Source organism: Carica papaya, chromosome 4, assembly GCF_054855325.1.
Source record: "Carica papaya isolate Zhongbai chromosome 4, ASM5485532v1, whole genome shotgun sequence".
In the NCBI taxonomy this organism is placed as follows: Eukaryota; Viridiplantae; Streptophyta; class Magnoliopsida; order Brassicales; family Caricaceae; genus Carica; species Carica papaya.
The window spans coordinates 15,141,191-15,285,369 of NC_142312.1; the positions used below are offsets into that span (position 1 = coordinate 15,141,191).

Sequence of the window (144,179 nt, forward strand, 5' to 3'; positions counted from 1 at the left end):
ATATATACCTCGTCTATAACAACATAAGGGACATAAGAAAATAAAGCAAATATTTTTTCTAAAATTCTACAGTTTGACATTCAATTAATAAGATATATAGATGTTAAAATGACATCTCTCCAAAATATTTTTGGCATATTTATAGTGATCATTAGGACATGAGAAACTTCCAGTACGTGCCAATTTTTTCATTATACAACTCCATTTTGTTGTGAGGTAGTAATACATGAACTTTGATGAATAAGTTTATTTTCTTGAAGATAGTCACCTAAAGCAAAGTTGCAATATTCTATATTATTATTAGTATATAGGATTTATATCTATGTTTAGAACTGGACGTCAATCATTAAATTGAAATTAATGAATAATGAACGAATATCTGTTTTTTCTTTTATCAACTACACTCAATATTCTTGAGTGTGGTCATCTATAAACGTAATAAACTATTTTACATGTGTTTGATTTGAAGTGCAAGAAGAGTCCCAGAGTTCATTGTGAATCATAGATAGAATAGGGTTTGGAGGGTTTATATTCAGGTTTTGGATATGGCGCTCAGTGTTGTTTTGCAAGTTGGTAAACTTCACATTAAAATTCAAAATTCTCTTTATTGGATAAAATAGATGGAAAGATATTTAAAATATTGAAAATTCGGATGACTAATTCTATAATGCCATAACAGAATTATATTCTTCCTAGAAGTAAAAGCAGAACTACAAGTTGAAATTTGATTTTGGGTACTGACTTTGGCTTCAAGTAGTAAAGTCCTTCATATTCCCTAGTACTGTCAATCATCTTCCCTGATGATAGGTATTGAAAAGTACAATGAGATGGAAGGAATACAGTAGAACAATTATGCCAAGTAATTGATAGATAATAAATTGCACGACAGTTTTGGGACATGAAAAATGGATTCTAAGGTGAAAAATTGTAAGATTCGAATACTCTCTTTTCTAGCGACCAAAGAAAGTAAACCATATGCAATTTTTATTTCCAAATTTTCAGGACAAGGTGAATAAGTGATAAATAGATGGTAAACATCAATCATATGGTTAGAGGCACTAGGATCAATTATCCAAGAATTTTCGATATATAGGTTATGCTCAATGCCTTTAAAAAATTCTCTCTTTGAATGAATGATCTCAAGAAAATATATATGGAGGACTCTCCCGATGTTTGAAAAGTAAAAAAGAATTCAATTGATTGTGCTTGTTCTTAGAAGCTCTCGTTCTACTTCTCCACTCTGAATTGGAACGAGGAGTCTTCTAACCCTTTAGAACTCATGATGGAGTATACCTCTTATTCTTCAGAGGCAATTGATTCTCTATTGACGGTCTCTGACATGAGCACTGTGTTAAATGAATCCTAGCTCTAATACCATGAAAACAAAATTGAAATATGTAATTTCTCCATTATTGTAGAATTATATAACTCTTTCCCATGTTATTGAACAAGAATCCACCAAAAAAAAAAGGAAACAAATCAAGTAGATGACTATACCTAATTAATTACAAAACATACATCTAATCAATTAGTGAAATCAATCAGTGTTTTTTTGCTATTAAATGTTAATCACAATACCATAGAATTCGAGATTCCCATAATGATTTTCTGCCATTAAATGTCAATCATGATCCTCTAAAAGATGGGATTTCCACATAAACTTTGGCTACAGGCAAATATGAGATTTTATTTATTGTCAAAAATAGTGTTTATTTGTCAGAAGATAATTTGACTTATCATTTTTCCTCTCTTTTGTTCCATAAGAGGTTAAGTGAATTACACAATCTGAGCCACGCTAAACATTTGCAGTCATTATATTTTCGATGCATATGGAATTTGATTGGCTTAAATATTAAATTAGTCATTGTACTATTTTTAAATATTTAAATTAGTCCGTGTGGAACTTTTTTATTCTTTTAGTCCCTCTACTTTCTAAAAATATGCGTATTAGTCCCTATCCGTTAAATACCATTAACTGCGTTAATGGATTTGCCACGTGACAGCAAGTTGGGCGCATGACTGTTTCTAGTTTGAAATTTTTTACATTATATACCACATGGCATGTTGTGTCACGAGTACGCCCGATGGCATGCTGTCTCTATTGTGCAAACAGAGGTTTGGAATGATGAATATATTTCACTGATTGTATTAATGAACTTTCAAAATGTTGATGATGTGAATTTAATACTGCTTTCTTTACTAAGTTTTATATAACTCACCCAAATTCATCTCCCCCAGATGATGCAGAAGAAGATGATCTACCCCTTGACTTGCCCGTTCATGCTTGTTTGGATCCGTTTGTTGATCCTTAGAAGATGAGTGCAATGATAGCGCTGTACTCTAAGAGAGAATTAATTTTGTATTTTGTAGGAGTTAACGTAGATAGTATTTGTAATTATTTAATAGTTAATTTCAATGCCTCAGAAATTCACATTGTATTTTGTGAGCAATAAATGTAACTTTCGCATTTAAATTTAAATTAATTGCATTCATGTCTACTATGTATTGAACATTGCTGCCCATTGGGTAGCAGGATGTCACCTGCTTGGTACGCTCATGAAACATCGAGTTAGTTGCTATGTGATTTCATACGTAGTGTTGGTAATAGCACGATATTCTGCCTCAGGGGAGGAGCGAGAAACTACTATTTGCTTCTTATAGCGCCATGATATTGGTGAAGATCTAAGAATTGTCGACTTTCTTGTGGTTAGACATCCTGCCCAATTCGCATCACAATATGCTTGTAGTGTTAATGGTTCAAGTTGAGATTTTCGAGCAGTGTTGTGCTTGCTGTAGAATGTTTTCAAATAAATCCACATTTCAGCTGTAGTCTTGAAAGGTTGTAGGTTTAAGATGATATTAGAACCAACAAATCCGAGAATCTATGACATGATTTAAGCATAATTCCCCTCCCACTTGGCATGCTCATCTTTCTCTGTCTTTGTCTGGGGCAGGTTTGTTGCCATCAACATGACTCCATAAATCTTTCCATTTGACAAAAAGTTTGAAGTGAAATTCCCAGACTGAGTAGTTTTTGTCATTAAAACAAATTAATATGAACTCATACTTGTTTGCGGACATAGTGCCGAGAGAACCTGATCAAGAATAAATAAGAATAAGGGATTGTATTAAGAGTAAAAACAGAATTAAAACTTGAAACAAGAAAAAAATGTAAGAATTTAGAAACTATGCTATGATATCATGACAATTTAAGAGATTTAGAGAAGAAAAATCTGTACCTCCCATATAGAAGAATTCTCATTATATATACAAACATACAAGCTATTTTTAGCCTCTAAATTAACTAACTATTATATACAAATTTGTCCTACAACTAGCATATTCTCATGTAAGGAAACAATAAAAAATATAAACATAAAAGATAGCTATTAAAGCTGTACAAGAGATAAAATTTACTGGCTAATTAACTCCATAAAATTAGCTGGTCAATTGCATAAAATCTACTGCTTAATTACATAAAATCTACTATCTAATTAATAGTCAGTTAATTCTTTTGATAGATGCTCAATAGAAAAGCAGTGTGAGAGTATAAAAGTTTGAATAAGAAAGAAATTGTGAAAGAGGATACATCATGGAGTTTGCTGATAGACGAAGCAAGAGTGATGTGGAATTTGTGGGAGCCAGAGAAGGGGGCAAAGCGTACTCATAGCTAGATAAACAATGGGGGTTTTGTCTTTGTCGTTTGTCTTCTCTTGGAGCAGCTTTTGAATTAACATTATGAATCTCATGATGTGATTGGTTTTGTGGAAATAATAATCTTGCTTCAACTCTTTCAGTCTCAATGATGTCTTAAAGTTGTGATTCAGACAAGATAGAAGTAATTAGTTCTAATTCTTGAGAAGTATCGGTTGATGTTCAAGTAAATGCAACTAAACAATCATCATAAGATAGACTCAAACCTGATTTTGAGAGTAAAAAATTCTCTATTGCAGATCTGGTAGCATTTAATTTACCATAAGAAACATTAAATTGATTTAATCCTACAAATGAAAATATTTTTTACAAGAATTGTATGTCTCAAGAAACATAAATTCTTTTACTTTTAAGATCATAAATTTTATATCAATTTTATCCATTTGGATACCCAACAAATACACCTAGCTTAGCTCGTGATGCAAACTTGTCTCATGACTTGTCATTCACATGTCCATGACAAAGGCCTCCAAAGCTCCTTAGATGATCATAGATATGCTTCATCTTCAACAATATTTAATAACGAGTTTTATCTTTTAAAATATAAAGTGGCAAACGATTGATTAAATATGCTACAGTAATGCCGGATATTCTCCCATCACCCCAACCTTGCCAGCACTAGTCTCAAAAATGCTCTTGCTAGGTCTCTATTTTACCATCTCTTTTTCTCTTTCTCCCATTATACACCAGAATTACTTTCTCTTCTTCAAGTGCTACTTTACTGATAATAGACCTGGGATGAGTCCAACTGCTTTTGCATCTGAAGGAGAAATAAAGTCGTCTGAAGTTTGAACCAACTTCAAAAAAAAAAAAGAAAGAGAATAAGGCTCTCGAGAGCCACAAAAGAAGCAATTGGATACAAGGGGTCTGATATTAAAAACGAACAGCTATTATGGGCTTATAGTTCTAATATCATATTGAAACTGATTGTGATGCCAAGGAAAGGAAAAGATTTTCTTGATAGTCATACTGTTATTTTGCACACACACACACACACATATATATATATGTTACTTACACACTAGTTACCTATATATGAAAGTAACTATATATGGTAACAAAAATAGAAGCAATGATCGAGAGGTTTACATCTTAATAAAGAAAATGTACAAAAAGGAAGGTAAATACTTTTTTGAATTTGTAACCTTGCTCCACTTGAGCCCGTAGCTCAGTGATGACATCCTCATCTACAAAGCAATGATTAGTACCGGAAGTAATACGGATAGGTAAACAAATGCCAGTAACTGAGGATTTGAGCTTCCTTGTGCCAGTTATAGGTGCTTAGTTTGTTTGATTCACATTCTTCACAACTAAAACATTGTTATCCACAGTCAGCTTCATTCACATTCACAATATTCAGTCTTCTGTCTCATCCATCATGAAAAGCCAAAAAACACCCAGATACTGCCATTCTTTTCTCAATCGTGTCATCTTTCTCTCTTTCAATCTTTATGCATTTGTGGATGTGAAAGTGTGAGGCAGAGGAATAAGTAGGTTTAAATGGCTTTAACTTCAGAAAACTACTGTGGTAATACTACTGTCACTTGATTTTGACAAACCTCTGATAACCCCTTGCATTACCAAAACCTATCAGCTGGTTGATGATCCCTCATTGACCAAATTGTCTCCTGGGGAGAAAATGGCACCAACCTCATTGTTTGATGCTCTCCTGTGTTTGTCCGCGTCCTCTTCTCCAACTACTTCAAGCACAATGACTTCTCTAGCTTTGTTTGTCAGCTCAACGCCTACATATCCTACCTATGTTTCTGCCCTTTCATTCTTCCCTTTTCTTATGTAAGTACTGGCCATTTATCATTTGTCTATGTATATATTTTACACATTTTTTAAGGGAGTTAACTGATTTGAGTTTTGTGTCCTGGGTATAAGGTTAATTTCTATAAGATCTACATTTGTTTGTTCACCAAAAAAGAAAGAAATAAACAAAAGGAATGAGGTCTAGTTTTATGGATCTCTAGTGGCAACGGAGGGAACAATGAGGGTGATCTTCAGCATTTTGATGATTTCTTGTGTTTTCTGCCTAATGATGATGGATTTCCAGCAGTAGCCCAATGACTGCATGTAACTCAAAAGATTTAGTTAGTTTTATGCATTTCCAGAGAAAGGAGATATGCCATGGGGCAGAAGGAGAAAGGAGAAGATAGAAAATATAAAGGGAAAAAAGGATATTTTGGTAAAAAAATGAATCACACACTCAGGTATTACTTATTTAACGTTGATAAATATGCATGTCCAGGTTGGGTGGTGTTTTATCTTATCTGTGAAAATTTTATCTCCCGTGCATGAAATAGGATAGAGTAAGAAGCTTGATCTACCCGCTACCTTATCTTACCCATCATACCAAAGGTAATCCTATATGTTTTAGAAGAAATGACTAATCGTATTTCCATCTTCAAAAAGTCAAGAAGCATAGAATGTAGCATTGTTTGATTGAGCTATTCTTCAAGTTTTGGTTTGTGGAAACAACTTCACAGACTCAAGTTTTTCAATCAATCAGCAAAATTTGATGTGATTTGAAAAGGACTTATCAAAATTGCATTATCTGCAGTAAGTACTAAAATTAATTCTAGAAACAAAACTATGCACTCATAAATTAATTCCACATTTTCTCATGGAGTTTTTTAAAAATAAACATATGGAAGTCTTCTAGTAACCAATGCATAAAATAACTTAGACTGACCTGCTTTTCACATTCAAGAAAGTGGATTGCAGCTTGCGACACTCTTAGTTGTATCTTAATACATGAATGCAACACTATATCCTCTTTATGGCTATCTGAAAATTCACAAATGCGCAAAACTCTTGTAGGACCCTCAGCATATACTTCAAATCCAATTTTTACCATCACCGGGTTCCTAAATTCCTTAAAATTAGCCTTATGTTCTCTGGAATTCTTTCCCAAGAGTGAGTGTGTTGCCAAGCTTCTACATTGTACCACTTTGGAAAAGGGTTTCCACGGCCGCAACTTATCCAACTTAATCTCACGCAAGGGATGCATATCTATACAAGAAAAGTAAGGGTATTAATTTCATATGCACTTCGGAAATTGTGTATTTACTGAAAAGTTATCTAATTGAAAGTACTCAGTGGATTTATAATGGATGCTTGTGGAAAATTCAGCATTAAAATCACAGGTCATGGAACTGGGAAGTGTCGTAAAAACCTTTCTGATAGCTGTTCAATATAGAATTAAGAGTTGAAGTACTGTTAGCCAGAAAACAGAAATGAGTGACTACCATTAATAAAGACGACTAATTTATGTGGGAGAGTCAGATCATCGCATGCATAAGCTGCACTGTATTCAGGTCCAAGAACTTCTGGAAATAATGAATCCTATAGAACCATTAAACTGACAGTTAGGCACAATTGATTGATAGATAAACAATAATTTCAAGCAGCCACTGAAGTGATGGTTAATAAGTAAGGAGAGTGGAGAAACCCAAAACCTTTTGATAGTGAGGGATGCACCATGCAAATAATTCTCAATCCTGTATGGTAGATTCGTACTAGGTGGTTTCTGAAAGTGCACAGCAAGAGTAGAACCTTCTTCTGCCACAATGACAGATGCCAATTCTGTTCGGTTGTTGGCCATCACCTCATTTGATTGTTCTCTAAATGTAAGGAAAAAGCATCCAAGTGAAGTAATGCACAATGGGCCAGACCATGTCAATTTAGGATCATTCAGCCGAAACTGAATGAATATTAAAGAATTTTCCCCGTTGTTCCCGTGCTTTTTAATGAAGTTCTCAAATAAACTTAATTCTCTCCTCTTGCTCACTCCATCCTGCAGCTGCAGCGTTGCTCCCTCTCTACTGTTGATGGAAATGGCACCTGCACTTTCTTCCTTCTCCAAGGGAAAGAACCAAAAGAATGATAAAACCTGGAAAAATATTTCCAAAATTTATGGGTGAAACAGTCTCTGAGATGGATAGAGACCATACCTCCAAATGACATTGACGAACAATTATAGTTTCATCAGCCTCGTTAAGTACAATATATCTTGGAACCATAGTTATGGTTTGTGAAGGAACAGTGACTAGACCTAGAGATGGTCCCACAGACAGCCCAAACTTAGCAATAAATTTGACTCCAGATCCTTTTTCCAATTCCAAACTAATCTCTGTAAGACCTGATAAGGTGTCCAGGTCCAGTAGTGCCTCAGATGCAAAATCTTCAAACAACTTGACATACACCTTATGCGATCTGGCAGAGGGTATAGATATCCATAATAAGACAGTGAGATCTAAAATTCACAGAGAAAGGAGAAACTATAGCAATCACCATACCTTAAAAACCAAGATCTTGTTGATTTTGGGGGCAAAATTAATCCTAAATCAGGAGGAATGCTTGGACCAAATTTGTTTATTTTATCCCTGCAAGTGTTTAATGCAATCAACTAGTTCAACTACATAATGAATGAAGCTGATCAGTGCTTAAACAACTTATTGACCTAGGTCAGCTAGTGCAACTACCTAGAAAGAAGCTTTGAATTACGAGTGAAGAAGAATAAGGGAAAATTGGAATCATTCTTCAGAGCGTATGATGTAAAGACTGCAGCCTGAAAGAGATAAAATATCAAACAAAATGCATATGAACATTATCAAACATAGATCCGATAATAAATACATATCATGAAAAAGAAAATATATTAGACAGAGAGGAGGTACAAGGTGCAAGAAAATATAACCATCAATGCAATTTTGCAAGCCAATGTCTTCTTGGTCTTAAAATATAGTATATCGTTTCTATATAGTTATTTTCTAGTATAGGTACTTTTACATTGTTAATTTTCCTACTCGTAATTCTCTTTTGTTGGGACCCCATAAATATGTCTATTTTCTTTGGCACATGATAAAAATTATGATATTGTACAAAACATGTATCAGAAGCAATGTTAGTTTAAAAGACAAAGAAGAAGAAACATTTGCTGCCAAAACCTAGAGAGGGAGAAAAGCAAGTTTGCATATGTACAAAGCTCTTTTAAGCAAGTCCACCCCAGAAACAACATTACTATCCTCTGGAATGGTATGATCTGACGTTTTAGACAATGCCCGTCACTGGGTCCTGAATCTCCCATGTCATGTCCTCTCTTTTCTTAAGATCGATTTAGGTCTCACTTTGGTCGGCTGGAGGTGTTCTATAAGCTTCCGTGGGATGTGCCTTCACAGTGTTCGCAGTTGATGCTATTTTGTGGTATTTTTTGTTGTAAATTGTACTGCTTACATGAGCTTTGGAGTTTGAAATTTGGTCCCATGTCATAGCAGTGTTTAAGGATAATTTTTACGTGCTTAAAAAATAATAGATGTCGTCGAATAGCAACATGGAGACTAAGATGCTTTGTATATGCCAAGTACTGTGACATTCATAGTTGAGATGTTTGCTGCAAATCCAAAAGTTCAGGAGGTTTGCGAAATGAGAATTTAGATCTAATAACTATATTTATTGGCTAAAGTTTTGGCAATTTGCTTGTGTAAATTTTTAAAGAGAAAAAATCTCTATTTTATTTTCTCATGTTTTTGTAATATTACAACTAGGTTATATATACAGATTCCTATTTACAAATAAAATAATTTACATTATTATAAGGATTCTAATTGATTCTACTAATTAATTACATCATTATAGGAAAGATCACGGGAAAGATTATAAATGAAAAATATCTCAATTAATGGAGCAACAGAATATTCTAGTCAACACTCTCCTTTAAGTTGGTGTAAATATATCACACATGTCTAACTTGCAAACTAAATTATGAAAAGATTTGTTGTAAAATCCATTAGTGAAGACATTTGCCACCTGTTCACTAAAAAGTACATGATATAAACATAAAGAGTCATCAACCACTTTCTCTTTTATGAAATATCAATCAATGTCAATGTGTTTTGTCTGATTATGTTAAATTGATTATACGTTTATAGCTGCTCTACTGTCGCAAAACAAGGATAATGTCTTTTTTTTGAATAGTTTTAATTCTTTCATTAACTTTTGCAACCATAATAATTCACATGCTTTTTGGATCATTGCTCTATGTTCTACTTCAACACTGGAACAAGTAATTACATTTTACTTCTTACTTTTCTAAGTAACCAGATTGCCTTCTACGAGTGTGTAATAAATAGTTGATCTCCTATCATATGAAGGTCCAAACCAATCAGTATCTGTAAATACTTCTATCTTCCAGCGACTATTTTTGGAGAAGAGCAGACCATTTCCTGTTGCAAATTTTAAATATCACATTATGCGAAAAATGACATGTAAATGAGACTCGTGATGATCATGCATGTAATGACTCACCAGACTAACTGCATTGTTATATCAGATCCGAGACAAACGAATCTTTTAACCGATTTCTGATATCTCCCCAAATTTACTGATGTACCAATTCCCGCTTGTAGTTAGTGATTGCTTTCAATAGGAAATTTTGCCGACTTGCAATCCATCATACCAATCTTTTCGAATAAGTTTTGCATATATTTTCTTTGAGAAATGAATATTGCTTTATTAGATCTGACAACTTCAATTCTCAAAAAGTACTGTAGTTTTTCTAAATTTTTTATTTCAAACTCTTGAGTAAGAAGTTTGTTAACATGAATATTTTGTTTTCTAAATAATTATGATATTTTTTCTATATGGTTCTTACTATTAATTTCTTTTACAATATTGTAATTATTTAGTATTCCTATTATAAGGGTAATTTCTCTATTAGTACTTGAAAATTTTGTATATATATAGGAGTTGTCTGTTATACAAAACACATCAAGGAAATAAAGTAAAATATTTTCCCCCCAAAATTCTACCTGATATCATACCAAAATAAGGGTATTTTAGGAATTTTCAAATTTTAGGGTTTTTTCAAATCTGCTCTAATCGCACCAGGTTGTTCGTGTTGTGTCCTCGCGCACAGCCTTTGGCTTCCGCTGCTCCCCGCTCTGGTTCACGCAACCCGACTCGACCCTCTGGTCCGATTGCACACACCCGGCTCCTCTGGTTCGCGCTGCCCCTCTGGTCTCTTTGTGCATGGTGTCTGGTTCCGTTGCACACACCCGGCGCGTTTTTTTGTTCCGTCGCACACATCCAACATCTTTGGTTCTGTCGCGCACACCCGACACGATTTCTTGGCTTAGTCGCACAAACCCGGCACCTCTGGTTCACGTTGCTCCTCCAAATCCTTCGCGCACGGTGTCCGGTTCCATCACGCACATCCTGAACTTTTTGGTTCACGCATGACTACTGCTTTGCCCTGAGTTTCCAGCAATGACACCTTTGTTCTTCCAGCTTCAAGCTTCTAATTCAGCCTCTGTTTCTCTCTGGATTTCTTGTTGCCATCTGCTACTCCGTCCCAGCAGCCACTTCAGTACTTGTTTCCAGTAATCTTCTCTAGTCTTGCAGCAATTTTAGGCTTTGGTGGTGTTTAGGAGGTTTGTTCTCTCTCTGTGATATTCGATATTCAGTATTATTCTCGTGTTTCTAGTACTTAAACATGACAGAAGCAAAGAAACTAATTGTCCCTAATTTTGACAACCCATAATTGCAAATAAGTCCTATAAAGCTTGATGAAACTAATTACCTTACTTGTTCAAGATCTTATTTACTATTTATCAAAGCCAGAAAATTGCAAAGTTATATTACCAGTGATGAGAAGAAATCAGATGTCAGTAGTTTGGAATATCATAGATGGGACTTCGAGAACTCCTTGGTAATATCTTGATTCATCAATTCCATGCAACCTCACATTACCCAAACATACATGTTACTCGATATTGCAGCAAAAATATGGAATGCAACATCTCTTACACATTCACAAATGGGTAATAATGCTCAAATTTATGAATTCCGAAATAAGATCCACAGCACAAAATAAGGAGAGTTGACTATCTCTCAGTATTTTTCTGAACTTAGTGGACTATGGTAGGAATTCGATTACCATCAAGATTTTCAGGCAGATTGTCCCAGGGATGCTGTCAAATTTCAGAAAATAATAGAAAATGAGCAGATTTATGATTTCTTGGCTGGTCTAAATGTCGAATATGATCAGATACCGGTTCAGGTACTTGGTAAGGATCTCATTTGCTCATTAGAATAAACTTATTCTTATATTCAACAAGAAAAGAGTAGGAGAATTGTCATACTCCATATGACACCAGTTGAAAAAACCAGGTTAATTGCTCAGTCTGATCACTCCAAAAACCAACAGAATTGTGATTATTATGGCAAACTGAGACATACTAAGGAGACTTGTTGGAAATTGCATGGACGACCCACCAACAGTCGTAGGGGAAGGAAAGATAGACCTATGAGAGCTCAAACAAACTTGGTTAAGGCAAGTGAAACAGCTGACACACCAACAGTTGGAACTTTTTCAACTGAAGATATTCAAAGCTTGAAGCATATTCTGTTTCAACTCAACTCTTCAACGACTATAGGTGCATCAAATATGGTAAAATCATATATTCTTTCTCTCTCTCTTATTTCCACTCCTGATGTTTAGATAATAGATTTTAGAGGTAACAGACACATGACAAGCTCTTCCACTGAATTTCTAACTTATTTTTCTTATGCTAAAGGAGAGAATGTTCGTATAGCAGATGGGTCATACACTCCTGTGTTTGGAACAAATTCCATTAATTGTAGCTTAACTATTACACTATCTTCAGTTTTACATGTGGCTAATTTTTCTAATAGTCTTTTATCTATTAGTGCCATACTTGAGATGTAAACTGTAAAATTAAATTTTTTCTTGATTATTGTATCTTTCAGGATCTTCGAACGGGGAAGATGATTGACACTGGTAGATTGTAGGATAACTTATATGTCTTGAAAAGAAGTCAGAATCTAATTGCGAATCAAGCTACTATTGAGAATAAGGAAGACAATCTTGAAATACTACAATGGCACCTGCGATTGGCCCACCCTTTCTTTTTGGCTTTAGAAAAACTTTATCCTACTTTATTTAGGAAAATTTCTTTGGATGCTTTATGTTGTGATGCATGTGAATTTGCTAAACATAAAAGAAGTTCTTATCATTTGAGTAATAGCAGAAGTTCTATTCTTTTTATGACTATTCACTCTGATGTGTGGAGACCGACTCAGAATACCTCTCTATTTGGTCATCAATGCTTTATTTTTTTTATTGACTGTTGTACTCGATTAACATAGATTTACCTGTTGGAAGCAAAAAATAATGTGTTTTCATGTTTTCAATTATTTCATAAAATGATATGTACACAATTTAATGCCAAAGTTAAGGTCATGAGAACTGATAATAGTACAAAATATATGGATAGTGGGTTCCGTACTTATTTGGAGTCTAATGGGATAATTCACCAGACAAATTGTGTCTACACCAGTGAACAGAATGAGGTTGCTGAAAAGAAAAATAAACACATACTGTAGGTAGTTAGGTCACTGATCTTCGCCATGAATCTACCTAAGAGTTATTGAGCAGATGCATTTCTCTCAGCAGTTACCTTATTAATAGAATGCCTTTGCGGGTACTTGATTTCAGAAGTTCTCTGGAAGTTTTACAAGATACAAATTCGTATATTGTTCTCCCAAAGGTATTTGGAAGTGTTTGTTTTGTCCATACTAGAAATGTGAGTAAGTTGGAACCTAAAGCTTTCTGGTGTGTATTTGTTGGATATTCTCTTGTTCAAAAGGGTTACAAGTGTTATCATCCACCATCTAAAAAATACTTTGTGACTATGCATGTTACGTTTCAAGAATCAAAACCATACTTCAGCACTTCCCCGACACCTCTTCAGGGGCAGAGTGCAATGGAAGAGGTGATACCTAATTCAGTGACTCTCGACAGTCAAATTCAGGGGGAAAATTTTATGTCAGAAGACCTTATTCAAGATGAAAATGCTGGACAACTGGATAAACTAGACTTGAAGAGATATTCAAGGAGAGATAAGACAGGAAAAGCCATCTTGCAGCCTATTTCAGATCAAGAATCTTTCGGAGAGATAAGACAGGAAAAGCCATCTTGCAGCCTATTTCAGATCAAGAATCTTTCTCAGTTTCTGAACATACTGGTGAGTCATATTTTCCTTATGAATAATCTGATAAATCCATTGCTTTTAGAAATGGAATAAGAACTTACATTAAAGATCTTATGACTAATTTTGTTTCTTATGACTCTCTATCTCCCTCTTATAGAGCTTTTGTCTTATTTGTTTCCTCCGTGTCTATTCCACAAGATTAGAGAGAAGCGTTATGAGATCTTAAATGGAAGAGAGCAATGATTGAAGGAATGACAACATTAGTAAAAAATGAAACATGAGAGTCTATTTCATTCCCACAAGAAAAGAAGATAATTAGTTGCAAATGGGTGTTCTCTGTAAAACATAAAACAGATGGATCAATTGAAAGATACAAAACTAGATTAGTAGCTAAGGGGTTTACTCAAATCTATGGAATTGACTATCAATAAACCTTTGCACCTGTCGCAAAAATGAATACAATCATAATATTATTATCCTGTCTACTAATCTTGATTGAGACTTGCACCAGTTTGAAGTGAAAAATGCATTCCTTCATGGGAATTTAGAGGAAGAGGTGTACATGCACATTCCACCTGGATTTGAAGATGAATGAACACATGGAAAGATTTGCAAATTAAAGAAGGTATTACATGGATTAAAGTAGTCTCCAAGAGCATGATTTGAAAGGTTTAGAGTAGTTATGATTTCCTTCGGATATCAGCAAAGCAATGCTGATCATACCCTATTCACCAAGCATTGTGAGGGTAAGATCACTCTTCTCATTATTTATGTACATGATATCGTGGTGACTGGAGATGACACAGATGATATGACTAGACTAAAGGAACTTCTTACTCGAGAATTTGAAATCAAGAATTTAAAAAAATTGCAGTACGTTCTAGGAATTGAGGTTGACAAGTCTAATAAAGGAATTTTCATTTCTAAAAAAAATATATCCTAAATTTGCTAGAAAAAACTGAAACGATGGGTTGCAAGCCAGCAGAATCTCCTACTGAAAGTAATCACAAACTACAAGTTGATAGTGGTACATCAGTTGACATAGAAAGATATCACAGATTAGTTGAAAGATTTATTTATCTCTCACATACTAGATCAGATATAACATATTCAGTTAGCCTGGTGAGTCAATATATGCATGACCCTTGTGAGACTCATTTACATGCCGTCTTTCGAATATTACGATATTTGAAATCTGCACCAAGAAAATGTTTACTCTTCTCCAGAAATGACCACCTTAACATAGAAGCATTTACAGATACTGATTGGGTTGGATTTTCAAAAGATAAAAAGTCAACTAACGATTATTTCACACTCGTTGGAGACGACTTGATTACATGGAAAAGTAAGAAGCAGAGTGTAGTTGCCCGTTCTAGTGCGAAGCATAATATATAGCAATGACTCAAGGGGTATATGAATTATTATGGTTGAAAAAACTAATGAATGAATTAAAACTGTTTAAAGAAGGAAACTTATTATTGTTTTGTGACAATAAAGCAACCATTAGTATTGCTCAAAATCCGGTTCAACATGATCGGACGAAATATATCGAGATTGATCGTCATTTCATAAAAGAGAAAGTGGTTGATGGCTCCTTATGCTTATATCATGTGTCCTCTAAGCAATCAGGTGGCAGATATCTTCACTAAAGGGCTTTATAATAAATTCTTCAGAACTTAATATGCAAATTGGACATGTGTGATATCTTTCCACTAACTTGAGGGAGAGTGTTGATATGAATATTTTCTTTCCTAAATAATTGTGATATTTTTCCTATATACTTCTTCCCATTAGTTTCTCCTATAATGTTGTAATTATTTAGTATCCCTACTATAAGGGTAATTTCTCTATTAGTACTTGGGAATTTTGTATATATATATATGAGTTGTCTGTTATACTAAATACATCAAGGAAATAAAGTAAATATTTTCCCCCCAAAGTTCTACAAAATTTTTTTAGTCGAGACTTCTCCCTTATATCATCTCCAGTCACAACAATATCATATACGTAAATAATGAGAAAAGTGATCTTATTTTCATAATGTTTGATGAACAGCGTATGATCAACATTACTTTGTTGATATTCAAAAGATATTATATCTCTTCTAAACCTTTCAAACTATGCTTTCGGAGACTACTTCAACCTATATAAGACATTTTTTAATTTGCAAATCTTTTCTTGTGTTTTTTCATCTTCAAATCTAAGAGAAAATCTCTATGTATACCTCTTCTTCTAAGTCTCCATGGAGAAAGACATTTTTTACATCCAATTGTTGTAAGTCCCAATTAGAGTTGACTGCACAAGATAGCAATATCTTGATTATATTCATCTTCATGATAGCTGCAAATGTTTCTTGATAGTCAACTCTATATGTCTGAGTAAACCCTTTAGCCACCAATATAACTTTATACCTTTCAATCAACTCGTTTACTTTGTGTTTTACAGTAAACACCCATTTGTAGACAATCGTATTTTTTCCTAGTAGAGGTGAAACAAATTCCTAGGTATTATTTTTTACTAAACCTTTCATCTCTTCAATCATAACTTCCTTCCATTTGAGATCTCGTAGAGTCTCTCTAATCTACTAAATAATTAAATAATAAATAAAAATAATTAAATAATAAACTATCATAGTCAATACCCCCCTCAAGTTGGTGCAGCGATATTACATATTCCCAACTTGCAGATCATGTTGCAAGCTGGAACTAGATCTGTTAGGCAACAGTTCGACTTGGGCTCAACTAAAAAACGGCTCGAGATTGGCTCAGAAACAGGTCGACATTGTCTCAAAACAGCTCAGCTCAACTCAAAACAGCTCAACTCGGCTCAAAAAGGCTTGACTCGGCTCGGCTTGACAACGGCTCGACTCAGATATGTCTGGCAGAAGCTCGGCTCGGCAGCAACTCGACTCAGCTCAAATCTATCTGGGGTGGTGATAAGAGTAGATCTGGATAAATGGGTGCTAATCGAGCATATTGTGCTATTTTAGGATTTGAAAAAAGTCTTGAAATTAGAATCATAAAATAGCTTTATTTGGCGCTGATACTATGTAAATTTTTGAAAAAAAAAATAATTTTATTTCTCATCTTTTAGCTTGTTACACTTAAACTATTTATAAAATTCATAATTTACTAATAAGAAAATACTTATTTTACTAAAATTTTAATAATATGAGACAATTATTCTCATAAAATCCTAATTTTATAATACTAAATAATTAAATAATAAACTAGAATAATTAAATAATGAACTATCACAGTCAACAGTTGCATTAAGAATTTCACTAGGAATTTGTTTTTCTAATTCAAGTAAAATTTGATAGGTGAAAGTAAATACCTTACCGTTTGGTTGTTATTCACAACTTTCAAATCAATAGAATTCAAGTATTATTTGTTTTTAACTTTGCTAATTGTGAGTGCTTTTGAAGAGGTTCTTTGACCACCTTATTGAGTTAGGAATTGAATCTACTTGTCGAGGTAATCTCATGGTGTCTTTTAAATTTTATTTTCTTAATTCTCTATTACCTTAATTCACCTTCATAAGTTGATAATAGGTTAAGTAAGAAAAGTTTATTTATGAAATTAAGTTTCTGCATGCAAAACTTAAATGAGGAGCTTTTGATTGCATGTGTTGATCCCATGTTCTGCCTCCAGACACTTCCATGAATGGATTTCGAACATATCAAGTTGTTGCTAGTGGCAACTAAGGAAGCATTAGGTAACCAAGACATTTTCTTAACCTAGGTCATGCAAGATAGACTCAATCTAAAACAATTCTGAAGTGTTTCAATACTTGAATAGGTCTCGCTTGCAACATCCCAAAGCTCTCTCCTATTCATTGTTCATTGCGTTAATAAGCCAAGACATTACTATATGGTTTTTAGTCTATCATTGCTTGAATTTGGGATTGTTCTTTTCAGGAATAGTGATTTCTTTCGTAAGTAATACCAAATTTGGTAATGGGATCAAATTAGGTTTCGAGAGATAGTTGCTTTGATACCATGAAGAAAACTGAGAAGAAAAGTTGAAGAAATCGAGAGAAAATTCTAGGTTTTCTTCTTATTGTTATTGAATTAAGAATGTGCAAAGTACATATTTAAAATCTAGCTACAAATCAGGCCTCAAGTTGATCAACTTTGAGAAAAATCCTCCACTTAAAATAAAAGAAAATATCCAAAAACATTTGGGATAATAACACTCGATATATCATACATTACCATAATCTCTAAATTACTACCTTAAATAAGGATTCTACACTTATTTGAACATTTTTCTGCCTCTATACATGGTAGAATATATTAGACTAAATAGTAATTCATCTACCAAACTTTCCTAATTAATTCTTCGAAGTAAATCTCCTAATTTTAGCGATTTTAAAATCAAGTTAGTTGGAGAATATTTTCTCCGTGAAATAAAGAAACACAATAATTCTAAAATAGAAAACCAAATATTCACAAGGCTGGAGAATATATTCACCGTAGAATAAGGAAACTAAATAATCCTAACATAAACTTAAATATTTACATTCTGACAATGAACTATTCAAATACTTCAACATTCCCTCTCGAATCGAATCCTTGGTAATACCTTGGTTAGCATGTCGGTTGTTTGATGATTTATGGGAGTATAGACGAGACTGATAATGCCTTCTCTCTTCATTGAAAATATCTAACAATTTTCACGTGCTTTGTTCAATCATGATGTACTAAGTTTTTCGCAGTACTTAGCGCAATCTTGTTATTGCAAAGTAGAAACACTGACTTTCCCTTAGAGATCTTTAACTCTTCCAATATTCTTTATGGCCACAGACATCCACAAATTCCGTGGGACATTACTTTCAATTTAGCCTCAGCACTACTTCTTGATACAACTGTATATTCCTCGCTTTACTATATAGTCAACAAGCCCCAGACATTGGTATAATAACCAGTTGTTGATCGACGATCTATTACAGACCTACCCAGCCTGCATTAGTGAAAACTTCTGTACTTCAAGTGGTGCTTTTCTGAAAGAATAACCGCTTGCCAAGACTTCCTTTCAATTACCGAAGTATCCCATAGAATGGAGCTAAGTGGCTCTCAAATGGACTCTTCATGAACCTGCTTACCATACTAACTACAAATCCTATGCAAGTTTTTGTATAAGAGAGATAAATGAGTCGCCCTACAAGTTTCTAATATCTTTCCATGTTGACCTTCGGATTATAATTGATTAAGAATTCTTTATTAGGATTTTATTCCTTGTTATCTCAGTCAGCATCTATTCTTCTAATTTTTGTGTTGTCTAACCTATCTCGTCCAATTTCTTGCTCCTTATATTTCACATCTTGATCCCTAATTTCCCACAACCATCTTTATTCTTTTGTTTCTTACATAAATTTTATCTATTTCTAAGTTATATGAGGACAAGTTAGTTTAGTTGCTACTCGTTCTACATCATCTATGTTGAAAGGATGTAAGGCATGCAGACAAAATCACAACTTCCCCAAGAGAACCAAGAGCTATTCCATTACTGCTATACAACACCGCATTACATAAGCATATGAATTTTACACTCAAAACTTCAACAACTACACAGTGACAGATATAGCTTGTTTGGTTATGAGTTTGTAAATGACAATTTGTGCTAATCTGATCAAGTACCATGTCAAAACAAAGACTTTTAACTTTGAAGGGGCATTTCATCTTCAAAAATCAATTAGTTGAGGTATAATTTGTAGTTGTGAGGTGGGAAATTTAGATCAGAAAAATGAATCACATAAAAGATATAGTATATATTTAAACAACATTGCATATTTACAATAAACTGATAAACATATTTCAGGCATGTAATCTATGTGATCATAGAATAAGAACCTCTAATGTGCCTTTAAGCCCACGAGACAATCTTAAGGAAGCATGGTACTTTCCACCACCAAAGTCCAGATCGACATCCAAACATTTAATATTGCTCTTCTGTTTAAGTAACTTCTTTACCCATTCAACACTGTTCACTGGTTTGCAGCTCGAACTAAATAAAGTTAAATTGACAGTAAAGTATATCAGGGTAAGATTAATATAAAAGTTAGCGGTTGATCCACATGGTATTGTAGCCTGCTTGCCAATGTTGTCACAGCCCAGAGAGGTGAATTGATCTGCAAAAAGCTAAAGTTAATCGAAGGTAGAGAGATATTATTATTTCACTACACTTTTTGCTCTCACCTGTCTCAGTTAGAAGTACATGTATCTCTGAGTGCAAAAAGTTGGATACCCGCACAGTTGGCAGAAGAAAAATTTCCTTTTGCTCCTGTAAAGCTATTGGTGAATTTCGATTATCATACCCAACAATGCACTTGTCAGGTTGAATAATAGACACATCTCTTCTTATGGTTTAGACAAGAAAATGCATGTTGCCCACGCATGCATCTCCAGCTTTGAGGGCACAATATGCAGTGCTAAAGGAACATTTTGTAGACTCCATAGATAAAACCTTTTGCACTCCATAGCTTAATTTATCAAAGATTCCAGATAGACGAACTGCCTTTCCACCTTTAAGTTCATTTGACCATTCCACTGAAAGGGGACTCTCAGAGTTTATCCATTCTTCTGGAATTAAAGGTCTGAAAGAGAATAGGAAGTTACCTGCAAGGGAAGGATCCATAAGTTTCAGACTTTCAAGAAAAACAATGAAACATGAAGAATTTCATCTATGTATATATAGAGAATACTTCGAAGAGTTGAAAAGCCAGTAGAAAATAATATTGAAATCTTCATTGTGAAATCACACTTGTTAAGAAAATAATGATGTGGATGAGAAATCTTTGCTGTGAAATCCTCCAAGCTTGGGATTGGATTATGGGTTGACAAGGCTGAAATACTGAAGCAAGCAGAGCTGCTTGTTTCACAGGTTTCCTCCATTTGTGATTTATGTTGAGTTAGGGTTTATGGCACAATGGAGATAACCTTAGAATCTCTAATAAGGTACTCTAAAAAGACTTTTTTCTTCAGAAATCCTTAGCTGCCCTTTATCAATAAAATAGCTTACATATATAGAGTAGACCATGGCAACTAGTTCTCTAATTTGGAGGATGACGATACTATTAAAGCCTAAATAACTTCCTATTTGGTCTTTTTCCAATTTGTAGCCAAGATTCCTAAATAACTTTTAAAGCAGAAACCTAAGCCAGAAATAACACAGGATTAGCCATTAACCATGATGTTCTGCTTACTGCTCCTCTCTTGTGCATTTTTTTACATAATTGACTCTAACATTAGATCCCTAATTTTTAAGATGCTTGTCCTCAACCATTAAAAGATGGTAGCAAACAATCATACCATATCTACAGGCTTCCTGAGCCAATGTTGTAGCATTCCACAATATCCAACAGGTTGACCACCAAGATATTAGAAACTGTGTTCTACCATCGATATTCCTACTTTAGGTGTAATCCTAGATTAAATCTGTACTTTACAGCATAGTTTACAGACTGTATCCTAGTATCGGTAGTTCCTATTTTAAACTCTTTTATGTTAGAAACAATTAAGGAGAAAAATGTTGAATAAAAAATGAAAGAACAATTATAGCAAAAAATGTTGAATAAAACATTAGATAAAACTTGATTACATAGAACTTCTGTGAGTAGTGATAACTTCTCAAGAGTACACCTCAAAGTGAAACATAAAGCTGGTCAAATAAACAAACTAATTGAGATGGTGTAACATGTTTCCATATCTTATTCAGATGCATAAAATAAAATTCCATTACTATAGCAACTACTTGATACTGGAAACATCTCTACTACTTAAAATGAGGACCATATCCCAAAATTAAGACTCACATTATCTTCCAACAATCTCTCACCCCAATAAAGATTCTGACCTCGAAATTTCTCCTTTGCTAATGTTTTTGTAACCAGGTCCTGCCTGTTTAGAGCTGAGATATTTGAGAATAAATTTCCAGCAGATTTGGGAATTAATAACAGAAGATTTATTGGCAAATTTGTTGAGAGATTTTTTGGAAGTAATGTATAGATTCTGTTACAGGCTATAAAATAGGCTGTAATTAGTTATTATGTGAAGAGTAGTTGAAAGTGTACTTTATTAAATATTTTTTCTTTGAAATAAAGTGTACTTTATTAAATATTATTACCCAATATATATATGCTTTCTAAAATAGAAAAAAAAAACCATTAATTAAATTAATTATATAGGATGTATTTTAGTTTAATACCCTTTAACCTAATTACATACTCTCTTTAATATTCCCTCTCAAACTAGAGAGTAGATATTTTCCATCCACAACTTGTCAGTGATAGTCTGAAATGTTGAATTACTCAAGACTTTCAATTCTTACATGTAAGTATATTTCTTTAGGGTTGTGCAAGAAATGAATTATAACATTTATTATATAGGCAATGGCAGGTCTTGTGTGAGAAAAGTATTTTGGTCTCTCAATTAATTTTTGATATATTTTCTTATCTATGAGTGTATCCTCTTCTGCCAATTCCAATTTATAATTGGAATCAGTAGGAGTTCTAGTTGTTTTACATATTAATTTGCTCATATTTTTAACAGGTCATTAATGTATTTCTGCTCGGAGATGAATATCTCTATTTTTGAATGACAATTTCAATTCCCAAAAAGTATTTTAACTTACCTAACTACTATGCTTGTCAGGAGTTTCAAACATTTATCTCTGGTGTGTTTTGGCTACTTGCAAAAGTTACACCAAAGATTATCCCTGTTGTTGGCACTAGATCTGAAATTTCCTATTTGGCTTAGTTCTTTTGTCTACAGGTATTGCTTGAGATTTTTGGAGATTAGCACTGAGCTATCAATGGACTAGGATTTTAACATGATTGCTCTCCTAATCTCTTCTGCTGATAAAATAACAAGTACCTCATTTAGTCATCACATTTCATCTTTAAATAAGATTTGGAACCTTACTTAATCAAATTCCTGGTTGATTCTTGCCAAAAAATGATAGGTCTGATCTTTATCAAATTTTTGAGGTAGGCTGCATCCTTACTACAGTCCATCATAAGGCTCCACTACTGATTCAATTCTTGTCACCAACCTAACTTATTGCAATATTCAGTGACTAACATATTTTCTTATTTTGTGGATCATGTCTTGACATCAAGTCATAAATCTCGGTTGCATCTTTAACTTTAGAATATGTTTCCCTTATTGTGTCTCATACTTCTTCCACTGTAGACATGAACATAATTGTTTTACTTACCTCTAAAGACATAGAGTTCTGAAGTCAGACCATGATCATTGAATCTTCCTCATTTCACGCGTCAAAAACAAGATCCTCTGATTTTGGTTCAGTGTCTAAAAGATGATTGAGCTTTCCTATTCCCTTGAGAGTGATATAAATTAATTACAACCAACTATAGTAGTTCTTCCCAATAAAGTGATAATCAGTCTGGATTGCTTGAAATTCGCTATTGTTTTGGATGGTATTTTCCATGTAAGACTTTGTTCTTGTATTTTAGGATGTAATCTCTGATATATTTTAAGAGTTGAAGGCAATTAAGGCCAAATGAAAGATTATCATAATGATATTACTGGTAGATAAAGCGACTATGTGCCCTGGACAAAATTACGTGGTGAGATTGAGCAGGACAAAATTTTGGAAAAAATGTGCTTAATAGAATGAGTTACGGCTCAGTCTGCGTGTGACTGGCGGAATGTAGCCAAGAAGGCTGGGGGCACGACTGTGGCGGAGCTGGGCGGACCAGACCTGTGCAAGTGCAGGCATGCAGTTCTGGCAACTAGCGGCTGAGTGATTCCTTCTTGCTAGTTCTAGCTGTGAGATTCTTGTGGTGGAGATAGCCAATCTAAGGTGGCTGGCGGTTAGAGAAGTAGTGGCTATGTGACCTGGACCGGGCTGGAGGCGAATGCACAGTAGGCGACATGTGCAGCTAGACTGAACAACTACAGGACTGGCAGAGGCGGGTCACACAGCTGATGGCAGAAGAGGCTGCAGTTGGTTGTGAAGAAAATTGAGAGAAAATATTCTTCTTATTTTGTTGAATGATTTCTACATATATATATACAAGTTTATTACCTTAACAACCTAACAAATTCTGGAGAGAAACCTAACAAAATTCTGTTTTTAAGGACAAATTTGTTGGTGATTTCCTCCATTTACAGCACATAACAGCTGTAAATAACCATTTTTAATCCTAATTTATTCTTCTAATTATTATATTTTCTACACTTCCCCTCAATCTAGTTTACGTATATGTTGAGTAAACCTACATTGGATATTATGTCATCAAAAGTTCTCTTAGGAAAAGTTTTAGTTAGAATATCTGCGATCTGTTGATTGGTTGAAATATGCATCAGAGTTATAGTCCCATCTTCCAATTTTTCTCTAATGAAATAACGATCAATCTCTACATGTTTAGTTTTATTGTGATGTACTAGATTTTTGGCCATACTAATTGTTGATTAGTTGTCGCACCATACTTTCATAGGCATATTGTTGAGAACTTTTAATCCTTCAAGTATTCTCTTCAACCATACACCTTCACAAATACCATGAGCAAGCGCTCTAAATTCAAATTCTGCACTGCTGCGAGACACAACAGACTGTTTCTTGTTTCTTCAGGTAATCAAGTTACCCCAAACATAGGTACAATATCCTGATGTAGATCTCCTGTCGTTTGTAGAACCTGCCCAATCCGCATCCGTGTAAATTTCAACACCCCTTCTGTCTGTTTTTTGAAAGAATAAACTTTATCCTAGAGTTTTCTTGAGATACCTCAGAATCCGATACACAGCACTCATGTGATATTCTGTTGGCTGATGCATGAATTAACTTACTGTACTTACTGCAAAACTGATGTCTGGTCTTGTGTGAGCCAAGTAAATAAGTTTCCCAACAAGTCTTTGGCATCTCCCTTTGTCAACCATTTTATTATTGATTATGGATCCAAATTTGATGATTGAGTCCATAAGGGTATCAACAGACTTGCTTCCTAGCATCCCAGTCTCTTTTAGAAGATTCAGAATGTACTCTCGTTGAGAAACTGAGATCCCCTTTTTTGATCTAGCTACTTCCATACTGAATAAGTACTTTAGTGCTCCAAGATCTTCTATTTCAAATTCTTTGGACAGAAATTCTTTAAGTTTCTGAATCTCCTCAAGGTGATCTCTTGTAAGAATGATATCAACATATACAATCAAAATAGCCTTTTTACCTGATATGCAATATTTGACGAACAATGTATGGTCGGATTGACATTGTTCATATTCTTTATGTTTTATAGCTCTTGTGAATCTGTCAAACCATGCTCTTGGAGATTGTTTTAGGCCATAAAGTGATTTCTTCAATTTATACACTTTTTAAGAGTTGTCAGTTAATTCGAACCCTAATGGTATATTAGAAGTAAGAACAGAGTTTTCACATATTGCATTGTTAGCTTGTCTTTTAGAAGTGTTGACTTAAAGCAAATATAATCCCGAACTCATCCTAGCATTGCCAATCGTCCTCCCCGAGTCCAAATCCTGAAAATTACACATATTAGAAACAAATTTTGCAGCACATTTCAAATTTTCACATAGCTTGCTGACAGACAATAAATTACAATCCAAATTCGGAACATAGAGAACTGAACAGAGAGTCAAATTTGGAGAAAAATTTACAGAGTCCATTCCTGCCACTTTTGAGAGAGAACTATCTGCAATTCTGATTGAAATATTTTCTTCACATCTTCTGTAATTTTGGAACATTGAGAAATCGCCACTCATATGATCAGATGCTCCAGAATCTACCACCCACACCTGTCCTTTTTCTGAAAGAGCAGATAAACCATGAATATTACCTTTATGTGCCACAGAGGCACTGACCGGGTGAGATTTCTTGGACAAAATTTGTTGGAGGGCTTCCAACTGTTCAGGAGTAAATGGGTCTTTTTCCATCTCATCAAAAATTACTTCCTCAGCCGTCACGTGATTTCTTCGAAGCTTTGCTGGAGGTCTTTGCTTTCGACATTTTTCACTCACCTGAAGGTGGTTTCCAGTCACTTGGCTTGCCGTGAAGCTTCCAGCAACATTCCCGAGTGTGCCCTAGCTTCCGACAATGGTCGCACCAGGACCTTGTCTTCTTCGTTCGACTGTCAATCGCTCGGGTTATGAGAGCTGAAGAATTTTCAATCTGGTGAGGTTGGTCATTCTCTCCCATCATGATCTTCCGACGACTTTCCTCGCGTCGAACCTCAGAAAAAACTTCTCGAAGACTCGGTAAGGGTTTGGTGCTTAGATCACATATCCGAATCGCGTCAAGATTTTTGTTTAGCCCTAGCAGGAATTTGAAGACTCGCTTTTTTTCCACAAACACTTTGAAGTTTTTCGCGTCCTCGGGGCAGTTCCAGTGACGCTCTTTGAATGCGTCCATCTGCTGCCAATTTCGACTAAGGATACTGTAATACTGGGTGACACTGAGTTCTCCTTGTCGAAGGTTATGAAGAGTTGACTCGATTTCGAATATTGCAGAGGTATTTTGCTTGCTGGAGTAGAGTTCCTGTGCTGCCTTCCAGATTTCATGAGCAGTTTTGTAGAGAAGAAAATTCTCTCCGATTTCAAGAGTCATTGAGGTAATGAGCCAGGACATGACCATACTGTCTTCGATCTCCCAGGTTTGTGAATTTGCATCGGAGGCTGGAGGAGGCATGAGCTCGCCAGTGAGGTGCCCATAACGCCCCCTTCTGCGGATGAAGAGACGGACAGACGACGACCATTGAAGGAAATTGCTGCCATCGAGTTAATGTTCTGTGATACAGGATGATGGTAGTTCACTCACAGCTCTGGTTGTTGCTGTGTGATGATAAGAACCAGAGGAAACTTCTGGTGGAGAGGATGGAAACTCACCCGAGGCCATTTTTGATTACAGCTCAGTAGGGTTTGATATCAATTTCTTTTTAGATCAGATATGGCTCTGATACCATGAAGAAAATTGAGAGAAAATATTCTTCTTATTTTGATGAATGATTTTCACATATATATATACAAGTCTACTACCCCAACAACCTAACAAATTCTGGAGAGAAATCTAACAAAATTTTGTTTTTAAGGACAAATTTGTTGTATTGGTGATTCCCTCCATTTACAGCACATAACAGCTGTAAATGGTTTCTCCATTTACAGCACATAACAGTTGTAAATAATCATTTTTAATCCTAATTTATTATTCTAATTATTATATTTCCTACAGGTTGTATAAACCAATTGATCAAAATTACTGCAAAACTTATGTCATGCGAGACAAATAAATAAGTCTTCCTACAAAGCCTTGATACATTTTTTTCTCTGCCTCTGCATCTTCTTCTGCCTTTCCCAACTTGAGGTTTTGGCCACTTGGGGTATTTACTGGTTTACATGTTGTCTCGCATGTTATTTTAAGTAGATTAGTCACATACTTCTGTTAAGAGACTAAGATGTCTTGTGCAGAGTGAGTTACCTTGATACCAAGAAAGTATTTCACCCTTCTAATGTTTTAATCTCAAATTCTTTGGGTGCTTCTCTGCTATCATCATCTCCTATTACTATTATGTTTTCCACATAAAACAAAAGGACCATGACGTTCCTTGAAGATGAGTGTTTGATGAACAATGTATGATCTACTTGGCACTGCTGGTATCCCATGGGTATCATAACTCTTGCAAATCTTTCATACCATACCCATGATGATTGCTTAAATACATACAAGGACTTCTTTAAGTTTACACATAGAATGATCATCCAAGTTCCCTTTGTAATTTGGTGGGATATCCGTATATATCTTTTCATCTGGTTTTCCATGTAGAAATGAAATTTTCATATTAAATTACTGCAATTGCCAAAGTTAGCAAGTAATGATAATAGGATTCTTATCGTATTCATCTTTGCAATAAGAGTAAATGTCCCCATGTAGTCAATTCCATAAGTATGAGTATATCATTTTGCTGCCATCTTTGCATTGTATCTTTCTATCGATCTATCTACTTAATACTTTACTGTATTTACTCATTTACAGCCGACTGCTTTTTTCCTACCAGTAATTTCACTAGCTCCCAAGTCTTGTTCTTCTCCAATGCTTCTATTTCCACATTTATAACTTGCTTCAATTTTTCATTGGATAATACCTTGGATATGGTAGTGGAAATTGTGATAATGTTTAGGCTAACAAGACAGGCCTATAGAATGGTGATAACTTTTCAAACAACACAAATAAATATCATAACTGATTGTGACCGTTAAATGAAATTGTGGCCATTCAGTTTATGATCATTCACAGGCAGAAGATTACTTTCCACAAACTAGTTCAGTGTTTTTGAGGGAGCCAGAACCATGACCATTGGTCACACCAAAGGAGGAAGAGTTGTCATGTTCAAACATGAATTAGGCAACCACATGATCAGAGATCACTGTTCCAGAATGGCTGCTCTGATACCATTAAAAAAAACAGAGTATCGAAAAAGTAGAAGATAAAAGAGGAGTTTTTGTTTTCTTATTAGCACATTTTTCTGCAACTATACAAGACAAAATACATTAGGTTAAATAGTAATTCACCTACCCAATTTTTCCTAATTAATTCTTATAATCAAATCTCCTAATTTTAGCTAATTTTTAATCAGCTTAGCTGGAGAATATTTTCTCACTAGAATAAGGAAACAGAATAATCTTAAAATAGGAAATTAAATATTTACATTCTGACAAAGAACTATTCAAATATCTCACCATCCTATTATTTGCATTCCCTCCATTACATTAACAGTAGTCCTTCATGTACCCAATTTTCTTAATAACCTTCTATCCATTTGTCCTCACAAATGAAATTCATCCTACTTATTGTGTCTTTCAGGAGTTGAAAACAGTGAAACAGATTGATCATGTGTTACAAATGTTAATACTAAAGAAGCAAAAAATCCATATACTGGCAAGGTTTATTGGAGGTTCACTCAAGGGGAAAAAAAGGAAACATGACTAGATTAATAGTTAAATTTTTATTTCATGTCAATTATTTAAGTTAATATGGCAATTATATGGGTGCTTTAGTAGTAAGGATATTGACACACAAAGTTTATGTTGAATTTGTTAGTTTATGTTTAAATCATCAGTTTTATGTTTGACATTTTATTTGCGATCTGCTACTCTCATGGAGGCAATTATGAACCTAGGTAGTAGTTATTGGATTCCTAGTTGTAGGCCATATAAAGGCCACCTGGTTTGAGGATAAATTATGAGAAAAAATTTTCCGCTGGAGTTTCTTAAATTCTCTAACTTAATGAGCCCAAACTTGATCAACAAAAGATAGGTCAAAAAGTTAAGAAAATTTAGAATCATTTTGGTTCTTTGATCTCTAATTTCAGTGGAAAAGCACTCATAACTATATCTAGGTCTATAGAATCTTACAAATTAGAGTCAGATCTAGAAGTTATGGGCAATTTCATGAACCATCCAGAAACAACTAGAGAATTTTCCCAAGTTATATCCAGAATCATGCAAAAGATCATTTATATTGTGATCAATTGACTGCCCTGGATGTTTGGAAGAACGGTGATGTGATCCCAGAAGGGACTAAACAAATTCAGAAGAAGGAGGTCTTTCCAACCAAGGATTCTGTCAGAATATTAAGGGTAAAAAAAAAAGAAATAATAAAAATGATAAATTAGTTTTTCACAAGTAACAATTTGGGTTAGGGTTAGAGTTAATATTTTTAATTTACTTTACAACAGTCACCACTGCATTGATTCCGGCCATGACAGTAGCTGTTTTAATTGCTTATAACCTATAAAAGACTCAATCTTTCTATTATAATTAATCAAGGGAAAAGAACAAAATTATTTCTCAGATTTCCTTCTGTGTTTCTCTTCCATTTCTCTTTTCGCTCTCCTTCTTTCTTAAGATTAGACAGCCATGTCAAATACTTCTGACAAGGTGGTATCAGAGCCGAAGAATCCGGAAGCAATCCCTGTGAAGGAGATCGACCTGAAACTCACCATGTTCATGGAAGAATCGCAGTGGCAGTTCAGTATGATCCTGAATCTGCTTCGTGGCAGATCCGCCAATTGGACCGAAGAAAGTTTGGCATGCTTGGTGGAAGCATTCCAGAAAGATGCGAGGTTGACAACTCAAGGGGCCGCACCTGACGGCCAGCCGACCCCTCTTCCGTGTGATGAAGAAAAAGAAAAGATTTAGGGTACACATAAAAAAATAAATTCTAAAATCGGTTAAGCTATTGAACTAGGCGAAACAACAACTACCGAACTAGGTTCGCTAACTTGTTCAATTCGAATCGGTCTAGCCAACATTCTAAACTGAACTGGTTCACCTGCCCCCCTTCTCTTTCTTTCTCAAGTAATAGCGAACGGGAATAAACACCCTAGAGTTCACTCCATCGTTCGCCTGGGCCAACCAACCGGAAAGAGCTACCTCCTAGAAGCTCTGCTCAAGTTCTGCTTTAATTCGCGCGAGGTCAAGATAGGAATCTACAGGTCTCTCGTTCTTCAGATGGGTTCTGATCTGGAAAAGAAGAAGTGTTAAAAAGAAAAGCGAAAGAAGAAGAGGTGGAAGAAGAAGACGTTACCGCAGCAGCACGATTACAACGCCCGGTAGCGGCTGCGTCAGTGGCGTGGAGGGGCCAATCCGTAAAAATTTGATTTTCACGGGGTGGTAGTAGAAAGCTGCTTTAAAAAAATATATATCTATGTATATATATATAATAAAAAAAATTTGATTTTGAAGTAGAAACAGTAGAAAATTGCTTCAAAAAAAAAAATATATATATATACATATATAATAATTAATATATATATATAACTACTTTAAAATATATATAAATGAAAAAGAATTAAAAAACCTGCTTTTAAAAAGATATAATAATAATAATAATATGTTATATTTTAATCTTGGGAACAAGGTTGATCCTGAAGGAGAAGGTATTATCAGGATATTAAGAGTAAAAAAAGAGAGAAATAATAAAAAGGGTAAATTAGTCTTTTACAAGTAGATATATGGTTAGGGTTAGAGTTAACATTTTGAATTTACTTTACAGCAACCACCGGTGCATTGATTCTGATCATGATAGTAGCTGTTTTAATTGCTTATAACCTATAAAACACTCAATATTTATGTTATAATTAATCAAGGAAAAATAATAAAATTATTTCTCAAATTTCCTTCTTATTTCTCTTCTATTTCTCTTTTTTTATTTTCTCAAAATCAGACAGTCATGTCAAAAGCTTCTGACAGATTCTCACAAGTTCAAGGCCAAAAAGGAGACGAAATCCAAGCCTTCATCATGGTTCCTAAATTGGACTGTCTCAAAGAAGAAAGTATCAAAATCTCTAATCACTTTTCCAAACGGGATTCTTACCAAAACAAGCGAAAGATAAGACAAGAGTATGAGCTTAAGGCCCATGAGAGAATCTGAGGGCTTGATACATAGAAGAGATATTTATATATAAAAACATAAATTATCCTATTAATATTAGGAAATTAATTAATAATTACATAATAATATTCCGTAATATATTTTATAACATTCTAACATTTATAAATATTTAAGATGTAACAACATAAAATGTGTGAAAAAAGTTTATATTTTTCTTTCAAAATTAATATGATATCAGAAATGTGGCGATTTCCCGGTGGAGTTTCGTGGTGAGGCTTTAAGAGTAGTCGATCAGGCCTTTCTAGACCTGGTGGTAATGGCAGTGTCGACCACCTCTAGCAGGTGATTGGTGAATAGTTCTGACAGTTATTTTAGAGTTTTTTTTTATTTTTTTTTCCAAATAGATTTTAGGACTATTTAGGTGTAAAGTTTTGAGAATCTAGGCATAAAATACTTTTAGCTCTAATACTAAATTGATTTAGGACAAATTAGTGTAAAATTTGCCTACTAAGAAATTGGAAAAAAGAACGTAGATATGAAATCTAGCGTTCTTATACAAAACACCTAAGGGCTAATTGAATCACATAATCAATTATGAGAAATTCTCAAAAGGATAGTTAAATGATTAATAAGTAAAATTATAAAGCTATTATAATAATATCTAAACAACTTTTCTAACTAGTATTAAAGTAGGAAATAATAATCTAATAGAATTAAAAATATTAATCCCATACAAATAGAAAATAATACTAATAAAAATAAATTTCTAACGCTAATAAGACTCTTAAATAATAAACTAAAGATACTCCAAAAATAAATAAAATCCTATTATGGCTATGTGCCATCAGAAGAGTACATTCTTGCATCGAGATCTGGAAAAAGAAATGTATATGGAGATCCCACTAGCATTTGACAAAGGAGCAAGACCACGTAAAGTTTGTAAATTGAAAAAGGCACTCTATGGGTTCAAGCAATCACCTCGAACATGATTTGGTAGATTTGGAAAGGTTATGACAAACTTGGGATATAAGCATACTCAAGGAGAGCACAATTTGTTTGTCAAGTACTCTGAGATAGGAGGAGTTACTGCTTTTCTATTATTTGTTGATGACATTATTGTAACAAATGATGATGGAAAAAAATTTGATGTTCAACCAATGCATGGTTAGAAAATTCAAATCAATGACCTACATAAGTTGCGGCACTTTCTTGAAATTGAAGTCGCCCGCTCAAAATCTGGGATATCTTTTCCCTTCTTTTTTTTAAAATATCAAGTATATAGTGTAGAATTAATAACAACAGAAATACAACCATAACATATTAAGAGATACAAGCAAACTAGCATGTAACTCAACTAGTACTTCCATTAACCCAATCGTAAACTTGAATTACCAAAAGAGGAAACACTAGTAAGTAAGGAGATAAATTAGAAATTGAACAGGAGACTAATATACTCCCCAATTTAAGGGAGAGTGTTAGAGAGAATATGTGATTGAGTTAAAAAATATTAGGATAAAATACACCCTATTTAAATAATGTAATTAATAGTTTATTATATCTTCTATTCTAGAAAACTTATATATACATAGTTGTGATATTCAATAAAATATGACACCCAATCATTCTTGACAGATTCCATACCTGGAAAAGAGCTCTTTCTTCCACAAGAGAATAGTGAAGGGTTCCAGTTAGAGCGTACATATTTTCCCCGCCTTCGAACGCAAAATACAAGTGTTGGTGTACATCTTGAATTGCTACAATTGCTCCTGCATGTATAATGATGTTGACTACGGATTGAAAAAAGTTTGAAAGCAGTGGGAATTAAAAATGGCAAGATGTTAAATTACCATCAGGAACCATTGCCTCGGTGTTCGCATCAGTTTCTTGGTCGTAGGATCGATGATTTTCTACTGACTGACCATTCATCTCTGTACTGGACAATCCAGAGAAGTGTGAAACCATGGACATGATCATCTGATGCATCAAAATAGGTAACTCCCAGTGAAGCATTTCTAACAGTCAAAACTAAGAAGAGAATGTGTGTATGCTTTATGATAGTGGCGTCAAAAACTATTAAATAAAACCAGAAAAACTCGTACAACTCTCACCTGCAATTCATACAGAGATATTGTTACATCAAAACCTGAAATGTAGCCACTTCCACCCCAAGCCTGTTTTAACTCCAGAGGATTGTTTTTAGACTTCACAACAGATACAAAAGCACCTAAATGTTTCAATATGTAGTTCTGATGACATATGCAGAACGCCTCTGATGACAATACACACTCATCCACAGCAGATTCTTTCTGGGAAATGGGATCTTGTGAGCAACTTGCATAATCAACTGAACCACTTTCAGCTCTTCATGGAGAAGCTTCAGTGGAATCACTGGTTGCCAAATGGGAAGATAGTTCTTCCGAGTCTAGAGAAAAAAAATGAGGAATTCTGTTTCCATTTCCCAGGTTCTTCTGAAGAACTTGAGAAAGAATCAATATCCGAGAAATTTCAAATATAAATTTCTTTTGCCTGTTTTCCAATTTATGATCGGAATGGATATCAACTTCAAGAACGAGTTCCCAAATACCATCTGCATGAATTAATTTATCATTAAATATGATGCGAAGATAACATATAGGATCAAGTAGGATTGAACAACAACAAAGGCCAAATGTACCAGATCCATCTTCAACAACAAAAATGAGATCACACTGAGACATGTCTAGAGAGAAGGTCTCTGAAATTTCCCAATGGATTTGTTGAGATTGAATGAGAATCTCTTGGTTGTATTCTGTCGCAAACCTATTTTCCAGTCCAGTCATCGTTACATCAACTTCAGATGTCTCATTGTGGCAAAGAGATGATTGTCGAGTTGATAATAGACTAGTAATGCAACTGAAGTACAAAGAAAAATACTGAATGAACATAACCAAAGCTTTTGGTTCAAGGAAAAGAAGGCCACCCTGCCCAGCAGCATTAGTAACTCCATTAAGAAAACCGATGATTTGGGCAGTCAGGATTTACATATAAGACATCTTTAAGTTGCATAAGTACAGATTAACAAGATAGGCTCAAATAAGCTGCAAAAAACTAAAGCATATATTTAGAGAAAGAAGTCATCACTAATCAAAATGGTTTCACCTGGATGTTCCAAGAGATAGTTTCGAACTTTTCCCCAATAGAAAGTGATGATAGAAGCTTCTTGAACTGATGTACTCCAACCAGATCACGCTTCATCAAGCATCTTGCCATAAATACCTCACTCAAAGCTACATTTATGAGTATCCAATGACTTGAGACCAGTGCTGGGCTGTTTGAATCAAATGCTGGATTTTGAACAGAAACAGAAGACTGAACCCTTGACCTTCCGTGTTCATTTATGGTCTGTGAATTGTCCAACATGTATGATGTTTTACCCATAGAAATAGAACCACCATGAGTTTCATTTACACTTATTGAAGATGCCGATGCATCCCTGGGACTCAACCATACGGTAAATACACAATTAGAAATAGTTGCTTCATACAAGCAATTATGTGACTCAAGCAACAGATTTCTCAGTATAGACAGATCAGAACACTTGGGAATATGATCCTTATATCTGAAAATTACGGACTGAATTTCACGCAAATCAATGCTAGCTTCAAAATTTTTTTTGTAAGTTATTTCAAAACATGTTTGGAGAACAGAAGACCAAATTCCGTAATCAGGCAAGATAAAATCAGCCAACTGTTTGGTAAATCTGTCCATCTGGCTGTTTGCACCAAGGCTATGGAGGACTAAATCCACTGATTTTAACTTAAATTTGGCATTCATCAAGAGAAGGGTTCTACTGCAAATCAAAGAAGTTCCCTCTGCAGAAGTTTCCTCATTCTCATGTTCCACTGGTACCATTTCAGACCTCACAAATTCTTGACGTGGTAAATAACCAACCGAATGAAAGTTATTAAGAACATGTGATAGCACAGAAAATGAACCCAGAACCACCTGTAAAATATACATATCCTTAAGTAATAAACGGATATAACCGTAAGAACGCATCCAACTAATCACCAAAAACTCTCAAAACAATCATAATGGGCAATGAGCTTTGACATGGTGATATGACAATAAAGGCAACGTAGGACAAAGAGAGCTTAAGTAGGAAACTTTAAGAAAGTTTATTAAGAACCAAAACTGAAAATCTCATATCTCAATGATCAAATCAATTACTCAATATTTGTACAATAATCATAAATAGTCTACAAAATAACTAAACTAAGTACCTTATTTATAGAAACTAACATACAACCAAAATTAGAGTTCTTAAATGAAGTGCATAACTAGATATGAAATAATAAATTTATACTATAAATACTAGTTCATAAATCAGCTAATACTTTAGGAAGCATAAATATTATAATTACATAACTATATCTTGTTATCAGAATATGTTTATGTTAAAGAAATAATAAATTAGGTTAACGGGTATAAGTGTAAAACACTACCTATTTAATTAATTGTACTTAATTATTTACTTCCTTTTTCATCCTCAAAACCTACATATATATGGTTGTAATATTCAACAAAATACACATGAATTATTTTTAACATGGTATCAGAACCCTAAGTAAAGAAATCCTAAACTTTTTTATAAATCTTATTTGGTCTTTATTGCCAAAATAAGAAAACTCTAAAGGGGACTAGCCTTCATTATCAGCTACCACAACTCTAGCCACCGGCCACCACTAATGGACCATCTCCACCACAAGCCGATATCATAGCCGGCCATCTCCACAAAGACCAACCTTCATCACCAGCTCTAGTTGGCCCAAACGTGCATACCATAGCTAGGTCGCTCTCAGTCGCACAGTTTGCTCAGACGCGCATAGCCAAATCATGGTTGCTCTCAACCTCGCAATTTCCCCAAACAAGCAACCCTAGTTGTCACCATTGGCGTACCCTTTAACCGCATCACACACCAATCTGCACGTCTGTGTGTCACTCCTAACAAGGTTGAAAATCTATCTATCGTCGCTCTTCTGCGAGCCATTCCTCCGTGCATCTGTTTGCTCTGTCGGTTCATCATTCTCTGCACCAGAACCGCACTCTGACAGGTGGTTAGCCACTTCCACTCAACGTTGCTCATTCCAAGCGGCCTCTCTGTGCAACTATACATGCTAGCCACACCCTCCAGCAACACTAGTATTTCAGCCACCATCGTTAACCCTAGTTATGTCCAGCTTGTATTTCTAGTCTAGATTCACAAATGTCAAAGGTTACGTCTCCATCCACGGGCACAGTCCCTCACAAGGAGAATATCATTAGCAAATTTCAGCTAATCTAGACTGTCTACCAGTTCGCCAAAAAAGATTATCTAAGTTGATCTCAAATAATTCGAACCACCCTCAAAGGAAAAGACAAGTTCCACCATCTTCTGGGTACCAAACCAAAATCCTGAGACATGATAGTCAAGCAGTCTCTCAATTCAAAAGAGTAAGAGTTAAAGTCAAAAGAGAGCTCATGTGATAACCTCATGCAACCACATCCCAAACTTATCAAGTTGCCTTAGATATAGAAGTTTACTTGAAATATCAAACTTTAAGGAAACTTGAAATCTCCCATAGAAAACCATCATCTAGGAGGAACTCTTGAACAACTTATAATGTGTGAACAGGTTTTACATGACGAACCTCAAATCAAGAAAAATTAGTTTCACACGAGAGGTAAAAAGATAGTCTACTTCAGGTGTAAAGACTACGTTGGCAATCTAATTTCATTGTAATTGGCAAGAGAATGAATTTTATACTCAAACAAACACTCCAAATTTTATTAATAAAAATAACACAAATTTTATAATACTGATTAAATAAAATTTCACACCTCAAACTTGTTATGCATTAACTTATTGAAGCTAATCAATATCATTCAATTTTTTTACTTCATGTTCCCAATTGTTTTTTTTCACACTTGTCTGTATCTCTCTTCTGTGTACACCTATTTATATAAGCAGAAAGGTTCCCGTTTTGCCTTTTATTCTTTATTATTACCAGTTTACATTTTCCCTCTTTATTGTTGTCATTCTCCTTTTTACTATTGTCGTTATTGCATTTTCCCTCTTTATTTTCTATTGTTTCACCTTCTCCTATTTTATTATTAATTAATTCAAATCTAACTTTTCAACATTAATTAAGTCAAGTTTAATTTTCTATCATTCTCCCTTAAACTTGATTTAATTAACCCCAACATCTTCTTTAACTTGATAAATATATCTGTTTTAAGTCTTGTAAAATATCTGCGATTTGATCTTCAGATGTACAATACTCGACCGCAATCTCTTTATCTTTCACCAAACCATGGATATAATGATGTTTGATGTCGATGTATTTCCTATGACCATGAAACATTGGATTCTTTATTAAGGCGATAGCTGATTTATTATTACAATAGATTGTCGTTGAACTATCTTGCTGATGTTCTAACTCATTAAGTATTCTTCGTAGCCAAACTACTTAAACAACGCAACTTGCAGCTGCTATATACTCTGTTTCTGCTGTTGAAAGCGCTACTATCTGTTGTTTTTTAGAGGACCAAGACAAATGCACCTGAATCAAGATTAAACACATAACCTAAAGTACTTTTCCTTTCTTCAGTATTGTCTGCCCAATCACTATTTGTATACCCAACTAATTCCATTTTGTTAGCGGTTGAATAGAAAATGCCATCATCAAGCATTCCTTTAATATATCTCAATATTTTCTTCACAGTTTGCCAAGGAGACTGATTTGGTGATTCCATAAATCTACTCACAATACCAACTCCATAAACAATATCAGATCTAGTTGTTGTTAAGTATCTCAAGCTTCCAATAAGTCTTCTGAAGTTTGTTGCACCAACTAAATCACCGCTACCATCTTTCACAAGCTTTAACCTTTCACCCACTGGTGTTAGTATTGGTTTACAGGCTTTCATCTTAAATTTCTTCAAGATATCTCTTGCATATTTCTTTTTACAAATGAATATATTTTTATCTGTTTAATTGACCTCAATACCAAGAAAAAATTAACCCCATATTTGTTATCTCAAAGTGGGCAATCATATCCTCCCTAAATACTGACATAAGTCTTGAATTATTGTCGGTGATGATCAAATCATCCACATAAAGGCAAACAACAACAATATCTTCATCTTTGTTTGTCTTGATATACAGAGTATGTTCGTACGGACATTTTTGGAAACTATGATCAAGAAAATAGGTGTCAATACGAGTGTACCATGCCCTTGAAGCTTATTTAAACCCATAAGTCTTTTTCAATTGATAAACTTTATCTTCTTCACTTTTCTTTTCCTAACCAAGTGGTTGTTCAATGTACACTTTTTCTTTGAGTACACCATTTAGAAATGCTGACTTCACATCCATTTGATAAACTTTCCAACAATTTTGTGCAGCAAGTGAAATAATCATATGCACATTATCCAATCTAGCAATAGGCGGAAATACTTCAAAGTAATCAATACCTGATTTTTGCTTGTATTTTTTTGCAACTAGCCTCGCTTTCAACCGTTCTACTTCTCCATTAGGATTGTACTTTATTTTGTATACCCATTTGACTCCAATTGGCTTCTTCCCTTTCAGTAGAGTAGTTAATTCCCATGTATTATTCTTTTTAATAGAAAAAATTTCTTCTTCCATTGCTTTAATCCACCGATCATCATTAGACGCTTCTTCGAACACAACTAGATCACAGTCTGCAAAGAAAGCATAATGAACAACATCTTCATCATTATCGGGATCATTACTAACTTCATAATCCTTTAAATAGGCAAGTGAACAACGATCTCGTTGTGAACATCTAAGTACAGGAGGAGATGAAGCTTCTAGAATGACACCAGATGATTCTTCAGAAATTGGAGAAGACTGCCCACCAGTGTGATCACTTTGTTTCTATTTTGTTATTTATGAACACCGGAACTGATAACGATCTCTTTTCTTCTTTTGACCATTTTCATTCTCTATCTTCATCAAAAGTAACATCACGGTTAATGATTACCTTTTAGGTCTTTGGGTTATACAGCTTATAGCCCGTTATTTCCATGTTGTAACCAATGAATATGCATTTGTCTGCTTTGTCATCAAGTTTCTTCCTTAACTCATTTGGTACATGTGAATAAGCAATGCAATCAAACACCCTCATATGGCTCAAATTAGGCTTTCATCTGCTCCATATTTCTATTAGTGTTTCATCACGAACACTTTTAACAAGACATCTGTTCAAAATATAAACTGCATAAATAACAGCTTCTGCCCAAAAACTTTTAGGTAACTTCTTACAATGCATCATACTTTATACTATGTCCATAATAGTTCTACTTTTTCTTTCTACCACTTCGTTTTGTTAAGAAATGTACTTAGCTGTTAACTGATATTTAATTCCATGTTTTCTTAAGAAATCATCACAAACAATATATTTCATATCTCTATCAGTTCTTAAAATTTTGAGAGAATAATCACTTTATCTTTCAATATATGCCACAAAATTCTTAATTACTCCACATGCATCCGATTTATGCGTCAAAAAATATGCTCATTCCTTTCTACTAAAATCATCAATGAAAGGAATGAAATACTTGTTACCTCCATTAGAAGGAACATCCGTGTAGCATAAGTTTGAATGCACAAGCTCAAGTGAGTTTTTGGCATTCCATGCCCGTTTTGTAGGGAATGGATCTTTGTGCTTCTTCCCCAAGACACAATGCTGCCAAAGTTGGTCAGGAACTTGAGTAATTGGTAAGCTTAAAACCCACTCCTTATTTGCAAGAAATTTAATGCTCCCAAAATCCAATTGCTCGAGTCGCATATATCGTAGCCAATTATCATCAATAATTATAGAATTACAATAAGAGGCATTACCATAATTGATTTGCGTTAGAAACAAACAGTTAGATGACATCTTTGCCTTTAGGATCATTTCTTTATTTGTGTCACTTATAATGCACCTGTGCTTGTTGAAACACAAGTTATAACCTTTCTCTACTATTTGTCCTACACTCAACAGATTCTGATAGATAGTAGGAGCATAGTAAACTTCAGAAATATAATCTGCAGACCTATTGTAAAGTTTAATGACAATTCTTCCTTTTCCTAAAATTAGGACTTCGTGATTGTCTCCTAATTTCACCGAAAAACAAAACAATTCATCTAATTCAGAGAATACTTCCTTATTTCCACTCAAGTGATTGCTAAAATCTGAGTCTAATAACCACTAACTATTGTTACTTTCATTACTATCATGAGTTGGCATTAACAAAGTCGTTATATTATCATTTTGGGCTACCCCGACCTGATTTTCTCTATGTTATGATCTTTTGCACGACACCCTCTACTACAATGACTATATCTTTTGCAATTATAGCACGAAATATGTGACTTGCATTCATATTGATAATGAGCATTCTTTTACATTTATGACATTGGATACGAGACTTATCTTGAGAAGATTCACTCTCTATTGCTTCTTGTCTTGAAATTGTTCCAAAATTTCCTCCTCTCCCACCTCTGAAATTTGAGCCTTTTTTATGATCCAGACATTTTCTTACTCGTCTTTTAAATTTATTTTAGCTTTTAAAGCTTGTTCTATTGTGCTTGGAGACCTTTCATTCATCCATATCTCGCATGACTCTAATGAAACTTGTAAATCATTAAGGGTCATGGTGTCTAAGTTTTTGGATTCTTCAATGGTTGTCACCACGTAATCAAATCGACTAGACAATGTACGTAAGATCTTCTCTATGATATCTCTCTCATTTATTTGGTCTCCATTATTTTTCATCTCATTTACTAATTTCTCCATTTTTGAAAAATAATCATAAATGTTTTCGTCTTTTCTTTACTCCATTAACTCGAACTGTTTTTTTAATCCTTACAGTCGCATTCATTTGACTGGATCTGCACATTCATATGTTTTCGATAAAATATTTCAAGTCTCTTTTGTTGTTTTGGCATGAAATATTTTTTTCATAACCGACAGTTTCACAAACTGACAAATTAAAGATAAAGTCTTCTTATTTAACAAACGATCGCGAACCAAGTCTTGTAAACCTGCTGCTGATGGTTTTTCCTTTTCAATAAAATCATTATCTAGAATTTCATCATAACCATTGCTTCTCGAGTATAGCTCCATTAAGGGCTTCCACATCGCAAAATTATTTTGCCATCAAACTTGAAAATTGATGACTACACTTGTTGAATTTGGATTCCTGTTATTGAATTGGAAGCCATAGTAATCGAACCTTACGCTTTGATACCAGATGTTGGCAATTTAATTTCGTTGTAATTGCCAAGAGAATGAATTTTATACTCAAACAAACACTCCAAAACTTATTAATAGAAAAAATACAAATTTTACAATAGTTATAAGACAAAATTTCACACGCCAAACACATTATACATTAACTTGTTGAAACTAATTAATGTCATTCAATTTTTTTACCTCACGTCTCCAATTGTTTTCTTTCTTCACACTTGTCTGTATTTCTCTTTTATCTACAACTATTTATATAGTAGAAAGTTGTTGTTTTACCTTCCATTATTTATTGTTACCAGTTTACATTTCTCATTTATTATTGTCGTTCTTCTCTTTACCATTGTCGTTCTTGCATTTCCCCTCTTTATTTTTTGTTGTTTCCCCTTCCTCTACTTTATTGTTAATTAATTCAAGTTTAACTTTCCAACATTAATTATGTTAAGTTTAATTTTCTAATAGGCTAGACCATATGGATTATTGGCGCCGTCAAAACAATAGGTCTCGTATTCGAATTTAGGAAAAGGAAGAAGAAGATGATGTTTCCCTTAACGATGATGACTTGGCTGATGACAACCATGGTGCAGACACTTTCCTTGTATTTATAGTCAGGTGTATCTTTGCAACACCTACACTTAAGGAAGAAGATTGGCATCGTACTACTATATTTCAAACTCTTCTAAGATGTGGATCAAAAGCCAAAAGCTTGTCATTGACGAGTGAAGTTACACGAATATAGTATCTACGTTAACCATAAAGCATTTCAAGCTTCCCATAAAACAAATTCATAGTTATACAAGATAGCATGGATTGATAGACAACAATTCCGATAACTCAACAATGTCTTGCGTCTTTTGGTAAGCATAAAAATATCATCTTATGTGATATTCTCGTGCACGTAACTCATATTCTTCTTAGTAGCCCTTAGCTATATGATCACAATTTGCACATAAGTGAAGGGAAAACACATATTCCTTATTCTTTTGCAACTCGAGCACAAGAGATGTCATAAACTTTAAAGCAAAAAAGACTAGAAAGTTTATAACAACTGATCAAACAAAACAACTCCATCTTTTGTCGATAAAGTAGTTTGAAAAGGAAAGCAAAGAATCATAAATTATTTAGGCTATTGTAAATCGAGAAGTAAAGAAACTAGCAGCTTGTTCAATAAAAACAACATAAGTAGAAGTGACTAAGCTACTGTCTGACTTAACTGGCGTTGCTCCACTAGATCTGCCAATTGAACTTCCTCCACTTCATAGCATTCAACATGCAATCGACTTAGTCTACAGCTCAATTGTCAAACCTACCAACATACTGTATATATCCAAAAGAACATATTTAGCTTAAGCGACAAGTTGATGAATTACTCTGTAAAAGATATAACGAGAAAGTTTACATGTATTGTGCCAGCACTTACAACCAAAAACAATGGGGCCTGGAGGTGTGTCGATGGTTGTGCAATCAACAAAATTACTATCAATTATAAGTTTCCCATACCTCATCTTGATGACTGTCAGCTACTTTTGACATGCACCTGATGATTCAAGTGCCAATTGAAGAAGATTAGAATTAGATCATTAAGAAATAAGGGAAAGAATGACAAGAATGAAGAAAGATGACTAGAAGAAAAGAGATTCGATGAAAAAATACTTGATATTAAGCTGACCATATGAAGATTTACAAAGTACAGGTATTTAAACTCGAAAGAAATTATAATCACCATGAATTGCCCAAAGTCTCCAGAAAACCCGAGAGACGTAGAAACCCTAGAGAACGAGTGAGGACCTAGCCTCATTCGTTTAACCTAACCTTAACCTTTTCCCCTTAAATATGCTTCTTGATCTTTTACCATGTAGCCTCATTAATTCACAGATGGCAAACACATAACCCTTCTTAATCCCCTTCACCCGATGATTGACATGTGCCCCCTTTTCTCTTCAGATGGAAGCACATGTTTGACTCCTCACACATAAACCCTAATTGCTGTCTGTCTTCTGTTTCACACTTCATCCTCTTTCCTACGCGCACAACTTGATTCCCTGTTTCCACTACTATTTTCCTCATTGTGCTCCCACCTTTATCCCCTGCTTTCCGAACTACTTTTATCCTGGTGAGCTTGGTTCCTTACAATGACATGCGAGATCACATGACAAGTTCCACATACTTTTCCATGATAGATTTGAAAAGCGAACATCACCAAATCTGCACAAGATTAGGAGACAAACATAAAACGACATTCAAACCAAAAGATAGCCTATATGAGTAGTTAATCATGTCATTTGGATTGTCTAATGCACCAAGTACCTTCACGTGCTTCATGAATCAAGTTTTCTATTTTAATAAGAGATTTTCTGTCGTCTACTTTGATGATACCCTTATATTCAGTAAGTCTAAGGAAGAATGCATCTTGCACTTGCAACAAGTTATGAGAGTATTCCATCAAGAGAAACTCTATATAAACCTAAAAAATGCACATTTATGACAAATAGTGTTTTGTTCCTAGGATTTGTCGTCTCTTCCAAATGAGTAAAAGTTGATCAAGCAAAGGTTAAAGCTATCCCATAATGGCCAACTCCTAAGATCTTACATGAAGTGTAAAGCTTCCATGGGTTGGCATCTCCTTACATAAGGTTTATTGGAGGCTTTAGCACAATAATAACACCTATTACAAGCTACAGAGTCGTATAATCATATTCTTCTATGGTATCCAATGGTGTATAATTTTTAGAAATGGTTTATGACTTGTTAGGGATAAATTGGGTTATAGTAGGGTCGGTGATGGATGAGATTTCGGCGTAGAAGGGGATATGTAAAACGAAAAAATTTGTAAATCTTATTTTATTGACTATTTTTTGGATGGTATAGAAAGAGAGGAATAATGAGGAGAGGGATTGAAGGAGAGATATCTAAAATCAAGAGTAGATTGTTGACGGAGTGTGGAGGCTACTTTAGTAAAATAAATATGTAACTTAGGGTTTTATTCTATTATTAATTATTATGTTTTATAAATAAGGAAGTTATACCCGGGCTTTTGGGGTATAACTTCTATATATATGGCTGCATGTATCTATAATTTTAATCAATAAGAAAAAAAGGGTTTTACTCTCAAAAACATCATGGTATCAAAGTCGTAGGAACCCTACGGCCAACAAAGCTGCTCGTACAGCAGAGAGAATCTCAGAATTAACTGAGGCAGAAAGCTCAGTTGTCAGGGGTGCAATCAAGACAGTCATGGCACATAGGGGAGACCTTTCCTCCCACCATTCCTTTCAGCTCACATCTCACCGACTGAATGGAAAAAATTACCTGGAGGGGGTGCAATCCGTGAAGCTCGCAATCGACAACAGGCAAACTCGGACACCTGACTGGAGAAGTGAGAAAACCAGAAACAGGCAACCCGAATCTGAGAAATTGGAGATCAGAGAATTCACTGGTTATTGCTTGGCTAATTAATTCCATGGACTCAACAATAGGTAAACTGTATCTCTTTCTCCCTACTACAAAAGATGTTTGGGATGCTATTCGTGAAAGCTATTCTGATCTTGAAAACTCCTCACAAATCTTTTAGTTGAAATCGAAATTATGAAAGTCCAAGCAAGGAGATCGTGAGGTAGCTGTTTATTACAATGAGATGTTTTTCTTCATGACGGGAATTGGATCAGTGTTACAATGATGAATGGGACTGTCCTGCTGATAGTGTGAGAATAATGAAAAAAGAGGAGAGTGATCGCATATACCTATTCTTACCGGGGCTCAACAAAGTTGTTGATGAGGTGAGATCTCGAATCCTTGGCAAAACACCTTTACCTTCTCTTCCTGAAGCCTTTTCTGAAATTAGTAGAGAAGAGAGTAGAATGAAGGTTATATTAACCAAACCAAGAGCCAAAATCGGTAGTGGATGCTGAACATTCTGCCCTAGTGTCAAAGGGAAATGAATCTGATGCATCGGGGAAGAAAAAGCTTTGGTATGATCATTGCAATAAGTCTTGACATACGCGAGAGACATGCTGGAAACTAAATGGAAAGCCACCAAACAGGAAGAAGAAAAATAGTGCTGAAAACTAAATGGAAAGTCACCAAACAGGAAGAAGAAAAATAGTGCTGACAGTCGTGTCCTCCAAGTGTCTAATGAAGAAAACATAGGCCAGCAGAATACTCAAGATGCGTCTCCATTCACTAAGGAACAAATAGAGCACCTGTACAAACTACTACAATCCCCAGAACTCCAAGAAATTCACAAAATCCTTCCTGCTCCTTGGCTCAAAAAAGTAACTTTATCTCTGCACTTCTACTGAATAAAAAAAAATTAATAATTGCACTGTGATTGCAGATTCTCCCCTTGCCTAAATTTTAGTTTCATATGAATTCAAAGACATAAACCTCGTGAATTGAACACGAATCTGATTGGTAAATCTCCTGAAAGCAAAGTTGATACACACACACACACATATCATAAGCTTTGAAATAACCAGAGTATAAAATTTTAATAACAATCTTTAAAAACCTTTGATCTCTTGTAATAGAAAAAATCTGAGATCAGTTGTTTAAACTTAGAAGCATGTTATTTTCTCCCAGTTCATTTGGCGCACTTCTATTGGCCAAAAGTTTTTTGGAGACATTATCCAAACGATCTGCCAACAGACCAAGCTTCATACAATGTTGATCTCAATTTTCTTGGTAAGTTTTGAGAAAAAATTCAAATATCAAACGTAAATCACCCATAACTTCTGGTTCTTATATCAAATTGTTAAGGTCTTTGTTAGGGTCTAGTTATGAGACTTTATTGACAGTATGAGCTTGTCAAGAGAGAACCAATGACCTCCTAAAGTTTAAAGTACTCAGGAAACTTCTTTGACAAAATTTTCTGCATATCCGGTTTAGATTACAAGGCTCTTTTTACACCAAAAAAAGAAATATTTAACTACCCTAGTTGGAAGTAACTATCCTCACATCCTAGATACCACCTAAGTACCTATAGATCCCATAAACTATCAACACTTACCCCAAATATCCTAGAAACTACCTTCATACTTATTCCACTCTAGCAGCCATGTGTCACCCAAGCTATGTGTCACACAATAGGGTAGCCATGTGTTATCCAAGTTGATGTGGAACCTAGAATCAATAATGCAATCCAAAACTCATATAATTTCAATTAACACTAAAGACTTAATTCTCAAATAAACCCTCCCTACTCAACTCACAATCAACTATGATTGAAAGAAAGGTAATAGGAATTTATCTCTGCACTTCTAAGCATTAATCCTAGTCAAACTAGCACCTGGATCATAGATTCGAGAGTTACTGATCATATGACAGGCTGCTCCAAATTGCTTTCCACTTACACTCCTTGTGCAGGAAACAAAAAGGTTAAGATTGTTGATGGCTCCCTCTCAGCAATTGCTAGGACTGAAGCAGTTAAAATTTCTCCATCCATAACTCTTCATGATGTTCTCCATGTCCCTAAATTATCCTGTAATCTTGTGTCCATTAGTAAAATTACTAACAACCTTAATGTCGTGCTATATTTGACCCTTCTCGATGTGAGTTTCAGGACCCTTCTCGATGTGAGTTTCAGGATATAATCTCGGAGAGGACGATTGGCATTGCTAGGAAAAGTGGAGGTCTCTATTTCCTCGAAAATGTGACTAACTCGGACCGACAAAAAGCGCCGAGTACTTGCTTTAAATCTGTTTTTTATTCAAATAATATTATGCTTTAGCATTATAGATTAGGACATCCAAGTTTTCATTATTTAAAACAATTGTTTCCAGACTTATATAAAAATAAGAGTGCATCTTTATTTGAATGCAAATTTTGCGAATAGGCTAAGCATCACCGTTCTTTTTTCCCGAAGCCATATCATGCATCCAAACCATTTATTTTAATTCATATTGACGTATGGAAGCCATCTCAAGTCCCTACAATGTCTGGAAAAAAATGGTTTATTAGTTTTATCGGTGATCACACACGGGTTAATTAGGTATATCTGTTAGAAGACAAATATGAAGTAAAAGAGATTTTTAAAGTTTTTTATACCATGGAGGAAACACAATTTCAAGAAAAAATCCAAGTGTTCTAGAATGATAATGGTAAAGAATATTTTAATAAAATCTTAGGAAATCCTTTCTTAGAAAAAAATATAGAACACCAAAGCTCTTGCCCCGATACACCCCAACAAAATGGCATTGCTGAACAGAAAAACAAACATTTTCGGAAGTAACTAGGGCACTATTATTCACAAATCAGGTCCCAAGTATCTTCGGGGTAAGTTATTTTAACTGCTGCATATATTATAAATTGAATGTGTAGCAAGATTTTGAACTTTCAGACTCGTTTAAGTGGTGTCCAGAACAATTTTTTCCTACTTCTCGATTGATTTCTGACTTATCATAGAAAGTTTTCAGGTGGAGTGCCTTTGTTCATGTTCATGACCAAACTCAAGGAAAATTAGAGCATCGGGCTAGGAAGTGTATTTTTGTAGGTTATACACCAACCCAAAAAGGATACAAATGTGATGATCCTAATGCAAAAAAAAAAAAAAAATTACTTCAATGGATTTTACCTTGTTTGAGAACCAACCATTTTTTAACACTCATCTTCAGGGGGGAGAAGGAAAATGAAGATTCAGAGGTGTTTGGTAGCTCTCAACCCATAAATAATCTTGATCAATCGGAAAACACAAAATTTATGATAAACACTAAATTATGTGAACCTATGGAGCCTTCTCATAATATTACTGGAAATGAAAACGGACAAAAAGCAGGTACAAAAGAACTTCTTGTCTATTCCAGGAGGAAACTGAATCAAGGAAATGAGACTGAGACCTCTCAACACTGTCAAGAGTCTGAGCCTCAGACAATTCAGAACTTCATCGAAATACCAGGTAATCCTCATATAGAACCAACCACATAAGCTTGCCCAATTTTGATTTCATACATTCAGAGTCTAACATGTCTGAACTTGATCTTCCCATCGCTAAACGTAAAGGTGTCAGAAGTTGTACCAAGTATCGTATGTCCAACTTTGTATCCTATAAGAGTCTGTCACCAATATTTTCTGCATTTATTTCACATTTGTCTAGTGAAGAGATTCCAAAGACTGTACATGATGCTTTACAGGTCCCTGAGTAGGAGGCAAACCTTGAAGAAATGAGGGCCCTTGAGTAAAATGGCACATAGGAGGTAATGGAACTGCCAAAGGAAAAGAAAACAGTTGGCTGTAAATGGGTGTTCACAACAAAATACAGATCAGATGGATCTCTTGATAGATATAAGGCATTGATTACCTTGAAACCTTTGCACCTGTGGCAAAACTAAATACAATCAGAGTGCTACAAACAATTACAGCCAACCTAGACTGACCCCTATAACAGCTAGATCTTAAGAATGCATTTCTCAACGGTGACTTAAAAGAAGAAGTTTATATGAACCCACCCCCAAGCTTTGAAAAGAAGTATGGATCAAAAGTATTTAAACTTAAAAAATCTCTATACAAGCTGAAACAATCACCAAGCGCTTGCTTTGAGAGATTCACTCAGCTTGTGAAGAAACAAGGATATACCTAAGGCCAGGCAGATCATACCATGTTCACAAGGCATTCAGCTGACGGAAAGATAGCTGTCCTCATAGTATATGTTGATAATATCATTCTCACTGGGGATGACATAATTGAAATGAAGCAATTGAAGAAACACCAAACTTCTGAGTTTGAAATTAAAGACCTGGGCTCATTAAAATACTTTTTTGATATGGAAGTAGCCCGATCAAGGAAGAGCGTTGTTGTGTCACAAAGGAAATACATGATGGACCTACTTAAAGAGACAGGTATGAGTGGTTGTCGTCCTGTTGAAACACCATTTGATCCAAATCAAAACTTGAAAACGATAAGGGAGGGTCAATAGACACATCACGGTACCAGAAACTTGTTGGGAAGTTGATCTATTTGTCACACACACGACCAGATATTACTTTTGCCGTGAGCCTAGTAAGCCAGTTCATGCATTCTCCTCATGAAGAACACCTTGAAGCAGTCTATCGTATCTTTAGGTACCTAAAGAGCTCTCCGGAAAAGGGGCTATTTTTCTGGAAAAATGAGCAACGAAAAATTGAAGTTTATATAGATGTTAACTGGGTAGGATTCATCATGGACAGAAGGTCAGTATCAGGATATTGCACATTTGTATGGGAAAATCTAGTGACTTAGAAGTAAAAAAGAAAATGTGGTGGCTCGTAGTAGTGCTAAAGCTGAGTATAGATCAATGGCTCATGGAATTTGCAAAATGGTTTGGCTCAATCGAGTGATGAAGGAACTAAGAAGACATGTGACTATGCCTATGAAATTGTATTGTGGTAACAAGACAGCTATAAATATTGCTCACAATCCAGTCCAATATGATAGAATAAAGCATGTGGAAATTGACCAGCATTTCATAAAGGAAAAAATTGAAGATGGAACCACTTGTATGCCATTTGTCCCAACTTCACAGCAAACGGCAGATATTCTTACAAAGGGATTGTCCAGACCAAACTTTGAGTTTCTTGTTAGCAAGTTGGACATGACAAATATCTTTGCACCAACTTTAGGAGAAGTGACAGAGTGTAGAGGCTACTTTAGTAAAATAAATATGTAGCTTAGGGTTTTATTCTATTATTAATTATTATGTTTTATAGATAAGGAAGTTGTACCTAGGGTTTTGTGGTATAACTTCTGTATATATGGCTGCATGTATCTATAATTTTAATCAATAAGAAAAAAGGGTTTTACTCTCAAAAACATCAATTGTTTCATTATTTTGGTTATTTGATTTTGAGATATGACATATATAGGATGAATTTTAGGAATATAGTATTAATTCTAACAGATGTATAAATATTCTATAAATGGGTGGCACTCCCTTAGCACCGTTGATTTAATATACTTTTTACACTTATTATTTCAAAATAAAAAGATTCTCAAGAAGATTATCTCAAATGCTTATGTTATTGATTTCATATCAACGAGGTGACCCTCCTATTTCTCATTATAGTTTTTCCTATTCGCTTATCAGACACTTCGAACATCAAGGATGCGATTGAAAATATTGTTGATTATTAAGAGGTAACAATAAAGAATGGTACTTATAACAAGTTTCTACTAAAATAGAAAGAATGTTCTCAAATTGATTGCATTTGGATCACAGAAGCTGACTTCAAGAAGCTCTATCATGCATGCTACATCCAATTTCAACTCAATGCAGTCAAGTTCCCCGCCCCCTCCCCGAGGAGAATTGATGGCGCATAGCCATAATAGGAAATTATTATTTAGAAATTTACCGCTTGGTTATTTTTCAGATTATTATATTTGTTTTCCTTATCTTTAGCATTCCTATTATATTAGAAATAATGTTCCTAAATTAGTTTTGATATTTCCTAATACAGTTTAAGACATTTCTACTTAGCAACCTATAAATAAGGTTGTAATCTCTTAAGAGGATCATTCAAGTATTCAATTATACTTTTGAGAATTTCTCATAATTAATTGCTTGACTCAATCAACTCCTAAGTATGATGCCTAAGAATCCTAAGTCTGATATTTAGATATTTCTCTAATTTTTTAGTAGACAAATTAGAGACAAATCAATCTCAATTTGTCCTCTATCAAAACCACAAGGAGTCCTAAAAGAACAAAATGAAAAAGCACAGAAAAATACATAACAATCAATGATGTTTCCCAGTCTCCTGGCAAAATAGCCAAAGAGACATCCCAAAAACCCATTAGTCTCGGCCCACAAAAGAAGCAAGAATCAATCTATCCCAAAGGAAAGATGCCGGAGTAACAATCTCTAAAAAGCTTAGCACTATGCTCCAGCAAAAACACTCACAAACCAGCAAAGATATCCCTCCAAACTATTAAGCTTCTTTACTTAGCCCACCTCCACTAACCCCGAGGGAAGAAGAGGCAACCCACATATAGCCAATAGTAGTATATAACCTAAAGAAAGCCTCCTAGCCACCTCAAAGCAAAAAGAGATGCTGATGAAAAAATTGCTGCATATTATAGTCAAATATTAGTAGATAATAGATGAAGAAAGACCAGAATTACCTCAAAAAAAATGCACAATTCGTCCGCTAATGGTACAATACTGAATCCCATAGCCAACCCATTCAAACTTGCTGATAAAGCAGTTATAGCCATGCTAAGTGAATAAACATACTCCCTGCAGTATATTCATAGTTCTTCCACCATTAGAACAAGAAAAAGTGTCCTGTCTCTATAAATTCATAATGCTTATCCACAGACACAAAACATCTCAACTTCCAATATTATGCTTTTCTCATGATCTTCACACAGATCAGGCAAAAAGGATGAACAAAATTTCACCATGCATCAAAGTAGAATTATGAGATTAGAAATACTAAAAATAGAGAGAGAGAGAGAGAGAGAGAGAGAGAGAGAGAGAGAAATTTCAGTAAGTTTCATGAGTTGTTTGCCTACCTAGAAGTACCATCCTAATAGCCAAAGATATAATTAGAGAGAATAAAATTGAGTATCTTGCTCGAGGATCTTTGTTAATGTTGTTTCATGCTTGTCTTCTGCTATGTCAAATTTTCTTATAGAAGATTCAAGGATGATGTTTTATTCTCCGCACTTGTATTTACTTTATGTTCATCTTAACAATACTTCTTTTTCTATCCACAAAAAGAATATATATATATATATATATATATATCTTGCCTGAGATAGAGAAAAGCAGAATTTTCACAAATGAAGACCTGACTACTTAAAAAAGAAGAGAAAAAAAAAGGGACGAAAAGATGCCTTAGGAAACGAGATTATGTCCCGTAATCTTCATGTTTTCTTCTTAAGGTGGAAGAAAGATATAAAAGATAACCAATAAGCTAATGAGTAAGTAGAAATTAAAAAACTTCTTAATGAAAATATTTGCCTTTGTCATGATTCTAGAGGTTTTTTCATTTTCTAACCTCCTGCAGCTGTTCCAGTGGAATAAACCTTATGACAAGCGAGCTAGTGAGCATCAATATGGAGGAAGAGATGATCAAAGGGTTGGCTAAGTGACAGGTAACTGACCTTTTAGAGTGGCCTATACTTATTTGCTTGACCCATTGGTAAAAACTCCTCGAATTGGTTTTAATGATGCTCACTAGCCCATTCCCTTCTATTCCTCTATATTGAGGCTCACTACCCCAACTGCCCTAAGATTAATACCCTCAAACACCTGTAGGAGGGTTAGAACATTAAAAACTGCTCAAAATCATGACAAAGAACAATGACAATGTCATCAACAAACTAAAGGTGGGAGACTTTTGGGATTCAATGGCGCATAGGATCACTAAATGCCTTGATAGTTAAAATGGAAACTTGTTAATCCCTTGGAAATTTGGTCACTATTTCAAACATGCCTTTATAGTTCTTCCACTTTACTATTTCTCACTATTTTAACTTCCTTGAAGTGTCATGGAGAGTTTTGAGCGGATGATGAGGAATTTTCTTCAGTTTGATTCGAGTGAGTCTTTGAGAGATCACTTCGTTAGATGGGATGTGTGCTATTCAACAAAGAAATACCGAGTTTGGTTATTAGGAACTTTTGAGTAAAACGGTGCCCTTTTTAGCAAAACAATTATGGCATTTTCCTTCAGAACCTAATTCTTCGCAGCGAATGGTGATGAAGAGTAAGCTCAGTTGCATCGAAATGGCTGAGACTCCAAAATTAGCTGGAAAAATGAAAAATGCAGAATTATAGGCTTCAATATAATGATTTGACTCGGTTGATTTTCTTCTGAGTCCCCAACAAAAGCACTCAAACCATTCACTCTCAAGTACAAACATAACGAAACCCACCCCTGAGATGTGTACTTTTCATTATCTAAGTTAGGAACTTCTATTATCTGAAACTCTTGAAATTCGAGGCACTCTACATCCTTCTCATCAAACCATGGGTATCCCTCCTTTGGTCTAGCCAACTCAGACTTTGAAGTTGGCCAAACAACAGCTTCAATGTTCTGAACATTAAATCCTATATGAAAATCATCCCGTCTAACTACAACATTCATATTTTCATTCTCAAGGTCAAATACATCCTGTCCAAGCGTGATTTGGATGTGAGACCAGATATGAATATGCCAAGTTGAATGTGTTTCACTAAACATCTTCCTTGAGAATGAAAAATATAGAAAAAGACTGGAAAATTCTGTACATAACCATAAAAATATTAGCTAGCAATGAGAGGATCTTGTAAGACTTTTGGAAGAGGATGCAGACAAGAGAATCTCTGTAGCCATCTTCAGCATGGGGAGAATTCGCTGCTGCTCTATATCTGGCAATTCGCCGTGCCCGTGAAATTGCTTCAGCAGGCAGCTGTTTCTCAATATTAGAAATCACCTCCCAATTATGTTTGACAGAAATCATAAAAGATTTGTTTTGGGACATCTTAACAGCTGATCTTTTAAGTAACTCCACAGAAGAGTACCCAAGTAATGACAGCATATTCTCATAAGCATTCACATACCGCAACCAGACAATAACAACACCTACTAACTTTTGCATTGACAATCTGGGAGCTGAAATTAGATAACTAATTCTGCTTGCAGCTAGCCTCCACAGTTCTCAACCACTTCTCCTATACTTATATTCTTTTGAAATCAGCTGTCCAACTGCTAGGAAAACAGGGAAATCAGAAGGAGAAAATAACAAACTTAATTCTGGAACGCAAACCTAAATCTACAAGCTGGAGATCATTTAATACAATGTAAGTGAAGATGTCATCTGAAAAGCACACATGGTTCATGCAATCATTCCTCTTATACACAATCTCAAGACCACTGCTATTGATGAAAAGAGAGCTCCTATTTGAAGGTAGAAGAAATGCACCAACAAGTCCCTCTAGAAGACATCCATGTCCAGAATCTCAAGACCCTGCAGTAAGCACCTTTATTTCCAACCAGTATGCAATTGAATAGTTGAAAATAGGGAACTGAAATTGCAGATTGCCGCTAAGGATCTGCAGATGACAGTGTTTGAGAATAAGATTCAAAAGAGAAGTCTTGAACGAGTTTCTTGAAGAACTTGTAGTCAACATCCTTTCCAAAGCATCACGTAAAGCACAACCCTGAAGGTTTTTAAAAGAAAAGAAAAAGAAAAAGAAAAAAGGTCAGGGTGGTGATCCAGCAGAACATAGTTACCCAAGTAGGCAACTCATCCAGTGAAAAAATTACGCCGTTCATCAGAGAAGAAATTGCTAACAAAGAAAAAAATTAAAAAAAGAAATGATAGACATACAGGTGCTCCTAGAGAACTCTCCTTGTCTTTGTTACGATGGAATCATTATGCTACTTGTTATAATTCTACTATGGGGCTTTTAGGAAGTTTCACAAAGGATTTGTTATCCTCTTTACTTGCATTTTCTCCTTTTCCCTCATTTCTGATACTACTACTTTTTCTATTAAAAAAAACGTTTCGTCGCCAATGAAATAACAAAAACAACATTTTTCAAATAACTTGACAATTGAAAACACTGGATAATATCCACTAACATCAGAGAACGATTTCCTACCTAAAAAAGACAAAATAATCAACGTAACAAAATACCTGAGGATCAATCGCTAAAATAGCATTCTTCATCTCCTCCAATGCTCCATCACGTAATTTCCTCTTCCTTGCCGAACCCCTTCCCTCCTCTTCTCTTCAATATGCGAAAAAGGAAACACAAAAACCAATAATACTCGCTATAAAACAAGCACATTAAACATATAAAATATTCACTCATGCAGATACGCACGTACTGAAACTGGATTACCTAGTTGAAAGCGTGATATGCAGGCCGCGAATTTCGATTGAGAAGGCAGGAGCTGACCAGATGGAGAAGCGAACAATTAAGTGCTCGATAACAAATTCTTTGAAGCAAAAATTATCAAACTGATCAACGAGCGGATCTAAGACTGAAGTATCGAAACGGAGGTTCTCTGCGGTCGCAAGGGAATTGGTAAACGCCAATTCCAGTTGTAGATTAGGCTCCTCTTGCAGCCACGGGTGCAAACAGAGAACATAGTCTCTGTCGGATAATGTCGTGGAGCAACATGTTGCAGAGTCGCTATTCGGAATAACACGAGGAGAGTAACGTACAGTGAGATTGAAGTTTTGCCATAAGAGAATATGAGAATTCTCGATTAATCCGCTTACTTCAGCTGAGCGGGAAAATTGAGCGAGACGCAAGAGATCATGGCAGCGTTAGTTATCATGAAACGAATAGAAAGAAATAGAACAATTCGATTTCTATGACGGTTTCACGGACAGATTTTGTAATTGAGGAGGTGGAACTCGTGTTTGCTACGGCTCGGAAATTTTTTTATTTAGTTGATATTTTTACAAAAATTTTACAAATATATATATATAATGGTAAATTAAAAATTGAAAGAAATAGAAAGCAAACATTCAATTAACTACCAAACAAGTTTGGAATTTATTCTTTTGAAGTAGTTTCTTCATTCAAATTAAAACAAATATTCAATTTAATCCACATAACTATAACATGTTTTACATTATAGTACTAAATATTTTAAAAAAAAAATTAACTTAAAGTCATACATGGTTAAATTTTTAAACAAACATAAAATGTTTATGAAATAACTTCTTTTCACTTAAAAATATAAATCCTAATTATGTTTATTAATTTTAGTCTGCATATTCCTTTAATACTCATCACCAAAATCACAAATCATTAACTCATACATGATAATATCAATATTTATATCAATTCCCGATAGTAATTCATTGTGATATAACAACTCCTCTTTTTTTATCTACTTAGTCTCACAATGTTGGAGCTAAAAGTTGTGGTTATTGAAGATAGAGGCTTTTTAGCGGAATGGGAGGAAGAGGGGCCGAACATTGATAGAAATTATTAGAAGATATGAACATTTTATCTTTAATCTAACTTGTTTTATAAATTCAGATACATATATCGTGATTGAAAATGGAGGTTATTTAATATAAAGGATGAAAGTTGAAAACGGTGTTAGATTTATATTTATTTTTCTCTCTCTATATTATATTTTTTTATTTAAACATTTTGATTGAAAAATATAAGTTATAAGCTAATGAGTTTTAAGTTTTTTGTTAGCTATAAGTTTCATTTGGAGATCTAAAATAATGAATTTTGTGTGTATATATACGTATATATTATATTAACATCCCGGGTCCGGGATAATTAGTTTTGTGATAGTAAATTTAAATTTTCTTAAATAATAATGATAGTTCATTTTTTTTTATTTAAAAAGGGTACAAAAATAATTATTAAGGAAAAATCTATGTATTTTAAACACTTTTGAAACAAATTTCAAGAATCATGGTCAATCTATAAATAAGGGAGATACGCTTGAAAGAAAACTTGAAAAATCATGACTTCTTTATAAATTAAAAAAAAATGAGCCATGTAAGACAGCTATGTTAGCAACATGATGAATCAGGGTGCGCAGCGTGACAGCTAAGTCAGAAGGCGTGTCCATGCGAGAGGCCATACTAGCAATCCACGTGCCTGAAAGATCGAACGATTTAGATTCACTCCCACTCGCACGAACGGCTCGATTGCAATCCTATTCGAATTCGAATGGACAGTTCTGATCGCCCACATGAAGGATCCAAAGGTCGCATGATCAACAGCCAAGATTCGTAGGATTGACCGATCAAACGATCTGAGACGCACACAAGAAGGAAATGTGGGATATCCTAAATAGGCTGGATTGGAAGGCCTTCGTTGCGCCATGTGGACCTGCACAAACGACAAAGATTAAAATAGGAAAGGTATTTAACCACTCTTTTCTGTCGGCCTCCCAAACCTTAGTTGCCAGGTTGACTGGAGAAGAAGACGAACAAAGAGCGTCGGAGGGAGCTCAGACGCCAAAGAACAGCAACACCGCCGTGCCAAAAGTCAAAACTGATGCTGGTAAGCACGATTTTTTTCCTCTTTTTTCATTCTTGATCCTTTTTAATTAATTTCACCTTAGATATGCCCAAGAACACCATAAGCCGAGGAAGAGAGACGTGCGCCTACAATCAGAAGTCAGACTCGATTTCGGTAAGTTGTCCACCTTCCTTTGTTCCTTATCCTTCTGTAGACACTAATAGCGTGTTGTTTTCTTCGTCTAGCAAAGAAATGAGAGAAAAGAACAGAACTAGACAAAGGCCGAAAGTAAAGACCGTCGCGATCGGTGGTTATGGGGAACAGTGCCACCATCATCAGATTGGGGTAAGGATGCCCAAACCCTTCTCTCTGTAACAGTTGACCGAAGGTCAATAAAAAAAAGAAATAAAAAAATAAATAATAATAATAAATGAATAAATAAATTAATATAGTAATAATAATACTAATAATAATAATAATAATAATAAAACAATAACATGGTAGGGATAATAATAAAATAAAGTAATATACATATCTATTGGTATACGTATAAATACACTTGGCTGATCCAAAACCTAACTTGTGTCACGTATTGCTAAATTTAACCTTTAAGGTTGCTGATAGAGCTAACAAAATGCTTATTGTTATTCTAATTTATTTTGTCATTTTCTTAATTTAATTTACATGTATTCTTATGTATATATTTCCCTTATTTTCATTTGTTTTTTTTTCATATAATTTTATTTTACTATGATATTCTATTCATTTGAATCAATCTTACTATATTTCCTCATGTTGTATTTTAAAATATTCCTATCATATTTGTTTTAATATATTCAATGATTATCTCTCCTTCAATGCACACCCAATTACGGGTTACATATTCTGGCATTAATATTTGTGTTTATGCATGCGTTGCAATGATTAAAAATGAAAGATGGTATGGTCTTGTTTTGGAATATTCATGATGCATAATAAGTTCGTTGATAAAAATAGAATCAAGCAATGAGGCAAATAAAACCATCACTTGATATTAGGATGGGGAGTATATAGGGTGATTCCTATCATGAATGTAATCATTAGTTATACGGGGCTAGAAAATTTCATACTGGACGGGGTTGGGAGATTGTGAATGACACTCATATTGGACGAGATATAGGAACGATCGATATAAGCAGCACTCATATCGAATGGGGTATGGAGTGGTCAGTTTAAGTGGCGTCTATTACCGGACGGAGTGTGGGGATGAGCGATAGTTGTGAAAGAAATGTAGGTATCCACGAGTAGGAAAAACCCCCTATGGAACCCATAGATACTGGCGAACAAAAATAATGGTAAAGGATGGGTAAGGGAATGATAAACAATTAATAGCATTTTATTATCTTCCTGAACATATCTAAATATTGTACATGAAATTGTCTAACAAGAAAGTATGTGATAAATTGTGTTTTTATAAAAAGAAATGGTGTGATCGCACTAGTGTGGTTTTTAATACAAAGTAAGTGTTCCATCAGTCATTTTATGTTTTATACCACCCTTTGGTTACTGTTTCAGCGGTAAGGTTTTTGGCATTTTTATTGAGCTATTATTCTTATTACAATTTCATATCAGAACGATCAAGACTAGATATAGGACAATAAGAGAATATATTAGAACATCATCCCCATCCGTCCTGCCGCATTCGAATTAAGATTAATTATTATTGTAATAGTTATCTTTTGTTTTAAGTTCTAAACATTCAAGTAGCCCCGAACGTGCAAGGAATGTAACCTTTAAATTTTAATTCTTCTACTAAATGAAAGATTTCAGTATTATTCATATTACTATTATTGGATTAAATGCTCGAAATCTCTGATAGGGATTTGGCCTTTTACAATTATATTTAATTTTATTATTGTAACTAATTATATTGTAACGCATTTTCTATAGTGTTGGTTATCTATTTGTTGTTCATTTAAAAAAAAAAAACAAATTGATTTCTATATTGTGTTCAATTGATTGAAATGGACATAGTAATCATCTACTTGATAATAAGAAAATGAGAGCAAGATCATGAGAATTTTGTATTTCATTTATTTGTTTTAGTACTTTATCGGCTCAACCATCTAAGGCAAGTAAAGAATGGATGAACTGTGTTTCCAAAATTTTCAAATTTTTTATACAACAATACTATCAAATGAAATAAGAAAAATGTTAAAGCATCAAGTATCTTCAAAAAATAAATAAAGTAAGTGAAAGAATGATTAAGAGATTATAGACATTTATTTTTTTTACTAATACATATAATATAAGAGAATTTTCCGCACATCTTTTATAAAACCCAAGAGATTGGAAGAAAAATTTTCTTATTACCTTTTTTAAAAAGTAAATATAGAACCTGAATGTTTATGATTCAAAAATAGCTCAAGAATAAATATAAAAACTGTGCACTTAATTTTTCAAATAATTTATCAAAAATTCTTTAAAATAATATATAAGAAATATTTTAAAAATCAAATAATATGTCATTAAATACAAACAAAAACAAATCAGATATGAGCATTAAATACTTAAAAAAATCAAATCCAATATTATTGGTGTAATTTGAAAGGTGTGTCACAATTCTTTGTTACACATTTATAAAATACATAGAAATTTTTTATGTGAGGAAACTATGTGGTGAATTTCACCATTCACATTGTCTAAGTACCTCATGATGTGAGGAGATAATATGATGTATTTCATTACATCATATTGTATGGGTATCTCTCAATTCGTTGAGATAAAATTATATATTTATCACATCACAAAATTTAAATATTTCTCACTTTGTCCAGAAAACATGATGCATTCATCACATCATATCGCCTAAACACCTCTAGAATTTTTTCAATTTGGTATGTTTCAAAAATTATTTTTAAATAGTTTTTTTTACATAAAAAAAGGCTTCTTTAAAGATGTAATTTTTAGATATATTTAAAATAAAAGAGCAACCATTGAGCATTTTTTTAGTCACCTATTTACTAGAAACTTAATGTGCTTTAAATCTTGCTCTCTATTTTTCTTTTTTACAATCACTTTGCTTTGAGATCTTCAAAACTCGTTTCTATTTTTGGACCTTTGCGACACTGTATTTCAAAATTCTCTTTGTACAAATATATAAATATAAAAACAAGTTTAAAATAAAAAAAAAAAAACAGTATAATTTAATTGAACTATTTTATATTTATACACGTATATATTCAATTAATTTTGAAAATAATTAATTTGCATGCACATATTAAATTAATTGTAAATTAGTTTAATTTTGTAAAGAAACATGCATGCATTAAATTAGTTACATGAATGTATTAGGCTAATTCTAAAATTAATTCTTAAAATAACTAATTACATGAATTTATGGCATTAATTTTAAAAATAACTAATTAAATGCGCATATTAGTTTGATTATGAAAATCAATTCTGTAAATAATTAATTTATATTCATTTGTCAAAACTAATTTTAATTCAAGTTTAGGGATAATTAATTTTCTCTAATAATATGGCTCTGTTGTATTAGTCTCAGCACAATAGTTAATTTTTTTTTTTTTTTCTCTTTTTTTGCACTTTCCCCCCTAAATTATTAGCATAATAAAAACAATATAGATAATTAATCTTGAAGTATAATATTAAAAAGCACATACTTAAACACTGATTCCCACTCTTTGAATCTTTTCATTCCTTACGTTTTGCAAACATCTTTTTTAGCCCCAGTTTTGTTTTGAACAAGCCAAATAACTTGCTCACTTTCTCCCTCTAAAGTTTGCATTTATTCTAAAATGACTACACCGAAATTAATAAATAATTTAATTAAAAAATGAAATTAGTTTTACACATATGCATGTATGTATTAAATTAATGTTGTAAATAATTAATATACAATTAGTTTACATGTAAATAGTTGTTTTGTAGTTATGTATACAATTAATTTTAGAAACAGTTAAGTAATTTTAATATTTAATGTTATGTAATTTATTACATATAAAATATCAATTTAACTATAATTTTCACCAATTAAATTTTTAGTTATGGATTTATACAACAAGTAGATTAAAAAAGAAGAACATATATTTTTCCAAATCAAAAGATATATAAATAATTAATACAAATAATTTATGTAACCATATATTAATAATCAATTGTACATACTTATAATAACAATGAATTGAATTCAGAGAAAGCCGAATTTTCTTGGACAAAAAAGAAAAACTCAACAATATTTCATGTTAGCGTCAAAGATGTAAACCGTCTAAAAAATAATCTCTACAGAATATGCTATTGATTATTAGCTAAGGAATTAGTCGTTGTTGTGGTTCATATACCTATTATGTTGTAGTATTCAAGCTTTTATTTTTGCAACTTCAGTTGCAGTTTATATATTTAAGCAAATCTATGGAAGGTTATTGTTATTATTATTATTATTTTTTAAAACCGTCTTTTGTTAGGTTAGTTTAATGCAATGTAGACATAATCTATTAGAGAACATAAATATACAAATACGATATATGGCTGTTTCAATTTTCTTCATAAAAATTGGAGTTCAGAACATAAATTAATTGAAGTATTTATACTTATACATGTATGTAATTCAATTAATTTTGGAAATAATTAATTTGCACAGACATATTAAACTAATTCTTCACCGCAGTCATTAAAACAAGCTCAAAACTCAAGGATAAAAATTAATCCCTAAAAATGTTCTTCACCGCATTCATTTAAACAATCGATTTTTACTCTTTTTAGACCCCGTCAAACGCCAACTTTTTCTTCATGCATACTAAGAAAAGTCAAACTATTTTTGTCTTTTTCCATTTTCATCTGAAACACCACATGGCTTCATCTCCAAAACGACAACGTTTTACACTGTCTCAGCCTGAATTGATAGTAAATAAGACAAACCCCAAGGGTAGATGTGAAAGGTCAACGGAGATAGGACATGAGACAACTATTGACACAGATAAAATTGTGGATCCATTTAAGAAAGTTTCCTATTTGGCTACCTGTTTGTTTTTTTTTTTTTTTCATATATTATGATATCTATCTTTCATATTCTCCAGCCTTTGGCTCTTTCCTTTTTTTTTTTCCTCTGTTTATTGGCCTTGCTCAGCGCTTTCCGCTTCCTTCACCCCTAGGGCTTTCTCTTTATTCCTCTTGGTTGCGGAAGTGCATATCTGAGTTTTAGGCCATGAAAGGCTCAGTTAGAGGAAGTGTGAGAGGAAGCGTGAGAGGAAACCATATTTTCTCAGGGGAAATTAGCCTCCGGGGACAGAAATTCGGGAAGCTAAAGAACTCAAAGGCCACAGAGAATGATTTCTCAGCCGGACAAGAAGAATGTACCGAACGAATGACGTTGATCGATGGCTCTGTTTGTAACGATGAATCCTTCTTGATTTCAAACTCACCAAATGCATTAATGGGATCACTTGTTCGCGAAGAGGGGCATATTTATTCATTAGCCGCCTCTGGTGATTTTTTGTATACGGGATCAGATAGCAAAAACATCAGAGTTTGGAGAAAACAGAAGGAGTTTTCCGGGTTCAAATCCAACAGTGGGTTGGTGAAAACTATAGTGATTTCCAGCGAGAAGATCTTTACAGGACATCAAGATGGGAAAATTCGTGTATGGAGGAATTCTCCAAAGAATCCAGGAACACACAAACGTATAGGATCACTCCCAAATTTGAAAGATTGTGTTAAGAGCTCCATGAAACCAAGCAACTACATTGAAGTAAGGCGCCATCGCAACGTGTTATGGCTAAGGCATTTTGACGCTATCTCTTCTCTTAGCTTGAGCGAAGATGAATCTCTTCTTTATTCCGCTTCATGGGACAAGACGCTTAAGGTGTGGAGAATTGCAGATTCAAAGTGTTTGGAATCAATCAACGCTCACGATGACGCGGTTAACGCCGTCGTTGCTGGGTTTGATGGGTTGGTTTTCACAGGTTCAGCCGATGGAACCGTGAAAGTTTGGAGAAGAGAATATCAAGGGAAAGGAACCAAACACTTTTTCTCACAGACATTGTTGAAACAAGAATGTGCTGCTACAACTTTAGTTGTTAACTCCAACTCTACCGTCCTTTACTGTGGTTCATCAGATGGGTCGTTAAACTACTGGGAACGTGAAAAGCAACTCTCTCATGGTGGCGTGTTGAGAGGACACAGGCTAGCAATTTTATGCCTGGCCACGGCAGGAAATCTCGTGTTTAGTGGATCGGCCGACATGGGTATATGCATATGGAAGAGAATGGAGAGCGGAGAACATTTATACGTCTCCATGTTGACCGGCCATTCTGGACCAGTCAAATGCTTAGCCATAGTGAAGGAGAATGAAATAGTTTCCAGCGATAAGACTTGGGTATTGTACAGTGGCAGTCTAGACAAGTCTATCAAGATTTGGCGTGTATCAGAGCAAGGATCGGCGATGATGCAGAATCAACGACAATATACATCCGATAGCTGCCATGGAGCTCCGACATTGCCGCAGGCTACTAGCTTCTCTTCTCGGGGAGGAGGCGGACAAAGTCAGAGAAGGCACTAGCTAAAAATTGTAAACAACAGTACTAAATTTATGCCAGCTAATTCATGTTAGTTGACACTTCTCTTGTTTCTCCATATTTTTCTATACTGCGGGATAATATAATTTTTATACCCAGGAGAATGGGTATTTGAGATCATACAAAGCGTGCAAGACTAATAATAATAGAATATTCTGCAAGCCAATTCATCTTTTATATATATATATATATATGTATATATATTTTGAGAAGAATATCATTGGTAATAGTTTCATTTAAAAGATATTATAATAATATATTTCATCAATAAAAATTAAGTTGTAAGGTTTTATCACATTATTGCAAACTCCCAACAATAAAAATTCATTAAATTGTTAACAACAAATAAGAAAGCATTTTACTTATTTTACTTTTTAATGGTGGAAGCTTATAGAAACTTTCTAATAACATTTTGAACTTTTTGTAAATTGCTAAATAAACACAAGCTTATAAATAATTTAAACATATTATAAACCTTTGGAATAGTGTTTTTAAGAGTTGTTGATATCAATTTTTCTAAGAGAAAAGTTATGGACTAAAACTTTTGCAAGATCTTTAACATTCTTATTGAATGAAGAATTTGCTTTATTTATCAAGATACCTCTTGTTGTAATAACTAGTATGTAAGTGACAGCTATTCTAAAAAAAAAAAAATTATATTTGATAAGAATTTTTTTTTTCCAAGTCCATGTAAAATTTTATAATTTCATTCATAAGGATCAAAATCAAAAACAAAGAAAAGAACTTAGGCAAATCCAAAATTTTGTAAAATAAGAGGAGGGATTAAAATAAGAAGGTTATGTAAAATGGGGATAAAAATGTAAAACTGAAAACTCTTTACATCTTAATGGCTAAGGTGTCCCGAAGAAAAAATTAGGAGGTTACACATGGCTCAAACGCGTCAGGAGTTCGCTGGTAACACGAGAATGAATGAGATCCTACCACGCGAGCTTTACGTGATAGATCGGAGGGTAAAAGGGGGGTCACTTAAGATTCTACGGTGTAGATCGCCCCTTTCGTATCAATGACTGTGATTAAATCAAGACCTATATAAACTGAAGGTAGGTTTTTTTAAAAAAAAATATATATGAAAACCTAATTCCAAAAACTAAGGCAGATAGAAGGAGAGGGAAGGGAAGAAATCAAGGAACGCGAGCACCTCCTTTGGTAGTTGCAGACATCATCGCAATAAAAGCTAGCCTTTAGTGTTTAGTACATATTTTTCTTCTTATATCAAAAAATCGAGAATTATAGACACAGGAAGGTATGAGGAGGATCGTTTTGACTGTCGAAACTTCAATAAAACATGTAATTAGAAACTTAACCGTCTAAATAAATCTCCCCACTTAATTTTACACCCAACTATATGACATAGAAAAACAAGCAATAGGAAAATTAAAAAATAGGAGAAGAAAAAAACTATAACTTACCTGATAAGTCGATCCTAACTCTTCGACTCAACAGGATTTCGGAAAGATTCTCAACTTTAAAGAACTTGAAAATGCTAAGAAAATTAACCAAAGCTAATTTTTAAAGAAAGCACAAAGCTTAATTTTATTAATATCAAATATTGTGTTTATAAACTAAGAACTTAAACCTTTATATTTTATTTTATTTTTTAATTCTAATCGGAATAGGATTTAGAATTCCTATCTAAATTACAGGACTTAATTTAATTAGAAAATAAATACATAATTAATTAAATAATAAAAATATTATCTAATAGACGAGTTCATCTTTTGACTTGTACTCCTACTTGGACTCCAACTCATCATCTTTCTCTTATTCTTGATTCTTGATGATTCTTGAGTGGAAGTTTTGTTGTAATTCTTCTAGATGTGAAATAGGTCTTCAAGAGGTCTTCAACATGTAAAATTCCTCATTGACTAAATTCATGGTGCTTCCGAGTTTTTTTTTCATGTTGAATTCTTGCTTCATCTCCTTGATTGATTGTATGTGACTTGAACTCTTCTTTTTCCAACTTGTTTTCTTCCATAGAGATATGGATTTCTTCTTCTTTTAGGACTTGTGATGAAGGTAGGAAAATGGTCTCCTCATGTGGGTCGAAGTCCTCTTGTTTCTCCTCTTTTTTTCTATGGTGTTTAAATTCAATAAGACTTGGGAATTCTTTGGCCAATTGCTTCAATGAGTCTTTTTTTTTTTTGAAATTGGATTGCTGACTCTTTTGTTCATCAAGTTCAAAGATGATCAACGTCCTCTTACACCTAAACTGTTCTTCTCTTGATGAGTGTCGGCCTTGACCGATAGGTGGAGAAACCATGTTTGGCTGGTTCTTTTTGGCCTTCTTAGGTGGTGGCCAAGCCGTATCTTGGTCCTCCAAGGGAGACCATAGGCTTAAGGCCCTTTTCTCCTCTTGAGTTGGGTCGTTCAAGCACCTTTTGGGCTGTTCTTTGGTGGCATGACCAGTGGGCCTTCGAGTTTTGGCCTTTTACTACTTAGATCAATTCTTTTGCGCTCTATGGGCCTCAACCAATGCATGCAATCAAAAAACTTAACCACTTAAATCCCCCTACCTACTTGAATCTAAACACACATATATGGCAAACAAAAACAAGATAATAGAGAAAATAAAAAAAAGAATGAAAGACGTTACGACTTACCCGATAAGTCGATCTCAACTCCTTGCTTCAAGAAGACTTCAAAAAACTACCTAACTTTGAAGAACTTGAAGAACACTCAAATTTAACCAAAGATAATTCTTTAAAAAAGCAAAAGCTTAATTTTGTTAATATCAAAGTTGTGTTTACAACTTATGTATTTAAGCTCTTATATAAGCTTTTATTGATGAGTTTAATCAGAATAGGATTTTAAATTCCTGTCCAAACTCTTACAGTTAATTTAATTAGAAAATAAATATATAAATAATTAAATAATTGAGTCTTATCCTAAAGTAATTAAAATAATAAAAATAATAAAAAAATATTAAAATAATCTTTCCTCCTTATCCAAAATTTCAAGTAGCTTGATCTTCCTTAGACTTCATATTTGAATAGAAATCCTCGATCAATTCTAACATTTTAATCACATCGATAATTTTGAAGAAGTCCCTTGCACTTAGAATCCTTGGAGACTTGGAAAAATAAGAGAAGAAGCCCAAAATGACTCAAAATAAAGCTGCCCGCATGGGTAGCTTATAAGAGACTTGGGGTCGGGCACTAGACCCATTGGGTACGCGGGTTACATTATTCAGGTGCATAGGTCACGAAGAAGGAGCAAATGGGTCGATCTTGCGCGCGTGTGCTGGTCGGGTGCATGTTATGCTACACACGTGCAGGGGACGTGAGTGCTTGCTACTGTCTGTGCACATGCAAGCGCGTGCTACTGGGTACATGTCAGCTTGTCCACACATGCATCTCTGTGTGTTATGTGGTGTGCGAGTGTTGTTGCACACACGCCCTGCGTGCTTATCCATGCGGGTGAGATGCCCACGTCTGCAGTGCCATGGTCCACACGTGTGAAAGGCTACACATGTATACCCAGTGGTTATCCATACCCAAATCACAGTTTGGACTTTCTTTCTTGTTGGGATTCATAGACTGAGTCTTTCATTGGCCATGAGACACAATAACTTTTTTCTTGTCTTTTCTAATTCCACATCTTCATGGCTGAAGTCTAGATCCATTTAATCATGATTCACTACCTTGTGCTTGTACCCGGTGGATTCATCTTGAGTGCTTTCTCTTTGGAACACATTTGAGTGTGTCTAGGAAACACACAGTTATTTAACCTTTTCCGCCATTCACTGGCCACAAGAATCTCTTGTTTATTACTAGGCTTTTCCTCAATTATTATCACATCATCCCCCCTTATGTGAGCAAGGAGAGGAAAAATTTTTCTTTAAATGGATAATTAACAAAGAGGTATGACTTCTTTCTAAATCGTATGATATCTTAAAATCTTATTTGGATGATGATTCAATAATGATGGTATGATTTTTCATAAATTTTTTCTGTTTGTTTGCATTTGTAAACACATGGTATAATTTTTTTGTAGTTGAGTCATAGTTCTCAAAATCATGATTTTTTCTTTTTTTTCAAACCACCGATTTTATGGTTTTATGATGGTTTGATAATTTTTTCCCTTTATACCCTTAATATTTTTTATTATTTACAACATTATCCTTCTCTTTAATTTCTTCTACCCAACACTTCATCTTTTCAAAATATTGTGTATATATATATATATTTAATATTATATATATGTATATAATATATTTAATTATATCAATTTTTTATATACATATATTTATATATTTAATTATCTATATATTTATATATTTAATTATATATATTTTATTACATATATACATAAATTTATATATGTATATATGTATTTATATATTTAATTATATATAAATACATGTATATAATATATTTAGATATATATATATATATTATCATATGTATATGTATTTATGATTTTACTTATATATTATACATGTATATAATATTTTAATTAGATATATGTATATAATCTATTTAATTATATATATATCTTTAATTATATATATGTATATATTTAATTATATATATTTATATATCTCTATATTTAATATTATATATATTTTTTAATTTTTTAATTTTTCATTTATTATTATATACAATAAGGCAGAGGTAAAATAGAAAATTTACTTAAATATACAACTATACTATCTTGTCAATCCAAACAAAAACAGCTGTCAGTATTAGATATTAATAGATTATTATCCAAATATAGTTAAATTTGAACATTAATGAATCTTGCACATACCCGACCGCACCTGACATTAATGAACTCATATATAAATCATTCAATCAAGCCCTAAAGGATGAAAAAATTAAATCTTATTTTTTAAAGAACTAAATCTCATAGTTTAGGAAAGATATTGGCGGTTTTTTTGCTCCTTTAATGGCCAAACTTAATTAACCATATTGACTTCATCTAATTCCTCCATAATTAATTAAAATATTCTTATTTAAAAAGAGAATATCCTATCTAGCTCATTCTAGTCAAAATTTTCTTAATTTTTATTATTTTCTCATTTAAGACAAAACTTAATTTCTTTACAATTTTTATAACTAATTTAAAAATTTTAGTTTCTTATAATACACATGATTTACTCTATAAATAGGTCTTCAATTCCTAATTGTGTTCATTCAAATTTAAAAATAATAAAATTATGAAGTTTTAATTTCCAATTAGTTACGTTTTCATCAACCTTCTTGTTGAACAAGAATTGATTTAATTTATCAAGTAAATCCTTATGGTGTTTTATTAATCCTTCTTGAATATATTTCACTTATCAAGGTTTCATCTTGTGGTATTTAATCAATTGAAATCATTACCCAAATTACCTTAGTTGACATTCACATATTAAATGTAAGTCAAGTAGGGAGGGTTTGTTGAGAGTTAAAGATTTTGAATATTAAAATATATGTGAGGTCTTTTAATCACGTTAGTTGATTCTAAGGTCCATATCCTTTAGTATCAGAACTTAGATTCGAGATAAATCTTGTTATCCTGCATCTTTATCCTTACATATTTGTTATTTTTCATGGTAAAAAAGAACATATTTTGCATCCTTTCATACATAAACGAAAAAAAAAGAAAGAATTCATATCCATATTGTCTTCCTTGCACTCTAAGTTTCATTCTTTCATCATGTTTTTATTCTATTACATCTCTAAGTAGCTAATTGCACTATAATTACTTAGTATCATACATAAAACACACATTATCTTAATTTGTGTGTTTCAACTACTACTTTTAGAATTATTTTAATATTTACTATCCCTAGGATTCCTTGTAGTGTCATAAACAAAACTTGATTATCTTAATTCAAGAAAATTCGATTCTGACATTCAACTTGAAGAAAAGAGATTGAGTAAAACATAACGAGTAAAACACGTGATAGAGTGTTATTTTCTTTACTAACAATTCCTCGTAGATTTTCGGAATGACCTCATATAATGTCCCAACCGATGGCATTTTCTCAAAAAAAGCAGACTTGGTAAAACCCCAACATAAGAAGTGTTCGATTCGATGACGAATTGTTTTTAAAGATGAAGAGAATACTGTGAGCAAGGAAAGGGAAAATAATTTTCTTAAAGGGAGAATCACCTAGGAGGGAAGACTTCTTACTAAACCATGTGATATCTTAAAGGAAGAAAAAATTAAATCTCATTATTTAAATAACTAAATCCCACGATTTAGGAAATATATGGGTCGTCTCTTTGCTCCTTTAATGGTCAGCCTTAATTAACCATATTTACTTCCCTCAATTCCTCTACAATTAATTAAAGTATTCTCATTGAAAAAGAGAATATCTTATCTAACCTATTATAGTCAAAGTATTCTTAATTTTCATTATTTTCTCATTCAAGGCAAGATTTTATTTTTTTTGTAATTTCTACAATTGATTTAGGAGATTTATTTTCTTGTAATGTACATGACCTAATCTACAAATAGATCTTATATTCCTATTTGTATTCATTCAAATATGAGAATAATAAAATTATGATTTTTTAGTTTTCAACTAGTGAAGTTTTCTTCAACCTTCTTCTTAAGTGGGAATTGATTCAATTTATCAAGGTAAATCCTTGTAGGGTTTTATCAATCCTTCTTGAATTGATTTCATTATGTTATCGACATATAAAATCAGAAATATATACTCGCTCCCACTAACCTTATGGTATACACATCTTCAACTATATTCATCTTAAAACTGAATGAGATGATAAGTTGATAAAATTTATGATACCATTGATGGAAAGTTTGCTTAAGTTCATAGATGGATTTCTTTTATTTGCACAATATTTGCTTTGCATCGCCCGATACAAAATTTTTTGGTTGCACCATATAAATTTTCTCATTAATGTCACCATTGAGAAATGTTATCTTAACATCTATATGATGCAACTCAAGATTAAAATATATAACTTAAGTCATTATAGTCCTTAAAGAGTCTTTCGATAAGTCCAAAGAGAAAGTCTCTTTATAATCGATACATTCTTTCTGTCTAAAGCCCGTAACGACAAGACAAGCCTCCTTGTACCTCTCCACATTGCCCTCTGAATCCCTATTGATCTTAAAAATTCATTTGCAACCAATAGGTTTTGTATCTTTCTACAATAAGACAAGATCCCGAACGTTATTGTCCCTCATGGACTTAATCTCTTCATTCATGACATCAAACTATTTTTGAGAGTGAGAACTATCCATGGCTTAATAGAAGTTGATTGGATCATCTTCCGTCATTCCAATGTCATCCTCATGTTCTTGAAGAAATATGATATAATCATCGGGAATTACACTTTTCTCTCTAGTGGATTTCCTTATTAGCATTAGTTCTTGAGGTTGTGAAATTTGTTCTTTCGAAACAACTTCTTGAGTATGAACGAGAGTTATATCATTGTCTTGATATAGATTTGCTTCTTGAACAATGCAAGGTATGAGAACCTGATCTATATCATTTTTAAGACTAAGGGAATCTATATATATTCATCTTCAAAGACAAGGTCCCAAAATCTCTTTCCCCTGACAAACTCAACATTATTAAAGAACTGAGCATTTTTCGTATTAAAAATTGTCTTAATAGTATGATAATAAAACTTGTAACCCTTAGATATTTTAGAATAACTAACAAAATAGCAACTAACAGTTCTAGACTCCTTTTTTTTATATGGCCTATATGGCTTGGCTTTAGCTGGACATCTCAGAATGTACAAATATCTCAAACTAGACTTCTTACATGTTAAAAACTCATAAGGGGTCTTTGTCGTTTCTTTACTTAGGACTCTATTGAGTAAATATGTTGCGGTCTTTAATGCTTCTTCTCATAGCAGTTCAAGTAAGGTAGAATGACTAATCATACTCATCACCATATCCTTAAGTATTATGTTTTGCCTTTCAGAAACACTATTCATACTAAAAAAAACCTATAATGATGTATTATGGGATGATACTGCATTCCGTTAGGAATTTAGCAAACGGTCCTGAACGTTGTTGACCTAATCCGCCATATCTACTATAGTATTGAGCACCATAATCAGATCTAATATGCTTAATTCTTTTGTTGAATTGGTTATCAACTTTTGACTTAAAACTTTTGAATACATACAGAGACTGTGATTTCTCATGAATGAGACAAAAGTAATCATATCTAGAATATTTATCTATGAATGGTATGAAGTACTATTGACCATTTCAAGAAGCCATAGGGAATTGTCTACAAATATCTATATGGATAGCTCTAATACGTCCATAGTCCTATTAGTACTTAATCTTTTGATGTTTATATGTTTTCCCTTGATGCAATTGACACATCTATCAAAATTTGTAAAATAAAGGGAATTAAGAATTTCATCCAACACAATTCTCTCTATTCTCTCTTTGAAAATATGACATAATCTTTTGTGCCACAATGAGGTTCACAGGTTAATTTACATTTGTCATCTCTTGTACCCACATATAAGGATTCATTATAAAAATAATTATATATAGCAAATGAAGATTATCATAAGCTGATAAAGAACCAATACTAACTGTATTGGAATCATAAAAAAAGACAAAATATTCTATTTCCAAAAGAATAATAATAACCAAATTTATCCAATACAGAAATAGAAATCAAATTCTGTCTAAATGATGATACAACATAAGTATTTTTCAAATCTAAATAATATCCAGTTTTTAATAATAATCTAAACATGTCAATTTCTTCCATCTCGACTGGTTTGCCATCGCCGACATAAATGAATCTGACACCTTCAATAAGCTTGCGATAATGGAGACAACCATGTACGGATACACTGATGTGAGTAGTGGCATCAAAATCTATCCACCAAATGTGTCTAGATACAGATGTTAAATTAACCTCAGAACAAACAAAGTTAAAAAACATGCATTTCTTTGTATGTCACATATGATTGTTGACACATTGCTTCTTCTGATGACCTGGAGCTTTACATAAGAAATGTACATTATCATTTTATGTCTTCTGCTATTTCTTCTATTGCATTGGAACTCTAACACTTTTATTGGTTTTTTTTCCTTATCCTTATTATCATTTGAGATCGTAGCTAGATGAGTACTCTCTATCGTATCATACTTTAGTTTTTCCTCCTTTTGAACACAATGTGAAATAAGTTTATTCAGAGTCCAGAATTTCTTCTATCAGTTGTAGCTCACCTTAAAAAAATCAAACTGTGCTAGAAGAGAGATCAAAATAAAGTACACCAGTAATTCTTTTAATATGTCTAGTCTGAGTGCCTTGAGCTTAACATATATATGAGAAATTTTCATTTTGCACTCTCATATGTTTCCTTTTCCTTTATATCTCATGGAAACATGGTTCGTTAAAAGTGTATAAGCTTCGATCTTATCACTTGTTGCAAAATGTTGCTTGAGAGACTCAAGGAATCTATAGGTGTAGTGATCTCATCGGATATAGTGCCCTAAAAACTTCTGGAATGGTTTGTTGCATTATCAACAAACTTATACGGTTCGACCAATTCCATCTTTCAAAATCCCTCTTATCTTCAAGGGTAATGTCAAGAGTAAGTGAATCAGGTTGATCAACCGATAAAACCCAATCCAGATCCATAACTCCAAGAAGAAATCAAACACTATTTTTTTGTGTCTTGAAGTTTGTGTCGTTCAATATTGGAGTGAATTAAAATTCGCGGTGATACTTCCAACATAAAAGAAAACTAAACAGAGAACAGAAAACATCCAGTCAATCAATACTCACATAAAATAATAAACTATAAATTATAATAATGGATTTAAAAAAAAGGTAAATCCCATATCAAGATATCAGACACTCTATTAACACTCTATCTTTGGACAAAATATTAACTTATAAATGATATCTTGTAATAATAATTAAATATTGACAGTAAGAACACATCAAATAATAAATCTTTCTTAAGATCGATTTTTAATTCACATGCTAATTGAATAATTGTCACGTACTTGTTACTTCAAGTTAGAATGCAATTATATTAAATAGTAACATTCCTTTGGATTGATTAACATTTACTTAAATTACACGTATACAATTGTTTATATCATAAAATAAGTCAAGTTAACATAAGATAGGTCATTTTGACAACATGTTAAATAAATCAATTTATTTTAAAACGTATATACATAAACCAATATTTAAATATAAAATTATATCGAATTTATACTTTATAAGAAAGACAAATATTTTAAATATCCTTAAAAATAAAAAAATAATTTTTTAATAAAAAATTTCTATCCGTTCAAATGTTGACCGTTGATAAGTCAAATGTTGATATTGATCAGTCAAATGTTGACCATTCGAGTTTAGACCGAGTCAGTGCTAGATCAGTTCGGGTTTGGGCGGATTGGGTCTGGATCGAAACCCGTATGAGCTTTAGGTCCCCTGCACACGCGGGCTTATTCTCCCCTCCTTTTTCTTTCTTCGTTGTTTTTTTCCTTTTCTTGTTTGTTGTCCGTAACCCAAAATTTTAAAGCCCATTTAGGTCCACGGTCCGAAATCCAAATCAGAAGAAGAAACCCTAAAAAAATATATTGTTTTTCTCTTCTTCTTCTTCCTTGGATCGGGGAGGTGGGGGCTTTTAATGGCCACCTGCCAACCCCTCCCTGTGTTATTGTCGTGTGTGTTTCCATGGGTAGACAATTGTGGTTGCTTCGCTTGTGTGGTTGCAAGACCGTGCTGGTCCTCTCGGTGACTAAATCGCAATGCAATCATCACTTTCACGACTCTTTTCTTCTTCATGCGCTGCCGCGACCAGAAGATCCCGACTTGTTTAGCTGTCCAATCATGAGGTTGCACCTCACCGTCGAGTCGCGACAGTGAAGCTGCAATCGACTGGCCATTTGGCCTCTGCAAGAAACCAGATCTAGGAAAAAAAATTTATTTAAATTTGAAACCATATAAAAAAATCCATAATTTTGATTTAAAATTCATTTAAAAATTAAAACAAAAAATTATATAAATCTGAATCTGAAATTTTTTTTTTCTAATCTCAATGATTCAGCACGAGGTAGCTTTGATACCACTTGATGGAAATTAAATCAAACTAGATCTGAAAAAATAATAAGCAAACTTGTACTTAATTAAAGAGCATGAACACGAAAGTGTACTAGAATTCATAATGAAAGAGATCTTTGCATCTAACAATTCTTTCCACTAGCATGACTATCATTTCTTTTGTACTGTCATGGTCTTCTTAGTAATAAATGCCCTACTTGCGCAGGAATGACATCGCATAGTATCTCATCCTCATTTGCTAACAGAAGACAGAACTCGTACTTGTTCGGTGACATTAATCTCCTTACTATCATTTAATTAGTGTTGCTTGTAGGGATTAGGGCGTCGTATGCAAGTCAAGCTTGCCCTATAAACTAGTAAGGTGTTGACATCATTGGTACAACTGTCTTCATCAATAATCCCATTACAGACTTTTTTATTAACTAGACATCTTGAGTGGAAGAAGGTTTCTCTCTAATCATTGTTCTATGACTTAATCTGTATATTTAGAGTTTGTTGGGTCATAAACACATCTCTCTGAACTGACTGGGCAATACTTTTTTTACTAGCTCCAAATGATCGCATGTTTTCCTATTCTCTATTATTCTCGTGATCACTGATGACATTTCCATCATCTCTTATGATCACAGCACCTTGATTGGTATGTTGGGATACAATATGCCTAACTCTCAGACACTTGAAACAATTAACAATGATTTGTCTTGTAGCACGTGCCTTAGGGTTACCTGTTGTGCTGCTGAGAGGTTGTTTGTCATTTCTCTTCTCAACCTTGTAATGTATATTTTTTTCCAAATCAACATAGTTATGTAATTTAAGGATGTTGGCAATCTGTTTATTCAGACATTCTACAAATCAAGCCATAGTAGATTTTGGTCATTCTTCAACCTTAGCCAAATCATGATGATCTCTATCTGTAACGGGTCCGGAAATTTAGAATGAAATATGTGTATTAAAAATGTCAAATGCGGAAGCAAAATAAAAATTTTGATTAACATCCCTTACACAAAAACCAAAAACGTGCTCAAAATATAAAAGAACAAACTAACTAAAAGAGATACTCGAAAATAAGGAATATAAATATAACTACGGAGTCTTTAGGCGTCCCCTTCGCCGTCTTCCTGCGGAACGGGCTCGGGAACAATGTCTTCCTAATCTGAAATGGTTAAATAAGGAATGAGCTACACCAGCCCAGTAAAGACATCACACTATCTCACCGCCACGGAGGTAAAGGTGGGTAGAAAATACAAAAAGACCAATGGAGCATAATTTATAACAAATTCTTTTATCAATAATAAAATCTTTTACTGTCCACTTACCTCGGTGAGATCCATAAAACAACATACGAAAGCAATAACATTATCATCATTATGAAATCATATAAACTGTATAACATAATACTTACCACGCCTTTGCATTTCAATCATTACACAACATATTTTCCTCATTTACCAGCCTACTAGTATCCATGGGGATCCATAGGGGTCCCGCTACTCGTGAACCCTTAACATTTATAACCTGGTTCTAGGGCCGTCCCCATACCCCGTTCGGTATGGGCGCCAAAACCATGAACCTCAATACCCAATCCGGTATGAGGGTAAAACGGGCCGTCCCCATACCTCGTCCGGTATGGACGCCAAAACACATAAGGTCTCTATACCCCGTCCGGTATGAGAGATCACATTCCCGGTAGGGTTCCCTACGGACCCGGTCCGTCCACCATCTCCCAGGATATCTAGTCAGGTTGTTGACATTATCCACTATCAATTCACATAACCTTTTTGACCTTTTTCTTGATTTCAATCAACCAAACACACACAATATGTAAACCAGTAATGGACATTAAACAAGACAACACAGTATCGGGTTAAGCATAATACCGACCATAATAAGGAAACCATGATTCATGCATACGGGACCATAATATAATTACATCAAACATCATGCTGCATTTAATACTGGAAATTAAATCAAACAATAACAGACCAACCCAGTATCAGACTCGGGTTCCATTGGCAACCTTAATCAATTATACATCTATAGAGTCACACAGTACAGTTTAATTATTTATTTAGCTTTAATACCGTAATAAGAAATAGGGTGAGGGGTCCTTATTTGTTTCGGGGTCTGAATACGGCTCTACAGTGCGCCTACAGGCTGTCCCTGATTTTCTCTGAATTTTTTCCGGGGAACTGAAACGCACTACTGGTACCTGCACGTGTCCCCAAAAATTCCAAATTAGACCCGGGCCCCTTTCGGCCAATATCGTAATTCCAGCACAGCGGCTCCGCCGTGATTCGGTGATGGCACCGCCGCTTGCGTCGGCGATTCACTCGGGTTGGCCGTTTTTCGGTCGTTTTTGACCGAATTAAGCCACACTTGCATCGGTCCCTGCGATAGAACAACCCTAGGGCCCTCGGTGGGCCGAAAAATCACAAAAAACCGAAACTTACCAGTGGCGGTGCTCTCGGGTGCGGCGGCTCCTCCGGCGTGAGTCGCGTTTTGATGTTTGGCTCCAATCAACCTGTAGAGAAAAGAACGGTGATCACAGTGGTATAAATTTTGCATCAAACGGAAGCCAGGAAGGGCCTCATCGGAGGCAAAAACCGAGGAGGGGCGCGGCGGCGCCGCTGGGTTTCAGCTGGGTTTTCCGGCCGTCTAGCCGGTGGATTGGCTCCAGTTTGGCCATAGGCAGACTCAGCGTCGAAAAACGAGCAAGGGGGAGAAAAATTACCTTGATCGGCAGTCGAAAACTTCCCCGGTGTGGCTGCGACCGGCTCCTCCGGCGTCTGGTTCTTCTTCTCCGGCGAGCACTGGCGGCTAGGGTTTCTTTGGTCAGGTGTGGGTGGGGGTATTTATACCCTTTATCTTTTAATCTTGACCGTCCATCAAGATTGAATCTGGGCCGTCCGTGCACGTGGATCTGGGTCGCCCGTGCGCATGTTTGATCTGGGCAGTCCGTTTGCGCGGGAACGGATCTGGGCCGTCCGATCGCGTGCACGCGGATCGCCCACGTGGCCCGTTCCCTAGTCAGCGTTGCCTTGCCACGCGACGCATTCTGGTTGGCCGGGGCTGCTGACCGGGCCGCTGACGTGGCTGCTGACGTAGTGCAACTTTTTTAAATTGCGTTTTAACCCCTAGTTTCTGATTTTCTTTTCAAAAACACGCCCAGAATCTAAATTTTCACCTTTTTATCCCAAAATCAATTTCAATTAAGTCTAAATAATATTTTTACCTAATTTTATCATTTTTATTATTTATATTTTCATTGAATTAAATTAAATTAAGTTAAATAAAAAATCAAATAAATAAATAAATAAAATAAAAATAAATAAATAAAATTTTTATTTTTTTTTATTTGGGTGTTACACTATCCTTATGATATTCTTCAACTATCTTGAAATCCTGAGTCAAACGATGTAGCTTTAAGTTCATATTTCTATAAAAATTGGCTTGTATAAAATGCTTCCTTATGATGGATCTTAACTCTTTCCATGTTGAGATAGGCTCATCTTCATCTCATTCTCTAAGAGCAACTAACTGATCCCAGCAAACTGAGGCATATTTGGTAAATTCAATGGTTGTCAATTTAAGCTTTTTCTCCTCACTATAGTTACAATAACTGAAGATGTGATTAACTTTTCATTCTTATTCCAGGTAGGCTTCAACATCATTCTTTCCTTAGAAGGCTGGTATTTGTAGTTTGAAGTCATAGAGATCTCTATCCATTTCTTCTCATCGACCTCTTTGTCTTTCACCAGCATTGTCACAACAAAACATTATTTCATCCTGCATTACTTGGCGTCAGACATGACTACAGTTGTCTACACGTTCTAACCGATCCATTCCGCAATCATGTTTTTCATTTGGGCACTCAATGTGGTAAACATGGCTATGATCCACTCTTCCATGGTAACGTTTACAATGTTGGCACTTTTGTGAGACATAGTGAAGTTCCTACAAAGACAAAGGTTAGTGAAAATAATTAAACTCTCCCTTACCTTTGCTCGTATTTACCTTACAGTCTCTCACAATACAACTTCTCTTGTCTTATTGAGTATTAAGAATTGGGTTTGACTAGATCAGAATCTATATGTTAGTCTTAATGACACAATAAGGAATCCTAGGGGAATATGATTTCTACTGAAGCTCAGAAACAAGCACACAGAATAAGGAATGGTGTGCTTTTATTTATACACTAAGCAACTAGCAATGATTAGTCACTTATATATTTATTAGCAACAATTAGTCACTTACATAGTGAAAGGATGGAAACTTAAATCACAAAGAAAATAGGTGCAGAATTAAAGCATAGAGATCCAATCAATCCTGATGGATATAACCAGAAGGTGTATCCTAGTTATACTACCAAATGATGTCTAGACTTTGTGATCAAGCTTCTTCATGCAACGTTAAGCCAAAATTATGGGATGCAAAACAAAAAATAAACGTGACGCAAATGGTTTTCGCTCACCGATGTTAGTTAATCTTGCTTTGCTTTATGCAACAAAATAAAAATAAAACTTTTTAGGCACACCTGATTGGTGATACAACAAGGTAATTACTATTCTTTTGTATTTTTTGAATGTAAACAATGTGTCAATTGTCTTATGGTGTGCAATTGGGATATTTTTAGGTTTTTGATTTTGTGATTTTTTTTAACTAATGAAAGAAACATAAAATCACTTGAATTAAACGGATAATATGAATCCAAGAAGGATGCAAAATAAACTAACAATCAAAATTTGAATTGCTAATTTATAAACAAGAATGCTAAAATAAGAAAAGGATAGTAGGTTCACTAAGAGGCTAAGCTTTGACACCAGTTGACGCGAGAGGGCATGGAGAGGTTCATTTTGACTATCAGAGCCTCAACTAACGCATGCAATCAGAAGACTTAACCACCTAAATCCTCCTCCCTACTCGTAGAAAATATTGTTATATTATTTTGAAATGATTATACAATTTATAGATAAGCATTCGTGACTTCCCTTACAAGGTAGGGTTGTTACACTTGTGATGTTCTATCAATTTTTATTCTTTTCTTAATTACCTTACTTTTACTTTTACTGATATATTGATTATGAGTTCAGTAAAGAGAGTTTATTTAGGAATTAAGTTTTTGTACTTATTGTATATGTGTAGGTTCAAAATGCATTGTTGATCATTAGTTCCGCATCAGACCTTTTATGAAGGCCATTTAATTGTGTGAGAATCTAATTCATGAGTGGCCTTAATCTAAATGTAAGAATTTTTGCTATGATTTTGTAACTTACATTACTTACCAAAATTTTTCAAAGATACTTGCCAAATAAGGGTTGGGTGTCTTAGGAACTAATATGATTTTTTTATAGTTCCATAAGGAATGCCCAATATTAAAACAAACTTGAATAAAATTTATGAGATCCTTCTGAATAATAGGATGAGGGGTTATCATCATGACGTGTTGGCGTAGAAGATCCTCTACTTTTAAGGGCTTGGTTTCTTTTTCTTAAGAAATTTCATATAGTTTTTCATTAAGTTCTTTAAAGAGAGAATTGACGTAGAGATGGCGTAAATATGTTGGAAGTTAAGGCTGAGTATTACTATGCAAAGTAGCAGGGAGACTACCAAAATTGATAAGTAGATATTAAAAATCCAAAAGGGCTCGTCCTATTCTCAATTGTATGTTAGGTACATGATTACAATCAATCTTTTACCTATTGTAGCTAATAGATTTCTTAGGTAGCTGAGAGAGTTTATAATTGTACTTAAACATTGGATCCCTTGGTGTAGTTTTGAAAAAGTTAGCGGTTATCCATGCAATGAATCAATCTCTAGTTGGAGATGATTGATTGCAGTTATGTGTTTCCTATAGAAATTTTTGTGTACTAGATTAAGGGTTCTCCTAACTTTTTCATTTTTTAGTAAAAACAAAATTGGCTAAACTTATAACAGGTTATTGCTGTGTTTGATTGACTACTAAAAAGCTAGTTTGATCTTTTAACCATAACATTTCCATATCTTGATAGCTTAACATGAGTTATTTGGTTGAGTGATGATTCTATCTCTATTAGGAGTGAATTATGATATGAAAATATAACAAATAGATGAGTGACTAGGGCCTCAGAGAAGTTTAGTTGCCTTTATGAATTTGTTAATACTCTATGTAATCTAGCTCGAATATTGGCAAGGTTGAATTTTTATTTCCCCATATATATTGATTTCCTTTAAATCCTAGGTCAATAAGTTGTACTAATTCGGCTAGTTCTTGAAAATGATTCGTAGAGTGACATGAGCGATTTGAGTGATTACTTTGGATATGACCCTGGATTGAATTAAACAAGTCTAGAAGAAAGAGTCCTGCAAGAAGTAAGAATCTCATGATAATCAAGATTCCCACAGGAAAACTGCCCATGAACACGTGGTAGCGTCGGCAAGAGGCCATGCAGCACGTGTACACAGAGTAAAAACATTTTGCGCTCGCATACCCAGCAACGAACACAACGCACACACGTAGATGCCATCCAGGAAGTGTTCGCATCCACAATGCACACACAAGGACAGCACGAGATGCCCAACACGTGGACGCCTATAAAGCTTGCAGAAGGGAAATCCTGCTCCTACAAGGATTCCCAATCCCATGGGAAACTGGATTCCTTCTCTACTTTAGATTTTTGCTAGTCCAAAGCCAAACAATAAGTTGATTTTAACCTTTCCCAATTGCCTAAATTATTCCAAGCCCAAGATCAAGAAGGTCGGCCTAAAGTTCTCATAAACAAGCTTGTTCAAAGGCCTAACATGGATCAAGGTCGCAGGTTTAAAAGGCCTAAGATAGCCTACAGGCTTAAGGAGTTACATGGTAGCTAAAGGAGCATCAATTTGGCCTAATAACCATCGCGAACAAGTCCAAGGCTCATGAGGGGTACGTGACCAGAGCATGCTGCACATGTGGACACTTTGCCCCACATGATGGGGTAAAAAACCATGGGAGAAAAGGAACCTGCACATGCAGGATCCTCCCACCGTGAGGAAGAATCCTCACCGCCACTCCTCTCAAGATTGATTGAAGAAGTCATACTTGGACTTGCACAGGTGGTAAGGAAGAAGAAAACATCTAGAGGAAATGAAAGAAGAGTTTTAAAGGAAGAAAAACTCACAAGCAAGAAAGTTTAAAGGGAAGAATACTCCCGCCGTATGGGAGAGTCCTATATGAGGAGGAATTTGATTTCCTCTCTTTTTTCACATGTTTATTTTGTGTTTTTGAGTTCTTTTCAGGTTGAATTTACTGTCATGAAGAATCCTAATTGAATTCCATGTTAAGATACAAAGTAAAAGAAGCCAAATGAGATTCGTCCAAGAAAAATTTTCCTCCTAGCCAAATTCTTCTTCTTTCTTCCATCACAAAATTGAATCTTTACATTCCTCTTAAACTCAAAATCTTCCATTTAATGAACTTAATGGGAGGAAAAAATCTAGAAAATGAAGGACAATCATAGCCGAATAGGAGTCAAGAATCGACAAAGAGAGAGGAAAAACAATTTTGTTTAAATTCTTATTTATTTTAGTATTATTTTATATAATCCTAGTCTAAGTTAGATTAAGAGCTTTATTAAAATTATGTAATCCTAATTTGAGTCAAATTAGTCAAGTGAAAGTCTATATAAAGGCCTCACCTCCATGTTGTATATCACAATTTATAATAAATCAATAAAATCAAGTATTTAGTTGAATATAATCAAATCTTTCTTCTAGCTTCGGCTATTAAATGAATGTTCAATCACGAGGTTGTTTCAACCATCTTCTTGAGATAGAGAATCAAATCGACTTATTAAGTTGTGGTGTCTTTTCCATTCTTACCTTTATTGTTCAAATTATATTGGTTTACATTCATGTGTTAAATGTGGTTCAAGTAGGGTTGGCTAATTAAGGATTTAAAATTTCTAAATGCTAATGTTTATGTGGGATTTACGAGTGTAATAAAGATCACAGGCTCTGTTTTAACTTCTTTCTAAAGATTTTAAGGTTTCGTTAAAATCCCCTACTATGAGGTAGGGAAAAGTATGTTCTTAAGAGGTATATTATAGTGCTTCTGAAAAGTGATTTTTTTTCCACTGGAATAGTATGGAATGTAAATATTAGTGGAAAACCAACACTTCTTAGAAGAGTAATCATTTATTTATAGTGCCATAAGTTCGACATAAGCAGAAGCTTCTTGAGAGTGTAATTGATTCTGCTAGGCGAAAAATAAACCTTCTTTCTATCCTTGAGTTGGTCAAGTGGTTAAAAATTAAAAATTTAAAGACGTATAGAGAGAAATTATTTTATTTGAATTGAGTGGTTCTTAATAAAGAATAAAGATGGTTAAATAGAATATACAAGTGCTTTAAGTGTTCGGACTGTCAATGACCTAAGTCTCAATAATTTATTGTTAGGATTTTCATGATGACTTATGAGGTGCTAGACTTATCTGTGCAGCCTTTGGATGTAATGAGATATATATGACCATTTGTATTTTAGAGATGATCTTAGGGTAGTGGATTGTGTGAGCTTAATGCAGGAAGGCTAACTAGGTTAGGTAATTAAGGTGTTAGGGGCAGGAGACCTCAAGATGAGATTGCTTAAAGGGTTAGCATTTACTAGGTTAGCTTGACATCCTCTTATTACCTTTGGAGTTGGGCAACTCTTTGGGTTGAGAGAGGGAAGGGTCTGAAGGAAGGGAAAAAAATAGTTTCTGGATTAGGATCCTAGTTGATTGAGGGAGAGTGAGATGAGGTTAGGGAAGAGGCTACTATGAGAAGTATATCTACGCAGGCTGAGGGCAATAATATGTCCAAAGTCTAGGTAAGGTGGAAGGCTAACACTATTAATGAGTAGCCAATTACAATTTAGATAGTAGGATGTGGCTCCAAGTAGGCTTGACAGAAGAATTCATGCTTATGAGAAGAGGGCATGATTTAGGAGACAACACTCTTTCTCAATTAAGAGAAGAAAAATTAAAGTCTCGAAATTTTGACTTGCTTCATGATATGCGAAAAAATAAATGTAAAAAATAAAATGATGTGAAGCATAACCCTATATAACAAAAAAAAAGTTACATTAATTTAAGAGATACCAGTTAGGGAAAAAAACTACATAACAAATCAAATTAATTACTTTATTAGAAATCAGTTAGTAAACCATAACAAAGAAAACCAAAGTCTCATTTATATGAGGCAATCACAAGGGGACTATGATGATATGGTAATAAGAAGTAAAATGAGTCAACATATATAATCAACAGTTGGAAAAGTCAAATTCTACAATAAACATTACAGTCAGAAAAGTTGTTGTAATTATCTAAAGCAGTTTGGATTAGTTGGTTAGTTAATTTTCATTAGTGTAACTAATAAAGATTAAATATTGTATATAAATACTCAACCCGTCTCATTAATAGAAATACTGTTCAGTTTTCTTTTTCCAGTATGGTGTTCTCATCTTCCCCATTCTTCCTCACTCAATTAATCTGCATGAGAAATCTTTCAATATTGAAGTCATTTTGAGAGCTTAATATGGTATCAAAGTTGGACTGAGTCTTCTGATTCGTAATTTTTATGCAATTTCCTCGGGAAACAGGAAGAAACAAAAGGAGAAAAACCCTAGATCTGCAGTTCATCAAGATTCAAACGAAAGAAGAAAGAATTCAGGATAAAAATTACATATTATAAGTTTAATTAAATTTTTTTCTTACTTTTGACCTATAAAAGGCACAAATATTAAACTGTCAAATGCACAAATAGTAAGTGTAACTCATGCAAGAGATGTGCACCTTACACATATTCTTACCTTACATAATGCTCTTTATGTACCCAATTGTTTGCTCAATCTTATTTTTGTCAGTAAACCGCTAAAACACTCTCCATTTTGCCTGATATTCAATAATAATTTTTGTTTCATCCAAGATGCTCTAATTTGAAAGATGATTGGTACAGCTAAACAATGGAATGGACTTTGTCATCTACAACTTCCTAAGACCGAGAGCATTGCCATTGTTAATTCTGTCATTAAAAACAAAATCAGTAATTCCTTCCATAATTTTAATTCTTGTAATTCTGTCAATAGCCAAACTCTCTGGCATTTTTGTCTTGGACATCTTTTTTTGCCAAGACTTCATACACTACATAAAATTGATCATTTTGTTGTACCTAGTCCTTACTTTGTTTGTAATAGTTGTCATTTTGCGAAGCAAAAAAAGTTTCCATTTCCAATAAGTAATTCGAAGACTGAACAATGCTTTGATTTGTTGCATCTTAATATATGGGGTCCAATTTCTATTGCTTCTTTGTATGGTCACCATTATTTTCTCACTATTGTTGATGATATGAGTAGATATACTTGGTTATTTCTCATGAAGACAAAGGGAAAAGTAAGAAAGATCATTATAAATTTTTTCAAATATGTAGAACTGCAATTCAACAAGAAAATTAAATGTATTAGATCATATAATGGCAAAAAATTCAACATGCCAGAATTTTATGCTGAGAAATGAGTTATTCATCAAAATTCATGTTCCTATACACCACAATAAAATAGTGTGGTGGATAAAAAACATCAACATATCTTAAATGTAGTAAGGGCATTGCGATTTCAAGCTCATCTATTAGTAAAATTTTGGACAGATTGTGTCCTTTATGTGATTTATCTTATTAATTGTATACCTTTTCTAATCATCAATAATGGGATACCCTCAACATTCTATCGAAATTCAATCACTTAAGAGTCTTTAGTTATCTTTATTTTGTTTCTACTCACAATATTCAACGTTTTAAATTTGATCCCCGAGCTACAAAATGTATTTTCTTAAGTTATCCTTCAAATATAAAAGGATATAGAGTTTATAATCTTACGTCTTGGAAAATCTTAGTCTCCTGGGATGCAGAATTTATTGAAATGGTCTTTCTTTTTACCTCCATTGAATCTACAGGCTTAAACAAAACAAATTTACTTCATACTGATGTATATATGACAAATTTTAATAGTGATAAGTTCGAGTCTATATTTTCTCAATTACTATGAGCCAGTCACTTTTGGTAATACTTCTAATCCCTCTCTTTCATCTTATTATGATTATATACATGTACTAGCCACAACACAACACCCAGAACCAAATATAACTGAATTTAAACAACATATACCTGAGCAGCCTGTTACACAAAATACACATATTCACATACTTGATACATATACTGAGCCCACACAGTTTGAAAACCATAATCCATCATAACATAATATACCAGATATATATAGACCTATACATACTGAATAGTAAACCAGTATACACTAGCCCCTTAAATGTCTTTCAAATCTAAACCAAAATCCCATGCATAATCCTTCAGCATATAGATGTTATAATAGACTCTAAAGCAACCATCTTATTTGAATGACTATTAATTATATGGTCTAAAATCCCAAATCAGATCTAATTTATCTACACCACACATTATTTTAAATGTCTTTAGCTACAAAAACATTGACAATACCCAAAAATCCTTTATTCTTGCAATAAAACATGAAAAAGCACCCAAAACCTACAATGAAGCCATCATACATCCTAATTGGAAGGAGGTTTTGCTTACTGAAATTAAAGCATTAGAATAAAATAATACATGAGAACTAACAAGTTTGTCTTCTAGTAAGCAAGCAATTGAGTGTAAATGGGTCTATCAAATAAAAAGAAGAGCTGATATATCTATTGAAAGATATAAAGCAAGGTTGGTTGTAAAAGGATACATCCAACAGTCCGATATTGATTTTTAGACACTTTTTCTCCACTAGCTAAAATGACAACAAACATAACATTACTTGCAGTATCAGCTTTGAAATGTTGGTTTTTACATCAATTAGATTTTAATAATGCATTACTACATGGTGGCCTGCATGAAGATGTGTACATAATACTTTCACCCAGTTTTCAAGCCACTGTAAAAAACCAGGTATGTAGATTGAAGAAAAGTCTTTATAGGCTTAAGTAAACCAGCTGTCAATGGCATTTTAAATTCACTGAAGCCTTGAAAACTCAAGGTTTTAAGAAAGCCTATTCTAATTCTTCTTTGTTTTTTATGAACAATGATTCATCTTTTATTGCACTACTCATATGTGTTGATGATGTTATTCTTGCTAGTAATGATATGCACCAAATAGAACTTGTCAAAAATTATTTGCGTGATAAGTTCAAAATAAAAGATCTTTGTGAGCTGAAATTTTTTCTAGCTTTGGAAATAACCAGATCATCTATAGGAATCAACATATGCAAAGAAAATATACCTTGAACTTGCTGCGTGACACTGGTTTTTTAGTATGCAAACATACACCTAGTCCAATGAATCCTTCAAGCAAATTATGCAAATAGGACGTTTCATCAATGGTTGATTCTACTTCATATAGACATCTTGTTGGAAAACTTTTATATCTTACTACCAGATATATCCTTTGCAATTCAGCAACAATCACAATTTTTTGATTACCTGACACAAAAGCATCTGCAAGCAAATCATCTAAGTTCTCTAGTACCTAAAGGGCACAACTGGACAAGGATTGTTCTACACTTCTAAAAAAAATTTACATTTAAAAGTATTAAGTGATTCAGACTGGACATCTTGTATTGGTTCAAGAAAATCCATAATTGGATTTTGTTTACTTCTAGGTGATGCACTAATATCCTAGAAGACTAAAAAACTACAAACCATTTCAAGATCCTCTTCAGAAGTCGAGTATTAAGCAATGACAACAATTACGTGTGAGATTCAATGGCTCCAGTACCTGTTACAAGACTTAACAAGTTATTCATAAGACAACATCATTATATTGCAACAATTAATCTATCATCCGAATAGAAGAAATCTAATTTTTCATGAGCGCACAAAGCACATCGAAATTTATTGTCATCTCATCCAGGAAAAATTTTCTGATGGACTTATACACTTATTATTTATTCATTCAATCCATCAATTAGTTTATTATTTCCCAAAAGCTCTTTTCATTTCAACATTTCAAAAAGCCATAGGCAAGCTGGGTATACAAAACTTGTATGCTCCAGCTTGAGGGGGGCTAATAGGAAGAAAAACGAGTCAATATGTATAATGAACAGTTGGAAAAGTCAAATTATACAATCAACATTACAGTAAGAAAAGTTATTGTAATTAGTTAAAGCAGTTTGGATTAGTTGATTAATTAATTTCCATTGGTATAACTAATCATGATTAAATATTATATATAAATACTCAACCCACCTCATTAATAAAAGTATGGTTCATTTTCCTTTTCCCAATATGGTGTCTCATCTTCCCTGTTCTTCATCTCTCAAATTAATCTGCATGAGATATCTCTTAATATTAAAGTGATTTCAGAGCTTAATATATGGAATAGATCTAGGCTTACCACATGGGATGTGATAGATACTAATTGCAAATGCAGGAGGCCATCTTCCTCTTAAGCTTGTTTAGCTAATGTGAATACAGATTCGACCTTCATCCAGGAATTAAGGGCAAGAATAAATTCAACTTTCATTTAAGGACCATAGGGCTTGATGAATCTTCCTTGAGATAAGATAATAATAACATATTTTTGTAGAGGGAAACTTTTGAGATCATGGAACAAAGCCTCATAATTAAAACCAAATTGAATAGTTTTTTCATATTGAAAAACTTAGTATTCTTCATGATTTGACATGGTAAATAACATACTTGGAACTAAGGGTTTAGTGAAAAGAAGAACAACTTTAAGCTTAACGCAATCTACCTAATATCATTTGTTAATTCAACATCTCTTAAAGGACCCAAATTATGGGTGATTTAATGAGTAATATGTTTATTCGTCATGTTTAAAAGAAGAACTTTGATGTGAACCCAAATAGACCTAGTAAACAAATCGATATTATCTAAGGTGGTATGAAAATTAGAGTTTAAAGTTAAGAAAAATCTTAATATATTATTTTTGGACATATGATAGTCGAAGAAAAATAAATATATATTGTGTCTGATTGTGGTGACTTCTATTAGCATGAGAGGCTTCTATACATTAGATAAAATCTGACAAATTAGGTTTGGTGAAATCAATTTAGAAGATAATAGTTTATCTATAAGAATACATCCTCATTCATTTTGAATCGTTTGAGTGCCTATTGTGTGTTTTAGGTTTTGGCATGTAGGTTAACTGCCATGTTTTGTGATTAAGGGTCTGTTTAGATGATGGTTCAATAATGATGATATGATTTTTTAATGATTTTGTTCTATCTGTTTGCATTTCCAAATACATGGTATAGTTTTTTGATGGTTAGATCATGGTTCTTAAAACCATGATTTTTTCCATTTTTAAAACCAACAATTCGGTGGTTTTATGACGGTTTGATTATTTTTTCTCATTATACCCTTAAGTTTTTTTTCGTATTTACTAATTTACCCTTAATATTATCATTCTTCTTCTTTCACATATCTAGGGTTTATCTTTCTTCTTCATCTAAAGCCGACGTAGAGCCGCACACCGTAAACCATCTTCATCTTCGGCTTCTCTTGTTCGATCAGGTAAGGGCCTCTAATTTCTCTCTTTATTTCTTCAACTTCTTTTGTTTGATCATGTAAAGGCCACTTATTTATATGTTCACTTCTCTTTTCTTTTTCCGTTTTCAGTTTATTATCACTACTGGTATATGTGTTCCATTTTTTGTTTTTTTCGTTGCCATTTTTATTTTGTTCGATTGCTTTTAGTTCCTTCATGGTCGATTGAGCAATCATTTCTTTTTCATAGTCACCGGTCTTGCTTTAGCACTCTTTCACATTTCCACTTGTGATAGAGGATGGCGCTTTTTTACCTTCTAATTTTCCAGTTAAACTGGGGATCAAAAGGTCAGTGAGAGATAACAATAATATGCATCCATTTCTAGGCTAATTCAGTGTCTTGTGGATGCTATCTATGAGGTAGTTAGACACGCCCATTGGGGGATCTGTTGGGTCTTTTAAAAGGACTCAATCAAAGGGCACAAACAAATGAAGGGAAAGCCTGCTGTTTTTCTGAGGTTGGGTTTTGAGATGAGAGTAGGATACACATGTCAAAAAAATCTGTTGTCTAAAGAGAGTGGAGTGATCTTAAAGAGTTTTCGATTTTCTTATTTAAAATTATACTTTTAGATTAACATATATATGTAGTTTTTTGAATTAAATCAAACTATATGTCTTTCTCATTTGTTGCCACTCAACAACAACAGGTCTCAGCACTGCACATTCCTAACAATTTCTTCTTTCTTTCAATTAAAGATTATTGTCATCTGGTGGATAATGTTATTAGGTGTTGCTGTCATTTTGTTTTGGGAAGCCTGAATAGGCGAGTCTACATGTGTGTGCGTGGCCATCTCTGTTGTAGTGTGTGTGTGGCCTGTGTTGGCTAAGATGATGAATTGAACAGACTTTATGGTCAGTTGGCAAAGAGGACTGGATGATAGATGGTCCGAATGGGAGTTGAGATGGTAGATGTACGAAATTCTTTTGGCCAGATACATGGTCGTTTCTCTTTTGGAGGCTGTAAAAGAAATAGTTTGCATGGCAGAACATAAAATGTCAGTAAATTGCATCCATATGTGGAATCCATTTGCACCTATGCATAACTTTACTTAGATCTCTTATTAATTGCTAAAACAATTATGTGTTTCAGCATCTAAACATGCAAAATTGTTGTATACAAAGGGTGTATCCTTTTTATCCTAGAAATATGTCTCTTAACTAAAGATAGAACATATAAACTTCAAACCAATTCTAACCTAGTGAAAAGACAACAGCATAAAATATAATTTTGAATAGATAATCAATATTAGTTATACATTCTGGAATTTTAAGAATATTGCTAATCAATATTAGTAATTCTAGCCTAATGTAATGTTATTTGAGCTTAAGCTGAAGTTGAATCTAAGCAAGGAGGCCAGACACATGCTGTAATTATGTGTAGTGGCTGTTGCTTATTCTGGAAACCAAGCTTTTAGGTACAATTGTGCATTGAAAGGAAAAAGAAATTTTCAAACAAGAACTTAAAAAAAACAAAGAAAAGGAAAAGGAAACTTGAAGAAAAGGGTTATGGAGAATAACAAGTTTCCTAGAAGTTTGTTTCTATGATTTGAAAGAAAGAACTTGGGAACAAATTCAAAGTAAAACTAATGGATAATTGTAAATGGAACCTTAGTTTTATCTTAGAATAAAAAAATTAGAATTTAGGAACAAAATAAAGAATACTCAAGAATTCTAGTATATATTTTAGTAATTGTTAAGGAAACATATAAAAATTAAAGAATATAGAAATTTAGGAAAAAGAAATTGACTTTAATAGTTTAGTAAAATTTAGTATTTTCAATTGTAATTAATTCTATGAATTTAAGAAAAAAAAATAGAGATAAGGGTTATAAAGAGAAAAAAATGAGCGAGATATTCATAACCGTAAAAGAAGACAAGCTTAAACCATTATTATTTTAATAACAGATTAACAGTTGAATTATTAGGGAAATAGAGAGTTAAGGAGTTAAGGTAAATGAGGAATTGCATTTAAATTATGATTTTAATTGGTTGTTTAATGGAAAAATTTTCGCTTTACCTTACTTTTTCTTTAATATATAGTTTTGTTGCAAAAAGAACAGTATAGCAGAACACACATCATATTCAGGGAACTCTTGTATAAGTGAGAATTATGGCTCATGTTCTGCTTTTCTGTTCTGTTAGAATTCAGCTCGATTATTTCTTGATTCATTGCGGTTAAAATCCTTTTTCTTTGTCTTTATTTTTTCCTTTATTTCTCATGCAGGTGGTTGTTTGAATTTGAATGATTTCCTCATATGTTAAAACACTACCGTATAGTTAATTACCTCATCAGTAGATACACATTTGATATTTCATACTCATTTTTAGATGGATCATACGGAACCCATAGTAATGTTAGTAGGAGTTTTAGTGATGCTTGTAGGAATTTATATTTATAGAATACGAAAACTTAGTCATATACATGAAAACTTAGTCATGTACATGAATTAAGGCTTGAAGGTGAGAAAGTTCGAGCCAAGCTTATGGAAAACTTGGTATCAAGTGAGTTCTGTCGGCACATTATTAGGATGATAGCTCCATCATTTATGAAGTTATGTCATCTGATATTATAGAAGGTGGACTTAGACTTATAATTCGTGTAACTGTAGAGGAACAAATATTCAAGACACTTTACTTATTAGGAACAATAAGAGAAATCGAGTCATGTCTTGGCATTTTCGACGATCAGGAGAGACGATAATTCGTCAATTTCACAATGTCATACGATCTATAATAGAACTGGCTGATAAATTTTTTAACCAGCCTGATGAATCGCGAGTACTATAAAAAATAGCCAACACTAGGTTCTTTTCATTTTTTAAGGTAAATATGTTAAAACTGCTTGATTAAGTTTTTGTAAATACGTATAATTTTATTTAATTAATAATCAATTAATTTTAGGATTGTGTTGGTGCAATCGACAGAATGCACGTATATGTTAAAGTGTCCAAAGTTGATGCTCCAAGATTCTGTGGGAGAAAAGATTTTCCCACACAAAATGTTTTGGTGGCTTGTGCATTAGACTTAATAACATATGTCCTTGCTGGGTGGGAGGGGATCACATCAGATTCAAGAGTAATGAAACATGCATTAATGAGAGCTGATGATCCTCTAATTATTCTAGAAGGTGATTAAAAAGTTTGAATTTCAAAATGTAGTATATAGGTTTCAAAAAAAAAAATTATAACTTTGCATAATGTTTTCAGGTAACAGCCATCAAAATCTTTTTTTTTTTATTAATAAATATAATTTTTTTATTTTATTTATTTTATTATATTTTAATTTAATAAAAAAATTTAGTAAAATTGATGGAGGATTAAATTAAAAATAATTTTGAAAAAAATGGGTAAAAAATTAGGTTCTGAAGGCATTTTTGAAAGAAAAATTAGAAAACAGGAGTCAAAATGCAATTTAGAAAAGATTTGCTATGTCAGATGCCCAGTCAGCAGCACTGACCAATCAGGACGCGCCAAGTGGAGGCGTTGACGTTGGAAGCCACACGGCAGGGCCTCGTGGACGATTTACGTGTGCGCGATCGAACGGCTGAGGTCTGTTCCCGCGCGCACGGACAACCTGGATGCACTCCCTCCCAAATGCAATTGAACGGCCATATTAAAAGTGATAAGATGGCCCAAAATGAATCGCGATGGACGATCCAGATTGAATCGCGATGAACGACCCAAATTCACTCTCTATTTAATCGCGATCGAACGGTTTAGATCAAACACTCGCCACCGCATCGAAACCCTTTCTAACTGCCAAAAAAGGTAAAAAAAAATTTTTTGCACGAAATTCAATTTTAAACTCATCCATGGCCAAATCGAAGTGAAAGAACCGGTCAATTGGCCGAAAAATACCGATGAAACCTGACGATGATGCCGCGGAGAATTTCACAAATCACCTTCGATGAGGCCCTTCCCGATTCCTGTTTCATGTAATTTTTCCACCATTGTGATCACTGTTTTCTTCTCTACAAGTTGACTAAAGTGAAACACTCAACCGCAACATGAGTTATAGGAGCCGCCGCACCAGAGAGCCCCGTTGCTGGTGAGTTTCGATTTTTTGTGTTTTTTTTGGGCCAACCGAGGCCCTTTAGTATGTGTGCTCGTAGGAATCAATGTAAAATCGGTTGGATTCAGCTGAAAATGACTTAAAATAGCCGACCTGAGGCAGATCACCGTTGAAGGTAGCGGCATCATCGCTGGAGCACGGCAAAGTCGCCGTGCCGAATTTTCAAAATTGACCGAGTGGGCCCTAGGACTGATTTTGGGTTTATTTAGAATATTTGTAGGTACGATAAGCGCGTTTCAGTTCCCGAAAAAAATTTATGAAACTTAGGGACCGCCCGTAAGTGTAGTAAACTGTTTAAGTTTTCAACGTCAGATCGAGTAAGGATCCCTCACCCTATTCTCTATCATAAAATTGAAGTCTAAATAAATAATAATATGGTATTTGTGCAAATTAAATAAATATGCATAATTAATTACGGATTGCTAATGGAGCCTGAACCGGAAATTATTTTCTGTTAATTTTTATTGATTTATTTTATAGTTTAAAAACATGTAATATCTGGTTTATCAATTTTATTATTTGAATACATGAATTGCTGCCTTACGTGACTACTGGTCGATTGAAAAATTGAGATATGATTACATTCTCTTATGCATATTTATTTATTTATGTGATCATGGTTATATTGAAAAATGGAAACTAAAGGAAAACGGAAAAGTTGTGTGATTAAATAAATAGATGGAACGACAGCCTTACTAGATATCCTGAGAGATGATGGAAGGACTGGGTACATAGGGAACCCTAATGTGAACGTTGTCTCATACCGGACGGGGTATGGAGATTTGATAATTTGGTGTTCATACCGGACAGAGTATGAGGACAACCTACTTTACTCTCATACCATACGGGGTATTGAGGTTTAATAATTTGAAGCTCATACCGGACGGGATATGGGGACGGCCCCTAATTAAGATTGTTAAAGGAAAAGGGTTACGTATAGCGGGAACATCCCTATAAACTCTTCTTCTTCTCTACGGTTATTTGTGTGATATAAATTCCACAAAGTTTCTCCAACAAAATAAGCCCTCCCTATAATTATGCTTTGCTGTGATGGAGGGCAAGTAGAAAAATCCCTTCCCCAGATTCCCAGCTTTATTCCTCAACAAACCAACAGATAGTGTTTGGTAACATTCAAAATACTAACATGTTATTATTTGAGAGAATTGAATAGAAGTAAAAAATAAATAAATTATGTGTTTGATGTGTGTGGATTTGGATATTCTGTTTTTTGTTTATTGCTCATTGAATGTGACAAATGTGTTTGATTATATATCTAAATATTATGATGTTGAATGCTTCTTTTCTTTTACCTTTTATTATTTGTATAAAATTTAGTTTTGAAGTATAGAACTGGTTTTAGTTAGTAGTTTAATTTTTTAAAATATATAAAGGAGTTGAATAAATTTAAGTATAATAATTGAAATTATTATATTTAACAAATAATTGCAACCATCATTTGGCTTTGGATGAGGCAGGTAGGTTATCTTTGAATCTGGGTTAATTAATTCCCACCTGCAATTTCACATGTCATCTATTATCAGTAAAATGAATCATCAGTACAAAAGCATTAAATTACAATCATAAAAAAGAAAACACATTTACGAATTCAAATTCAAGAATGATTTAAAACTTTATAACAAGAGAATATCATTCTTACTTATAGCCCATAACCAAATGGTGAAGAAAGACTGCAAGTTGTGTTTGAGCAAGTTTGCTGCCAACACATCTCATTGATCCCGCACCAAAAGCTTGATACGCCTCTGGTTTTGTTGATTGCTAAGGAATCAATAATAATATTAATAAAAAACTATTAGTAAGTTCATCATCAATAAAGAATTTATAGCTAATTAATGACTCCGAGAATGAGAGAAAGCAGCCTACTTACATTCCACCTGTCTGGATTAAAGCACATCGGATCTTCAAAGTATTCTGAGTTTGCATGAGGATATCTGACCCATTGAAGTACCCTCCAACCTTTTGGTATTAAATAACCTATAATATTTGAAAGACACTTTCAAAATTTCAAAATTAGAAAACTGTTTCTGCTTCTAAATAACAAGTATAGACACACACATACAAATACATATATATCAACAAGAAACAACTATTATATGTTGTACAGGAAGAGGACCTTCATATTCAACATCATAATCACCAGATCTGAAAATGAAGCACGAAACGTTTGCCATTCTTATTGTTTCATCCACCACCTGAATAACATTTAGTTGGTGTTAAGTAAAATAAACAATGTGCAATATTGAATCTTGAAAAGTGAATGCTCATGTATAGAAATTTGCATATACAAAGCAACGATATTGCAGCTCAATGAAGCCTTGTACATGTTTTCACTGTCCATATTGAACATTGAACTAGTGCAAGAGTTAGTTATCACATAAACGCAGAAGCATATTTGCAATGTATCCAGTATGCCACCATTACCTTCTTTGTATACTTCATTTGTGAAATTTCATCCAATGTAATGAATTCTCCCTCCTTTGTTGAACTCAATTCCATATTTTCTTCCTGGAAATCAATTTGAAATTAAGACCTACAACATTCATTACCCAATAACAAAGTATATGAAATTATTACAAATGTTTGTTCAATAATACCAGAAAACGTTTAAGCAATTAATCCACTAAATTTAATTTAGTAATACTCTTTCAATTACAGTGGCAGGTCACTTAAATTAGTATGAGATGCAGAATGTGAGATGAAGTAGAATAGTATTGTTACTCTAAGCCTCTGCAGAATTTCTGGGTTCTTGGCAAGGTAATACATAGCCCAGGCTGATACAGTTGCAGTAGTTTCGAAGCCCCCGAGAAAAAGCGTCACTATGTTATCAAGCACCTCTTCGTCACTTAGCTGCTTCCCATCCCCATCCTTAATTTGCATTAGAACATCCATCAAATCCTTGTTTTCCTGATCTCCTTTTTGGTTTTCTTTTCTCTTCTCCAACTTTAGCCTAAATATTTCCATGAGCTTTCTTCGGCACTGCAAAGAGTAAATTTGGTTTAATGCATCTTATTTGGGCACATGAGGAAACATGTAACGCCCCACATTCAGTAGTACTTTCTCCAAGTTAATATGAGTACATCAGTATCTACAGTAAATACAGATCAAAATTCCTATGTGAATAACACTCCTATGCATAAAAATAACAAGAATATATTATAACATGAACACAATTAACAGGTCCAAATATGATTCACATGAAGTTTTAAGCATCAATTAAACTGAGTTACCTGAACAGCACGATAGTAAGTAGTTCCTGGAATGTTAAATGGCTGTGCTTTAAATCCTTTAAGCAAACAAGCATAGTACTGGCCAATCTCATCCAAAAAGGGTCCTGGTTCGATGCTGACAAAAACTCGAGCAATGCTCTCAAATACCATCTGCAGGCAGACACATATTAACTCTCAGTAACATATTCTTCCATTATTTGAAGGTTAAAGCCTTACCACCCAATTTCTAACAATAACAGACCTTCTTGACAACATCAAATGCTATCACAGAACCCTTGTCAGCCCATGAACGAAGAGAGGTCTTGATGCTTGGTTGAATATGAAGAACAATTTTCCTGAGAGAACTAGTGTGGGCAACTGCAGCACTGACATAACCTTTGACCCTGTCGTGGTGCTCGCCACTAGCTGCTAGCATAGAATTGGGGCCAACGAGATCATTAGTGGGAAATCTATAGGGAAATAGATTTGAGTGGAACACAAACTTCGTTACGGCTGGGGAGCAAGCGATGATCGATGGAGAGCCGAACAGATATGTTCTATACATCCCAACTCCATCACCGTATCTGATCATTGCAGACAATACTTAACATGATTAATCATTATATCTTAATATTTTTGGGTAAAAGAAGCACAAAAAAAAATATATATATATATATATATATATATATATATACACACACACATGCTTTGATGTAAGATTAGCATATGAATCATATGAAGAAGATGGGTATTTTACTTGGCTCGTTTAGAATTGATGAAATCATCAGGTCGGCGCAGAATCTTGAAGTACCAAATGAAAGTGAGCAGCTCGCCAATTAAAGGGAAGCCCATGTGACCAGGCGGGAGTTTCGCACGCTTAGAAGCCAAGTGTCGTTTGAGCGGCAAAACATGCCAAAGCTCGTTCCACCACCATAGTATCCAAATCATTAAAGGCACAGCACCCAAAACCCCTGTCAGCCACCATGCCTCCATGATTTCCAATTCTCTGATTCTCCGAAATCTCGTTTCCTACCTCCAGATCTGAGAGCACAACTGATAGCTTTAAGCAGCATTCTTAATTGTGTAGTCTATTGTCCCGGCTTATTTTAACAAATGTTAACAGTGGGCCTACAATACGAAAGCAGTCCGGCCGGACAAGAAGACAAAATGGACGTCTCTTCCAAATGAACTGGTAACTGCCGGTATTGCCCTTGCCTCTGACAAAGAATCCTGGCTTTTCTCCTTTCCAAAATTAAAAACGTTCTTCTCACTACCGAGATATGCACTGTAACGAATCTGAAAATTTTAAAAAAAAATACATATAATAATTTGAGTTCAGAATTAAAATAAATGTTAAGATTAATAATTTTTACACGATAATTTAAAAATACTAATAAATATCATTGAATAAATTTTTTTTAAAAAATACAAAAAATAAAGGAAACTATAAAATATTTAGGGTCTACTCGTAACCTTCTTGCAGATTGAGTTCGGGAACCGGGTCCTCCTAATCTGAAATGGTTAAATAAGGGGGTGAACTACACTAATCCAATAAGGACATCATAATATATCGTCGTCCTAGAAGCAAAGATTGGTAGAAAAACAAAAAACAACCAATAGAGCACAAATTTTAAACAAATTCATTTATTAATAATAAAACTATTTACCGTTCACTTATCACAGTGAGATTTATAAAAATAACATATGAAAACAATAATATTATTAATATCATGATTTCATATATAATCTACAATATAGCACATATCATTATATTATTTTCAAGTCATCAAACAACAATTGTCCATTTTTTATCAGCCTACTAGTATTTATAGAGATCCATAGGGGTGTCCCCGCTACACATGAACCATTTCCATTAACAATCTTAATTCTAAGATCGTCCCCATACCCCGTCTGGTATGAGCACCAAATGACCAAGTTTCCATACCCCGTCCGGTATGAGACAACGTTCACGATAGGGTTCCATATGAACTCGGTCCGTCCACCATCTCTCACGATATCTAGTGAGGCTGTCATCTTATCCATTTATTAGATCACATCCCTTTCCTATTTATCCTTAATCTCCGTTATCAAATTAAACACAATCACATAAACAATGAATATGTACCCGGTAATACAATTATATCTTAAATTCCAAAATCACACAGTAGTCAAGTAATACAGTAATACATGTATTTAAGACTCTGAAACCAGATACCGTCATGCCTTTAAACTGTAAAAGAAATCAACAGGAATCAACAGAGAACAATGTCTGATTTCGGGCTCCATTAGCAATCCATAATTGCATTTATCTAACCTGTATAAAAGACCGTATTATTATTTATTCAAACTTTACATTTATGATAGGAATTAGGGTGAAGGGTCCTTACTTGATTCAACGCCGAAAACTAGATGGTTACTGCGCATACGGGCGGTCCCTAGGTTCTCTGAATTTTTCTTTGGGAACTGAAAAGCGCTTACGGTACCTACAAGTGTCCCAAATAAATCTAAAAATTAGACTCAGGGCCCACTCGGCCAATTTCAGAATTCCGGCAAAGCGGCTCCGCCGTGCTCCGGTGACGGCGTCGGCGCTCGCGGCGACGATCCGCCTCGGATTGGCTGTTTTCAGCCGAACTTGCAACGATTCTTGCCAGAAAACACACTTAGGGCCCTCGGTGGGCCAAAAAAATACAGAAAAGTAAAACTCACCGGCGGTGGGGCTCTCCGGTGCGGCGGCTCCTCCGGCTCACATTGCAGTTGGGCATTTTGCTATGGTCAACCTGTAGAGGAGGAAACGGTGATCATAACAGTAGAAAAATCACATCGAATGGGAATCGGGAAAGGCCTCATTGGAGGCAAAAACTGAAACACCCCGCGGCGGTGCCGCTGAGCTTCAGCGGCGTTTTCTGGCCAATTAACCGATTCTTTCACTTCGATTTGGCCATGGGTGGGTTTGAAATCAAATTCTGAGCAAATGATAGAATTTTTTACCTCATTTGGCGGTCGAAAATTGCTCCGATGTGGCGGCGGGTGGCGGCGGTCCGCTCCTCGACGATTGGGCTGTCTTCTCCAGGGAGGGGCTCTAGTGGCTAGGGTTAGGGTTTGGGTGCGGATGAGGTTATTTATACCCATCTACTTTTGATCTGAACCGTCCATCGCTTTTAATCTGAATTATGCGATTGTAATTAAATAGGGAGTGAATCTGGGCTGTCCGTGCGCGTTTTTGATCTGGGTCGTCTGTGCGGGCGGGAATGGATATCAGCCGTTTGATCGCGCGCACGTGGATCGCCCACGTGGCCTCCTACGTCAGCATCTCTGTCACCTGACGCATCCTGGTTGGTCGGGGCTGCTGATCAGGCAGTTGACGTGGCGTAACTTTTCTAAATTGCGATTTGATCCCCGTTTTTTCGATTCTTCTTTCAAAAAACCATTAGAATCCAAAATTTCACATATTTTTTCCAAAATTATTTTCAATTAAATCCTCAGTTATTTTTTTTACCATTTTTATTATTATTATTACTATTATTTTCATTTAATCAAATTAAAATAAAATAAAATAAATTAAATTTAATTAATACATATTTATATTTATATAGAAATAATTAAAATAAAAATAATTGGGTGTTACATGCACCAAGACGGAAAGTCTTAGGAGCAGAAGATCGGGAAGAGAGAGGGAAATTCCGGTGAATGAGCATGATGAAGACAATCGATTATGGTGAACAAGGCCAGGGAGGTTAAAGAGGACATTAACGGGGAACCTGGTGAACATAAACTATGTTAATAATTCGTATGATTAAAATCTTATTTGAATAATGGTAAATGATAAAATTTTAATGTATAGTATTCTACGGTTGTGAAAAAATTATATTTATTTTAATTTTTAGTGGTAATAAACGGTATCTGACTAACAAATTTGGAATGAATTTTAAAATCATCAAATTAGTGGTATTTGACTGACAAATTACTTTTTTTCTTTTCATACTCTCATATAATATATTTAATTCTATTTTTATTATCATAAATTATTATTTATTTTATTAAATATAAAAATTTAATTTAATTATGTGTAATAATTATTTATTTAAATATAAATATAATTATATTGGTAAATAATTTATTTATTTTTATTACATACTTTTTATATACCATTTACTATTATATATAATAAGTAGAGATAAATTAATAATCATTCAAACATAAATTTTTTTGTCATCCTGTGTCATTATCATTCTATCACTGTCATTGCCATATATTAATTAAACATCACTAAAATTTATCCAAACAGAATGTCCTATAAGTGGGAAAAATAGATTGATACTATCTTTGGAGAGCAATGCGATATTGGCCGAAATGGGCCCTGGGCCTAATTTGGGATTTTTTGGAATATATGCAGGTACCAGTAGTGCGTTTCAGTTCCCCGGGAAAAATTCAGGAAAAATTAGGGACAGCCTGTAGGCGCACTGTGAAGCCGTGTTCGGACCCCGAAACGTGTAAGGACCCCTCACCTTATTTCCTATCACGGTATTAAAGTTCAATAAATGATAAAACGGTATTTCATGAATAAACGAATGTGTGAAATTGCTTAAGGTCGCTAATGGAGCCCGAGTCTAGTGTGTTTGTCGGTTAACTGTTATTTGGCCTGTTTTACAGTTTTAAATGCAGTATGAGGTTTGATGTTTTCATTTTATAGTTTCGTGTGCATATTGTACTGTTTTATTGATTATGGATTGAATGACTGGAATATTGATGCTGTATGTTGTCTGTTTGGCATAAATTACTGTTTTGCTTGTTTGTATGTGGATTGATGATGCTGACTGAGGGAAAAGAGAATGATAGATTATGTAAATGGGTAATTGTATAATGTGGTCAGCATGACTAGATATCCTGGGAGATGGTGGACGGACCGGGTCCGTAGGGAACCCTACCGGGATTGTGGTCTCCCATACCGGACGGGGTATGGAGATCTTATGTGTTTTGGCGCCCATACCGGACGGAGTATGGGGACGACCCGTTTCACCCTCATACCGGACGGGGTAATGAGGTCTATAGTTTTGGCGCCCATACCGGATGGGGTATGGGGACGGCCTTGGAAAAAATGATTTCAAGTGTTAAGGGTTAACGGGTAGCGGGACCCCTATGGATCCCCATGGATACTAGTGGGCTGGTAAATGAGGAAAATATGTTGTGTAACGATTGAATTACGAAAGGCTTGATAAGTATTATGCTATACAATTTATATATGATTTCATGATGATGATGATGTTATTGCTTTCGTACACTGTTTTATGGATTATATCTAGGTAAGTAAATGGTAAAGGTTTTATTATTAATAAAAAGATTTGTTGTAAATTATGCTCCATTGGTCTTTTTGTGTTTTCTACCCACCTTTACCTCCGTGACGGTGAGATATCGTGATGTCTTTACTGGGGTAGTGTAGCTCATTCCTTATTTAATCATTTCAGATCAAGAGGACATCGTTCCCGAGCTGGTTCCGCAGGAGGACGACGAAGGGGACGCCTAAAGACTCCATAGTCATATTCGTAGCTTTTACTTTCAAGTTTCTCCTTTAGGTAGTTTGATCTTTTATATTTTGTGAGCACGTTTTTGGTTTTAGTGTAAAGGATGTTATTCAAATTTTGACTTCGCTTCCGCATTTGATATTTTTAATATACATTTCATTTTAAATTTCCGGGACCGTTACAGCAATGATCGTTTGGCTTCAGACATCGAACTTTGGAAGATGAACATCTTTTGCTGATATTGGATTAAAAGGACAATACTTTCTTTTCACTTTTCTAGTTTTTGTTAATATAATTTTAAAGTAATTTTTTTAAAATTTTTCAAGCTTATATTTTTTAAAAGTTTACAGAGAATAATTTCATCATGCATGATATGTTGTACTAAAAGAAAAAGGTTAGATCATTGATATTTTTGTGTTGTGATAATCCAAAATTTATCACTGTATTAGCATGTTAATTAATAATAATTAGTTTATAATATTTTATTTATAGAGCATATGACTTAATTAGTGTAAAAATTCGAAATTAAATGAAAATGGTTTATTATCTAAATGCAGAAGCGAATAATAAAGTCAAAGTTTATATTCTTTACATAGTAAATTGGATTTCTCAATAGAGTTACGAGAATATCCCTTCTATTTTGGTTCATAAAAAAAGACAAACGATAATAAAAACAAATAAATAGATATTTTAAGGGGTTAACCTCCACTAGCACTTGAAGGAGAGTACGGGAGGTGAATTACTCACAACTTTCTTACTGATCGGGATCTGAATCTTGATCTTTTTGATTTAAAATAGTTAATAAAAGGATGAGCTATACTAGCTCAGAAAGAATATTATACTAATCATTGATACGGAAAACTGAAGGTTGGTAAAAATCACAAAACAACTAATGGAGCTCTTGATTTAAGTAAATACATTTAATTTTAAAACATTTTATTCCATACTTACTGTTACGAATTTTTTCGAAAATAATCTATGAAAACAAATAGCCAAGTAACATTTTAATTTCGTTCATAAGATCAATAATTCTTCTTTTTAACCTATTTATTGGGACTCTTGGGGGTCCATAAGGATATTCATCTACTCGTGAACCCAGTGTCTCGATTTGACACTTAATCCGGTTATTCCCATACTCTGTCTGGTAATAAGCGCCTACATGCCATTCCCTCGATACCTTGTTCGATATAAGCTAAACCATCTTTTCCAAATCCTTCCGGTATGAAACTTCTTAGTCCCGTCCAACTGAGATAATGTCCATAGTAGGGTTCCTTATGTACTATACCATCCATCCTTTTCCAAAACACCCAGTAAACTTTCATATATATAAATTCTCGTCGTCCAAACAACCACCAATTACATGCTACACATTCACAGGTTAATTTAAACGATATCTAAGCAAGTGATATAATTTACATAAGCAAATAATTAAGTAACCAGATAATCAAATAATCAGTACAGGATAACCCAAGTAAACCAAATAACCAAGAACACAATTTAAACTAACAATTTAATGCACATAAATTAATAGTAAATATTTTAAGCAATATAGGAGAAAATGACAGTAAATTACAAAGTATTAATTATTAAGTCTCAATTTATTATAACCGATAATAAGGTGATGGATCCTTACCAAGATCGGTATTTTGAAATGTTGTGCTACCCACTATGCATCCTAGCGGGCCCTGAGTTTTCCTGAATTTTACATGCAAAGATCAAAATACTCGTAATGTACTCAAAAATAATCCAAAAATCCAAAATTAGTGTTGAAAATTCTTTCCAGCAATTTTAGGTTTCAGCACGGCGGCACTGGCATGCACCAGTGTCGGCTCCGCCACCCATAGTGGCAGTTCACCTCGCTTTGGTCAGTTTTGACCGGTTTCATATATATCATTGCAAAAAAAAAAAAAAACACGTTAGGAAGTCTCAGTTGGCTAGAAAAATTGAAAAACCGAACCTACCAGCGAGGGGAGGGGCGGTTTCGGGTGCAGTAGCTTCGTCGGTTCTCCTTTCCAACTGGGGTTTCTCTTTTGGCTAATCTTTTTTGGCAGTCGGCGGTGACTTCGGTGCAACTGCGGCTGGTGGCCGGTCTTATTCTCTGGTGTCTAGTTTTTCTTCTTTGGCGGGGGGTTGGCGGCTAGGGTTGGGTTCCTCTGTGAAGAGGAGTTTAAATACCCTCTCCTATTTGATCTGAGCTGTCCATTTTCATTGACGTGGAGCGAGAAGGACCGTTCGATGGTTTTTCGTTTAGACTGATGGTGTGGGCGAATCCGAGTCATCCATCACGATCCATCTCGTTAGTCCGATCGTGTTTAAAGAGAAAATATATCTGAACTGTTCATGCGTGTAGGATGAGATCTAAACTGTCGGATTGCTGGGCACGCAGATTGTTCGCATGACTTCTCGCGTAGTACCGATGTCAGTAGGGTTACCACGCGGCATGCTCCGGTTCGATGGGGCTACTGACTGGGTTGTCCCACGTGGCTGAACTTTTTCTTTTTGTATTTAAATTCCATATTTCTAATTTTTTTTTTAAAAAATACTATCGAATTTAAAATTTCACCTATTTTTTTAAAAATTACTTTCAATTTCGTCCCTAATTCATTTTTCTTAAAAAATTTAATAAAATAAAATTAAAATAAATAAAATTATTTATTAAAATATATTTTTTAAAATAAGAAAAACCAACCCAGGTCGATTTTCGAGCCCAGATATTACAATTAGTGTGTTGGAGGTTATAAAATCTAAATTAGGATTCATTCTAATTATGTATATACATAGAGATATTTTAATTAATAATAAATTCAATTAGCTTATAAGAAATAATATTCAAATTAATATATTCAAATGGTAAAATACCAACTATGCACAAAGAGTAAATTCAAATTAACTATTTAAAAAATGGTATATTTAAATATAATTTTTAACTTTTATGTGTAGATATTTAAACAGTAATTAAGTTGATATGATATTAAATGTACATTTTATAGTTACTGAAAATTACAATTTTCTTCATACCCTGAATCTATCTATATAATTATTAAAAGGTTGCTAACTGCAATAATTCCTTTTAATCATTTTTATACATTTTACACTTAAATACATTGTAGACAATGTTTATATTAATAATTATTTACTAGAATATATGTTATTCCATTTATTTTCTAAAACAAATGACTGACATTATATATCTTATGTATATGTGTAATATATTTTCTAAATAAAATTGATAAGTAATATATAGTTATATTTATGTATTCATACATAGATATTATGAGTTTCAAATTTTAATATTATATATATAGATGTATATATTTGATGACTTAAAGATATTGTCACGATATATATATATATATATATTACACTTCAATCAATTTCGATCCAAAAAGTAGAATTATTACTTTATTTATTTCCTGGAATTTAATAATTTTAGAAACCTGACCTATAGTTATTTTTTAAATTATTTTATTTTTCGTAAAATTAAAAATTTTATGATGAAAATATTAAGTTATTTTAAATAAACTATAAAAATTCAATTCAACGAATAATAAAAATTTTTAGTATCTTAATTTTATTATATAAAATTTGTGATACTAGGAATGAGGGTTAAACATTATGTATTATAATACTATTAATAGAGTTTAAATTTTGGAGTAGCAAAATAAAGAACACCAAATCAAATTGAAGATGGATGTTGCAGGCGTTCTCCGCATGAATCCTCCAGGAGATGGGAAAAAGAGCTACGCCAAGAATTCTCTTTTCCAAGTCTCTTTCTTTATCTTCATCATCTAATTCATATATATATATATATATATAGATATATATATATGCACGTGTCTATAATAACATTTTATAACTTTTGTGGGTTTAATGTTTCAGAGAATAATCATATCAAAATCCAAGCCATTTCTAGTAGAAACCATAAGCGACATGGTAAGGTCAATGAGGAGGAGTAGTAGCAGTGTTAATGGCTGTTGGCTGGCTTGTTTCAGAGTTGCAGACTTGGGTTGCTCGTCGGGACCCAATACGCTGCAGGTGATCTCAGAGATTATTAACACAATTAGTGACGAGATCATTTGCAACCAGCTGCAAGAAGATGATGAGCCAGAAATCCAAGTCTTCTTAAACGATCTTCCTACCAATGATTTCAACACTGTTTTGAAAGATGTTGCTGTGTCTTATAATCAAGATGATAAAAACAAACTTCGCTGTTTTGTGTCGGCCGTGGCTGGTTCTTTCTATGGCAGACTGTTCCCCAGGGAAAGTCTTGATTTTGTACATTCTTCTACCAGTCTTCATTGGCTCTCCAAGGCAAGTAATTATTAGTTTCACTTCCGAACATAAACACATATAAGTCAAAATTCATACATTTATCTTTAAGAGAGTTGTATAAACTTTTAAATAAAAATATACAAAATCATAATCTAACTAGAATTTGCAATTTCAAATAAAAAATAATATATCCACTGTTTGAATAAATAGCAATACTAAATTTACATATATCTATATATGTATATATAAGGTTCCAGATGGTTTTGATGAGGAAAACAGAGGGAATATATACATAGGAAAATCAAGTCCTCCAAAGATATATAAAGCATACAAGGAGCAATTTGAGAAGGATTTCTCAAACTTTTTAAGGTTACGGTGCCAAGAAATGAAAGTAGGAGGTCGTATGATTCTTATCTTAGTTGGGAGAAGCATTCCATATCCCTTGGCCTCGAATAACTTTTTTCCATTGTGGGAGCTCCTTGCAGCATCTCTCATGGATTTGGTTGCCCAGGTAATTTATTTCTATTATTAATAATTTTACATATGTATAGTTTTAAATAAATACATTAATTATATTTAATTATTTATATAAAGCTATTCTCATCACAATAATCCACATCATTAACCGCCATTAATTATTTCTACAATTAATTATCAGATACGTACATATATATATATATATATATATATATGTGTGTGTGTGTGTATCTCTTGTTCTATTCTATGCTTGCTTTTAGTGTACAGGTTTTGCATATTATCTTTCAACAAATAATTAAAAAAAAAACACAAATAACTTCAGTGTTCTACTTAGTAAATAAATGTATACATTTGTTAACTAGGGACTCGTGAAGGAAGATGCGGTGAACTCCTTCAACATGCCTTGGTACACTCCATACAAGGAAGAAATAAGAGAGATAGTTGAGAAAGAAAATTCATTCAGTCTCGATAAGCTGGAAACCTTTGAAGTGAATTGGGACCTCAGGGAAGCTGTAGCAATGAAGGAAGAAAATTTTGTGTTGAATAAGAATCAAAGTGGGCAAATTGTCAGTGATCACGTAAGAGCAGCAACAGAATCCATGTTTGTTCATCATTTTGGAGAAGCCATAGTTGACAACTTATTCAAAACCTACTCAGATCATATTGCCGAATATCTTCGCTTTCACAACTCCAAGTATATCAATATAGTCATTTCAATAACAAAAATATAGTATTTTAATTAGTTTTAAAGTTATTATGAGTTAAAGGCTTCAATTGTTGAATAAGATGTGGTTAAAATAGTAGTGTTGTATTTGATTCAAACTTATTGTATTTTTAATTAATTTCTAAATCTTATTTATTTAGTGTGTACTCGTTATAGTTTAATATTTGATGCATGATTGAATAAATTTTACTCATAACTTGATTATACATACCATGAGTTTATTGGTAAAATAATATATTTTATTTTTGAATATCTATTCTACTTGCACTGAATTGTTATTTATATTTTATGAAACCGAAATTCAATTAAATTTCGATGCAATTATTATAAGTAAGGTGTGATCATTTAGAAAAAGTAACAATCAAACATTAACAATGTACCAATATTAGTATATTTGGACATAGTGCCTTATAATTTAATTTTTCTGATAATAAACTTTTATCCATAAGCTCAGTAATATATTGAATTTTGCATCTAAAATTTACTTTTTATATTTTTAGGTCGTAGAAACTTTTAATTTTTTTTTGAATAAATTTGCAACTAAAATTTTTATCTTTATTTAAGAAATTATATTATATTTTCTATCTATTTTTCATAATTTCAATCCAAGCTATATATTTTTGAAAAATTTGTGAATTTATATTCTTATTGTCATAAAAAGTGGGCGTAGTTTTTAAAGTTTTAGAATTTCAGAAAATTACAGAACATATTTTTTGACATGCAGATGTATACTATGATAAACTTTTTGCAATAAAATATAATTCTTTTGTTTGTTTAAATTAAAATTAAAAATTTTATTTTGAGAAAATTATTATACACCCATAAAAATTTGAGTTGGATACCTTTAAGAGAATCAGTGTAATAACCAGGTCCAAGGGAGAGGAGAAAGCCCAGGTTCAGGCCAAGAAATAAAAAAAAAAAATAAAGAAATAAAGATTAAAAAAAAAAAAGGAAAAAGAAAACCTAACAGAAAAGGGGACAGGGGCGGTGGAGAAGAAGAAGAAGAAAAAGGAGGAGGAGAAGAAGGAGAAAGAAAGAAGAATGGTGTGCGGTGCACACGAGCAGAAAAGAGGAGATGTGTACAATGTCGGGTGCGCGGCGTGCACTATCGTCGAAAAAGAAGAAGAAGGAGAAGAAAAAGAAGAAGAACGAGAAGAAGAAGAAGAAAAAAAAAAGAGGAAAAAGAAGGAGGAGGAAGGAAACATGTCGCACGGTTGGAAGAAGAGTAGTGCGTAGTGCCAGGCATGCGACGCGCACGACCAGGAGAGAAGAGCTGCACGTGGTGCACGGTGTCGAGTGCGAGGCGTGCGTTGCTGAAGAAGAAGAAGCAAAATACATGTTGGGTGGATCTGATACGCGTGAGAAAGACCATGGCGCAATGTTTTGGATCTGTTCAAAGATCCATGCGAGGCCAAAAATTAGAGAACCGAAGAGAGAGAGACCAAAACTGCACTTTTTTGAGTCGGAAGCCCAAATTCAACACTGATTTTGGTAAATTTTCTTCCACCTTATATTTGATTATCCTTTTAAATTAAATCCTTAATTATGTATATGAAATTTTTAGGAAAATTGGGAAGAGGAAACTGAAAAGGGAGCTGACTGTATGGAACCAAAGTCGTTCAAAAGCTTTTCGATTTCTTCTTTCATCGGAGATTTTGATAAGAATTGAGTTAATTTTCATTTAGGGATTTAATATTTTCGTAAAATAATTTATTAATTTAAAAATGATGGACCCAAGTTTAATGAATGATTTTAAAATATATTTTCTTGTAAATTATCATCCGTATGTGAAAGTGTGTGATTGGCTTCCTACGATTGTGTTTGTGTAATTAAAAATAATGTTGAAGCTGTATGAATAGATAACTGAGTGTGTTTAAATGTATGTGCATGTGCCAATAGATACACATATAGGAGATAATAGGTGGGAGTGTATGTTTACAAACTGTATGTCTTGATATATATATATATATATGATTACGTAGATAATTATTTTGAATGAGCAGTATATGATCTCGTATAGATATATGTGAAATACATAGTATATAGATAAGATGAATTCATGTGCGCAGGATGACATATGCATAAATCAGGTGCATACGCATTTGTATTTATGTGTGAACATATATAATACAGTGTATGTATCGATAAGTGATTAAAGCTACTGTATGAGTGTGAGTGTAACTCTATAAGTTTTTAATGGTAGGCATAATTATACGCAAAATATGTGTAGGAGTAGTTAAAATATATATTGTTGTGCGTGTATGTATATATAATATGAAGTGTGCTACATACATATAAATTATATGTACAATGGATACGGGAACAAGTCAGTAAGTGTAGAAATATGAGAATATGTATGTTTGTGATTGGTGTTTAAGTTTTTGAAGTTGAGATATAAAATAGAGATAATTTTTTAAGAGAAAAAAACTTACCGTATATCATGTAAGAGAGTGTATGAGCTTGGTACATAGGGTGAACCTTATTATGGATGTGTACTCAGTCGTACGAGGCTGGGAAGTCCCATACCGGACGAGGTTGAGAATTAGTTTAATTACGCTTATACTAGATGAAATATTTAGATGATTTGTAATTGTGGCACTCATTATCGGACGAGATATTAAGACAGTTTATAATTATAGTGCCCATTACTGGACGGGGTATGGGGACGGCCAGTGAAATATAAAAGAAATATTTTATAAATCCACGTGTAGTGGAGATCCTTATGGGCCCTATATCTATTGTGATTGATGATATTTATGAATGAAATGAAATTATCTGAATATGAATATAATATGATATGATGATATTTATTAATAAGAATGATATGTACGGTACCTAGATATAAATATGTTAGAATGGGTAATGAAAACAATGTGGTTCTTGATTGTTTCTTTTGTTGTACTTTGCGGTAATGATGATGAGTATGGTTATCTTACAAATTAGACTTCTATGAATATAAAATTTACATTTGTTTTATTAAACCTATATAAATGTGCATTTGCATATCTCTGTTTTGAACACTACTTTATTCTTACTAAGTCCGTGAAGCTCACCTCAATTCACACCCCTCCACTGCAGATTAGTTCAGGTCAGGAGTGAGTTTAAGATCAAAGAAAGACTTTGAAGAATCTTTTAGCTACATTGGACATTTATGGTAAAGTAGAACTAAATATATTATTGTGATGTAATTTTGAAGGGTGGTTGTGAGTCTCATAAATTGTGACTCCATACAAAAGATGTATTATTGATTTATAGAGATTAACGTAATGTTATGCAAAATTTATCAGATTTATATGTGAGGTAACACTCATTTTTCTCTAGAGAAAGCGAGTCATTACAGTTGGTATCAAAGTCGTGTTCATCAGAAGCATTCCTTATATCATGAGGCGTAGGGTTTTTATGAGGTTTAGAGTCAAAAGGAAATTAGGTGGTATACACCTTAGAAGATTTTTTTGAAACTTCGTTCGAAAACATGGGAAAACAGAATTATAAGTTTAAAATTTTGAGGAGATTGGAGTTGTATGAGTTGGAATATGATAAGTCTAGCAAAGAAGAGGTTAGGGCTTCACTCCAAAGCCAATTGAGAATGATGAATATGTAAAACTATTAGAGCTTAAACTTCTATCGAAAGGTTGATCCAATAAAAAAAAATAAAGTAAAATTTTGGGGAGGGAACTAAATTTTCCCTCAGTTTGATAAAGGGACCTTTAAAGGGGGAAGACCCCCCATAAAGCAAGAGAAAATTTTTAAGGAGAAAATAAATTCCCCAAACAAGCAAAAAGGGGGCCAAAAATTTTATTATTGCTGATTGTGTCATGATCTATATCAAGATCATGAAATAATAGAGAGCTTGGAGGTTTGGACCATTCTTTCGTCTTAAAAAGCTCTGATATAATCTGAATTACTTATGGATATTATTGGATTTTTATAATAGATGATATTTTTACGAGGCGAGTCTGCCTTTATCTTCCTATTTCCCTTACCAGAGCTTTGGCAAACACTTAAGTTATTGATGCTCTAATACTACTATCTCTAGCAATAGACATTACTAGGGATATTTTAGTTAATGGATAATTTACCTTTAATTGATTCCTTACGAAATGGAAGAGCCTTTAGAGATTAAGAAGAAAGAGAAATCCTAAAAACAAGTAGACTCATAAGCAATATTTTGAAAGACCAAATAATTATTCGATATTTTGATGCCTTTTAGGACTCCACATGAAATTTCCTTTAAAAAGAACGGATATCTTGCTTGTTCCAAATTCGCATTGAGGTTCCACATTACAACTCATATACCTCGTGGATGAAAGCATTTTGAGAGATGAAATAAATCATGTGCCTGGTAAAGATATCTATATGTATGTATATATTAAATGAGATAGAGTACACCTTATTAGTTTTCTTATTCTTGAAGGTCTTTATTCCTCTTAAATTAAGTTCTAAGGGAGAAGAGGATGTCCTAGGGACATGTTCTGACCCTAAATCATTGATAATATAAAAACACACATGGAATATAATTATATTATGCTAAAAAAGAACACATAAATGGATGCAATATACCAAGATAAACCCTTAAAGCCAACACTGTTAGAGTGGTGCAACAGAAGTGTGTTGTAGACTCATGAACCATAACACATGAAAGCTTTCTCTTGAATCGATAAAGAGAAATTGCTGATAGGATAAACATGAGATTTATGCTCTAAGACTATATTTATGAATGATCACACAAAGACTATGAAAATTAAAAGGGTATAATACATTGCCTCAAAAGAATAAAAGAAGACAAAATTTTCTTATTAGTAGCAAGGCTATTAAATGACCTCCCACATAAGGAACTCATAATGACCGTTGGTAATGACTATAGATTCTATGAGTCACCAAGTACAATCAAGAGGGTTTTAGGAAAAATTAATTGAGTACTGATGCAAAAAAAAAAGGAGGGTGACAACTGTAGATTCAATGCCTTACAAGATTAACATTCGATTAGGATACAAAAAAAAAAAAACCTTACCCAAAGCAAAATTTCTAAACATAATATGGTCATTAGTAAAACTCAGAGGACTTGAATTAACCTAACCAAACCTTCATTTACTGTAGCCATAACGATCTGTTCTCAACACATAATCAAACATTTTAAGAAAAAGGTATATCTAACAAGAAACTCCTACTGAAGGACCTTGTCCCTCCTAAATTAATTTCCTAAAGAAAGTATCTCTGGCAATATGTTCTAGCAACAAAACCTTTAGTGTGAATACCCATCGCATATCGTTTCCTTATTCTGAAATTGGAACGTAACATTTGTACATTATACAGATACATCAGATAGACCCACAAAGTAGACACTCATAAATTAAAATCTAAACACATGGAATAATGCTTTTTAAATCGATAAGGAATAAATGAGAATATGACAAAATCATGAATCATATCTCAGGGTCATGCTGAAGAGTAATCACTTGCAATATTGGAAAACAATGGTGTAATACTTAATCCTAGGAGGATTGGAATAGGTAGATACAATCCATTTTAGCCAACCCATTATATGACCCTTATATCAAATACTCCTAGTGATTTTCAGTAAGAAATTTATGTTAAAAAATAAATAATAATAATAATAATAATAATAAAATGATGATTATCCAATACTCAGGTGCCTTAGAAATAGTCCAAACCATGATGGAGTGGAGATATAATTTGACTCAACCAAGAGTAACTTGCTCATACACTACTAAGAAAAAATAAAAAAAAAAGAGAGGAAGCTTCGATACTAGAACATTTTTAGAATCTTCAAAGGTAATTTTTAAAGGTCATAAAACATATGATTTTCACTTAAGGATATGAACCTTGAGATAATGTAAACCTACCATGGTGTTGGGGTTATTTAGGTGATTAAGAACTCATCCTTGTGGGGAATAAAGAATGCGATGCTTATCAAGAGACTCTTTGGAATGATGACCAAACATGTCATCATACTCCCAACGCTAAATGGTAATGACAATCACTCGAGTTGTTATTGGGAGATATTAGATAATTATGAAATTAGGAAATCCAACAAAAAATAGGATGATATTTCTTTATACAAATAAAATACTATTACACTACCATTTTATTAAATAAGCCATTGGGAAGTCAGAATGGTTAATAATTCCCAAACCTCGAGTAAGATCAAATTTGGAGGATCAAATTTTTCTAAAGAGGAGAGATTATAATAACCAGGCCCAAGAGAGAGGAGAAAGCCTAGGTCCAGGCCAAGAAATAAAAAAAATAATAAAGAAATAAAGAAAAAAAAAAGAAACCTTAGTAGAAAGGGGGACAGAAGTGGTGGAGAAGAAGAAGAAGAAAAAGGTGGAGGAGAAGGAGAAAGAAAGAAGCATGTGGCGCACGCGGCCAGAAAAAAAGAGCTGTGTATGGTGTCGGGCGCGCGGTGCGCGCTGCTGTCGAAGAAGAAGAAGAAGAAGAATAAGAAGGAAGAGGATGATGAAGGAAGCATGGTGCGTGGCCGAAAGAAGAGTTGTGTGCGATGCGCAGTTTCGAGCACGCGATGTGCGCGTTTGGGAGAGAAGAGCTACGCATGGTGTGTGGTACGCGTGGTGTCAGGTGTGCAGAGCACGCTGCCGTTGAAGAAAAGGAAGAAGAAGAAGAAGGAGAAGAAGGAAAAGAAGAAGAAGAAGAAGAAGAAGGAGAAGAGGGAGAAGATGAAGAAGGAGAAGAAGGAGAAGAAGGAGAAGAAAAAGAAAAAGATGAAGAAGAAGAAGGAGGAAGAGGAAGGAAGCATGGTGCATGGCTGAAAGAAGAGCTGTGCACAGTGTGCAGTGCCAGGTGCGCGATGCACGCGTCTTGGAGAGAAGAGCTATGCACGACATGCGATGCGCAGTGCTAGGCGCAAGGCATGCATTGCCAAAGAAAAAAAAGCAAAGTGCGTGTTGGGTGGACCTGATCTACGTGAGGTAGATCATGGCTCTTCTAGATCCGTTCAAAGATCCATGCGAGGCCAAAAATTAGGGAACTGGAGAGAGACCAAAACTGCACTCTTTTAGGTCAGAAGCCCGAATTTGACACCAATTTCGGTAAATTTTCCTTTACCTTATATTCAGTTATTCTTTTAATTAAATCCTTAATCATGTGTATGAAAGTTTTAGAAAAATTAGGAATAGGAAACTGAAAAGGAAGCCGACCGTATGGGCCTAAGTTGTTCGAAAGCTTTCTGTTTTCTTTTTTTGTTAAAGATTTCGATAAGAATTGAGTTAGTTTTCATTTGGGGATTTCATATTTTCATAAAATAATTTATTGATTTAAAATGATGGACTCAAGTTTAATGAATGATTTTAGAATGTGTTTTCTCACAAATAATAATTCGTATGTGAAAGTGAGTGAATGGCTTCCTACGATTGTGTTTGTGTAATTAAAAATAATGTTGAAGCTATATGAATACATAGTTGAGTGTGTTTAAATGTATGTGCATGTGCCAATAGATACATATATAAGAGATAATAGGTGGGAGTGTATGTTTACAAACTGTATGTCTTGATACACATATAGATGTGATTACTTGGATAATTATTTTGAATGAGTGGTATATGATCTCGTATGGATATATGTGATATATGTTAAATATATACAATATATAGGTAAGATGAATGCATGTGTGCAGGATGACATATGCATAAATCAGGTGCATATGCATTTGTATGTATGTGTGAGCATATATAATACAGTGTATATATCGGTAAGTGATTAAATCTTCCATATGAGTGTGGGTGTAAATTTGTAAGTTTTTAATGGTGACATGATTATATCTGAAATATATGTACGGATAGTTAAGATATATATTGTTGTAGGTGTATGTATATATAATATGAAGTGTGCTACATACATGTAAATTATATGTACAATGGATATACTAACAAGTTAGTAAGTGTAAAAATATGAGAATATGTATGTTTGTGATTGGTTTTAAGTTTTTGAAGTTGAGATATGAAATAAAAATAATTTTTAAAGAGGAAAAAACTTACTGTGTATCATGGGAGAGAGTGTATACGGGCTTGGTACATAGGGTGTGGATGTTCCTCAGTTGTACGGGGTTAAGAAGTCCCATACTGGACGAGATTGAGAATTGGTTTAATTACGCTCATATCGGACGGGGTATTGAGATGGTTTATAATTGTGGCGCTCATTACCAGACGGAGTATTGAGATGATTTATAATTGTGACGCCCATTATCGGATGGCGTATAAGGACAATTGATGAATTATAAAAAAAATATTTTTACATCTACGTATAGCAGGGATCCCTATGGGCACCCTAGTGGTACCGATGATGGAAATGAAAATATGTAATAGAAATAGAAGTAATTTGGATATGTATCTGGTATGGTTAATGGTATTTGTGAATGAAACGAAATTATCTGAATATGAATCCAATACGATATGATGATATTTATGAATAAAAATGATATGTACAGTACCTAAATATAAATATATTGGAATGGGTAATGAAAAAGATGCGGTTCTTGATTATTTCTTTTGTTATACTTCGTCTTGGCAATTGGATTTCTATGAATATAAAATTTGCATTTGTTTTATTAAACTTGTATGAATGGGCATTTGCATAACTCTGTTTTGAATACTACTTTATTCTTACTGAGTCCGTGAGCTTACTTTAATTCATACCCCTCCAGTGCAGATTAGTTTAGGTCAGGAGTGAGTTCAAAATCAAAGAAAAACTTCGAAGAATCTTTTAGCTACCTCGAACGTTTATTGTAAAGTAGATCTGAATATATTATTATAATATAATTTTAAGAGGTTGTTGTGAGCCTCATGAATTATAACTCCGTACAAGAGATGTACTCTTGATTTATAAGATTAGTGTAATGTTACACAAAATTTATCACGTTTATGTGTGAGGTAACACTCATTTCTATCCAAAGAAAGCGTATCGTTACAATCAGGGTGCATAACATTAATGACATACATTTGGATTTGTTTTAATAAATAAAAAAGTTATGTAATTTTATGTAATATTTTAGGTTAATTAGAGTATTTGTTTTTAAAGGAATTGGAATTATTTGTAAGGTAAATAAATTATACTCTTTAGTGGTATTTTTAGTTTCAAATAATATGCTGATATATATGGTTACATTTATGTATATACATATGAATGTTAAATTCTAATAGTATATACATGAATATATATTTAAGGACTTAGAAATAATGTTATGCAATACATATGTATTTTAAATATGAATTTTGCTTCAAGAAATATAATTATTACTTTATCTATTTCCTAAAATTATAAATTATTATATTTTCAAAATTAATAATTCTGGTGGCAGAGTTATTAAGTAATATATTATCATGTAATACCAGGGCCTGAAAATTGACATGAGATAAATTTTTTATTCTTTAATTATTAATTTAAAATAATTAATTAATTTAATTTATTTTTATTTAAGTGAAATTTTAAGAAAAAATAAATTAGGGATAAGAATGAAAATAATTTTAGAAAAAATAGGTGAAAATTTAGGTTATGAGGGTGTTTTTGAAAGAAAAATTAGAAATCGAGAGGTTAAAGTACAAATAGAGGAAGTTCAACCACATAGGATCGCCCAATCAGTAGCCTCGATGAACCGGAGTGTGTCGCATGGCAAGACACGCTGATGTCGGTGCCACCCTGGAGGCCACACTGGCGATCTGTATGCCCCGTGATCGGACGGCTCAGGATTGATCCTGCACGTGTGGACGACCCAAGATCCGTTTTTTCCTTAGGCACGATCGGAAGGTTGAGATTAATCACGATAAACAACTTAGATTTGTTTCTTCTTTAGGCACGATCGGACGGATGAGATTGATCGCGATGGATGGCCTAGATCAATGCGGGATGGTTATAAATACTTCGCATCATACGAGAACCCAAACCCTAGCCGTCAGTCTCTGCTGGAGAAGAAGAACCAGATGTCGAAGAAGGAGGTCGACTATCGATTGCCGTCGCACCGGAGTCACCGCTAACTACTAAAAAGGTAAAAATTCTCCCTACCTGCTCGGAACTCGATTCCGAGTACCCTTATGACCAAATCAGAGCAAGATGGATGGCGGGTGAGTCGGATACTGCAGACAAATTCTTGCAGAGCCGCTGCAGCTAAAACTCTAAAATTCTTCTGATAAGCTCCTTCCTGATTCTCGTTTCAGGTAGTTTTTTTATCATTGTGTTCACCGTCCTTTTTTGTTTAGGCTAACTAAAAAAAAACCTCAGCCGCAAAGGAGGATCGGCGGAGTTGCTGCACCTGAAGGTTCCCCCACCGGTAGGTTCAATTTTTTTTGTAATTTTTTAGCCAATCGAGGCCCCTAACGTATTTTTTTTATAGGGATACGATCAAAACCGGCCATGGGCCAAAACCGGCCAAGCTGAGGCAAACCACCACTATGGACACCGGAGTCGGCACTGGAGCACTGGGGCAGCGTCGTGCCGGAACCCCAAAATTGGCCGAAAATAATTTTTAGACACCGAATTTGGACTTTTGGGGTATTTTTAGGTATGTGACGAGTATTTTGAATTTTTACAGAAAAAATTCAAGAAATTTGATACCCGTTAGGAGGCGTAATAAACAGTAAAACGTCTCGAAATACCGATTCGAGTAAAGATTCCTCACCCTATTCACTGTTACAGTAAATTGAAGCTTAACGATGTATAATTTTATATTTTTGTAAGAAATTAAAAAACTCTAAAAATAATTACAGATTACTGGTGGAGCCAGAATTGTTTAGTTCACAATTGTCTTATTTTCCTGTTTATTTTTCTATATTGTCCTACTTGCTTAGTTTTCGTATGGTACATGTTCTTAATTTATAGTTTCAAGGGTCTTATCGACTATCTAGTTATTTTGTTTATATACCATTAATATGAATGTAGTAATTGATATGTGAATATGATATGAGATATTGGTATGAATTTGTTGGTTATTTATTGATAAAGATCTGTATGTGAAAGACTTGCTAGTTATCTAGGAAAAAGACAGACGGGCTCGATACATAGGGAACCTATCGTGAACGTTACCTCAGTTAGACGGGGCTGGAAAGTCCCTTACTGAAAAAGTTTGGAAGATATAGTTTACTCTCATACTGGACGGGTTATCGACGCGATGGAATGTTTGGCGCCCATTACCAGATGGTGTATGAGGACAACCGATTACGTGTAAATTGAATATTGGGTTCACGAGTAGAGGACACCCCTATGGACCCCTAGGGGTACTAGTAAGCAAGTAAGAAAAGAAAGTTATTGTTTCTCGTTCTCATATGTGTGAAAATAGAAAGTGATATGGATATGGGTCTTCATATATTGTCTTTGAAAAAAAATCATTATAGTATGTAATAAATAGATGTCTTTAAATTTCAAATGTATTTAAATAAAGCAAGGACTCCATTAGTTATTTTTCTGATTTTTTACCAATATTCAGTTTTCTATATATGTGATTAGTGTGATATTCTTGGTTAGTGTAGCTTACACTTTCATTAACTATTTCAGATCAAGATGACCAAGATCCAGATCACGATCAGCAAGAGTGTTGTGAGTAACTCACTATCCAAACTCTCTTCAAGTGTTACTAAATGTTGTCCTAAGATGTTTATGTAATATCCTTAATTAATTTTAATATGTTAAAATTAATGTATAAATATAATTTTTTGAATTTTTATTTAATGTATAAAATTTAATTTTTAATTTTATAAATTATTATTTAATGTAAAATTAGAAAAAAATAGGTGGAGAATGAAATTAAAAATAATTTTGGGAGAAATGGGTAAAAATTTGGGTTCTGGGGGTGTTTTTGAAAGAAAAATCAGAAACTGGGGGTCAAAACGTAATTTTAAAAATTGTGTCACGTAGGACGCCCAGTCAGCAGCCCCGACGAATCGGAGTGCGCTGCGTGGCAAGACGCGCTGACGTAGTGCCACACGGAAGGCCACGCTGGTGATTCGCGTGCCCGCGATCAGACGGTCCGGATTTGTTCCCGTACGCACGGATGGTCTAGATCCGTTCTCTCCTCATTCGTGATCGGACGGTCACGATTAAATGCAATGGACGGCCCAGATCCACTTTCTATTTAAATGCGATTGGATGACCTAAATCAAATCGTGATGAACGGTCCAGATTTACTTTCTATTTAAACATGATTGGACGGTTCAGATCGAATGCAATGGACGGCCCAGATTAAAAAAAAATGGATATAAATACCCCTCTTCATACCAAACCCTAACCATAGCCGCTAGGAAGGGAGCCGTTGCTACACTAGAGCCACTTCTGACCTCCAAAAAAGGTAAAATTTCCTTCATTTTCTCAAAATTCAATCTTGAACACCCCCATGGCCAAATTGGAGCAAAAGAACCAGTGGATGAGCCAGAAACCGTAGGTAAAGCCCGGTGGCGCCGTCGCAAAAAAAAAGCAAAAACTGCATCTGATGAAGCCCTTCCCGATTCCCGTTTCGTGTACTTTTTCCACTATTGTAATCACCATTCCTTTCTCTATAGGTTCATTGAAGCAAAACACCTAACTGCGAAGGTGAGCCAGCGGAGCCGTCACACTGGAGAACCCTGCCGCTGATAAGCTTTAGTTTTTCGACTTTTTTCGGCCCACCGAGGTCCCTTAATGTGTTTTTTTGCAAGGATTAGTACAAAACCAGCCGAATTTGGCTCAAAAGGCCAAAAACAGCCAACCCAAGGCAAACTGCCACCGTGGGTGGCGGTGTCGTTGAAAGAGCACGGTGGAGCCACCGTGCCGAAATTGGCCAAAAAGGGTTCCTAAAAATGATTTGGGTTTTTGGGAGTATTTATAGGTACTTGAAGCGTGTTTTAATCCTCGAAGAAAAATTCATAGGACTGGGGGACCACCTATAGGCTGTAACAGCCCCGGTAATTCATAATGGAATTTGTATTATAAATATCAAATGCGGAAGCGAAGTCAAAATTTGAATAACATCCCTTACACTAAAACCAAAACGTGCTCACAAAATATAAAAGATTAAACTACCTAAAGGAGAAACTTGAAAGTAAAAAAAAACTACGAATGTGACTAGAGAGTCTTTAGGCGTCCCCTTCGTCCTCCTCCTGCGGAACCGGCTCGGGAACGATGTCCTCTTAATCTGAAATGATTAAATAAGGAATGAGTTACACTAGCCCAGTAAAGACATCACGATATCTCACCGTCACGGAGGTAAAGGTGGGTAGAAAACACAAAAAGACCAATGGAGCATAATTTACAACAAATCCTTTTATTAATAATAAAACCTTTACCATTCACTTACCTCGGTGAAATTCATAAAACAATATACGAAAGCAATAACATCATCATCATCATGAAAACATATAAATGAACTGTATAACATAATACCTATCAAAATTTTCGTAATTCAATCGTTACACAACATATTTTCCTGATTCAGCAGCCCACTAGTATCCATGGGGATCCATAGGGGTCCCGCTACCCGTTAATCCTTAACACTTGAAATACATTCCAGGGCCGTCCTCATACCCCGTCCGGTATGGGCGCCAAACCATAGACCTCATTACCCCGTCCGGTATGAGGGTGAAACGGGCCGTCCCCATACCCCGTCCGGTATGGGTGCCAAAACACATAAGATCTCCATACCCCGTCTGGTATGAGAGACCACAATCCCGGTAGGGTTCCCTACTGACCCGGTTCGTCCACCATCTCCCAGGATATCTAGTCAGGCTGACCACATTATACCATTACCCATTTACATAATTTTTCATTCTCTTTTTCCTCAGTCAACATCATTAATCCACATACAAGCAAGCAAACAGTAATTTATGCTAAACAGACAACATACAACATCAATATCCCGGTCATTTAATCCATGATCAATAAAACAGTAAAATATGCACACGAAACTATAAAATGAAAACATCGAACCCCATGCTGCATTTAAAACTGTAAAACAGGCCAGATAACAGTTAACCGACAAATACACTAGACTCGGGCTCCATTAGCGACCTTAAGCAATTTCACACATTCGTTGATTCATGAAAAACCGTTTTATCATTTATTGGACTTTAAAACCGTGATAGGAAATAGGGTGAGGGGTCCTTACTCGTTTCGGGGTCCGAACACGGCTTCACAGTGCGCCTACAGGCTGTCCCTAATTTTCCCTGAATTTTCCTCGGGGAACTGAAACGCACTACTGGTACCTGCACGTGTTCCAAAAAAATCCCAAATTAGGCCTAGGGCCCCTTTCGACCCAAATCACAACTCCAGCACGGCGGCTCCGCCGCTGGCGGCGGCGATTCACCTCGGGTTGGCTGTTTTCGGTCGTTTCCGGCCGAATTCGGCCACACTCGCATCGGTCCCTGCGAGAAAACAACCCTAGGGCCCTCGGGGGGCCAAAAAATCACGAAAAAACGGAGCTTACCGGCGGCGGCTCTCCGGCGAGGTTCGTGTTTTGGTGATTCGACTCCGGTCAACCTGTAGAGAAAAGAGTGGTGATCACGGTGATATAAAATTTGCATCAAACGGAGGCCGGGAAGGGCCTCATCGGAGGCAAAAACCGAGAAGGGCGCGGCGGCGCCGCTGGGCTTCGGCCGTGCATTCCGGCCGTTTGGCCGAGATTTTAGCTCCGATTTGGCCACAGGAGGAATCAGCGTGAAAAAACGAGTCGGGGGTACGAAATTTACCTCGATCGGCGGTCGAAAGTTCCTCCGGTGCGGCGGCGGGTGGCGGCGGCCGGCTTCTGGTTCGTCTTCTCCGGCGAGCGGCAGGCGGCTAGGGTTTGTGGTCTGGTGTGTGGGTTCTATTTATAACCCCTTGCCTTTTGATCTCAGCCGTCCATTTTGTTTTAATCTGGGCCGTCCGTTTTTTATTAAATCTGGACCGTCCGATCGCACGCTTGATCTGGGCCGTCCGATCGTGCCCACGCGGATCGCCAACGTGGCCCTTTTTGGAACGACGTGGTTTTGCCACGTGGCAGGTCCCGGTTGGCTGGGACTGCTGACCGGGCCTGCTGACGTGGCATTTTTTTTTCCTTCTCGGTCCGGGTGCTACATAGGCACAGTCAAAAGTTAACATTTTGGACATCAATTTGAGTTAAAATCCCTCACCTTATTCCTTGTTATGGAATTAAAGTTTAATTTTAGATAATATGGTATTTTGTGAAACTTAAAAAATATTCATAATTAATTACAAGTTACTAATAGAGCCAGAACTAGTTATTTATTACTGTTTGCTATGTTTAACTGATTGCCTGATTTTACAGTTTCTCAAATGCATAATGATACGTTGAAATTGGTATGATGATGCAATTGTGTTTTTCTTGATGCATGTATTGCTTGTTTTATGTGATTACGGTTAAAATGGGAAACTGGAAATTAAAAGTAAAAGAAAAATTGTTTGATTAAGTGGATGGATGAGCGATAGTCTTACTAGATATCTTGGGAGATGGTGGACGAATCAGGTACATAAAAAATCCTATCGTGAATGTTGCCTCATACCGGACGGGGTATCAAGGATTAGTACTTTGGCACTCATACGGAACGGGGTATAGGGACGACCTGTTTCACCCTCATACAAGACAGAGTATTGAGAGGTAGTATCTTTTGACACTCATACCGGATGGGGTATGGGTACGGTCCGTTATTTAAAAATATTGCATAAAGGTTCACATGTAGTGAAGATATCCCTATGGACCCCCATGGATACTAGTAGATTGATTAAAGTGAAAAGTTGTTGTCCTGACTGATTGCATACGAGATTATTGTATTGTTATGTTCTTGACTCTATAGGTTGGTTTTGAAAATCTTACTACGGTAAGCATGCGGTAAATGATTGTATTTATGATAAACGAATTTTACTTAAATTAAGAGCACCATTAGTTGTTTTAATAATTTCTACCAACCTTCATTTCTGTGTCAGTGAATAGCGTGACATTCTTACTGGGCTATTGTAGCTCACCCTTTTATTAACTATTTCAGATAAAGAGGATCAGGATCTAGAGTCCGATCTACAAGAGGGTTGTGAGTAGGATGCCCAGTTATTTATTTTCCGTTTATTCCTTTGATTTTTTGTTATTTCTTTTACAAGAGTCATTTCCGTAACCCTATTGAAATATCTGAATTATTATGTAAAGAATGTAACCCTAACTATTTATTTTGCTTCTACATTCAATTTATAATTTATTTCTTTTCTAGTTCACAGGTCATTTCAGTTAGTATTAGAGCCACATTCTTTGGAACCCTTTTTTACACAAAATTCTTAGGAAATACCAAAAACCATGAATTATCACTCAACTGTCCCTTTTGAAATGCAGGTACAAATAAATGAGGAGAGGAAGTCCCCCACTAAATCGAGTAGCCTGAGAGAGTTCGCTTCAAGAGGATGTTTACTGGCTATTTGAAATGCTGGAGAGAGTCATCGCTGTCCAGCAGGTCTGGGAGGAAAGGAGGGAGCTAGCGGACCCTCCCCCGCTGCCACAGGTTGAGCCACCCTATAGCGAGAGGATCCTGAGCCACCCCGATACAACCGTGCTCTTCCATAGTACCATCCAGCACCACCACAGTATGATATGATCCCCCAGCCACAATACCATCTGACACCATTAGATCACTCGGCACTGCCACATTATAATCCGGTGCCTCCACCGTATCATCCAGTACCACCACAGGGCCATCCAGTCCATCCTCAGTACAATCCAGTCCCTTTTCCACGAGACCCAATTTCTCCCATGATGGATTCAGACTACACCGAGAGGTATAAAAGACTAAACTCATCTACTTTTGCAAGGACATCCTCCTTTGAAGAGGCTGAGTACTAGCTGACTGAGACAAAGAAGACATTTACAACTCTTGGGGTGATTCCGAAACAGAGGGTCATACTTACCACCTACATACTGGCGGGAGAGGTAGGCCACCCTATCCGTTCCAGTCACTTGAGAATAATTCTTGACGACCTTTAATGTAAAGTACCTTTTAGAGCATCTCCAACATCTGAAGGAAATAGAATTTGCACACCTGATCTAGGGTGACATGACTATATCAGAATATGTTCGAAAGTTCCTAGAGCTGAGTCGGTATTCCCCTGAAATCATGATAGATGAAAGCATGAAAATAAAAAAGTTCAAGTGGGGTCTCTATCTTGAGATCAGACAGCAGCTGTATGTGTTCGAGCTTAGTACGTACTCGGCTGTTTTAACCAGGCATAACTAGTAGAGAGCAACCTTCACATTTTCCCTCTAGCAGCATGGAACCTCAAGCCCTCGGCTTCACACCGCAGACCAGTACCTACTGCACCCGTTCAACAGAATAAGAGACTTAGGTCGATGACTCAGACTCCCCCTCAGATTCCAACAATAGGATTTGCTAGCATTGTGACAGAGATCATGGGGACCGACTCTGCTATCACCTCAACAATACTTTTCGCATATGTAGGAGTGCCCAACATTATGCGAGGGAGTGCCCGAGGAACCAGAACCAGGCTAGACCACCTATCCAGCCATGGCTTATAACCTCACTCAGCAAGATGCAGAAGCCGACCCAGATGTGGTACATGGTACGTACACTATCTGTAATCATTATGCACATGTTTTGATTGATACTGGTGCATCACATTCATTTGTTTCACATGTTTTTGCATCAAACTTGAATGTATTACCTGAAAGACTTGATTCTGTATTATTTGTGTTTACTCCTAGAAGCAAAACACTACTAGAAGAGGTTATATACAGAGCCCGTATCATAGATATAGTAGATAGAAAATTGAGTGTAGACCTAATAGAGATTGACACGGGAGATTTTGATGTAATTCTAAGAATGAACTGGCTAGTGGCGATCACACCACCATAGATTGTTTTCATAAGAAACTTGTATTCAATCCTTTTAATGAGGAGTCATTTAAAAATTAATAAAATTCTTTAACATTTGTTCCCTCATGGTAAATTTTCCTATTATTGAGTGCTTTAACCCTGCTGTTTTCTCTAACTAAGCAAACCCAAGAAAGAAAATTGTATTCAAGAGATTCTTGTAGTCCAAGGCTTCCCGGATGTGTTCTCGGATGAACTACCTAGACTGTCAATGGATAGAGAAGTCAAACTCACCATAGACCTTCAGCCAGGCACCCAGCCCATTTTAGTTGTCTATTACCGCATGAGTCGTGTTGACATGGAGAAGCTGAGAAAATAAATCAATGAATTACAGGATAGTGGATTCATCCAACATAGTGTGTCTTCTTGGGGTGCTGAAGTCACATTCATAAGAAAGAAAGATGAGACGTTGAGGTTATGTATCGACTACAGAGGTCTGAACAGGGTCATGATAGAGAACAAGTACCCCATCTCCAGAATTGATGAACTTTTTAATCAGTTACATGGTGCCCAAGTCTTCTCCAAGATAGACTTGCGTTTAGGTTACCATCAAGTAAAGATCATAGCAGAAGACATTCCTAAAATAACCTTTCGAACTAAGTACAGACACTATAAGTTCTTGGTCAGGCCATTTGGACTAACCAACGCACCAGTCATCTTTATAGATTTGATGAATAGGATTTTCAGATAATTCCTAGATCAGTTCGTCATTGTATTCATCGATGATATCCTGGTCTATTCAAAAAGCAGAGAGGAACATGCTCACAATTTGACTCAGGTTTTGCAAGTTCTCAGAGAAAAGAAATTGTATGTAAAGTTGAATAAGTATGAGTTCTGTCTCGAGCAGACTACCTTTCTAGGGCACATCATACCAAAGGATGGAGTGTCAGTGAACCCTGAAAAGTTTGAGACAGTGCTCGCCTGGGAAAAATTAACCTTGGTCAAGGAGATCCGTAGCTTTCTAGGGATGGCAGGTTATTACCACAGATTTTTGGAAGGGTTTTCTAGCCTAGCTGCTCCTCTGACTCGGTTCATAAAGAAGAATATTAAGTTTGAGTAGAACGAGAAATGTGAAAGGAGTTTTTCAGAACTAAAGAAACGGTTGACTACTGCACCTGTGTTGGTCGTGCCGAGCAGGTCGGGTGGATATATAATCTATAGTGGTGCCTCCTACCTCGGGTTGGGTTGTGTTCTGATGCAGCATGGGAAGGTCACAGCCTATGGGTTCAGGCAATTGAAGAGTCATGAGAAAAACTACTTCACCCATGACTTAGAACTTGCCGCAATTATTCACATCTTGAAGACTTAACGCCATTACTTGTATGGGGAGACCTTCCAAATCTATACTGACCATAAGAGTTGAAACACATATTCACTCAAAAGGATCTCAATGTCCATCAGAGAAGATGGATAGAACTCCTCAAGGACTATGATTGCAACATCTTGTATTACTTGGGTAAAGGCAACGTGGTAGCCGATGCACTCAGCATAAAAAGTACACGCATATTAGCTCACTTGATGATTTTAGAATGTAGGATAATAGGGGCCACACAACAAGTACGACTTCAGGATCTGAAGAGAGTCACATGCTTGGCCCACATGACCGTTCAACCTGAGTTAATCTAGAGAATAAAGGAAGCTCAATCCGCCGATTCTATCATAGTAGCCCTCAAGAAAGATGCAGAATAAAGAGTTAATTCAGAATTTCAAGTCTCTACCGATGGGTTGCTTAGATTTTAAGACAGGGTGTGTGTTCCAGGTGATAGTGAGTTAAAAATGGACATCATGACAGAGGGTCATAACTCAAAATTTGTTATGCATCCTGGAAGCACTAAAATATATCAAAGTATGTGACCCCAATTTTGGTGGAACAGGATGAAAATAGATGTGGGCGACTTTGTTTTCAAGTGTTTGATATGTTAGCAGGTCAAGACAGAGCATCAACGCCCAGACGGGCTTCTTCAGCCATTACTAATTTTGGAGTGAAAGTGGGAACATATCACAATAGATTTCATGACATGATTACCTAAGGCACGTTTAGGATATGATGCCATCTGGGTAATTATTGACCGGCTCACCAAGTCTTCATACTTCTTAGCGATCAGGATGACTGACCCCTTGCAGAAGATAGCAAGAATGTATATCCGAGAGATTGTCAGGTTACATGGAGTACTAGTGACAGTAGTGTTCGACAGGGACTCCAGGTTCACTTCTCGGTTATGGTCTAGTTTGCAGCAAACTATGGGAACGAAACTGTTTGTTAGTTCTGCACTCCACCCTTAGATCTATGGATAGTCAGAAAAGACGAACCGCACACTTGAGGATATGCTTCGAACTTGTGTTCTTGACTTTGGAGACCATTGGGATGATCATTTAACCCTGATAGAGTTCGTTTACAACAACAGCTACCAAACAAGTATTGACATGGCTTTGTACGAGGCGTTGTATAGCCAACCATGCAGATCGCTGATATGTTGGGAAGAAATGGGTGATAGAAAACTATTCGGTCCAGATCTCGTAAAGGAGACTACAGCTAAAACAGTTAAGATCAAGAAGAACATTCAGACTGCTCAGAGCAGGCAGAAGAGTTATGCGAATACCTGGAGAAGAAATTTAGAATTTGAGAAGGGTGATCGGGTGTTCCTTAAGGTCATTCATTTCAAAAGAATCAGTAGGTTTGGCAAGAGAGAAAAACTAAATTTTCGATTCATTAGGCCATTTGAAATTTTAGACAAAATTGACACCGCCACCTACAGGCTGGCACTGCCTCCAGAATTATACAGGGTCTATAATGTATTCCATGTGTCTATATTATGCAAGTACAACCCGGACCCCTCTTACGTCTTGGCCCACGAGCCCCTTTCACTTTAAGAGGACCTGTCATACGAGGAAGTACCGGTCGGTATTGTGGGCCAAAAGAGCAAAGTACTCCGCAACTGAAAAATTCTCTTTATTAAGATCCGATGACAAAATCACACATCGGGATAGGCCACATGGGAGCTAGAATCAGATTTCAGAGTCCAATATCCCCAATTATTTGATTGAGTGGGAGAGAGACAAATTTGAGGGACCAAATTTCTTTTAAAGGGGGGAAGAGTTGTAATACATTTAATTAATTTTAATATGCTAAAATTAATGTATAAATATAATTTTTTGAATTTTTGAATTTTTATTTAATGTATAAAATTTAATTTTTAATTTTATAAATTATTATTTAATGTAAAATTAGGAAAAAATAGGTGGAGGATGAAATTGAAAATAATTTTGGGAGAAATGGGTGAAAATTTGAGTTCTATGGGTGCTTTTGAAAGAAAAATAAGAAACTGAGGGTTAAAATGTAATTTAAAAAAATTATGCCACGTAAGACACCCAGTCAGTAGCTCCGATGAACTGCAGCGCGTCGCATGGCAAGGCGCACTGATGCGGTGCCACGCTGGCAATCGACAGTCTGGATTTGTTCTCGCGCACACAGACGGTCTGGATCCATTCCTTCCTCAGACGCGATCGAGTGGTCACGATTAAACGCGATGGATGGTCCAAATTCACTTCCTATTTAAACGCGATTGGATGGCCCAGATCAAATTGCGATGAACGGTCCAAATTCACTTCCTATTTAAACGTGATCGGACGGTCTAGATTGAATGCGATGGACGGCCCAGATTAAAAGGAGATGGATATAAATACCCCTTTTCACACCAAACCCTAACCTTAGCTGCTAGAACCCCCCCCCCCCCCCCCCCCGCCGGATAAGAAGAGCCAGCTGCTGGGAAGTGAGCTACCTGCCGTCGCGCCGGAGCCACTTCCGACCGCCAAAAGAGGTAAAATTTTTCCAATTTGTTCGAAATTAAATTTTGAACACCTCATGCTCAAATCAGAGCAAAAGGATTAGCAGATGAGTCAAAAACTGCGGGTAAAGTCCAGCGGCACCACTGCGAGAAAAAGCAAAAATTCTCATTAGATAAAGCCCTTCCCGATTCCCGTTCCGTATAATTTTTCCACCATTATAATCACCATTCCTTTTTCAATAGGTTGACCGAAGCAAAACACTCAACTTCGAAGGTGAACTGGCAGAGTCGCCGTACCGGAGAATCCCACTGCTGGTAAGCTTCAGTGTTTCGATTTTTTTCGTCCAACCGAGGCCCCTTAACGTGTTTTCTCGCAGGGATTGGTATAAAATCGGCCGAATTCGGTAAAAAATAGCTAATCCGAGAAAATTTACCGCCGTGGGCGGCGGTGCCGTCGCCAGAGCACGACGAAGCCACTGTGCCGAAATTTCAGAATTGACCAAAAAGGTGTTCCTAACATTGATTTGGGTTTTTTGGAGTATTTTTAGGTACTTGAAGCGCGTTTTAATCCCCGAAAAAAATTCAGGAGACCCGAAGACCGGTAGTAGACACAGTCAAAAGTTAGCATTTTAGACATCAATTTGAGTAAGAATTCCTCACCTTATTCCCTATTATCGAATTGAAGTTTAATTTTAGATAATATGATATTTTGTGAAACCTAAGAAATATTCATAATTAATTACAGATTATTAGTGGAGCCAGAACTGGTTATTTATTACTGTTTTGTATGTTTAACTGATTGCCTGATTTTATAGTTTCTCGAATGCATAATAATACGCTAGAATTGGTATGATGATGCGATTGTGTTTTTCTTGATGCATATATTGCTTGTTTTATGTGATTACGATTAAATTTGAAAATTAAAAATTAAAGGTAAATGAAAAATTATTTAATTGAGTAGATGGATGAACGATAGCCTTACTGGATATCTTGGGATATGGTGGATGGACCGGGCACAAAGAAAATCCTACCGTGAATGTTGCCTCATACGGGACGAGGTATCAAGAATTGGTAATTTGGCGCTCATACCAGACGGAGTATAGGGACGACTCGTTTCACCCTCATACCGGACGAGATATTGAGAAATGGTATCTTTTGGCGCTTATACCGGACAGGGTATGAGGACGACCCATTATTTGAAAATATTGAATAAAGATTCACATGTAGTGGAGATATCCCTATGGACCCCCATGGATACCAGTAGGTTGATAAAAGAGAAAAGTTGTTGTCTTGACTGATTGCATATGAGATTATGGTATTTTTATCTTCTTGACTCTATAGGTTGGTTTTGAAAATCTTGCTACGGTAAGCATGCGGTAAATAATTTTATTTATGATAAACGAATTTTACTTAAATTAAGAGCTCTATTAGTTGTTTTTATAATTTCTACCAACTTTTATTTCTGTGTCAGTGAGTAGCGTGACATTCTTCAGATCAAGAAGATTAGGATCTAGAGTTCAATCTACAAGAGGGTTGCAAATAGGATGCCCAGTTATTTATTTTCTGTTTATTCCTTTGATTTTTTGTTATTTCTTTTACAAAAGTCATTCTCGTAGCCTTATTGAAAAATCTGAATTATTGTGTAAGAAATGTAACCCTAACTATCTATTTTACTTTCGCATTCAATTCATAATTTATTTCCTTTATAGTTTACGAGTCGTTACAATTTAGTTATTCGTTTTTCACTTTATTTCTTTAATTTCTATTTGTATTTTAGAAGAGATATTTTCGTTACCCTATTGGACATTTAAAATCATTGTGTAAAGAATGTAAACTCTAACTTTATTACTCACTTCCGTATTTAATTTATGAATTTATTTTTCTTAAGTTCCGAGTCTCTACATATCAGATCTGTAGCGCCCGGACCGAGGGAAAAAAAAAGAAAAAAAAGCCACGTCGGCAGCCACGTCAGCAGGCCCGGTCAGCAGTCCCGGCCAACCGGGGCCTGCCACGTGGCAAGACCACGTCGCTCCTGAACGGGCCACGTTGGCGATACGCGTGGGCGCGATCGGACGGCCCAGATCAATCGCGCGATCGGACGGCCCAGATACAATCGCACGGACGGCCCAGATTTAATCAAAAACGAACGGCCCAGATTAAAACAAAATGGACGGCTGAGATCAAAGGGCAAGGGGTTATAAATAGAACCCCCACACCAGACCCCAAACCCTAGCCGCCTGCCGCTCGCCGGAGAAGACGAACCAGAGGCCGACCGCCGCCACCCGTCGCCGCACCGGGGAAATTTTCGACCGCCGATCGAGGTAAATTTCATACCCCCGACTCGTTTTTCCACGCTGATTCCTCCTATGGCCAAATCGAAGCCAAAATCCCGGCCAAACGGCTGGAATACGCGGCCGAAGACCAGCAGCGCCGCCGCGCCCCCTCTCGGTTTTTGCCTCCGACGAGGCCCTTCCCGGCCTCCGTTTGATGCAATTTTTATATCACCGTGATCACCATTCTTTTCTCTACAGGTTGACCGGAGCCGAATCACCAAAATACGAATCTCGCTAGAGAGCCACCGCACCCGAGAGCGCCGCCGCCGGTAAGCTCCATTTTTTCGTGATTTTTTGGCCCCCCGAGGGCCCTAGGGTTGTTTTCTCACAGGGACCGATGCTAGTGTGGCTGAATTCGGCCAAAAACGGCCGAAAATAGCCAACCCGAGGCGACTCGCCGCCGCCAGCGGCGGCGCCGTCGCCGGAGCACGGCGGAGCCGCCGTGCCGGAGTTGCGATTTGGGCCGAAAGAGGCCCTGGGCCTAATTTGGGTTTTTTTTGGAACACGTGCAGGTACCGTTAGTGTGTTTCAGTTCCCCGGGAAAAATTCAGAGAAAATTAGGGACGGCCTGTAGGCGCACTGTGAATCGTATTCGGATCCCGAAAATGAATAAGGACCCCTCACCCTATTTCCTATCACGGTATTAAAGTTCAAAATGATAAAACGGTATTTCTTGAATTAACGAATATGTGAAATTGCTTAAGGTTGCTAATGGAGCCCGAGTTTAGTGTGATTGATGATTTACTGTTATTTGGCCTGTTTTACAGCTTTAAATGCAGTATGAGGTTTGATGTGTTTATTTTATAGTTTCGAGTGCATATATTACGTTTTTATTGGTTATGGGTTGAATGACTGAAAAACTGATACCGTATGTTGTCTGTTTGGCATGAATTACGATTTCCTTGTTTAAAATGTAAATTGATAATGCTTACCGAGGAAGAGGAAAATGAAAGATTGTGTAAATTGATAATTGTGTAATGGGGTCAGCATGACTAGATATCTTGGGAGATGGTGGACGGACCGGGTCCGTAGGGAACCCTACCGGGATTATGGTCTCACATGCCGGACGGGGTATGGAGATCTTATGGTTTTGGCGCCCATACCGGACGGGGTATGGGGACGGCCCGTTTCACCCTCATACCGGACGGGGTATTGAGGTTTATGGTTTTGGCGCCCATACCGGATGGGGTATGGGGACGGCCCTGGAAACTGATTATGAATGTTAAAGGTTAACGGGTAGCGGGACCCCCATGGATACTAGTAGGCTGGTAAATGAGAAAAGGATATGTTGTATAATGATTAAATTACAAAAGGCGTGATAAGTGCTATGTTTTACAGCTTATATTATTCCATGATTGTGATAATGTTATTGTTTTCTTATATTGTTTTATGAATTCCACCGAGGTAAGTGGATGGTAAAGGTTTTATCATAAATAAAACGATTTGTTGCAAATCATGCTCCATTGGTCTTTTGTGTTTTTCTACCCACCTTTACCTCCGTGACGGTGAGATATCGTGATGTTCTTACTGGGCTAGTGTAGCTCACTCCTTATTTAACCATTTCAGATCAGGAAGACATGGTTCCCGAGCCCGTTCCGCAGGAGGACGACGAAGGGGATGCCTAGAGACTCTGTAGTCATACTCATAGTTTTATTTTCGAGTTTCTCTCTTAGTTAGTTTAATCTTTTATATTTTAAGTACGTTTTTGGTTTCCGTGTAAGGGATGTTAACCGAAATTTTGATCTCGCTTCCGCATTTAATATTTATAATATAATTTTCATTTTGAATTACCGGGGCTGTTACAGTTGGTATCAGAGCCGCATTTCCTCGGACCCATCCCTTACACGATAGTGCCTTAGATAAATACTCACCGATATATCGTTACTCAATCATTCCTTGTGAAAACAAGTACACGGGAATGAGGAGAGGAAGGACCCCACTAATAGATACTAGTAGACTGGTGAAAATATGACAGTTATTGTTTGATTATTGGACAATGTGTACAGATTTATGAGATGTGCTATGTTGCTTATCCTATATAAAATTATGATTCATATGATATTATTGTTTGCATACGTTATTTTCATAAATTCCACTATGGTAAGTGAACGGTAAATGATTTTATGATTGATAAACGAATTTGCTAAATTAAGTGCTCCATTAGTTGTTTTGATTTTATACCAACATTTGCTTCTGTGCCGATGATATAATGTGATATCCTTACTGGGCTAGTGTAGCTCATCCTTTATTTAACTATTTCAGATTAAGAGGAACTAGTTACAGAGCCCGATTCGCAAGAAGATTTCAAGTAGATGCTAGATGTTTTCTATTTTCTATTACTTTTCTTATTTCTCGTGTTTCTTTCAGAGAATTCATTCCGTAATGTTGTTTAGTACTTTTAAGTTATTGTGTAAGGGATGTAAACAATAACCTTTTATTTTGCTTCCGCACTTAAATTATTATATATTTCCTTTTAGATTTCCGGGACCGTTACAAGTTCTACCTGGTAGATGCTGTCTCTATGTTGCGAGGATTTACTCCATATAGGGGAGAACGGTACCACTTGAGTGAATACTTCATGAAACCACCACTAATGCTCATGAGTTATTCAATCTTCATCATTCTTCTTTATGTAAAGCGATTGAACATGCCATCAGAGTTGTCAAAAAATGCTTTTCAATTATTTTAAGCGCTAATGAACCGCACTATCGGCTGAAGAATCTCAATTGCATTATATTTGCATGTTGTATTTTTCACAACTTTTTGCAGAGAGAGGATCCAAACAATGAACTTCTAAGAAAGGTTGATGAAGAACTTATAAACACTTCTCATGAGGAATCTATTCCATTTGGTGTTAGGGATAGCCATGAAGAAACAAGAAGGGGAGAAACTATTAGAGATATGATAACAGCTTATATGTGGCTTGCTTATAATAGTTTATTACATTATTATAGTACATGTATTGCTTAAGAACTGTGTTCTTTGCAACTGTTGTATTTTGTACGAAATTATTGTTATCATATTAACGTTTTAATGGTAATATTATATTTTATTCACTTTTTATATTTACATGAAGTTCTGCTTATTGACAATGATAACTTTTTCCACTAAACTGATGCGTTCTTTGTTCTTAATGGTAACTTTATATTTCTTTGTTCAGTGTTGCAGTGTTGTACAAAATAAATAGTGGGAATAATTCTGCAGATCAAGTGGGTAACATTATCCACTGGACTGATGCGTTGGATGATGCATTAGTAGAAGCATTTTACTCTCAACATTGCTTAGGCCGCAAATTAGGTGGAACATTCATCACATAAGCTATTGATTGTATTGTTTCAAACTTGAAGTGCGTCTACCCAAACATGCCAATTAGAAAAGAGCGAATCCACAATTGTATTAAAACTTTAAAAAGACAGTTCTCAAAATGGTATGACATATTTAAACATGGGCTGAGTGGATTTTCATGGAAGCCGTCAACTGAAAAATTTGAAGTTGAAGAAGAGGTCTGGCAACAACTAATAGAGATAAATCAAAAAGTGAATCATATGTTATTTGCAATACTTTATATAGTTTAAATATTAAAAATTATATTTTATAATAGGCTAATCAAGAAGCAGCTAAACTTAAGAACAAACGGGTTTGAAATTATGACACAATGTTGGAAATGTTCGGAAGAGATAGAGCTAACGGATTTGGTAGCAACACAGTACGTACCACTCGAAAACAAACGAATATGAACTTTAATACAAATGCAGCGAGAGTTGAGGATGTGATGAATATGGGTCTTAAAAATGTCAGTGTTAATATCAACGTCAATAGTGAGGAATCTTTCTATGATCGTCAAATGTCTTAAACTCTTACTTCACAACCTGAAGGTGAAACTCCAAGTTATTCAAGACCGAGTAAATCAAGACGTTTGGGTACTATCACAGAAAATGATTATTTGCTTAAGAAAATTAGAATGATTACTGATGCACTCAATAATATGGTATTAGCAAAGCATGTTTTATTGATTCAGCTGTACGAAGAGATTGGTCGTTTGAGTCTCACTGAAGATAAAAAATTACAAGCTTATATTTATCTTTTGAAAAAATTAAATATAGTGTCTGGTTTATTAAGTTGTCCTCTTGAAGGTCATAAGAATCTCCTAAAAAATTTGTTTCAAGAATTAGGTAATGATATATATGTAGGAATGTTGTTTTTGTAGGTATTTGAAAATGGAAAATATTGTTATTAAAGTGCAAGACCCGAGTTTAGATGTAGAAATGTTGCAGAATTTATGTTTCATGATATATCATGTTTCTTTTTATGGTTGATTGGATTTTATGTAAACATTTATACTTTTTTATTTTATTATGATAGTCTAATTTGTATTTTAATTTATGTTAGATTAATATGCATTTAATAATGAATGATAACGCTATAAAATATTCGTATTTAGAGTAGTTGAACTAATGTTGTGTTTTGGAAGCTCTTATATTAATGAAATTATGTATATTTTTTTTAATTTTTAGACAATGAAATTTATTTATTTTATTGTATATATGTGTTTATATATTTAAGTATATATATTTTTTAAAATATGTATTTATATATTTAATTAAATTCATGTACTTATATTTTTAATTATATATACATGTATATAATTTATTTAATTATATCAATTTTATTGTATTCATATATATTTATATATTTAATTATATATATTATATTATATATATACATAAATTTATATATGTGTTTATATATAATTATATATATATATATTTTTTATATATAAACATGTATTTATATATTCAATTAAATTTATGTACTTATATTTTTAATTATATATAAATGTATATAATTTATTTAATTATATCGAATTTATTGTATTTATAAATATATATGTATGTAGTATTTTAATTATATATATGTATATAATATATTTAATTGCATATACATATATCATTAATTATACATTTAATTAAATATATTTTTATATTTTTATATTTAACAGTATATAATTTTTTTAATTTTTTATTAAAATAAATATAAAATAAATAATTTATTTAAATATATAATTATATAATATTATCAAATTAAATAAAAATATTAATTAATTTTATAAATATTAAATCCTACCTAACATTAATAAATTATTATATAATTCATCCTATCAGACCCTAAATTTAAAAAGATTATCTTGAGACCTAAGTTATAAAAGATTATCTCGAGGATCCATATCTACATAAAAGCGACTATAGAAAGTAAATGAGACAAGACTGTGCCATACAGAACAGACAGCAAAAGAGTGCGCTGGCAAGGGAAAGCTGGAAAGTGTAAGCAAGAAGGTGATATCCTGCGGAGAAAATTTATTCAACAAAAGGATTTATTAGTCAAAATCAGTCTTTTTATCTTTTGATACTTTTGCCTGGTTTTTTCTTAATTTTTAATTATCTTTCTTCCTGATAAAATTAAATTACGATAAAATGTCGACACATATTTTAATTCTCGGTTAAAAAATTTGAAAAATTGTTGACGGTAAGAGTGATAATGTTTTTCCTTGTTTCCAAGCGCGGAATTTTTCTGATCTCAACCCTTAAACCCTACCAGCCAACCTATCCATCACTGACCTAAAACTGGTCTTTGGCAGGAAACTCGCCTTCCGGATTTGAACGCTAAAGTGCACTTACAGTTAAATTCTCATGCAATTCAATCTTCACACGAGTTGTAAACATCACCATTTTTTATCACCGAGGAAATCACAAGAAACTCACAGTACAATCCAAAAATGGACAACCAAAATCCCCGTACATCCTTCCGGGAAAAATCTGAAGGTCACAAATACTTTGAGAACCTCAATCAACTACGAGCATGAAGCCAATCCGGCACATCTCCCTGTCGTGATTAGGAGGTCTGGTAGGGTTTCTAGGTACTTCTGGAATGGAAATTGCTTGGAATTGGTCGGTGTTGATGGTGACACCTCGTCCTTTTCGTTGGATCTTAGTGACGATTGTTTTCGAGAACTGTTTAGGATGTCCCGTTCAGTTGTTAGGGACTTCTTTATCCCCAAACAAGTGAATGATAATTACGTGAATTATGTGAAATGGAAGTTCTTGCATCGTGTTTTTAGCTCCGCGTTGCAGGTTATTGCTACTCAGGTAAATAGTTGTGTGGCTAGTCGAGTTGATTTTCCATTTTTGAGTCTCCTTGTGAGGGCTTGTGCATTCGATAAACGGTTCCATGTAGGCTGAATTGCACTGAGTTAAACAGCACATGTCCGGATTAACCGGATATCTGTATAACCTTTTTTTTGGCTGGGAAAATATTCACAGTCCTGATTAAAAATCTCAGGCAATGTTTCGGGCCATAGGAATTGGGTACTCTCGGTCACTGCCATCTGCTGCTGCTCTTAACTGGGTCTTGAAAGATGGAGTGGGGAGGCTAAGTAGGTGCATCTACACGGCTACTCTGGCATCTGCTTTTGATACCAATTTGAAGGTAAGGGCTTTTACTATTTTCGAATTGGGCCACTTGTAAAATCCTTTTTGATTCCTTTGCGCATGAAATTTATATCTCAATCTTGAGTTCTTGCAGTTACCACCACTGCATTTGGGAGTTGCACAAAATGACCAAAAATCCCAAAAATATAATAATGTCAAGTGCCACATTTGGTATTGCAAACAGCAAGAATAAGAAATTTTCATAACATATCCATGGCAGTGCTATTTAGAGGTTCAATAAGTTATTGACGTCTTGTTATCATTTTGTAAGAGAGTTAGGTTCTCAACATCGGTTCTCTTCAGTTTGAGCATTGGAGTTGAGCTGCTGACTCCTAAGTTTCCACAGTACTTCTTGCTTCTGGCGTCCATAGCGAACATTGCAAAACAAATAAGCCTGGCTTGCTATTTAGCAACTAGTGTAAGGATCAATTCCAAGAATAAGCAGTTAACATTTTTATGTCTCTTCTGTTCCATCAGTTTTTGAATTTTTCATGTATTACATTTATCCAGAGTCCTTACAAAGAGAAGTTTTATCTAATCTTTGCTTCAAGATTAGTTAGTGCTTCAATGTTATTTCTTCTTTTTAATCATCTAAAGTTGGATTATCGTTTTTTATATTAAGTATTGATATTTTCATCCTGCACTGCAGTCCTCCATCAACCGAAGCTTTGCAGTAGCAGATAACCTTGGTGAAGTTTCTGCCAAGGCACAGGTTATTGTCATATCTACTAAGTCATATTGTCTCAGTTTAATATGTTCAGTAGGTATCCTGATCTTTAGTATGAATATTCAGATTCAATCAGTCTGCTTTGACAATCTTGGTCTCGTTCTTGCTGCAGTCCTTAATATGTTGTTCAAGAAGAATCAAAGGTTTCTTTTCTTTCATTTTTGAGAATGGTATCTTAAAATTTTGCATCTTTTCTTTGTTTTTTGGGATACAATTTAAAATTTGTGAGTGTGTGGTAAATTTCTTAAATTCTGCTTATCTCTAATTTTCGAGCTGTTAATTGAAAGTTTATGTCTCACTCTTTATTGATTAAGCTTCTTTATGCTGGATATATATGGAAGCTAAAGCTAGTATATTTCCTGACTTGTTATTGACTTTGCAAGATTGCTAGCAGGTTTGCCTTTCATTGTCTACCCCTTATTTGCTGCCATTGATCTTTTCGGAATATATCAAGGGCTTAAGCATGTTCATTTGCAAACATTCACCAAGGTAAGTTATTGTTTCTCTTCTTTTAGTGGTAAAAGAAATATTATTGGGAAGAGGAGAAAAAAGTACAATGGAGGAAAAGAAATACTCCTAAAACAACAAAAAGAATGGAAACAAAAGAGAAACACAAAAGCAACATTGTGACCTAGGCCTTTTGCAAAATAGCCAAAGAAATATCCCTAGAGAAACCATGACCCTTTGCCCACAAAGAAACAAAAAGAGAAAAGAAATCTCTCACATGGTAAGGAGGGATAAGCACAATGATCCTCTAATATGACACTCCAACCACATTGCACGTGAACCAACAGAGATATATTCTCCACAAAGCACCCAATTTTCATTATTTTGCTTGTCTTATGGAACATAGAATGGAAAACTCAAGGTAAGGGTCCACATGAATCTTTGAAGGACCTCTGAGACTGAAGCCTCCAACCCACCTCACAATGCTAAGGAGGCTATGGGACTTTATCATCATGAGACACATAAATAAGTAGATATGGGGAAAGGGGACAGGTCTACAAACTTGCAACTGGCATCGGTACTCAGCCACACTTTCAGTTTCCCTCAATTTGTGCAACTCCCCAATCAATTACTCCCTACTGGAAGCCCATAATGCAGTTGGTAGAACTGCTTAAATTTTGGCAAAGACAAGAGGCTGGTCAAGCTCCAATTTGAGGAACCACAAGTGTGCTTCGAATTGCAGATGGAAGGAGGCCACGGACACTTTTTCCTTGTCAGCGGTTAACTGGTGGCGGAAGAAGTGTTCATATCTGCCCAACCAGGGTAGAGATTGCCAGAACCATTCAAAGGGGGAAAGTTCAGTTTGCTGTAACGAGGTAGAAAGGGGTGCTTAGCATGCTGCTCATGGTTCATGGCTACTGCAGGTTCACATTAGGTGCGGAGGTGCGTGTGCAGGCTGGCGCAGTGCTCAGGGAGAGGTTTGCTTGTGTTGGATATTTTCTTCCTTGTGCAGGTCGTGTGCCCTTGTGCGGCGCAACTGCTGGTGCTCCATCTTGCTGCTTCCTCCATCGGAGTCTGTCTAGGCAGTTTTGGCAAATAATTCCTCCAATCTTCCTGCTAAAATTTAAAGTTTGAGTTACCTACATATCTATCTTCTTTAGAAGCCTGAACGAATTTCTCAAACGTAAAATGCAATTTCTTCATATGATTGGCTCTGATACAAATTTTGTAGGGTCCCTACTGACGGATCTCGTTATGGGACGGTGAACAATGAAATCAGTAAGAAGAGAAACATTCTTTTTGGTTTTTTTCCTTTACCTGTTCTTAGATTAAAATTAATAGCTCATTTGAGAGAGAATCCTACAATCTCTAAAGTAAGGAAGTATTCTACTTGAAATAATTCTTCATACAAAATCCGTCCTTGAAGAAGACAGACCGTTTTAACATCACAGAAGCAGTTAATTCTTGAAATAATTTTCTATCATTGCTATTCTGCTCCCCTTTCCTTAAAAAAGCTCAATCTTCCATATTACAATATCTCCTACAACTACTCACATGCAATGCATGATTTTGACGCTTACATACTCACATATAACCTACATAATTAGTACGCTACTATTTTATTTTTTGTTTTTTCTTTGATACACCCTTGCGAAAGGAACTATTTGTAATGAAGTTTACATACATGAGGAATCCGAGGTACAGATTCTGCTATCAGATTGTGGAGAAACAATAAAAGGGGCTCAAGTATTCGTTTTTTTTTTTGGATAAGAAGAAAATTTATCTAGATAGACAAAAATTGGAGGATAAGACATCCTCCTAAGCATTACAAGGCTCAAGGATATTAATTAAATAAACCATATAATCAGATTTTTGATCATTAAGATTCTTGAAGAAAAAGAAATTCCAAGAGAGATATGTCCATCAAAATGATTGAGAAGTGACAGATGGTATCTTTATGACTCAAAGAAATCCTATGGAGGGAAGGGAAAAGATTAGCAAGATGAAGATTGCCAACCAAGAGATTTTACTAAAGCAAAATATTGGATGTATCATAACCAACTTCAAATGAGTAAGAGAAATAAAAAGATCAGAGTTGCAAAATGGCTCTCTAGTGGCTCTGTTGAATATAATATTTTATTATTTTAGTTTACTATTTAATTAGTTGGTATTATATAATTAAAATTTTACTAGAATAGTAATCTCATGTAATTAGAATTTTAGTAAAATAATTATTTCTTAATTAATATGTTAAAAATTGTATAAATACCTTAAGTATGACAATTTAAAGGGTGAGAATAAAATTATTATTTTTTCTCCAAAATTTACATGATATCAAAGTAGCATAAGAGTATTTTGGGTTTTACATTTAGGGTTTCTGTCAAACCCTAGAACAACAAAAAGAATCTGAGTAGAAAGAGAGGCAGATCAGGGGAGGAGAGGAAAGATCAGAAGAAGGGAGAAAACAGTTGGTTCCTTTCTCCACTGCGCGCAGAGTCGCGCAAAGAGTAACTAGTTTCTTCCTTCACTGCGCGCAGAGCCGCGCAACTCAGTTCCTTTTTCCACCGTGCACAGAGAAGCGAAGAAGCTTCGGTTTTCTTCTTCTTCAGTCGTGCGCAGAGCTGCGCGACCTAGTTCATTCTTCCACCACACGTAGAGACGCACGAAGAGCCCTCGGTTTCTTTCTTCTTCAGCTACATGCAAAGCCATGCGACCACCTCCGGTTCCTTCTTCCCCTGCACGCAGAGACGCGCGAAGATACAATCGTCCCAGCTTTTTCTTCCGCCACGCGCAGAGATACGCAAATAGTTGCACGATCCAGTTTCACTTCCGCCGCGCGCAGAGCCACACATGGAAGCTTTTCTGGCCGCGATCTGCTTCTTTTTCTTGCCATCGTGTACTGCAGGTCTCCCTGAGCCGAGGAAGTCGTTGAGCTGTGCCTAGGAAACCGTTGAGCCGAGCAGATTTTAGCCTGAGCCGAGCCACTATACCAAGTCGAGCCGATTTTTAGTCCGAGCCAAACCATTTTTGAGTTGAGCCGTTTTTTAGCTGAGCCATTTTTGAGCCGAGCCGTTTTTTAGCCAAATCGAGTCAAGTAGAGTTGTTTTTGAGCCGAGGCGAGTCGAGTTGTTTTTGAGCTGAGCCGAGCTGGACAGCCAGAAAGATTTGATTTCAGTATTTTTCTATCTTTTTTTGGCTATTTTGGTGCAGATTAAAAGGTTTGCTTTCCATTATTGGATATTTTCTTCTTATGTTTAGCACTCTAAAATGACAAAAGTAAAAAAAGTGATGGTTTTTTATTCGGATAACATCTCATAATAAATCAGTTCTATAAAACTTGATGGAATTAATTATTTTGCTTGGTCAAGATTTTATTTATTATTTATCAAAGTTAGAGGATTACAGGGATACATTATAGGTGATATGAAGAAACTAGATGTAGGTGATTTAGAATATAATAGATGGGACTCTGAAAATTCTTTGGTAATGTCTTGCCTAATCAATTCTATGCAACCCAATATTGCACGAACATATTTATTATTCGATATTTCACTAAAAATACGGAATGCAACATCTTATACATATTTACAAGTGAATAATGATGCTCAAATTTATAAATTGCGAAATAAAGTTTATAGCACAAAGTAAGGAGAGATGACTATTTCATAATATTTTTTTGAACTGAGTGAATTATGACAGAAATTAGATTACTATCAAAATTTTCAGGCAGATTGTGCTGTAAATACAGTCAAATTTCAAAAATTAATAGAAAAAGAGCGAATTTATGATTTCTTAGTTGGTTTGAATACCGAATATGATCAAATACGGGTTCAGGTGCTTGGTAAGGATCATTTTCCTTCATTAGAATAAATTTATGCTTATGTCCAGTAAAAAAAAAGTAGAAAGAATGTCATGTTTTACATAGCACCAATTGAGAAAGCTGAATTAGTTATTCAATCTGAACAATCCAAAGATCTACGGAGGTATGACTATTGTGGCAAGCTAAAACACACTAGAGAAACTTGCACGGAAAGCCAACTAAAGGTCATGAGGGAAAGAATGGTGGACTTACGAGAGCTCAAGAAAATTTAGTTGAGAAAAGTGAAATACTTAATTGAAGTTCTTAGAGAAAATAAACTTCTAATTTTTATTACATATTTTGTTTACATTTAGAAGATATATATACACTGGTTATCCTTATTTTATTTGAACTCTAATTATATGATATAATTATACTATTAGAATTCTAAATAATATAGTATTTTATTTAGTATGAAATCCTTATCAATACTCCCCCTCAAGTTGGCGCAAAGATATCACACATGCCCAACTTGCAAATCAGGTTCTGAAGAGATTTGTTGTATAGTCCTTTAGTGAAAATGTCAGCTATCTGGTCGGCAGAAGATACATGATATAAGCATAGAGAGCCACCAACTACCTTCTCTTTTATAAAGAGTCGATCAATCTCAATGTGTTTTATCATGTCATATTGAATTGGATTATGAGCAATGTTAATTGTTATTTTATTGTTACAAAACATGGATAGTTTCTCATCTTTAAGCAGTTTTAACTCCCTCATTAGCTTTTGCGACCATAGTACTTTACATACTTCTTGGGCCATTGCTTTATATTCTGCATCAGCACTGGAGCGAGCAATCACACTTTGTTTCTTATTTTTTCATGTTACTAAGTTGCCTCCTACAAGTGTGCAGTAACCTGTAGTTGATCTTTTATCATCTAGGGACCCAGCCCAATCGGCATCTGTAAATACTTCTAATTTAAGGTGAACATGCTTAGAAAAGAG

General features: G+C 34.7%; 6 protein-coding genes and 5 long non-coding RNA genes across 20 annotated transcripts in view; 7 read left to right on the forward strand and 4 right to left on the reverse strand.

Moving 5' to 3' along the window:
• The first annotated feature begins 9,950 nt into the window (after window positions 1-9,950).
• On the forward strand, window positions 9,951-14,862 carry LOC110820028 (uncharacterized). Its single transcript, XR_002540791.2, has 3 exons — window positions 9,951-11,786; window positions 11,890-12,169; window positions 12,490-14,862. It is a non-coding gene; the product is annotated as an uncharacterized LOC110820028 (long non-coding RNA).
• Window positions 14,863-20,099: 5,237 nt separating this feature from the next.
• On the reverse strand, window positions 20,100-55,739 carry LOC110820026 (vacuolar protein sorting-associated protein, putative (DUF1162)). Of its 5 annotated transcripts, none has more exons than XM_088217939.1 (9): window positions 55,172-55,739; window positions 54,964-55,052; window positions 54,305-54,484; window positions 34,235-35,080; window positions 33,771-34,056; window positions 33,205-33,683; window positions 32,944-33,070; window positions 32,738-32,862; window positions 20,100-20,352 (listed from the first exon to the last, which is right to left on the reverse strand). In XM_088217939.1, exons 2-6 carry the CDS (start codon window positions 54,994-54,996, stop codon window positions 33,460-33,462), a joined length of 1,569 nt encoding a protein of 522 aa, XP_088074065.1. In that variant the 5' UTR covers window positions 54,997-55,052; window positions 55,172-55,739; the 3' UTR covers window positions 20,100-20,352; window positions 32,738-32,862; window positions 32,944-33,070; window positions 33,205-33,459. The 5 variants fall into 5 exon arrangements, with proteins under 5 accessions (XP_088074065.1, XP_088074064.1, XP_088074062.1 ...); XM_088217938.1 differs by having other exon boundaries at window positions 32,944-33,029; window positions 54,964-55,057; window positions 55,172-55,738; XM_088217936.1 differs by having other exon boundaries at window positions 54,964-55,057; window positions 55,172-55,738.
• On the reverse strand, window positions 25,721-28,098 carry LOC148266309 (uncharacterized). The gene is made up of 2 exons (XM_088219076.1): window positions 28,010-28,098; window positions 25,721-26,474 (listed from the first exon to the last, which is right to left on the reverse strand). Exons 1-2 carry the CDS (start codon window positions 28,096-28,098, stop codon window positions 25,721-25,723), a joined length of 843 nt encoding a protein of 280 aa, XP_088075202.1.
• LOC110820027 (uncharacterized) lies at window positions 44,195-50,151 on the forward strand. Of its 2 annotated transcripts, XR_002540790.2 has the most exons (3): window positions 44,431-44,849; window positions 44,945-48,262; window positions 48,498-50,151. It is a non-coding gene; the product is annotated as an uncharacterized LOC110820027 (long non-coding RNA). The 2 variants fall into 2 exon arrangements; XR_002540789.2 differs by having other exon boundaries at window positions 44,195-48,262.
• Window positions 55,740-62,335: 6,596 nt separating the features above from the next.
• Window positions 62,336-64,013, forward strand: LOC110820041 (Transducin/WD40 repeat-like superfamily protein). Its single transcript, XM_022049414.2, has one exon. It carries the CDS (start codon window positions 62,478-62,480, stop codon window positions 63,828-63,830), a length of 1,353 nt encoding a protein of 450 aa, XP_021905106.2. The 5' UTR covers window positions 62,336-62,477; the 3' UTR covers window positions 63,831-64,013.
• Window positions 64,014-65,370: 1,357 nt separating this feature from the next.
• LOC148266310 (uncharacterized) lies at window positions 65,371-67,859 on the reverse strand. Its single transcript, XR_015818764.1, has 2 exons — window positions 66,468-67,859; window positions 65,371-66,323 (listed from the first exon to the last, which is right to left on the reverse strand). It is a non-coding gene; the product is annotated as an uncharacterized LOC148266310 (long non-coding RNA).
• Window positions 67,860-89,207: 21,348 nt separating this feature from the next.
• LOC110811968 (uncharacterized) lies at window positions 89,208-90,603 on the forward strand. The gene is made up of 2 exons (XR_002539233.2): window positions 89,208-89,424; window positions 90,185-90,603. It is a non-coding gene; the product is annotated as an uncharacterized LOC110811968 (long non-coding RNA).
• Window positions 90,604-94,882: 4,279 nt separating this feature from the next.
• On the reverse strand, window positions 94,883-97,994 carry LOC110811959 (beta-amyrin 11-oxidase-like). The gene is made up of 9 exons (XM_088217941.1): window positions 97,510-97,994; window positions 97,015-97,336; window positions 96,774-96,923; window positions 96,265-96,522; window positions 95,968-96,051; window positions 95,660-95,738; window positions 95,414-95,520; window positions 95,186-95,304; window positions 94,883-95,040 (listed from the first exon to the last, which is right to left on the reverse strand). Exons 1-9 carry the CDS (start codon window positions 97,743-97,745, stop codon window positions 94,905-94,907), a joined length of 1,491 nt encoding a protein of 496 aa, XP_088074067.1. The 5' UTR covers window positions 97,746-97,994; the 3' UTR covers window positions 94,883-94,904.
• A 7,837-nt stretch (window positions 97,995-105,831) lies between these two features.
• On the forward strand, window positions 105,832-107,890 carry LOC148266311 (benzoate carboxyl methyltransferase-like). 2 transcript variants are annotated; one of them, XM_088217942.1, is made up of 4 exons: window positions 105,836-106,036; window positions 106,151-106,582; window positions 106,794-107,054; window positions 107,383-107,890. In XM_088217942.1, the coding sequence occupies exons 1-4, from the start codon at window positions 105,959-105,961 to the stop codon at window positions 107,749-107,751; spliced, it is 1,140 nt and encodes a 379-aa protein (XP_088074068.1). In that variant the 5' UTR covers window positions 105,836-105,958; the 3' UTR covers window positions 107,752-107,890. The 2 variants fall into 2 exon arrangements, with proteins under 2 accessions (XP_088074069.1, XP_088074068.1); XM_088217943.1 differs by lacking the exon at window positions 106,794-107,054 and having other exon boundaries at window positions 105,832-106,036.
• An 816-nt stretch (window positions 107,891-108,706) lies between these two features.
• Window positions 108,707-109,746, forward strand: LOC148266312 (uncharacterized). The gene is made up of 2 exons (XR_015818444.1): window positions 108,707-109,235; window positions 109,309-109,746. It is a non-coding gene; the product is annotated as an uncharacterized LOC148266312 (long non-coding RNA).
• A 27,164-nt stretch (window positions 109,747-136,910) lies between these two features.
• The window catches only part of RUS4 (root UVB sensitive protein (Protein of unknown function, DUF647)), a 15,520-nt gene continuing 8,251 nt past the window's right edge, over window positions 136,911-144,179 (forward strand). The window contains exons 1-7 of one of the 4 annotated variants that reach the window (XM_088217944.1): window positions 136,911-137,049; window positions 137,352-137,859; window positions 138,053-138,199; window positions 138,473-138,619; window positions 138,851-138,913; window positions 138,995-139,071; window positions 139,312-139,417. In XM_088217944.1, coding sequence (XP_088074070.1) covers window positions 137,404-137,859; window positions 138,053-138,199; window positions 138,473-138,619; window positions 138,851-138,913; window positions 138,995-139,071; window positions 139,312-139,417 — 996 coding nt within the window. In that variant the 5' untranslated portion in view covers window positions 136,911-137,049; window positions 137,352-137,403. Of the gene's footprint in view, window positions 137,050-137,199; window positions 137,860-138,052; window positions 138,200-138,472; window positions 138,620-138,850; window positions 138,914-138,994; window positions 139,072-139,311; window positions 139,418-144,179 lie in introns of those variants that run through there. The other 3 variants (XM_088217947.1, XM_088217945.1, XM_088217946.1) reach the window with 3 other exon arrangements.

Excerpts from the sequence above, each read along its gene's own strand:
- LOC148266311 (XM_088217942.1), top strand. The coding sequence starts at position 105,959 with ATGGATGTTGCAGGCGTTCTCCGCATGAATCCTCCAGGAGATGGGAAA. Across the intron at positions 106,037-106,150 it reads CCAAGAATTCTCTTTTCCAA|AGAATAATCATATCAAAATC; the intron begins GTCTCTTTCTTT and ends TTAATGTTTCAG. Across the intron at positions 107,055-107,382 it reads TCATGGATTTGGTTGCCCAG|GGACTCGTGAAGGAAGATGC; the intron begins GTAATTTATTTC and ends TTTGTTAACTAG.
- LOC148266309 (XM_088219076.1), bottom strand. The coding sequence starts at position 28,098 with ATGTTTGAACATGACAACTCTTCCTCCTTTGGTGTGACCAATGGTCAT. Across the intron at positions 26,475-28,009 it reads ACTGAACTAGTTTGTGGAAA|CAATTTCCTTCAATGGTCGT; the intron begins GTAATCTTCTGC and ends ACTCGATGGCAG.
- LOC110811959 (XM_088217941.1), bottom strand. The coding sequence starts at position 97,745 with ATGGAGGCATGGTGGCTGACAGGGGTTTTGGGTGCTGTGCCTTTAATG. Across the intron at positions 96,523-96,773 it reads CTTACTATCGTGCTGTTCAG|TGCCGAAGAAAGCTCATGGA; the intron begins GTAACTCAGTTT and ends TACTCTTTGCAG. Across the intron at positions 95,041-95,185 it reads CATTTGGTTATGGGCTATAA|GTGGGAATTAATTAACCCAG; the intron begins GTAAGAATGATA and ends GTGAAATTGCAG.
- LOC110820041 (XM_022049414.2), top strand. The coding sequence starts at position 62,478 with ATGAAAGGCTCAGTTAGAGGAAGTGTGAGAGGAAGCGTGAGAGGAAAC.
- LOC110820026 (XM_088217939.1), bottom strand. The coding sequence starts at position 54,996 with ATGAAGAATGCTATTTTAGCGATTGATCCTCAG. Across the intron at positions 34,057-34,234 it reads CTATCTCTTGGAACATCCAG|GGTGGCCTTCTTTTCCTTGA; the intron begins GTGAAACCATTT and ends GCTGCTGGGCAG. Across the intron at positions 33,684-33,770 it reads TGTTGTTGAAGATGGATCTG|ATGGTATTTGGGAACTCGTT; the intron begins GTACATTTGGCC and ends TAATTCATGCAG.